Below are 144,179 nucleotides of genomic sequence, written 5' to 3' on the forward strand. Positions count from 1 at the left end.
CAAATATTGTGTTCAATTAAGTTTTTCTTTCATGAAGCTCAAAGGTTCCATTTTGTATTTGAACAAGAACAAATGCGATGTTTGCATGTACAGAATTCAACAGTTCAAAAGTAGCTAGGAGTTACTAACAGGTGATCCCAGAGTTTGTTGAATATATTTCTGACTTTTTTCTGCACTGTTCTCTTTCCTTTGAGTACCTTGGTAATTATCTGTTCTATATGTATTACTACTTTTCACCTAATCAGTCACTAGAAAATTGAATATGTACAATAGGAGACAAAGAAGAACCTACAAATAAAATTCCTTTAAGTTTAAGATCCATAGAAATAGCAATAATGAACGTCGTCTATCAATATCTGATATGGCCGCCTGTCAGCCTTTTTTTTTTGTCGGATGGATATCTAGTCTAAAGGGAAGTAATTAAACATGTCTTGCCAACAGTGAACAAACTATATTATATTTCATTTATCAAATATCCCAAAAACCTGGTATTTCTTAATTCTATTATTCTGATTGCAATTTGATTATGTTCTTTAAAAAGAAAAGAATATTCTGATTGCAGTACAATAAGTAAAAGTCTGACATGTGTGAAAGATCTCTAGTATAGTAATATAAAGGAGTTATCTCCCATGCATCAGTCGATTGTATAACATCCCACTCCAGTCTATGTCCATATTACAAGAACTTCATTATTGACAAATATCTTTGACCTAAACAGACCTTTAGCAGTTTTAAAGTAACAAATTTTAATAATTACAATATAGTGTACAGGTGGGTAGCAAGACCTAAATAGAAGTTGAAGCCCGGACAGACTGAAGGAAGGACGTATGCTTTCCGACCTAACCAGGGGGAGAACATGAGAGAGGGGCAGAATCCCCCCTGGGATTTCTGAGGGATATAATTGAAAAATTCAATAACATATTCACAAAACATACTGTGAAAATATACACAAAACATACTGTGAAAATATATTTCGACAAACATGGTAACCACTGTGTCTAAATCTAACAATGCCAGAGAGGACATTCATTCTCCGTCCATGGTTGATCTCCGATATGTCAACGTTCCGCAGTCCCAGATGTAATAGGCACACATAGAAGAATCTCTAGACACCTGGAGACATTCAGATACATTTAAGGTTCCTTGATTGCAATACTTATTCGGATGCTGGCCAGGTAGTTATATAATCTAGACGGATAAATAGGCCTACCTTGCAAGTTCACGTAGAGTTTAGCAGGAAACTCATCGACATGAATATCAATATTTTATTGTGATATTATTAGAATAATAAATTCTTTAAATAATCTAATGAAAAAAAAAGTATAAATAAATGTTATCTTGACAAAATTATTTGGAAGCCTGGGCATGCTGGCGTACGCCTGGTGTATATATTATTAGGTTTGCATGTATTAAACACATTCTAAAACTCTCGAGATGAGTTAAACTGTTATTGAAATCGACAAAATGTTTTTTGATCATTCACTCTTTTGTAAACTTTTTTTACAGGCAGCTTTTAGTACATATGGTTCATCTTGAGATACATTGATGCCATAAAAAGAAAAAGATTTTTTTTTCTTGCTATCTCTACCAAAAGTCTAACATAGGCGACTTATCACCAAAACCTGGTTCAAGGAGAGACTCAACATAACTTGCATCGTTGGAATTCTTTTTAGTCAAAATTAATTTAAGGATTGGTTGGAGAAACAAAAGTCACAGCAGAATGTTATCAACCTCCATAGATAACCTCCGGAAAAAAGATAAAGCAGGACAACATGTCCATATAATAAAACACAAATCTCAACTTACCGATACATTTATTTATATAAAACACTGTCAGAGTATCTTATCACACTAGTATTCACACATTCTATTTTCTCTAGCCTTTCATGCATCAACTACATATGTACTAATACCAATATAATAATTTACATATAATTGCACCCCTGTTTTTTAAGTAATAGTTACTCCTTACACCTGACATTTCCTGCAATGTATACACATCTTTTTCAACATCATACAACACATTTGTTCCTAGCTACATTCAACACATGTCCACACCCACACCACCAAGACTGTCAAAAAGGCTGAAAGTTCTGTAAGCTAAATTTTCTGTTGAGATCTGAGAGTATAATGTTGAACTGGAGGGCTTTCTCTGGTTGCAGCTTCACACACATGTCATCTTCTATTGGTAGTACTACAAAAAAAAAAAGAAAATTCAATGTAAACATTTGATCTTGTCAACAAATGAAATGTCAATAATTGTAGATTACATATAAACAAATACAGTGAAAATATGGTCAAAAAGTGAGAGTGATAAAATCATCCTTGAAAAACTTCGATTGACTTAGATAGAAAAATGACCGAGTTAAAATGTGTCTGCCATGGCCACTAATTACCAAGAACACTGCATCAAATTACGTTGTCTTAGGTTATCATTGTCTTTTATGTACCTTTTATATCAAAAATATATATAAACTGATGATGGTGGACTTGGTCAGTAAAAATGTAATTGTAACTTAAGAAGCTTGGTAAAACTCGGTCCTGACTTTTTAGCCCACCACCATCAGATGGTGGGGTTGTTCAAATGTCCCTTGTCAAAGTTATTGCTATTTCTTGAGAATTACCAGACAAATCTCTCTGAAATTTTATATGGAGTTACCTTGGTTCCAAGTTGTGCATGTTTAATTCTGGAACCGATAAAAAAAACAGATGGCCTACAAGTGGCCATTTTGAATTTTGACAGTTAAAGTCTATTTCTCAGAAAGCTTTTCACGGATTTTACTCAAATTCAATATGTAGGCTCTGCTTTGCAAGTAGTTTTATGCATTGTCAATTTGAGACTGATCAGAAAAAATTTTCAATAGGCCGCCATTTTGAATTTTGATAGTTAAATTTTGTTAAAGTCTATTTCTCAGAAAGTTCTACATGGTTCTCCTCAAATTTAATTTATTGATTTCTCTAGGTCCCTAATTTAATATGTTTTATTTTAAGACTGAAAGATTAAGATTGGAAAACAAGATGGCTGACAGGGTGGTATTTCTAATTTTTACAGCTAAACATTGTTTTTAGAAAGTTCTTTATTTTGTTTTTTCTAAGAGAGTTCTTGATGGCTTTGCTCATATTCCATAAGGAGGCTTCCCTTAATCTTAATTAAGAAGAAAAAGGGAAGACGGGGTTAAAGATCAGTCTTTGGTACATGCAATACAGATCATCAAACGGTGGTGTAAAGATCTGGGATTTGGATATTAATTATTACCTCAATGATAATTAGTGAAGATGAGGTTGACTGAACAAGCTCAAAATGAAGGGAGTAACAAAACAAACACTCTTTTCACAAAAACACTTTGATTTGATTCCCTGACCTTAAGTGATTTTATATGGGATGACCTTGTCAAAGAACAGAATAATTTGTAACTACATGATGTCTACCCTTTTCCAAGTCTTAACCTCATTGATGGAAGACTAAAATACTGAAGTTACAGTTTGACATAAAAATTTGTAGATAAATGGGGCACATAAAAAAAGATGACTATATATTATGTTAATTTGCCTCTTTTTTTATGCAATTGTTAAGAGCATTAATTGTTGCACTTTAACTCTAATGACGCAAGAAAAATCTTACAAGCTTCCATTTAATATGAGATATTTCTGCTTTACTTGTTGCAATAAAATTTGTACTTTGTAAAAATTAATAATTCTTGTAAAACATCAACTCTCATATGAAATTGAAATTCATGTAGGTTTCTTGAAATATAGTCAGATGAGTTTTGCACAAAAAAAAAAAAATGCAAATTCCAAGACTGACACAATATCTAAGCCAGGAACATTAAACAAGCCAACCAAAGCTCTGTAATATGCTATTCAAAGAGTGTTCAAGGCATTGTTTTTAAGACTCTTACAATATTGGTTCTTACATTTTTCTTCTACTTCAGGCACAGATTTTGTTGGGGTTTGTTTTGGCCGGCCTCTCCTTTTACGACTGGGTGTCTCTTTCTCTACTTGTACAGGAGGAGGGGTTTCAACCACCTGCACTTGTGGGGAGTTCTGCGACTGAAATCATAATAGGGATTTATTTTATAGTTTTTTGGTCTGAAGGACTTGTGAGCTAATTTCATGATGCAGTGTCCATTGTGTCTGTCCGTTTGTCAACTTTTTCTATAAATCACTTTAGGCTGATCATATTTCAATATGCAGCATCCTTTGGTGAAGGAGAACTAATTTTGTATAAATGGTGGATCTGGCCCCTCGGGGACCTGATAGGGGATCCGGAATGAAAGCAAAGTCTTCGAAATCCTTCTTTTTCTCTAGGAATGCAAGGATTTGGTTTAAAACATCCATAGATGAAGAAGCAATTTTGTTTAAATGGTGTCTTGCTCCCAATACAAGGGGCCTGAGGGGTGGGGCCCAATTGGGGATAAACAGTAAATTCTTTAAAATTCTTCTCCATCGGTAGGAATGAAAGGATTTGGTCCATATTTGGTCTGAAACATTGATGGGTGAAAGGAAGAGGCTCGATGGGTGGGGCCCCGAATAGGCAATATTGAAGATCCTTTCAATTCTTCTGCATCAATGTAGAGTATTTCCCCATATCCATTGCAATATCCAAGTAAGTGATACAGGTCCTCTGAGCCTCTTGTTATTGACAAGTCAATATTTTGAAATCCAATAAGAACTAGCTTTCAATAAGCCTGATATATAGGGGATCATATATAGAATATGACAAAAACTATTAAAGAAGAAAGATTTTAAATTTTTTTTTGCTATCCGGCCATTGGGAAGCTTGAGCCACACATTCCATTTATACATCACTTGGTCTTCTTTCCACTCAGTATTCATGACTAATAGCAATTTAAAGGATTTACCTCTGTTTCCCATATTAGGCCTGCCCCTCCATCCCTAGGGAAGCTGCAACCTCCACTAATGTTAACATTGGATTACCTTTGGCCAATAATACTCAAGACCTTCCATCAAAATCCATTCAAATGTTAAGGAATAGTATCGATATAAAAGATTTGTCTCTATTTCCTTTATGGGCCCCACCCTTCTAGCCCCGGACATGAGGGGAGCCACATCCTCTCTTTATTTTAACCAATGTTTGATCTCCTTTGCCCAATTATACTCCAGACCAAATTTCATCAAAATCCATTCATTCAGGACTAGTAGTGATTTAAAGGATTTATCTCAATCTCTGTTATTGGGCCCTCATTTATCTGGCCCTAGGTGAGCCACTCCCTCCATTCATAAAAACAGTGGATCTGCTTTGCCTAATAATGCTCCAGCCTAAATTTCATCAAAATCCTTTCAGGCGTTTAGGACTTGTAGCGATTTAAATGAGATGTTGAACGAAAACAGATGCTGCATCATAGCATAAGCTCTTCTGTTGTTTGAGCCATGTGAGCTAAAAATGGATCTTGATGAAATTATAGACATGTATGTCACTGTAATATGAAATACACAATTTATTATTATAAATGCTTTTTATTTTACAACACTTTATGTAAAAGTGAAACATTCAATTTGGCAAACTTATTGAGTCTGGATAAGGTATAAACATATAAGTTCTTATAGCTGACGAGCAAAATGTGAAAGTCATGAATCAAATACAAAACTTGCACAGCAGTTGAGGTCTCAGGTTAATGGATGCCCTGCTTTAATTAAGTTATGTTTTTTTACAATATCAATATGAAAATGAATAATTATCATTTGATATTTTTCTACAGATAAATATTGAATATATTTTACCTTTTTTCTGGCGCGCTTTGCCTGAACATCAAGTACCATGGGATTGAAGAAATCTGGCCTCTCTCTTCTTGTCCTTTCTGTACGTCGTATCTTAAAGCTTGCCTGTTCTTCCTCTGCTATTGACAAGAAGATATATATGGTTGAGTACTTAGTCCAAATCCACCCATAACCAAAGGGCTGGCAAGTCGTTGTAATTGGAAGACCTTTTTAAGCACAACCTTGGAAGGTATTTGGTGGTTTTGTCATTGATAATGATTAACATACATAATATGTATAATTATAGCTAGCTATATATAGCTAATCTACCAAGTTACTGCATGTTGACAGTGCGGGTGTGTTCAAAAGCAGTGTTACAAAAATAGCTAATTAATTCCTAAAGTGGTATACTGTATATAACTTATTTTTCACAAATCATATTACATATTATAGATTTTATTCAATAAAATCTATATGTGAGATATTATGTGTATGTAAAATCTAGATCTAGCTGTGATAACAAGCTCTGGACAATGGAAGGATGATTTCTGACAGATGGTCGATATATACCCCAGTATATATGCATATATGGTTACCTTTATATAGCTACAATGTATAAGGCTAGTGGGAATTTCCCTTTAGCCTATAGCTAGTGGTAGGATGTTTGCCTTGAGTACGAGATCGAGGTCATTTTTAGTTTGAAGCTGTACGGTCAATTGTACTGGCAATGTATTTTTCATTATATATATATACCTTCCTATAACATATAGCTATATATTCATTCTAACATCTTACTTTAAAACCACTATATATATATCTGCTTACTGGGAGTTGATGGTTTCTTTGAGAACTGGTGCCCACATGGACAATGTTTGCAAGCCACTGGAATCTGGAACAATGAATCAAAATGATATTCAACACTTTAATATGTTGAATTTTTAGTTTAATTTATACAAGTAGAATAAAGCCGAAATAATATATCTTGATATACGTATATCAGTTGTCTTGACCATATATCTTAGAACACCCACAGGGATTCATTACAACTAACAAAACATATGATATATTTGACCCACCTCATAGATGTATATATTTTAGGTAGACCCTATATATTATTAATCATTTGTCTGATTTTAACAGATGAATCCCTGTGGTGCATCGCGCGATATCATCTGTGATCTATATGAGATGTATATATCTTACGGTATAAGTATGAGTAAACCAATACCCGTATACAGATATAATAATCAAACGTGTTTTACAATCGGTATCAAATAAATGGTACAGATCTACTGCACTGAACAGCTGAAGTGAAGGCGAACGTAACATTGTAGTAGAATCTAGATAGAGTAGGCATTGTCTGTTGAAATATCATATAGCTATGTCATATATAATGTTAAAGAAGAAGAAGGAAATCGCAAAAGATGAAGGAAATGATAAAATACCTGCTGATCGCATTTGGGACATTTCTTTACGACAGTTCTGTCGAAACTTTTCTTTCTAACGATTCTTGGCATGCTGCAATGTTTACATCCAAACAAAACCGGAAATGTATTAATATTGTAGCTAGCGCGCCACCTACATGAACATTTGCAACAAAGAAGAGGTTCGACGCTCAGCACCCACTGAATTTATATTACTGTATCTACTTTTTTATTTCATTTTAATTTTTTATTATTTTTAAATTGAAAAATATATTAAAAATAAATTCCATATAAATTTCTTGAACATTTCTTTTATTTCAAATTTTGTTTCGATACTAATGTCAATTTTTAAATGGTAGAAGACAGGTGAATTACATGTTAAAGTCTTAATTTCAAATTGAAGATTATTTCATTTAATTGAATATAAGAGAACAAAAAATAGTGTAAGTCCATAGATACGTGACGATGCGCCATTGGTAAACCTCGTAATGATCAAATTTGCCCTTTGTTCAAATGATGTTGCTGACGAGTATCATTATTTATTTGTTAGTATTTATGAATAAGTATGCGAAAATTAGAAATATATACATTCCAGACTATTATTGCACATACCTTAATCAGACAAAAAAGAAAGGTTCAGTTTCTCTATACAATGTTTGTGTGCTTTCAAATGTCAGTATGATTGTTGAATGACTTGAACAAAATCTAAAGTGTGTATATGATTTTTTGTGTTCCGCCATTTGTAAAATTTGCTTTTTGTATGTGACCTCTTGAAAACACACATACTATGCATGTCAGAGTGAATAATAAAAATCTTAAATCTGTTAAATATAGCCAGATAAGATCATGTATTTTTGAAATTAAACATATTGTATTGTCATGAAAGTGACAAGGGGACTAGATAAGCACAATTCTTTATTTATTTATTTTTTTATTTGTTTGTTTTTGGGTTTTTTTTTGTTTTCTTTTTCTTTTTATCTCAATACATACATAACCTAAATTCTGAGTTGCTGATCCACAGACGTCGGCATGTCCTCGTTGTTGGTTGAACTGGTATGTGGTTTATGACGTCGATGTCAGACCTCTGTTCAGGCAACGCGAGAGGGCCGATGGTCGGGACCACCGTTACCTAAATCCTCCCCTGGCAAGTCTTGCCCTGTCCATCCTGTAAGTCCAAAGGACCGGGCAGCTCCTCGGGACGGACAAGGGTGCAGCGAATCGGTCCTTGTCGGTCTTTTTTTCCTTCCAATATGCTGGCCAGTGTATGATACCCTTCCCTTTACAAATATCACACAGATGTATATAGTTTTTGGTATATATTCTGTCAAATGAGCGATGGATAAATATCATCAATTGAAGAAAAAAAATCTATTATTGTTACATTTCTTAAACTGGTTCAACGTCAAATTTATTCTAATGACGTAATGCTTTACAATTTTTGAGATAGCATTATGTGGATACCTTTCTGTTATTATCAGCCCGTGATATCAATAACGTAATCGTGTAAAATTGTGGATTAATCTGTATGGCGAAGATGTGTGTGGCAGAGAAAAAACAAATCTACGGATTTTGATTCAGCATGACAGGTTCTCAACAATTCTCATGCTCGGAAACTTAAGTAACTTCTCCGTCCTTCTGGAAGTGATTCACCGACTCGCATGTAAAGAAGTATTAAGTGAAATATCGCCATAAGGACTGTAGGTTATCCCGTCGGAAGTTAATAAATTATGTCCATGTAACTTGACATTATGTCAACATTCAACGTTAAGGGTCGAAAAGCAGATGTGAATTTCGTTGTTATAGAGCAGGGCTTCGGAATGATCTCCTGTTGCGATAGGGAAACAACATACGTTGTACTATGTGCACATAAATTAAAAGGCTATTTATATATGTCCAAATTTTACGGAAATGCATTTTTCTATTGTGTTGGCTGGTTTGTTTTTGTTCAAAGAGTTTTGTCGTTAGTGAACACTCCTTTATGTAGGCGTTTAGGGATTTATGACAGTAATCCTATCACGTCTCCTTCGTTCGATTGAATGATATGTTATAAATAGGATTGAACTTTTTAAAATCTCCAATACAGGTGTAAAGTGGAATCAAGGTCCACGTGGAATCGACCCAAATAACGATTAATACAGGAGTCTTATTTTAGATAAGTTTTTCGTAAAAGTTACGATAACTGCAGGATTAGGAACAGTATCCGGTACACATGTCAATGTTACTACTCTATACACACATGTAAATGTTACTATTCTATACACACGTGAATGTTACTACTCTATACATGTCAATGTTACTACTCTATACACACGTCAATGTTACTACTCTATACACACCTCAATGTTACTACTCTATACACACATGTCAATGTTACAACTATACACACGTCAATGTTACTACTCTATACACACGTCAATGTTACTACTCTATACACACGTCAATGTTACTACTCTATACACATGTCAATGTTACTACTCTATACACACGTCAATGTTACTACTCTATATACACACGTCAATGTTACTACTCTATACACACGTCAATGTTACTACTCTATACACACGTCAATGTTACTACTCTATACACACGTCAATGTTACTACTCTATACACACGTCAATGTTACTACTCTATACACACGTCAATGTTACAACTATACACACGTCAATATTACAACTATACACACGTCAATGTTACTACTCTATACACACGTCAATGTTACCACTATATACACGTCAATGTTACTACTCTATACACACGTCAATGTTACTACTCTATACACACCTCAATGTTACTACTCTATACACACATGTCAATGTTACAACTATACACACGTCAATGTTACTACTCTATACACACGTCAATGTTACTACTCTATACACACGTCAATGTTACTACTCTATACACATGTCAATGTTACTACTCTATACACACGTCAATGTTACTACTCTATATACACACGTCAATGTTACTACTCTATACACACGTCAATGTTACTACTCTATACACACGTCAATGTTACTACTCTATACACACGTCAATGTTACTACTCTATACACACGTCAATGTTACTACTCTATACACACGTCAATGTTACAACTATACACACGTCAATATTACTACTCTATACACATGTCAATGTTACAACTATACACACGTCAATGTTACTACTCTATACACACGTCAATGTTACCACTATATACACGTCAATGTTACTACTCTATACACACGTCAATGTTACTACTCTATACACACATGTCAATGTTACTACTCTATACACACGTCAATGTTACTACTCTATAGACACATGTCAATGTTACTACTCTATACACACGTCAATGTTACTACTCTATACACACGTCAATGTTACTACTCTATACACACGTCAATGTTACTACTCTATACACACGTCAATGTTACTACTCTATACACACGTCAATGTTACTACTCTATACACACGTCAATGTTACTACTCTATACACACATGTCAATGTTACTACTCTATATACACGTCAATGTTACTACTCTATACACACATGTCAATGTTACTACTCTATACACACGTCAATGTTACTACTATACACACGTCAATGTCACTACTCTATACATACACGTGTCAATGTTACTACTCTATACACACGTCAATGTTACTACTATACACACGTCAATGTTACTACTCTATACATACACGTGTCAATGTTACTACTCTATACACACGTCAATGTTACTACTATATACACACGTTAATGTTACTACTCTATACACACACGTGTCAATGTTACTACTCTATACACACGTCAATGTTACTACTCTATACACACGTCAATGTTACTACTCTATACACACGTCAATGTTACTACTCTATACACACGTCAATGTTACTACTCTATACACATGTCAATGTTACTACTATACACACGTCAATGTTACTACTCTATACACACGTCAATGTTACAACTATACACACATGTCAATGTTACTACTCTATACACACGTCAATGTTACTACTCTATACACACGTCAATGTTACTACTCTATACACATGTCAATGTTACTACTATACACACGTCAATGTTACTACTATACACACATGTCAATGTTACTACTCTATACACACGTCAATGTTACTACTATACACACATGTCAATGTTACTACTCTATACACACGTCAATGTTACTACTCTATACACACGTCAATGTTACTACTCTATACACACGTCAATGTTACTACTCTATACACACGTCAATGTTACTACTCTATACACACGTCAATGTTACTACTCTATACACACGCCAATGTTACTACTCTATACACACGTCAATGTTACTACTCTATACACACGTCAATGTTACTACTATACACACGTCAATGTTACTACTCTATACACACGTCAATGTTACTACTCTATACACACACGTCAATGTTACTACTCTATACACACGTCAATGTTACTACTCTATACACATGTCAATGTTACTACTCTATACACACGTCAATGTTACTACTCTATACACACGTCAATGTTACTACTCTATACACACGTCAATGTTACTACTCTATACACACGTCAATGTTACTACTCTATACACACGTCAATGTTACTACTCTATACACACGTCAATGTTACTACTATATACACACGTCAATGTTACTACTCTATACACACGTCAATGTTACTACTCTATACACACACGTCAATGTTACTACTCTATACACATGTCAATGTTACTACTATACACACACGTCAATGTTACTACTCTATACACACACGTCAATGTTACTACTCTATACACACGTCAATGTTACTACTATACACACGTCAATGTTACTTCTCTATACACACGTCAATGTTACTACTCTATACACGTCAATGTTACTACTCTATACACACGTCAATGTTACTACTCTATACACACATGTCAATGTTACTACTCTACACACACGTCAATGTTACTACTCTACACACACGTCAATGTTACTACTCTATACACACGTCAATGTTACTACTCTATACACACGTCAATGTTACTACTCTATACATGTCAATGTTACTACTCTTTACACATGTCAATGTTACTACTCTATACATACATGTCAATGTTACTACTCTATACACACACGTCAATGTTACTACTATACACACGTCAATGTTACTACTCTATACACACGTCAATGGTACTACTCTATACACACGTCAATGTTACTACTCTACACACACGTCAATGTTACTACTCTATACACACGTCAATGTTACTACTCTATACACACGTCAATGTTATTACTCTATACACACGTCAATGTTACTACTCTATACACACGTCAATGTTACTACTCTATACATGTCAATGTTACTACTCTATACACACGTCAATGTTACTACTCTATACATGTCAATGTTACTACTCTATACACACGTCAATGTTACTACTCTATACATGTCAATGTTACTACTCTATACACACGTCAATGTTACTACTATACACACGTCAATGTTACTACTCTATACATGTCAATGTTACTACTCTATACACACGTCAATGTTACTACTATACACACGTCAATGTTACTACTCTATACACACGTCATTGTTACTACTCTATACATGTCAATGTTACTACTCTATACACACATGTCAATGTTACTACTATAGACACGTCAATGTTACTACTCTATACACACGCGTCAATGTTACTACTCTATACACACGTCAATGTTACTACTCTATACACACGTCAATGTTACTACTCTATACACACGTCAATGTTACTACTCTATACACACGTCAATGTTACTACTCTATACACACGTCAATGTTACTACTCTATACACACGCCAATGTTACTACTCTATACACACGTCAATGTTACTACTCTATACACACGTCAATGTTACTACTATACACACGTCAATGTTACTACTCTATACACACGTCAATGTTACTACTCTATACACACACGTCAATGTTACTACTCTATACACACGTCAATGTTACTACTCTATACACATGTCAATGTTACTACTCTATACACACGTCAATGTTACTACTCTATACACACGTCAATGTTACTACTCTATACACACGTCAATGTTACTACTCTATACACACGTCAATGTTACTACTCTATACACACGTCAATGTTACTACTCTATACACACGTCAATGTTACTACTATATACACACGTCAATGTTACTACTCTATACACACGTCAATGTTACTACTCTATACACACACGTCAATGTTACTACTCTATACACATGTCAATGTTACTACTATACACACACGTCAATGTTACTACTCTATACACACACGTCAATGTTACTACTCTATACACACGTCAATGTTACTACTCTATACACACACGTCAATGTTACTACTCTATACACACGTCAATGTTACTACTCTATACACACACGTCAATGTTACTACTCTATACACACGTCAATGTTACTACTCTATACACATGTCAATGTTACTACTCTATACACACGTCAATGTTACTACTCTATACACACGTCAATGTTACTACTCTATACACACGTCAATGTTACTACTCTATACACACGTCAATGTTACTACTCTATACACACGTCAATGTTACTACTCTATACACACGTCAATGTTACTACTATATACACACGTCAATGTTACTACTCTATACACACGTCAATGTTACTACTCTATACACACACGTCAATGTTACTACTCTATACACATGTCAATGTTACTACTATACACACACGTCAATGTTACTACTCTATACACACACGTCAATGTTACTACTCTATACACACGTCAATGTTACTACTCTATACACACACGTCAATGTTACTACTCTATACACACACGTCAATGTTACTACTCTATACACACACGTCAATGTTACTACTCTATATACACGTGTCAATGTTACTACTCTATACACACGTCAATGTTAACACTGTACTATTCAGGCGTCAGTTTGGCTACCCCGTAAACCCCTGATACCCTACGATGTACAAACGTCAATATTTCACGGGAGAAGTTTTATTCAAGCATATTTTGCCATGTGCCCGCTCGTTGCTGAAGGTGGAGGTTGTTTATGTTCTTATTATGTGTCAGTACATTCTGAATGTCAAAACACGCCTCACACAACACACGCATAAAATATTCATTTTACAACAATTTTGTCAATATTTAATAGTTCTGTTCTTAGTCCAGAGGATATCGTGCTCTTAATATGTGTGCTAACCTGTGTTCCTTGCATGGCCGAATAGACATAGTATACAGATACTTCAATATATATCGAGGAGCCGAGTCGGCCATCTTAAAACTTCATGAAAGAGCACACTTTCCATAGCTGCGATAATGTAGCTCTGGACGACGGACGGACAATTTCTGACAGATGGTTGCCGGAGAGCAGTGTAGGCAGGGTATGAACTTTCCAGTGCACGACCACGATACGTGACGTAGGTATCCTGATCGTTATACATTTTGCATGTAGTTCGGTACATTTGTAATTACAAAGTAGTTTTAAGTCAATGTAACAACAAACAACACATACTTGAATGCTAGTATACCCTAATACTAGAAGGTGCCCGGGTTTTAATAATAGATAAAAACAATAATGCTAGTATACCCTAATACTAGAAGGTGCCCGGGTTCTAATAATATATAAAAACAATAATGCTAGTATACCCTAATACTAGTAGGTGCCGGGCTCTAATAATATATAAAACAATAATGCTAGTATTCCCTAAGACTAGTAGGTGCCGGGCTCTAATAATAGATAAAACCAATAATGCTAGTATATCCTAATACTAGTAGGTGCCCGGGCTCTAATAATAGATAAAAACAATAATGATAGTATTCCCCAATACTAGTAGGTGCCCTGGTTCTAATAATAGATAAAACAATAATGATAGTATTCCCTAATACTAGTAGGTGTCCGGGTCTAAATATTAATATAACCCGGGTATCTCTGATAATAGGTACTTAATGTGCACTTTTTTTTTGGTTTAAGTGGGTAAAATTTAAGAATAGGATTTATGCATGAGTGCTCGATCGTTGACCAGATTCGTTTATGTGTTGACCTAATGATAAGTACATATGTCCCATTAGAAAAGTACGGGGGCTGATTGAGGACATCCAAATATTGAATTTATCTCGTGATAACTACTTAGTATCTCGTTCTGAACAACGAGTTAGCTTTCTCGTTATAACGACTTAGTATCTAAGTCGTTATGACGAGATACTAAGTCGTTATAACGAGATAAATTCAATATTTGGATGTCCTCAATCAGCCACCGTAGGAAAATATAAACATTTAAAGAAATATTTGAGGGCAATTATATCAAGTTCGAATAAATTGCTAGAAGGACGTGTTTTCATTGTCAACTTACAAATGACTTGGTATTTTTTTCATGCACGTGTTATTTTTTCTTCGCATTCTTGCATGGGTGATTTAATCACTTAAATAAACTATTAAACAAACTCAATGCAACAGGATCTATGACCCGTTTACAGAACAGCCTATCTATAGCTTTACGATATAATGTCAGGGAGTTGACTGTGGTAGGTGTTGACAAGAAGGCGACAAGTTCAATAAGTGGTACGAGGTGATGTTAGTATACGTTCGACACCGTGTTAGACATTTGTTAGTACGAAACCGCAGTTGCCATAGTTATGAATTGGTTTCAAGCACCGTGAATGGTCATTTAAACTCAATCTGTGCTTCATGTTTTGCTATAGAACCTGTGTTGTATTCATGAATGTTCAGATGAGAGTCATCGATGTATAATTATTAAAAGGCACAGACCACTCGAGGATAGAACAGCGCGGCTTTGTGTGGAATATTAACCCATTGACTAGGTTTGAAATCCCTTGTTAATCTCGTGAACTATAATCTAGTTCCTACTGAACTATAATGTTACGCGCCGGACTTAGTCAACAAAGTGTCTTTACTTAACTTCTCGTCTTGTGACTTTGTGTAAAGAAATTGTAAATATTGTTGATTCAAAAGGCCGGAACTCGGAATACTTATCTCGCATATTTCTACATCCGACTGGAAGTGTAACGTAAGAGAACGGATTAACGAGTTGTGCGACACGTTAAATTCCGTCCTGGTTTCAGTCTTGACATCCTGAAAGTGCATGTTTGTAACTGAAGGTCATACACGTATTGAGTGAAATCACGTAACGAGATCGGTGGTGTCAGCCGATGTCTTAGCACCGAGGTGATGCACCCTGAGATCATCATTCAATAGAGTGGATTTAATACTTGAATCATGAGGTTAAGCATCTATCAAATGCTGGCGCGGCCAGCGACACTGATTTGTAGGCTTAGAAGCATGGGGAATACCAAAAGCCTTTCGCCACATGGCACCAGGGCGCCCATTTTGTGCCAAGCACGCCATCCATGTGCCATCACGTCCGCACCGTATAGCTCCTACAATATCTCAGTGAAAACTGGGGATAGGAAAAAAGCGGGAACAGATGCAAATATTAGGATAGTCCTTCATGGAGCAGACGGCCAAACGACTTCTCCAGCCAAATTGGATAATTTTTTTCGGGACGATTTTGAGCGCGGACGAACGGACAATTTCATAGTGAAGGACGATGTGGACATCAGGAATATTTCTAAGATCGAATTGTGGAGGGATAAGTCTGGGGTGTCTTCGAATTGGTACGTGGACACCATCGAAGTCTGGAATGAAGCCTTTCCAGGAGAAACTTTTATATTTCCAATCTATAGGTGGGTCAAAGGTAACTATCGTTACAACATCATTCACCTGGACACGTTCCTCCCTCAAGATGACCCAAACTCTGATCAACGACACATGGAAATCGCCGATAAACACAGCACGTACGAGGTGACTCAGAAGGTCAAGGGCGCTTCAGCGCAGGTAGGTCTATATATATCATAACTCGTCAGGGAATAGTCAATATACACTGTTCAAATACATGAATTGGTAAAATTTATGATGAATCTACAAATATGTCACGTCAAAGGTCACATTAAGGTCATACATGCTGCTTATATGACTTATTATACAAAATGTCAAGGTCACCCAAACGTCAAAGACACCAGGAAGACAAACCGACGTGTGTTATACAAAATCTAAGGCACCCGAAATTCATACCTACCTGTATAGCTAATAAATATGATGTATGTAGTCCATTATATGAAATGCCATATTAGGGATATGGACTGCCTAGATGGCGCATTGTACGCAATGTCAAGGCCACAAAGAGGAAAATAGATACATAAAAGTACTATGCAAAAATGTGAAGTGTATTTGATTCTATCATATCTGAGAGTAGAGAAGAAGATTTGTGAAATTTCAGTCAATTTGGCCCTTTTTAGCCCCGCCCATCAGCCCCTGGGGGTCAGTCAGGGCCAACATGTGCATGGCATCAAACTGTCATCCCATGCTGACAATGTTTACAAAATTAGAATGAATTCCAATAGAAATAAAATAAATTAAAGTCAAAAAAGTGATATCCCTATATAAACTATAGTAAAGTTTAGCCCCTCCCCAGGGGCAAACGTGAAACCCCTGGGTCATGAAATTTACAATTTTGGTAAAACACCTTAAGACCCTTCCATCTATAAAGAGTGTTTGATTCCAGCATATCTGAGAGTAGAGAAGAAGATTTTTGAAGTTTTAGTCAATTTGGCCCTTTTTAGCCCCGCCCATCAGCCCCTGGAGGTCAGTCAGGGCCAACATGTGCATGCCATCAAACTGTCATCCCATGCTGACAATGTTTACAAAATTAGAATGAATTCCAATAGAAATAAAATCAATTAAAGTCAAAAATGTGATTTCCCTATATAAACTATAGTAAAATTTAGCCCCTCCCCAGGGACAAACGTGAAACCCCTGGGTCATGAAATATACAATTTTGGTAAAGCACCTTAAGACCCTTCCATCTATGAAGAATGTTTGATTGCAGCATATCTGAGAGTAGAGAAGAAGATTTTTGAAGTTTTAGTCAATTTGACCCTTTTTGGCCCCGCCCCTCAGGCCCCTGGGGGATGGGGACCATATAATTTACAATTTTGGTTGACCTTTAGCCATAGAAGCTTCCTGCCAAATTTCATAGAATTTGGTTGGTGGGTTTTGGAGAAGAAGTTGAAAATGTAAATTGTTTACGGACGCACGACAGACGACGGACGACGCACGACGGACGACGCACGACGCACGACGGACGACGCACGACGCACGACGACGGACAAAAGGGGATTAGAATAGGTCACTTGAGACTTTGTCTCAGGTGACCTAAACAGCTCGTCCTAGTACCCGACAATAATTTTAATAACTTGTATGGTTGGCACCTATTTTAACCATTATTTGGTCAGAAATGTCTGTGCCCATTAGTGAATGACATACGTAGAGCGTTAACACAGATGCAGTTTCTCTGTAATGAAACTATATATACTGAATACGTCCTGTAAATACTATACATTGTATGGTAAGTATAAAGGATTCCTAATTATAGAAAGGTCCAGGAGTTTGATAGTTTTTTATACTCCGAACTAATATTTCTTTCAGTATTCATCAAAACATTTTTTCTAACAATTTTCCATCTTATTTCCATAACATTTACAGCATAATCTGTGTAACTATCCCTACCAACATGTATGTTTATAAAATGGAAACAGATAACTTTGATCTTAATTAAAATGAAGGATCTAGGGGTGTAGATAGCCAGTCCTGACGGAGAGTTCATCTACAACATTAATACTCCAGCTACTCACGGTATGAAAATGTACCGTGATAAACATCTTTCTGTGATAATCGTATAGCCTTTGTACACACGGCATATCTGTAATATTGGTACGATACTGGTGCCCTGTGCGGTATGATATTTCCAATGTAGTTCACAGTACCAACTCTAAAATAGACACTATATCCGGTCATAGAGCCAGAGCCGCAGTAAAACAGAGGAGGCTGAATATCACATGTAGCAACCGAAAAGGGGTTAAACATCTATAGATATAGCAACCGAAAAGGGGTTAACATCTATAGATATTACATGATTATATCTAGCAAAACTCGCAATTATGTACTTCAGTATACAAAGGATATTAACTACATGTATTAATTTATCAATACTTGTGACCTTATCGATTTGAAAATTGGCAAAAATATCGAGATTTTCTTTGTGAATAGTAATATCTGGAACGCGTTGGGGTCCGGCTTCCTGAATGTTTTCCCAGAAAAAAATGCGCTTATCTCAGGGGTTTGTCGCTTGTCGAACTGCCTGTTGGGTGTGTACGTACACGTGGTCGGACTGAACACATTGATATGTTTTACAAGGCACTTGTTAGTTGGTACGTGCATTATAGATACATGTACATGCATTATACAATCAAGTAATCAAATTTTACCATAAGTTTTAAAAATTCTCACCACATTTCCGTGTGTCATACTAAAACTACTCGTTTTCACAGATGAATGTTTCTGCAAAGTCGGATATATCAAGCCCCTGTGTTCAAGTAGGCCGGAAGTGATACGATATCTGTAGGATAATCTACCACAATGCTATCTCCGGAAGAAGGTACTCCTGTCGCTGACACCGTCATACTATCCTTAAACTGTGTGATAGTCCGAGATCCCGTCCTACTTCCTCGTATAATACATTATATGTCGCGGTTCTAAAGTGTATCCCTTAACTTCAGAGATCCAGGGCCGAATGCATGTTGAAAAATAGATATCCCCGTTAGTGTGCTTACATTTATATTTACTGACAAAAGTAATTCGAGACGATACTCATATGTACGTGTATTTTGGACAAACTACAGACCATAGATCGAAAGTTTCGTTTTAGAAGTGCTAGAGTTTGGTTTAATGATGTTTTTGCGTTGCGTTTGTACAGGGACTTGGCACAAATTTCCAACCCACAATCCATATATATATAGTAGAAATAATGAAATCAACACGGCATTTTCGCTAACGTTTTCAGGCCTTGCTGGCCATCTTCAGGCGATTTGTTAGCGAAAATGCCGTGTTGATTTCATTATTTCTACTATTTACACAATGCACAACGTCCTTTAAAGTTTTCATATATATAATTATGGCATCTATAATGTACGACCGTTGGTTGGGAATTCGTGTCAAGTCCCTATATTGATAATATATTCAATCTGTAACAGTGTTATGGCCATTCCAAAGTCTTTCGCGCTGTCTGTCAGTGGGACTTGTGACGTCACGGGTATTTATTGGTTATATAGCGACGATGCAGAGCAAATGGAAATATTTGTGACCACAGAAAGTTTATAACTTATTTTATGATTTTTTTCCTGATGTATGAAATGGATTAGAAATTGTGAGTCTATTTCAGATAAGCTCTACATGTACCATCGACACGTATTATACCAAATGTTTGGTAGAATTGATTACCCTTTCACAGAGAGAGACCTGCTTTAATTCTTGTGACTGTGAACTTACAATACTCATCCCACTATAATGAAGTGTTTTCCTCGTGTAAATTACTGTAATCAATCTCAATTACTCATTTACATTCATATATATTTAGATCAAATGAACATTTACTGATGACGGCATATTTCAGTCCAAGTGAGAGTTTACGTACATAAACACGTGTTCACGTGTGTCTAAAAATAAACTATGTAACGGATGACGGGGGTTTGATGGTGTTTACTCAAAGTAAATAGTTGTGATTAACAAGTCGTTACAGAAATCTACCCGGATAATGATAGGTAATAGATTGATATAAAGTATACAATATATAATACTTTAATGATACGTAATAGATTGATATAAAGTATACAATATATAATACTTTAATGATACGTAATAGATCGATATAAAGTATACAATAGATAATACTTTAATGATAGGTAATAGATTCATATAAAGTATACAATATATAATACTTTAATGATACGTAATAGATTCATATAAAGTATACAATATATAATACTTTAATGATACGTAATAGATTCATATAAAGTATACAATATATAATACTTTAATGATACGTAATAGATTGATATAAAGTATACAATATATAATACTTTAATGATAGGTAATAGATTGATATAAAGTATACAATATATAATACTTTAATGATAGGTAATAGATTCATATAAAGTATACAATATATAATACTTTAATGATAGGTAATAGATTCATATAAAGTATACAATATATAATACTTTAATGATAGGTAATAGATTGATATAAAGTATACAATATATAATACATGTACTTTAATGATAGGTAATAGATTGATATAAAGTATACAATATATAATACTTTAATGATACTAATGATTGATAGCTGAACTTAGACGTCATATTAACAGCCAGGGTCATTTAAGGACGTGCCAGGTTTGGAGGAAAGCCGGAGTACCCGGAGAAAAAACACCGACTCACAGTCAGTACCTGCCCCATGTAGGTTTCGAACTCGCAACCCAGAGGTGGAGGGCTACTGTAAAGTGTCGTGACACCTTAACCACTCGGCCACCGTGGCCCCTCTGAACTTAGACACTATACAATCAATCAATTAATTTGTTTATTAAGTGTCATATATCACAATTACATTGTACAAGTATATAGTTACAAAGTATAAAACAAAGTTTAATATCGGGGATCAGTCATTTTAACATACAAAGGTGCTTTTGGAAAAAAATTGTCAGAACACCTTGTTCACAAAAAAGCTCCTTTTAGGTGTGTTTAAAATGGGGTACTGTCATTGGTGTTGTATCGTACTGATTACAGCATAGGAATTGTTATTACGCCTACTGACCATATTGGACTTCAAATTATGAAAAAATGGAGTCCATTTAAGTTTTAGGGTTGAAAGGGTTAAGAAGATGGTGTCAATTGAATGATTTTGTAGCGTGTATGATGGAACAAGTAAGAGTTGGCGTCTGTCCTTCTGTTATGTTTACATAAAACATTAGGAAATAATTGAATATTGACACGAACCTTTCAATTCACAACACAGACGTTGTCTAACAAAGGAACGTATTACGCGGGCGAAAACAACTAAAACGTAATCCATGAACATAGCAAGCCATCAACATCTACCAAATAGACATTGTTCATCAGATGACCACTAGCATTGTATACCTCACAGACTCTTGGACCTCATATAGTTTAATAGTTTATTGGCCTTAGGCTAAGCAACATGAACACGAACAACACATTACAATGCAATATAAAATGACAGTGATTCCGGTATATTTGACAGTACCGACAATTTTATGAAAGATGAATAATGCGGAACTAGTGGATCTCGTTCAGTTGGCAAAAGGCCATTTAGAATTTGCTAAGCGTAAACATATAGCTAACATAACGATGACAACAACGCTGAATAAGGCGTTGTTATATATAAAAAAAAGACTTTGTAAACACCGTGAATACTGCTGACAACACCATACCACTGCGTACACACTATAGGAACTGTAGGCCTGTTCCACAGTCGGTCTTTCCCTTTTGACCATGTTGGTGCCGCAATGCGTACAAATTCCGGTGAAACATTGGACGCGATATAAGTTAACGCGATGTAAGGTTATGGAGAAGTAATTCTCATATCTATAGTCAGGCTCGAAAGTCCATCACCCCATATATAGCATTTACGACGTGAGCTCCTAGCCAAGTACCATCATGGCGGATACCGCAAGGGGACCATTCATTATTTATCATATTATCTCTGTCATTTAATGTTTCTGATTATGAACTGACGAATGATAAGTTAGATGAAGTGATTCAAAGATGGCGATGTAACTGGTGCCATAAACAGCGTGTAGGAATTATCAGAGCGATATAGCCATGGCCAACAGTTCTACCGTCTCGGATCTTCGTTTCGGATCGTTAAAGAAGGTTCGTCACCTACATCGCCTTCCTGAATAATATATAGGGTAACGGTGTGTCATATGTTAAGGGTTGATGGACTATGTTGGAAACAGACAATGTTTTTACATCCAACTCCTCATGTAAGGTGCGTTTGGAATTAATTCAAAACCACACATGCAGATTGGTGGACCGAGACAAGAAATGCTTTTACCGACTGCACACGAGTAAGAGGCGACTTACGTGGTAGTCCCCTGTGGAATTCTAGGGTTGAATTCATGCCGTCTGCTTGTGCCAAAATCTTATAAAATTTATAGCTACTGCTTTCGTCTTGCCGTTCATCTTTTGAAATTGGCTTTGAGGGCTGATTTGCCCTTTGTCACTATAATTTGACAGGTGGAAATGGCGAGAGTCGTGCTACCGTGTACAAGTTTGTTATCAGCGTAATGGCAATATAAAGTCTGTCATCTGCCCCCCCCCCCCCCCCCCAACTCCCTCCTTCGTCTCCAATTCGTGAATACCGCCCCACAGAGAACTCCAAGCAAACTTCAATTCAGTATCCAATTAGGTTTAAGTTTAACCTAAAAAAAAAAACTAAAAAAAAACGTGGACCCACGAATTAATTCCTTAATGATTTTGCTGGAGTCATTAGGGATGAACCAGTACAGTCCCCTGTGTCAGTCCCCTGTAGTTAGCCCCCTGTGTTAGTCCCCTGTGTTAGTACCCTGTGTTAGTCCCCTGTGTTAGTCCCCTGTGTCAGTTCCCTTTGTTAGTCCCCTGTGTTAGTCCCGTGTGTCAGTCCCCTTTGTTAGTCCCCTGTGTTAATCCTCTGTGTCAGTCCCCTGTGTTAGTCCTCTGTCAGTCCCCTGTGTTAGTCCTCTGTGTTAGTCCCCTGTGTTAGTCATCTGTGTCAGTCCCGTGTTAGTACCCTGTGTTAGTCCCCTGTGTCAGTCCCCTGTGTTAGTCCTCTGTATTAGTCCCCTGTGTCAGTCCCCTGTGTCAGTCCTCTGTGTTAGTCCCCTGTTTCATTCCCTGTGTTAGTCCCCTGTGTCAGTCCCCTGTGTTAGTCCCTGTGGTTAGTCCCCTGTGTTAGTCCCTGTGGTTAGTCCCCTGTGTTAGTCCCCTGTGTCAGTCCCCTTTGTTAGTCTCCTGTGTCAGTCCCATGTGTCAGTCCCTGTGTTAGTCCCCTGTGTTAGTCCCATATGTCAGTCCCTGTGTTAGTCCCCTGTGTCAGTCCCTGTGTTAGTCCCCTGTGTTAGTCCCATGTGTCAGTCCCTGTGTCAGTCCCTGTGTCATTCCCCTATGTTAGTCCTCTGTGTTAGTCCCCTGTGTCAGTCCCCTGTGTCAGTCCCTGTGGTTAGTCCCCTGTGTCAGTCCCCTGTGTCAGTCCCCTGTGTTAGTCCCCTGTGTCAGTCCCCTGTGTTAGTCCCCTGTGTCAGTCCCCTGTGTTAGTCCCCTGTGTCAATCCCCTGTGTTAGTCCCCTGTGTCAGTCCCTGTGGTTAGTCCCATGTGTCAGTCCCCTTTGTTAGTCCCCTGTGTCAGTCCCCTGTGTTAGTCCCCTGTGGTTAGTCCCCTGTGTTAGTCCCCTGTGTCAGTCCCATGTGTCAGTCCCTGTGTTAGTCCCCTGTTGTTAGTCCCCTGTGTTAGTCCCCTGTGTTAGTCCCCTGTGTTAGTCCCCTGTGTTAGTCCCCTGTGTTAGTCCCCTGTGTTAGTCCCCTGTGTCAGTCCCTGTGGTTAGTCCCCTGTGTTAGTCCCCTGTGTCAGTCCCCTGTGTCAGTCCCATGTGTCAGTCCCCTGTGCCAGTCCCATGTGTCAGTCCCCTGTGTTAGTCCCATGTGTTAGTCCTTTGTGTTAGTCCCCTGTGTTAGTCATCTGTGTTAGTCCCCGGTGTTAGTCATCTGTGTTAGTCCCCTGTGTTAGTCCCATGTGTTAGTCCTCTGTGTCGGTCCCCTGTGCTGGGCGAGTGTTTCTGGACACGTAAGTGATACAGGTCAGGCCCACTGGTCGCCCTACCTGTATAGATTTAGCTGTGGGATAGCTACACAAATATTTACACTCCAATGTCTTCCATTTACAACGTCTCCGAGCTCAGTAAAACTTTACGTTGTACATAAAACACACTTAATTGTCCTAATTTCCCCAGAGGGTCGAATTACTTTACTCACAATTCTGATGGTCATGGTTGGGAAAGTCACAGAAGCATGGTAAATCTCGCTATATCTAGAAGACAATGGTGAGGTTAACAGGATTTGGACTAATACTGTTAATATTGACAAGTGCCCCCTTCCCGACAAGTTATCACCGGTGTAGATTTCCTACCTGTCGGACCGGTATTTACTCCGGAGGTACTAAAGCTGCAAGGCCAACAAATAGCTGCAGGAGTTATGATTGATATCAACATTATAGGATAATTATTTATGCATGACTACGCTTGAACTCTCCCGGTGTATCCTAGTCCGTACATGCCCCGTCAGAAGGAAAGGCTCCACTACTACGGACAAGTGTGGAATATGTAACGTCACTGACTATATATAACGGACTTGATGACTTACACACATATAATACCGGAACGAAATAGATGAATGGAAAATGTGACTAGGCGCGAGGGACTTACTACAGTACGTACCGTAGTAGTGCAGTGTGTAGCGATATCGTAACGTACCAGCAGTACTGATGTTCGCGTGGTGTTCATTTATTTATGGTAAACTATAGTATATTTTCCAACTGGAGTTTTTAATGACAACTTGTAACATGGTGTAAGTATAAACTGAATTCGTGTAGCTGGTTTGAACCCAGGTTTAAAGTAAAGATAAGACGTTTGTTTCATACTACGGATTTAGACTGTATTTTCTGAAATCCGGATTATCGCAATCATGTCTAAGAACAAGAACAACAAGAACACGAGATATGAAGTGACAGTCAAGACCGGCGATCGTAAAAAGGCGGGAACGGACGCGGATATACGGATCATCTTGTATGATGACCTTGGTCAGCAGACTGCAGCAATAAAATTGGACAACCGTTTCCGTGACGACTTCGAGCGTGGTCAAACGGACGTATTCACTGTATCAGATCCACTGGATATCCGACACGTGTTTAAGATTGAGCTGTGGAGGGACAATAAGGGATTTTTCGCCGATTGGTTTGTGGACACGGTAGAGGTTCGAAACCTCAGTTACGAAGATGTCTTTACGTTTCCATTATATCGCTGGATTAAGGCACATTTCCACTATAACATTCTCCATCTGGATACATTCCGACCCCAGGACGACCCGAACGCCGACCAAAGACAGATGGAACTGGAAGAAAAAAGAAAAGTTTACACTCTGAAACAGAAGGTCCCTGGACTGGTATCACAGGTAGGCGTTGGTATGTCGTTATGATAATACAAAGATCGCAAGGTAAACATTGGTACCATATCTCTCTAGCCCTAAACGTATTAAATATGATCCAATCAATGACATAGTCAGACCTAACCCTTACTGGGACTACACCCAAACCAGTTTCCAGATCAGGTAGAGTCATGTTTCGTTACCCCACAAACACGACATATAGCCTCAGATGATCTTTGTCCCTTTAGCTATATATACTTACCTCCACAAGGTTTTTTGTTTTTCACTAGGTTACATACGTAGACATAAGTGTTTGCATGTCGTCGTAACAAGATAGGTGTATTCCTCAGACGACCTACACCTGTACACGTCTGGTGTCGTGTAAAATGTTTACCATTAAAACGCGTGCTGATTTTATATAAAAGTTATCAGTGTGGTCATATGAGGAAATGTTTGTGCAGTATGACCAATCCACTTGTCATATAACCCGTTTGATTTCCGTAGAAGCGAAGTGTCATCTTGTGTTTATAATGTCCGTTTTGATATTTCCAATATACACACATCTATATATATCACAGTTGAGTTATAAGTTGACTTCCTTACTCAAGGACTTGACACAATTTCAACCCATGTTTCGTATATAATGTATTATTGCATACATGTGGTGCGTGTGTGGTGTGTGTGTGTGGGTGGGGGGGGGGGGGGGGGGGGGGGGGGGGGGGGGGGGGGATAGTCAAGTCCCTGTGTTCCCACAAACAGCATAATTCATTTACTTAGCCATTCATCACGGATTCAAGGAAATTCTTTTCATTTATGGTTAAATGCGAAATAAGGTAATTTTGCTTTGAAATTCATTCAGCAGAGAAATATATTTGTTACGTAGTTCGTGTAGTTGTTTGCTGTGAGTGAATCATAAGCTTTACTCAATGTTTCTCGGGGTACTACAGGAACAAGTTATTGTTTGTTTAGGCCTTTTGGTCTACACTATATATATTGTAATGATCATAGAGATATTGTTCTAATGTTTTCCAATGTTCCTGTACTGTATGTACAGGATTATAAAGCGAGATCCACATCAGGCGGTAGGCTGAAGTAAGAATTGACCGTAACCGGAAGCACGTGCAAGCCCTCCAGCCACTAATTGCGACTTTTCTCAATTTAAACGACCGTGACGACTTCCCTGGTTGGATATATCGACCTGTTTAGAAGAATTAACCATATCTGGTATATATCATAATGTGAATGTATTTCGGTGAAATGTATGGTATGTAAATGATATTTACCCAGAAGCAGTGTAGATAATGAGTCGAAATATCCGGGTTCTCGCCCAATTCATGTTGTCCGCTAGGTGCGCTTTCTGACGTCATTTTTTCACGTGACGCTTATAAAACGTCACTGATCTTTAAAAATATACTTTGATGTATTATAGATGCGTTATTTCGTCAATGTGTGGGTGGTCGGTGGTGAGCTCGCCGTCAGGCACTCGGTAATAACCGAAGTTCGACTCCCTGATCTAGCGGGAAGGTTTCTCCTACAGTTCGTTCATCTCGCGCTTCTATCCGGGACAACACGATTTATAAGGTTAATTCATATTGTAACGTAATTGTTGTAAATTAAATAAAGGTTATTGTTTACTGTGGATATATGTTAAAACATCGTTGTGTCTGTTTCAGTGATAACTTCGATAACATATGTAACTTACTAGTAATAATTGTGTGGAATATTGGAGACACATAAACTCCACATTCACGTAACTGGGATTAATATAGATTTATAAACGCCTTTTTTCAGGAAGTTAAATCTACGACCCGACTCTCATAATCGGTAAATAGCTGGAGCAGTGAAAACACGATCATGAATCAGCCATTTTAATTAAACATAAACACACATGTACAATGTATTGTACGCTAAAGAATAGGCGAAGAAAAGGTAGACCGCTCGAGTTTAAAATGGCCAGTTCAACCACCACAAATTCTCTCGTGTCCGTTGTAGCGGTCTTACCCGGATGGAGATGTCTTTTTCATTTAATTGTACCTATGAATTACTGAATTTGTGCATATTTAGTTTCTCAAAAGCCATTTTATATAGTCAAGTTCATGCATGAAAAGTTTCAATAAAATGTTAACAGTTTACATGCTTAAGTGAATTCAGCACATTAGTAATGATATACAGCTGTATATATATCTGATTTCATGATCTGTAAATGGTCGGTATCATACAGAGTATATAGCCAAGTGTCTTAATGAATAGAAATTCGAATTTTCTTCAAAATACGTGCACGCCCACTAGAACCTATAAAAAGTGTGAACCGTGACCCAGGGAATTGATTTTGATGTGACGCCTCGCCTCTGTACGTGTGATGAATTGCTCGGCATTTTACCGAAACCTAAATCGCCCATAGCTACAGAAACATTTTGGTAAAATATCGAGAAATACCTTTAATAAGCCGCTTTGTGTGAACAACACAGGGTCCGTGACTTAAAGGCATATGGCACTGTACAGAATGGTACGGTATATTAGTATATTGGCTGTACACCATTAGCAGGGTGTAGGCCGTATCGAAAACTATAGGATATAGCACACGGACATATGAGAATTTTTTCCTTTTAAATGATATTTTAATCTATCCCACTAAACATCTAAAATGTGCTATACACACTAGGGAAGGTCCAAAATACTGAGACACTTAGACTGTGATTCTGTACACGTAGACCGTAACCAATTCTCTGGTCCCTGTGGGATGTCGGTGATGATTTATTTGTTTGATTGAGTGAATGCCTGTGTTTTGCATTTAATCTACAGTGTGTATACTTTATTTCATATTGCGAACCAAGCTTTATTTCCACATAAATGCTGCACCCCGGTATCAGTAGAAATACAGGTTTTTATTTATCACCAGCTTCTATCTCTTCTGATCATCGAGCCGACTTGATTCCAACTGAGAGGACTGGGAAGCAAGGACTGTTGAAAACAGTATTAAAATAATTTTGGTCGGGAGAAAACATTGGGCCTTACACACATTTGAACCCACAATGTATCTTTTCACAGGCGTCTACTTCAAGTTAGTATTATATATTTATTATACATATATATGGACTGACGACTACTGCCATTTCAAAATAAAAGGTAAAAAAAATCGCCCGCGTTTTACAAGAGATCGTACCTGAAAACCACGATTAAGATTTAAACATTTCATTCTGACAATTACAACTCAGATGTCGACACAAGGAATGGACATTCTAAGTTACCACTTCACGAACAAATATTTGAAGAAAATCATTTAAAGGAATATTGCATCAGGGGTGTAGTTATGGTGTTTTTCTAAGTCTACAAACTAGATAAAACAGGCGTTAAGTTATATCCCTTTAATACTGTATATCAAGGTTATGTTATAACCCTTTAATACTGTATATCAATGTTAAGAACCCTTTAATACTGTATATCAATGTTAAGTTATAAACCTTTAATACTGTATATCAATGTTAAGTTATAAACCTTTAATACTGTATATCAATGTTAAGTTATAAACCTTTAATACTGTATATCAATGTTAAGAACCCTTTAATACTGTATATCAATGTTAAGTTATAAACCTTTAATACTGTATATCAATGTTAAGAACCCTTTAATACTGTATATCAATGTTAAGTTATAAACCTTTAATACTGTATATCAATGTTAAGTTATAATCCTTTAATACTGTATATCAATGTTAAGTTATAACCCTTTAATACTGTATATCAATGTTAAGTTATAACCCTTTAATACTGTATATCAACGTTATGTTATAACCCTTTAATACTGTATATCAATGTTAAGAACCCTTTAATACTGTATATCAATGTTAAGTTATAACCCTTTAATACTGTATATCAATGTTAAGTTATAACCCTTTAATACTGTATATTAATCCTTTCACAATACAATTCTTCCTTAATTTATGTAACAATAATCATTGGGATGTCATTTTCACGGTGTAATTGTCCGTGACGGTAAATTACCATAATAATTCAATACATATTTATACACCTGCTTTACATTATCATACATGTATCTCAATCAAATTTTAACAACTTGTTATTAAACCGTCATCGCCATGCCAGAACTTGTATACTATAGATATGTGTGTACCTGGGGCTCATACATCTCTTAAGAATGCAGTGTTGTGTAACACTTAAGATAAGATCTTCCGACGTATTTTGATGTGTTCGTGATTATTTTATCTAAAATCTTCATCTACAAAATCGATTCAAATAAATTTACACTTGATTGAGCTTATTACTGATGACGATGTTTGATACCAGTATGACTATTGGGCGGTGGTTTGATACCAGTATGACTGTTGGGCGGTGGTTTGATACCAGTATGACTGTTGGGCGGTGGTTTGATACCAATATGACTATTGGGCGGTGGTTTGATACCAGTATGACTGTTGGGCGGTGGTTTGATACCAGTATGACTATTGGGCGGTGGTTTGATACCAGTATGACTATTGGGCGGTGGTTTGATACCAGTATGACTATTGGGCGGTCGTGTGATACCAGTATGACTGTTGGGCGGTGGTTTGGTACCAGTATGACTGTTTGGCGGTGGTTTGATACCAGTATGACTATTGGGCGGTGGTTTGATACCAGCATGACTATTGGGCGGTGGTTTGATACCAGTATGACTGTTGGGCGGTGGTTTGATACCAGTATGACTGTTGGGCGGTGGTTTGATACCAGTATGACTGTTGGGCGGTGGTTTGATACCAGTATGACTATTGGGCGGTGGTTTGGTACCAGTATGACTATTGGGCGGTGGTTTGATACCAGTATGACTGTTGGGCGGTCGTTTGATACCAGTATGACTATTGGGCGGTGGTTTGGTACCAGTATGACTGTTGGGCGGTGATTTGGTATACCAGTATGACTGTTGGGCGGTGGTTTGGTATACCAGTATGACTGTTGGGCGGTGGTTTGGTACCAGTATGACTGTTGGGCGGTCGTTTGATACCAGTATGACTGTTGGACGGTCGTTTTATGTTTTTAGACCCCGCCCTTTGTACATCTTCGTTTGTTTGTCATGGTTTTTGGATTAACATCCTCGAAACCTCGGGGACATGCGAATTTTTACATGTGGATGGAGTCTTTTACTTACACTACACTTGGCGATCGCTCTTAAACGTCTAAACACCTAGACTTGCATGTGTATATCTATTAACATTTCTAAGACATTTCAGATCTAACATTCCATAAAAAAAGGATGCTGGTACATCACAGACGGAAGGTCTACAGTACATCCCATGCTTACCGATATTGGTCCATAGCACAGGGACTTGGTGCAATATTCCCTACAGTGGTCTTCATTTGTATAATGTATAGGCTCTTGTATCGCTATATCTAAAATCAGTTTAACTATTTATAAGAAGAAGTCACGGTTTAATGAGTATGGAATCTACAGTTTAAGTCGCTTTACACAAACATATACATAGATACATATTCCTGAAGAGATCTTACCAATGAGTTACAAGCTATAAGCCTTTGTCCAAATGAATCATTTGGAGTTCACCAAACATACACTATGCGAATATGAACTCGTTTTCAATCTCACGCAATCCTAAAAAAAATTGAAAGAAAGAAATGTGTAGGCATCAGTTAACATATTGGTAAAGTTATAATCGCGAGAACAGAAAGTTGAATTTACACCGCACCATTATATTTGATATATATTTTTCTTATATCAAATTTGCCATGCGTGAGTGAGTACGAGTTCTTGGTAGATGGCTGAAATACCAGTTATTTGACAAAACCTTTGCAGAAGTTTAAAGTTCATAATTCCTGATTGAATTTCACAGTAATTCGCAACACTTAAATGCAAAATATGTTTGTACATGCATGCTATTTTTCATATGCATTGCTTTCTCATTGCAATTTACATTTGAATAAAATATTTGTTATCAAATAGTTCACCTGCTCCATGGTTCTAAATAACCACATCTTTAAACATTCCGTAGCACTTTACAGGACTTAGCCATAATTCTAATGTCTCCGACTCGCTCACGTTATCATTGAATTCGGTAAGAGCATGACGTATAATTGATGTATTATATATATAAGATGTCCATTGTATATGATAATCTACCAGTATATACATGTATTATGTGAAGATGTACTTTAAGAAAAAATATTTTCGTCGTGGTATGACGTGCTTGTGGGGGAAGATTTAAAACACCTTTTAATGTTTTTTCTTTATTCTAGTACTGTAGTTTACCCGTTCAATTACACCCGACCGATAACATCTACCTGTAAAATGACATTAAATTCCATCGAAATTTATATATACTGTATATCAGCGCACCTGTTAGATTAACCACGTGGTAATATCATACCCCGGCGTTATTGTTTATTAACGTGTCCAAAATCTTAGAGCATATAAAATATACACAATAAAGTTGTAAAGCGATATTCAGCCTGTTACGACTTATCTTAACACTGTACAATAAAAATGTAAGTAAAATGTAGTCTAAAATACTGAACACTATATGATACACTAACATCATTTAAAAAATGATCTTATTCTTATTCTACTCACCTCATATTTGGTTACGAAATGGATAAAAGTGACTCTTCTTTAGGACGTAGAAAATTGATAATGAAGAACTGAAATATTATATATTTTTTTACATTACTTGCCACAAGCGAGCTTCTCGATCAGTGCTTGTACTTGTTAAATTGTGTCAATTCAGACATTCGAAATTCTTGGCTCTGATTAGTTACTATAACATTCTGCTGACTCGTGTCTTGTCTGGGCGTGTAGAACTTGTAAACTGTCTCGATATTCATCCACCGGAATATAATTTCTTGGATGGATTAATAAGATTATAAAATACCAAAGGTGTGATCATATGATTTAATGAAAACAGTCTGTGTAATTACATATTGAATCAGTGTAATGGTGAGTTAAACACAGAGAAAGAGAAAGAGGAAATAGCCGGCGAGATGTTTGCCCACGGGGAATAACTCTTAGCAGCTTATAACTTGATTGAATAAAGTCACCCCTTTCTGATTGCTTTCTCATCCAAGGTTACGAAGCTTAGTTTTGTAGGGACCACTATGGTCGAGCAGACTATCCAATCTATCAGTGGAATGTGTCTGTATCGGGAGACACTTATCATTTGTTTTAGAATCGTGAGTACAACAGAGCGAAATAATTGTGTGGGGTCTGTAACATCTGTCAGTTTCAAACTGCTTCAGTGAACAACTGTCGTTTAAAATCGTTTAACACGGGTATTGATTTTCTATTGTGATAACTGTTATGTAGAGACTGACGAGTATACGGCAGTGTGGCTCTAATTGTCCCGAAATTGTCTTCGTTTTGCTGTCTACCAAAACGTGTTCTGCGAAATGTTTTTTTGTCTGTTGTTTTTAACTTTAAAGCTGTATGTCTTTTGTGAACATTTAGAATGGAATGATGTTTTCTTTTCGTTCATTGAGGTATAAATTGCTGCATAACACAAATAATGTTTTGAGGATGCCCGCCTGACTGACTGACTGAAGTGGCAATATAAATTGTGCATAATAGTGATATCGCCTATACTATCCCACATTAGGGATAACACCCATTCATTATATTGATATCACCTATACTATCCCACATTAGGGATAACACCCATTCATTATATTGATATCGCCTATACTATCCCACATTAGGGATAACACCCATTCATTATATTGATATCACCTATACTATCCCACATTAGGGATAACACCCATTCATTATAGTGATATCGCCTATACTATCCCACATTAGGGATAACACCCATTCATTATAGTGATATCACCCATTCATTATAGTGATATCGCCTATACTATCCCACATTAGGGATAACACCCATTCATTATATTGATATCACCCAAGACATCGCCTACATATATTGATATCACCCATTCATTATATTGATATCACCTATACTATCCCACATTAGGGATAACACCATTCATTATATTGATATCACCTATACTATCCCACATTAGGGATAACACCATTCATTATAGTGATATCGACCTGTACTATCCCACATTAGGGATAACACCCATCATTATATTGATATCGCCTATACTATCCCACATAGGGATAACACCTATTCATTATATTGATATCGCCTATACTATCCCACATTAGGGATAACACCCATTCATTATAGTGATATCACCTATACTATCCCTCATTAGGGATAACACCCATTCATTATAGTGATATCACCTATACAGTTGATCATTAGGGATAACACCCATTCATTATATTGATATCACCTATACTATCCCACATTAGGGATAACACCCATTCATTATATTGATATCACCTATACTATCCCACATTAGGGATAACACCTATTCATTATATTGATATCGCCTATACTATCCCTCATTAGGGATAACACCCATTCATTATAGTGATATCACCTATACAGTTGATCATTAGGGATAACACCCATTGGTTAATGTGAAATCCCCTATACCATATCGTGAGGGATGATACAAAGTGGTATGCGATACACATGTACAGGCCCCATGTCTGCTACAAATCCAGTAATTCTATACATGTATATGAAAGTCAGAATTATCCACAAATTCAGACAAGTTAGCTAGCCGAGTGTTTGACATGAAGTGAGGGTGGACGGAAAAATGGTTTATGAATCTAATTAAAAACTATTGAAAGAAATATAAAATATTTAGCCAATCAGATTAAAGTAGGCGTGTCCAGGTGTATAATAAAGCTATGATTGACATAATCCATCTGGGGATTCCCACGCCTGGCTAAGGTTCAACAATGCTGGAAAGTGAACATTGTTCCCAATGAAGTAGATTAACCATTATTTACTCATAGGCACTTGTAATTAAGATCCGAAGTTAAATCCAATATCTCGATATGTACTATACACTGAAAAGGTATTCTTCCGTTCAAGATTCTTGGAAAACCGTTCGAACACCCTTGTGAAAAGCAATCGGAACCCCTATTATTTTTCTACCAAATTAGTACGTTCGGAGACGCAGGCGAGGTGTTTTTATTGTGTAAATAAGGAGAACATTCGATATTTATTTTAACATTTTTAACATTCTCAGCTAACCTTTAGATAATGTCTCAAACATAAGCCCCTTGTGTTTTGCTGATTTTTTTTTATCTTTCTATATATTTCTGAAGCAGAGATCGTCTGATCTGTGAGACGGAAGTGCCTAAATTTGTTTTCAAACCAGTTTTTGCAGTGAGCTGTCTGATTCAAGCTCAATAATAACCAGCCTATCTTTGTTTAATATGGTTGATTTAGCTATGATAAATAGAGACTAGTAAAATAATTAGAATTATTACATTGGCTTGTGGAATATTCATTTGAAATGTTTTGTGATTATTCTCTTGTTATTTTCTTTGATAATTTGACGTGGCGTTAATTGAATGAATTTTAAGCATTTGTTAAAGTATGACAGTCTCGCATATTATAGTAGTTCTGTCGCGGCCTCTAGTTCAACCTGTAGTCCTAATTAAAGAATATCAATGTATTTTCCCACTGGAAAGGTACAGGCCCCTGTACAATAACGGTAGGAAAAGCACTGCTAAACTACGAGAACGCGTGCGTTTTTATTTCATCGGCACACTTATATTTTGCGAAGTGTATACTGCCATGTTCATTGTTACCCCTTCATTCATGGCGAGACAATGCTTGGCATGTCTTGTTTCTAACGTGTATGTGGTGACAGCTGTAGTTATATAACGGGACTCGAACTTTGAACTTTTGTAGATATGTCCCGTGACGGAGCATCTAGATTTATATAATACTATAGAAAACATTTGATAGATGCAGTCAGGGAACCCTCGGGGCCCCAGGGACCGCTCCACTAACCCATCTCCAGAACCCTGACGCTATACGACTGGGGATTTTGTATCAGCAACTATTTGCAATATGACCTTTGACCTTCTGTGGTAATATGTTTCATACGTTGCATGTTTTCTGACAGGTAACCTTACCATGCGTGAAGTATGACGTGTATACACTATCTGTATAGACAGACAGGTGCACGTGTACGTGCATAATTGCACTACTACTGTTAGATTGACTAGGGACGGTACCGGTATAGTGTTATCTCGCCATTCCATGTAGACAAAGTGATGTGTCTAAATAAATTAAGTTACGTACATGGAGCAATTGGTAAAATGATGCTATCATTCTCGGAAGGTTCATATTGGTCTATTCTCTGTTTCATTCGTTCTAGGAAGGCAAGAACGCACCTTTCTCTCTGAGAAAGAGTTTCTGATGGATTTAGGAGTTAACCAAAGTTAAAAGCTGTACGGTTCTCTATGGAAAGGCAAACGTGTTTCGTCCATTTTCTTGAGAAGGAGTTTTGTGTTCTGGAGGATCCGATTCTAGTAAAACAGTCATGATTTTCTCGGGAGATCCGGTACAATTACAAGTAAAAAAAGTTTCCCATTTTCTCTTCGAAGGAAAATACTATAGTAAGTGGAAATATGCTTCTTTCCCGTTGTCGTAGCATATTATGAAACCATACAACGTTAACTTTGATAATTGCGGAACTGCTGTATATTTGGGAAAGGAATAAAACCACAGACTAGATATAACTGCCTTCATCTTTGATAAGCAGATGTATTTACTATGAACTTATCATTAAATCGGTCTACAGGGAGAGGAACTCTGAAATCTCGTGTTCAATTATCACCCCACTGGCACGCGCATCATAATCAAGCTCATATTTTTACGCATCCTATTCCGGCAAACAGGTGCGGCCTACAACTAAGTGATTGAGACCGGTTCAGTTTCGGTTTGGTCAGCCACGCCAGATGAGAGTACGGAATATAACTACCTGGTCCAGATGCTACATATATTTTGTGACTGACTCTAGAGAGACAGATCGATATAGAGTTATATTTATCCAAATAGGAACACGTCAATCCACATGACTGCTGGCTGGGGAATCCCAATCAATTCTGATCTGTGATTACGTTACATGTAATTTTGCAACATATTTTGTCTAAATAAGACCACGTCATCATTTTCTGCACACTGAGGACTTCCAGCGAACATGAAAGCAGTATTGCTGTAATATTTTGTGCTGATTGATTGATTGATTGATGGATGGGGCTTAACGTCCTTGTTCCGGTTATAACCGAGCCTAGGACACTTATATTTTGTGCTGTGGGATGGTTTGTCATTTAGCAATAAAGCGCGACAGTCTGTGTATTTATTTCTCCTGAAGCCGTTGTCCGAACTCTCGTTTCGAAATTCTGCGGTTGGTTCGTGTCAAACGTCAGCTTACTTCCTCACAACTGTTGAGCATAGTTTTACGGGAGGGTCACTCTCTATTTCAGAACATACTGCTAACTGTTGGGAGATAAAGGTGTTGTGATATACATGTATATGCTTTACGAGATTGACGAGCTGTTGTATCACGTGTAGATCAGTTCCTTACCTTACACTCGTCTGCACTGTCTCGTCTACGTCACACGTCTGTACTGTCTCGTCTACGTCACTCGTCTGTACTGTCTCGTCTACGTCATTTTAGAACTTTAAACCATACAGATTCTGGGTCAGTATTTTCACGAGTAATACCTTAATTCCGGCATTCTTCGACAAAATGTCGGAGAAATCGGATTACAAGGTGTACGTGCAGACGGGAGATAAAAAATTTGCGGGAACGGACGCGAACATTGCTGTTATTTTCCATAGCAACGATGGTCAAAGCACGGAAGAAATGTGGCTTGATAATATTTTCATTAACGACTTTGAGCGTGGACGTCGAGACGAGTTCCCAGTGACAGGTCGGAGACTTGCATCAATTGACGTTCTGGAACTTTGGAGGGATGAGAAAGGCATTCTGGATGATTGGTTTCTGGACGTCATCGAAGTTCGGTGCGAATCGTCGCAAGCTACATTTGTGTTTCCGTTTTTTCGATGGATAAAACCTCATTTCTGCTACAGGATTCGACACCTGGACACGGCTCTTCCCCAGGAGGACGATTATAAGGACCAGAGGATCAGGGAACTCGAGGACAAGCGTACTATATACGATTTGACAGTCAAGATTCCCGGATTGGTGGCACAGGTAATGTATCAGTAGTACCGAATATATGTGTAGTTTGTTTGGTCCGCTGATAAACTTCCCCTTTTTTTTTAAAAAACGAGCACATTTGTAACGGGTTTTATACGGGAAACACGTTAAATAAGCGTTAATTGAATGGTTTTCTCTCCTCCAAGTACCATACAAATTTATTGCTGTTTGTCGGTGCAAAGTGAACAGGCACAACCGGCCATAAACAAGCGGTAGCGTATCCGACATGCACAAAAAAGCGTGAGGAACGAAAGCACACACTTAATACATTGAATTAGGTTTAATAAGGAAGTTAACCTTAAATAACAAAAAGTCATCGCGTGAGACAAATGGAATAAGATGCACGAGAACAGCCAGATTTCGCGTGAGAGAATTTCTATCAATCGCGTGAGAGCAAAATGATGTTTCTAATCAGACAGCATTACTCTGATATAGGTCATATTGGGGCATGAAGGATAGTTTATTTTCTGCTTCATGCAGATACAAACTCGATTTATAACTTAAGCATTACAATGACGGCCATCTCGGTGTTAATTCTATCTGGCGGGACCGAAAAATCAGCTACTTCCCGGGTCTTAAAGTTCCCGTGTTGTCGTCACGTACATTTTAACATCTGTTAAACAGTGATTGAATTCTTAGGGCACGCGTGTCTCATCACAATAAGGAAGGAAACGGTCCTGTACCATCGGGGTCCGGGAGTTCAATTTCCGGAAATGATATGTAGACAACGGGGGACAATAGAGCTTCACCATATAAGCGTACCGGTATATCATTGTAAAGGAGTGGTCACGGAGTGGACCTATCGGAAAGTGTCTGTTGATATTTTGGCGCCAGGTGATAGTCTAGGATTCTAAATATGGCAACTGCTGCCAAATACAAAGTGATAGTAAAAACCGGTGACCGCAGACGAGCAGGCACGGACTCTAACGTCAACGTGATCTTCCACTGTGATGACGGACGTCGGACAAAGAAACATTGGTTATGGCACGTGTTTAAGGATGACTTCGAGCGCGGACACACGGACAAATTCTCCCTGCAAGACGAACCGTTGTCTAGTTTGGACACTCTGGAATTGTGGAGGGACGATTGTGGTCTGAGTAGTTGGTGGTATGTGGACACTGTGGAAGTATCGAGTGACGTCACACACTCTAACTTTGTATTTCCACTATTTCGGTGGATCCGACCCAACTATCATTACAAAGTCCGCCATCTCGACACGTCATTGCCCCAGAACGACCCTCATCGGACCCAACGGGATATAGAGCTAGAGGAGAAACGACTTATATACCAGTTAAACGTCAAAGTTCTACTTGATTTAGCTGCGGTAATTATACCTACATGAGTACATTTTATAACCACATGCAGACGTCTGAATGTGATTAGTATTTATTGTAAATATAGTAGCCCCCCCCCCCCTTTCCCCTACTATTGCAACAAGATTTAACACTTGAAAAGTCGGAAGTAGTGGGTGAGCTTCATTTCATTTGAATTTCAGGTAATTCCGACTAAAATATAAAATGCGCACATACTTAAGTAACGGACCTAATTAGTTTAGAACCCTTAAATATAAACATAATATGTTATCCTTTTGTCGTTTAACAATGATTTATAAGATGATAAAATGGACCAAAAGTGGAAGCGGAAGTAGGTTATGTATCTTAGAGCGGTTTATAACGGACCGTCTGATTGGTCGATAGATATCATTATCGCCTACATGACTCTGTCTGTTGCTAGGTATACGGTATAGGAACCGTCACCTAGTTCAAGTAAATTTAATTACCTTCCAATCAGCATGATCATCAACTGAGTCGTAAAGACAACGAGGCACACAAAATACCTGTATCTCCCTGGGTTGTCTACGAAGTATCGAGACCACGCGGGTTTCGAGTAGTTTGGACTGTTGTTCTCGAAGTGTTTGGACCATGTGTCTTGAAGAATTTTGACCTTGGTTCCCGAGGTGTTCGTCAAAAAGTTCCCGGAATGTTTGTTCAATGGTTCGACGAGTGTTTGGAACACGGTTCTCATGGAGGTTGGTCATGGGTCTTCAGCAGTTTGAACCATTCCTGTTCTCTAGGAATTTTGACCATGGTTATCTGTCTCGTGATGTTTGGGACCGTTGTTTACGGACTTCTTTTTCCATGGTTATCGGTCGTGATGTTTGGGACCGTGGTTTAGGGACTTTTGTCCATAGTTGTCGGTCTTGTGATGTTTGGGACCGTGGTTTAGGGACTTTTGTCCATAGTTGTCGGTCTTGTGATGTTTGGGACCATGGTTTACGGACTTTTGTACCATGTTACTACGGACCTTTTTGTCCATGGTTACCGGTCTCGTGCTATTTGGGACCATTGTTTCTGTACTTTTTTGTCCATAGTTAGCTGTCTCGTGATGATTGGGAACGTTGTTTCTATGCTGCTTTGACTGTTGCTTTCGAAGCTGAAAAACATGTGAAGTAAAATAATGTCTACATGTTGTAACTCAAAAGATTGCAATATCCGATCAACAGGTGTCTTTCGGTTAAATCAAAATACATCTGCGTAAGGATACATTTCCGGTGACGGCGACAGGAAATGGAATGTTACCTTAGTAACATTCCATTTTGGAATGTTACCTTAGTAACATTCCATTTCCTGTCGACACTATACTAAGCTTTTACATTTTTTATACCAATACCTCTCCATATTATTGTAACTATTGAAATTCAAACTTCATTTGCCAGTTTCAATCTGAAAAAAGACAGAAGATTGAAATCGAGGCCATACGCTGACCCGTGAAGTTGAAGCCATACGCTGACCCGTGAAGTTGAGGTCATACGCTGACCCGTGAAGTTGAGGCCATACGCTGACCCGTGAAGTTGAGGTCATACGCTGACCCGTGAAGTTGAGGTCATACGCTGACCCGTGAAGTTGAGGCCATACGCTAACCCGTGAAGTTCGTTGATCTGGGGAATGTTGAATGTGAAATTGTATATAACAGTGGGTTTATTGGTGCTCTCCTCCACGTTGGTTAATGAAACACTGAAATGTAAACTGGTGCTACAATTGAACCCTGACTGAATACTTACAAACATACGCGAAAGTTCATCCCGATAGACCGGATGTTTCGCGAATTTACTTCGGCCAATTGATCTTATGGTTGGATGTTTTTCAGTAAAAGTATAGATTTCAGCGGGGAGTGTATTGAGCACATTTTAAGTCATTTATCCGGGATTTGTAAGCCGTTTTTTTCTTTACGAGTAGCAATTTCTTAATATCTAAAAAAAAAAAGGCGTAACAAATGTGGTATTTCCTGAAATAGGAACCGGACGTGCTAGTAGTCAAACAAGATTTTGGTAGAAGATTTAAATGTCAGTTTTTAGGACTATGATTAAGAGACCGGATGAGAAAATTTGTATAGAACGAATTGATATTGTTTACATAACACGATTTAACTCACGTTTTTCTCATCCGTTCACCTTTCGACCTGGAACATATATAACCATTGTCACGATGACATTACGAGTCAGGAACAAATATTCCAGAATTATAACTGTTAAATTGTTGTTTAGTACCTGTTCTGTTCTGTTTACATAGAACAGGCTAGATTACCAGACAATAGCCGTATGAGACTCTACTGTGGAAATTCTCAATTTATGAAACAATTACATTTGCTTATTCTAGCGTTTCGAATCATTCAAACTATTTCTTGCATTGTAACAACAAACGACATTACTGCAGATTGAAAATCCGAAGTAGGAAATTGAGATAAAGGTTCAGGATATGAAGCAGAGACGTCGTATCCAATGCAATCCGTGATAATTGAATATGTCTGTCCCGGGGGAGGGGAGATGACGATATTGAGTTCATATTTAATCCGAGTCAGGATGGGGTCGAAGGATATATACGCGCTCACATTGTGCTTGCTAACTGAGCCTTGCCCTACGTCGTGAGATGGTCTTATGCCGACTTTGTGCGGGTGTATTAAGTATATTTTTATACATCAGATTTAAAAATAGCCAAGGGTACAAGCCTGTAAGCTATATTGAATGATTTCGGAAGGTTTCGGGTAAACCGGATTTCTCGCATATTTCATGTTGGACGTTTACCTGGGTACCAGTATTAAATTATCGGAAGACACGTGGAGTTAGAAAAACATGTACATATGCGGTATGCCCCAGTTGACGATATGTGTACTGTCGTCTGTAGTTTATGAGCCGTTGGATAAGATATCTTCTATGTGTTAAATAGCCGTGTGTACAAACACAGGTGTATGTAGTATTGTACAGGTGTGTCGTTTGATTGTGTGACATTTGGCAGACCAGCCATGGGAAACTGTTTCGGGACGGAAGAGGTAACGGATTTTTACGTATATGTCCGAACAGGAGACCGGAAGGGAGCGGGTACGGACGCCAACGTAACATTAGTTCTGTATGACCAAAATGGCGGGAAATCCGAAGAGTACCCACTTGATAACTGGTTCAGGAATGACTTCGAAAGTGGAAGTACAGACACGTTTTCTGTCAAAAACCTTAAACATTTTGATTCTGTGTCCAAGGTGGAGTTTTGGAGGGATAGTAGTGGACTGGGGGATGCCTGGTACGTTGATAGAATTATGGTTGAGAGTAAATCGACGAAACGGATGTTCGTTTTCCCAGTGTATCGTTGGATAAAGCCCGGGTACCACTATGTCATCCGTCATCTAGATACTTCATTACCGCAATTTGATGACAACAATGACCAGAGGACAATGGAACTCGCAGACAAACAGGAGCTATATGCAATCGGAGTCAAGTCTCAGGGCATGCCCGCTCAGGTAGTCGTGGTTCAAGGTCCAGTTTTACGTTTACATGAATGCTATTCGTCCCGGTTTGATATCCTCTTAGTGGTTAATTACAACATATTTTTCCCTGTTATTTTCTGTTTTCCATATATTTGACAGTGACTTTAAAAAGCGTTCGAAAACGACATCATGCTCAACTTCAAAGTTGTCATTTCACACCTATAATACATGGTACGTAACAATGCACAGCATGAAATCGAAAGTAAACTACCAAACTTGCAATTACTTAATACAGCTGTATATGTTTACGTAAGTTTTAGGGACTTAAAAGTACTGCTATGAATATTTCTACTACTTTATTTAATCTGCTATCAGCTACCGTTTATTTTCAATTAATCCGGCTTGGTCATTTAGTACATACAGCACATAAAAATATAAGCGTCTGTAATATGATAGCCGGAAATTTGACTTACCTGTAAATAGAAATTGAATCGATACACAGATCATAATGATGACTACGCCTACCACCTAACGCATTCCTAAATATGTTGTGACGTCATGGTGTAGACTTTAAGAGACTCCCCCTCCCCCCTCCCCCCTCTCATCACACTTTATGCATTGATGTTAAACCTTCATTGTATGATTGATGTTTTAGTTTATTAATTAGTATTGTCGTACCTGTCATCCGTCTGTCACAAGAAGTTTTGCAGATTTTGTCATTAATCATTTGATACTTATAGGATGCTGATTATTTAATATTGCTATAAGCGTTTAACATTGCCCATTAGGATATGTTGTTGTTCCACTATATACATATCCTATTGAGGGTATTCTGCCTTCTCATTGTCTATTAGTCACAGTTTTATGTATGAATAGTTAGTTATACATCTGTTGTAAAATGTTGGGACATCTTTTATGTTCATTTTCCTGTATAAACATCACTGTTTGCTAAAGGACATGCAACAGACAGCGTGATTGATTACACTCAGCTGGGGAAACTGATGAAACCTTATTAGTGTATTTACTATATGTTCTATAGTACCTCTGTGTATAGGTATGGTTTGTGCAGGAATCACAGGGGCATGACACAAAATGACCTACCCTACAGTCCTTACGCATAACATTCCTAACACGTCCCTGTGGTGGGGATTGCTCATGTTTGTTTTAGCAGATAAAAATCTGACTTAATTGTCATCAGTATGAATTACTGTTAATAATACATGTGTTTATCATAGAAAATACCATAAATTAGATCATTTAAAAATATCAGTTTTTGATAAGAATTTGACTGGATTATTACCATCCTATAGAAAATATAGTCACATTTGTACATCAGACAGAAGATGTTATGTTGAAAGCTATCAGAGGATGTTATATATAATGTTCGCAATAACAAAATGGTGATTACCAGTGATTCAGTAATTTAGACATGATTGACAATGTAAACAAATTTATTGAATTATAAGTCGTCATGTCTATGAGTTGATTCACTGTGGTTACCCGACAACCAAACCATGGGACATTGGGAGGGAGAGATGGGTTGGCCTGTGATTGGGAGGGAGAGATGGGTTGGCCTGTGATTGGGAGGGAGAGATGGGTTGGCCTGTGATTGGGAGGGAGAGGTGGGTTGGCCTGTGATTGGGAGGGAGAGATGGGTTGGCCTGTGATTGGGAGGGAGAGGTGGGTTGGCCTGTGATTTGGAGGGAGAGGTGGGTTGGCCTGTGATTGGAGGGAGAGGTGGGTTGGCCTGTGATTGGAGGGAGAGATGGGTTGGCCTGTGATTGGGAGGGAGAGATGGGTTGGCCTGTGACTGGGAGGGAGAGGTGGGTTGGCCTGTGATTGGGAGGGAGAGGTGGGTTGGCCTGTGATATGACATCAACTGATCACATTAATATGTGGAGAGACCTCAGAACCAACAAACCTTACCAAAGTTTTATCAGTCTATTACACTGTGACGTTTGTTGATCAGGATTTCTCAATTTGGATATTACAAAATGTATTTGATATCATGAGTTTCTCCAAATTATATAAAAAAAGTTTACAAGAGATCAATGTTCTCACTACTTTCTCTTTCTTCTAAAGTATATAGTTAACATATTCTAGGCTACCTGGATATTCCTTTTGCCTCTAAATCTGCATTATAATAAATTCTGAAATGAAAGACCTTGATAAAAAAAATTCTTATAGGAATCATTTTCACCTGCAGCCATTAACTTTTAAGAGATAACCTTTTCGCAACCCCCCCCCCCCCCCCAAAAAAAAAACAAACAAAAAAACAAAAAAAAAACAGCTTCCCCACCCCCCACCCCCCAAAAAAACCAACAAAAAAACAAAAAAAACCAGCTTCCCGAAGTAACTTTTTTCTGATTTAGCTATGTGTGTAAAATATACTTGATATTTTTGAGAGTATTTTGTGTATTTGGTTTATTCTGAAATCAACTCCATCAATGACCCACAGTAGATATTCTAATCTCTACCCCAATAACAAACACGGGGTCATTATACCTCTATATATTCAGTTTCGTGTACTATTTGTCCTACCAAACACAACAACCATTTCGAAAGTACATAATATTTACATGGTAGACTGCAAAATGAAAGTAAATGAATCCTGTTCAACATTTCATTGAATTAGTTATACAAGTTTGACTGTCTGCTGGAGGTTCTCTGGTATCAGACGTCTGGACTTGATATGTACACTGTAAAAAGCTTATGTTGCTTTGCTTTCTCTGGTCAAAATTACCATATGTATTCTGTTGGCCTCGGATGATTGAAAAGTAACCATTTTTTATGTTTCAGGTTAAACAAATTCCAGATGATGAACAGTTTTCCTTTGATTACAAAGTAAGTATCTGTGTGATGTTTAACTGTATACCAGACAATTACAATGTTACTGCTTAACTCCCTTCCCTGTAGGTTTCCTGTGATAAAGATCTCAGATCTCAGGAGTTACTGTAGGTAGAGTTTCCCGTGACAAAGATCTTAGATCTCAGGAGCTACTGTAGGTAGAGTTTCCTGTGACAAAGATCTCAGATCTAAGGAGTTACTGTAGGTAGAGTTTCCTGTGACAAAGATCTCAGATCTCAGGAACTACTGAAGGTAGAGTTTCCTGTGACAAAGATCTCAGATCTAAGGAGTTACTGTAGGTAGAGTTTCCTGTGACAAAGATCTCAGATCTCAGGAGTTACTGTAGGTAGTAATCATGTGACAAAGATATCAGATCTCAGGAACTACTGAAGGTAGAGTTTCCTGTGACAAAGATCTCAGGAGTTACTGTAGGTAGAGTTTCCTGTGACAAAGATCTCAGATCTCAGGAGCTACTGTAGGTAGTAATCATGTGACAAAGATCTCAGATCTCAGGAGCTACTGTAGGTAGAGTTTCCTGTGACAAAGATCTCAGATCTCAGGAACTACTGAAGGTAGAGTTTCCTGTTACAAAGATCTCAGGAGTTACTGTAGGTAGAGTTTCCTGTGACAAAGATCTCAGATCTCAGGAGCTACTGTAGGTAGAGTTTCCTGTGACAAAGATCTCAGATCTCAGGAACTACTGAAGGTAGAGTTTCCTGTTACAAAGATCTCAGGAGTTACTGTAGGTAGAGTTTCCTGTGACAAAGATCTCAGATCTCAGGAGTTACTGTAGGTAGAGTTTCCTGTGACAAACCTCTTAGATCTGCCATCTTATCACAGAACTTTCTGTCAGGAGCGACAGATAGATTTCTGTGATTCCTCCACTGTAATTTTAAGTGATTGAATTCATAGATACCTGGTTATTTCACATATTTGTGGACAATAACAAGAGGAGAGGAGTTGGTACCAAACATAAACCACAGCTTGAGGGGAATACATTGATCAGGCCAAGGAAAAAAAATGTTGTGTTTCCCCTTTCGTCTCTCAAAAAATTAGGGTAGGTAGGTAGGGATTTTTTTTTTTTTTATCTTTTTTTTTTAAATAAATAATCAAATGTTCATATTTGAATATTTATATATGCTGTATATATCATTTCAATATCATTATATTTCAGTGTTTGATCATTCTTCTACCTAACTTCATTTTGAAATGCAATGTATTGGGAGATGAAAATGATATTAAAAGTATATCAAACTTTATTTGCAGTGTTTGTTATCTCTTTTCAGATAATCTCAAATAGGAGCATCATATTAATAGTCAGAACAGTAAAACCATGTCATTATAAACGAAGTTTATTGAGAGTTTCCACTCTTCGATTTTTTTCCGTATGGACGATAACATGGAGGCTGTTCATGTTCGAGACATTCTAGACACACGGGCAGAACAGTTTTATATTGTTTCTTTAATTCCTGATCAACCTCCCTCCCCAATATAACACAATCACCTTTTACAATTTTTTCGTGATATCTATAAAATATATCTCCACATAGCGTTGTATGCGGCAGTGATGTCATAATTCGCTTTTCGTCCATGTGTTTACATTTTTTTATCGTCAGTGCCAAAACAGACGACGGCGTGCAAAAAGCCGCCATGTTTTTTGAACATCGAGGTCATCAATACGCTTTAAAACCAGTGCCCGTCATATACAAGCGTTTATAAGACTTGGGTGTGTATAATAATAAAACGGAAAACGGGCTAAATTTACGAAAATTTCCGGATTTTCAGTATTTCAAACAAAAAAAAATTAGGGTCGGTGGCCTAAAATTAGGGTCGGTCGGGAAAGGGGAAACACAACATTTTTTTTTCTAGGCCTCATTAGGGTTATAATATGCTTTAGATGTTTTCTTTTATAAAAACCTAACATATTTGTAAAATTAATATTGTGCATGTTCTGAATTCAAAGGATTGACATTCTTAATGTTCCAAAATAAGAGAGTTTATAAAAGATCTAGTTATGCATTTGGTGGAATTTATGACTACATGTAATATAGCATTTGAAGTTGTTATTAGGTTATTGTGGTTGATGATGGAATTTTATGGGTTGTAATTATAGATCTATAAATTTTTTCCATCTGAGTGCTTTTAACATTAAGTTTAGAGTAAGTATAACCTTAATACACAGTTTACAGAATGTTAAAATGCACATTCTTCATCACTCTCATAAAACCTGTACATGCATGAAATAAGAGGTTGAGGCATGGATTGATGGCTAGGTTTGGTACAGCTGAGCAGACAGGTGTAATATATGTGTTATCAGTCTGTGATCTCTGGCAGTGCTACATCTGTAAAATCATCTTATATAACTACAGTGTCTCTAGAATACCTCACACTATGTATGTGTCATGTATATCAATACCACTCCCAATTACCAACCAGCCACCCTCTTCCCCTTCAAGGATGCTCGTAATACTCCCAATTCCCCCTCCCCGAGGCATGGAAGTGGGATCATAAGGAGCACACTACATTATGGCTTAATTTTGTATGTATTTTGCCAGGATTAAAACTGTGATTTTTATATGTGAAAGATATATGTACTCAGACAAGGCATTAAATGACTACACAGAAACCTATGTGGTATATTATAGTCATATAAAACTTCCGTCTGAGGGAGGGTGAACTCCTGTTTATTTGTATCCAGCTGCTGGGTTTAACTAGGGGTTAATTGATTCACGTTACACGCTTAGTTTTAAAATAATTTTAGAACTTTTTTTTTGCGATATTTGTTTGAGCTCATAGACTTGCTCAAGCCCCTCATCAGAGTGTTGAGGTTGGAGGTTCTTAGTCCAATCCAATTAGGCCCAATCATATATTTTTACATCTTCTATAATACTTGTACATTGTATAAGGTAATTATCATCAATTAATTGTAATTAATGGTTAAGTGCACATCAGAGCAGATTTTCATGATTACTTACCCCAGGTACATGCCACATAGATATTAAGTGAAACATATATTCTTGTGAAAATGATAATCATGCAGTATCAAAGAAATTAAAATGCCAGTTTATTTCAATTAAGCTTATTGAAACAATCATGCTACTAAATAATTATAAACTCATATAAATTACCAACCTGGGACCTTATATGTAGCTGTAGTTAATCTGTTACATGTGCAGTTAATCCCCTGTTACATCTGTAGTTAATCTCCTGTTACATTTGTAGTTAATCCCCTGTTACATCTATAGTTAATCAGTTACATCTGTAGTTAATCTGTTACATCTGTAGTTAATCCCCTGTTATATCTGTAGTTAATCTGTTACATCTGTAGTTAATCTCCTGTTACACCTGTAGTTAATCTGTTACATCTGTAGTTAATCCCCTGTTATATCTGTAGTTAATCTGTTACATCTGTAGTTAATCTTCTGTTACATCTGTAGTTAATCTTCTGTTACATCTGTAGTTAATCTTCTGTTACATCTGTAGTTAATCTGTTACATCTGTAGTTAATACCCTGTTATATCTGTAGTTAATCTGTTACATCTGTAGTTAATCCCCTGTTACATCTGTAGTTAATCTCCTGTTACATATGAAGTTAATCTGTTACATCTGTAGTTAATCCCCTGTTGTATCTGTAGTTAATCCCCTGTTACATCTGTAGTTAATCCCCTGTTACATCTGTAGTTAGTCCCCTGTTATATCTGTACATAATGTCCTGTAGTTAATCTCCTGTTACATCTGTAGTTAATATCCTGTTACATCTGTAGTTAATCTCCTGTTACATCTGTAGTTAATCTCCTGTTACATCTGTAGTTAATCTCCTGTTACATCTGTAGTTAATCCCCTGTTACCATCTGTAGTTAATCTCCTGTTACATCTGTACATAATCTCCTGTAGTTAATATCCTGTTACATCTTTACATAATCTCCTGTTACATCTGTACATAATCTCCTGTTACATCTGTAGTTAATCTCCTGTTACATCTGTAGTTAATCTCCTACTGCATTTCCTGTAGTTAATCTTTTCTTAAAATTATACCTTTTCTTATCCTAAGTGATTATCTCCCTTTAACTCAAATAATTTGTTCTGTTATCAGTAATAATCACTGGAATGATTCCACTGAAACTTTGTATATGATCAGTACACATAAAGTAATCTAAACTACTCCTAGCTTCATTTAATTTCATCATTTGTATGATTTTTTTTCTTTCTCTTTATAGTGGAACATTGCAACGAGGAAGATCAAAATGATTGCTCAGAGCAAGATCATCAGTTTAGTGAGTGGCACCTGGGAAAGTCTGTCTCACCTGAAAAATGTGTACACATCAGAGATCCTTAAGGAGCCAGCGGTAAGTGATTTACATAAACTCAGAAGGAGTTAATATATCATCCTTACCTCAGGTAAAACTACCTGTAATCAAATACAACTTGACCTTATAAATGATTAACTCTGTGGATTGTTTTAAAAATATTCTGGGAAAGGATTTTTCATGATGAATTATTAATAAATAGTCAGTTTAAATTTCTTTAAAATAATATATCATATATACCTGGTATTCAAATCAATATATTTACATTCTGTGTTGCATTTTCCTATATGTCGTTAGTAAACCAAATTGTATTCATGAGACTGTATACTACAATTTACAGTGATTCGGTCAGTGGAGGAATACAGCTCCAGGTGTTGTAGGTTTAACAATGTCCGCCAGTTACTTTCGGCCTAGAGAGCTTTCGAATGCTAGCATTTATTAACAGAAGCCACAACAAAACATAAAGCAATGTCACAAGTTATGAGAGTATAATTTTATAATACTAAAAATGTAGTCAACACGAAATTACTATAAGCGCCATTCTTGATCTATACGAAATTATCAAATTGTCAATGTCGTCACACTCACAGGGGCACGTTTCCAAATTTTCAGAAATGAAAGACACGACAACATTAAAAGTCAAGTATTTATAAAAAAAAAATCTTGTAAAAAAAATCGAGAGTATCAACATAGTTTCCGGTTGTGTATGTATATGCCTGCTGGATTTTAGTTTTGTGATTATTCACTGATAACAAAGGCCTACCTTACAAATCGAGCCCCTGTGAAGTTGAAATCGTCTGCTAAGTTAGCGACACTGATGTGACCGGTTAGACTGGAATCTGTTTCGAACGAAATATCCTTGGAATCGTTTTCACCTACTATCAAGACAACTTTCATTCAGAATTAAGAGCTGTTATTCTTCTGAAAATAACGTAAATCCAGTCAATACCAGAAACATAAGTGTTTCCGAGGAATCGAGTCTGTCCTGTGCAATGCCCGTTCAACGCCGCATCACTTCTAAATGTTAATCGTACATCATTGCGCATAAAAACGGTTTCAATTTTAAACAATCAGAAATTATGTAATTATGAACAATTTGACGATACCTACACACGTATATGAAATATAAAATAAAGCCAAATTTGTGCAAAAACCACTTTATGTGTTTGCTATTAATAACGTCATGAGGGACTATATCATTTCTTCTGGAAATTTCGCTGTTCCGGTATTTGAACTTGAAGACGTCAGTGATAGGGTAAGCGGCAAATTTAAACGCGTCATAACCTACAGTAAATAAAAAATCTTTATGAATGTAAATATAAGCATTGAACTGTTACCAAATGGTAGTATACAGTCGATATGAATACAATTTGGATGACAGATAAATATTTCATGTCGCCCTAATGGGCGACATTCTATTTATCTGTCACCCAAATTGTATTCATATCGACTGTATACTACCATTTGGTAACAGTTCAATGCTTAAATACCTTTCAAGAATAAAATGCTATACACTATGTAGCCATTAGCTTCGAAGGATATCTGAAGTGGAAGGCTTTCAGCATCAAAAAATGAATTACCTTGACCAAATTAATTTCAGTGTCACTGGGGGATGGGGTTTAAATGTTTAAATCAGGGCAAAGGTCAAGGTATATGACCTTGACCGAAAATTAAAGCTTGTTAGGGAGCTCTAGAATTACTGTATTCATTTGTATATAAACTTGTCATGCATATCAGTTATGATGAGAATGTAAGTCACCGTGTATACATCAGATAAGTAAGTTTGATGGTTTTGTGGTGCCATGTTAAATTCTTTGCCTCGATGCGTAAGTATCATTATGCAACCAGAATTTTTTTTTTCTTAAAACGTATCTCCTGATGGCTGTTAGTGAATCAGGTAAAAATTTCAAATTTGTGTGCTTTAAGGTCTGATTATCAAAGCTAATCATTTATGTGGTTGAAAAGATAGACAGTAAGATATTAATGTGTATCCAAAATGCCACCATCAGATTTACTGTTTGTTAAGAAGCCTGCCAGCTAGATAGGGCCCATACTCTGTACAGTACACAATACACCTCTGGTTATACAACATGCATCTTTGTGTAAATATTATACAACCATATAAACGCCAACTAGTTTTACATTGCATCTTTGTGTAAATATTATACAACCATATAAACGCCAACTAGTTTTACATTGCATCTTTGTGTAAATATTATAGTGCCAACTTTTTAAGCTGATAACTTTCAAGCCTCAGACTGAGAAATTAAATGACTTGAGATTCTAGAGCCTTTTTGACAAACTACATATATATATATCTGTCCTTTATATCTTACTGGATTTTTAAAATTCCAAACAGGGAGGTCTTATTGTTTGTTTGTTAGGTTTTTAAAGTTGATATTAAAAAAATTACTTGTGACATTGAAACAAAATGTACCCAGATCTTTATTGCAGGATTACAAATGTTTTAAAACGTGTGTAAGTTACCCAATATAATATACATGTAGTATCAAGAAGTGCTATACATTGTATGTTTGACATGTCTTACCTCAATATACAGAGACATGGGATTTCCTGTTGACTGTAAACTTGTGTATTAAAGCTATACATAGCTATTGTTCACTAGCCTGGATCATATCATAGAAATAAATAATCATTTATAGGACTAAAAAAAACACATGCCAGATAAAATCAGGGTATTTGTTTATGAGACCTTACATGTATATGAACATAATTATATCCTTCAGTTATTTTTATGGTTTATAATCATTATGGCCTGTAGTATTTCTCTGTGATGATATTTACACACACACAGCCTTTAACGTTTCTCAGACTGTATTTTAAATTATGATCGTGGAGATGTAAATTTTTATAAAACACACATAATAAACAATGACAAGTATGGAATTCTGACTATATCCGTCCATTTATTATGTTTTCACATAAATATTCCTGGGTGGGGGGAGGGGGGGGGGGGGGGGGGGGCATGTAGTGTTACCCATGTCTGTCCTGTCCCGTCCCATATCATCCTGCTGCATCACGTTGCATCGTATCCCATCCCAATGCAATGTAAGTAGCTAATCTCAGGAACTGCTGGTGCAATCCTCACTGAACTGTGAACAGGGAGTCAAGTGGCAGCAGGGGCCATTTATGTCTTGCAGACATTTGCTTGTAAGAATAAATTTTTTTATTGCATCAAAATGTTTGAATGCTAAAAAAATAATTATTTTTGGACAGAAAACTTTAGGTTATAGATTCGGGAACGTTATTATTTCAGTTTGTGACAATGATTCTAAATATCGACTACAAACTGTTGGGTTAATTGTTTGTGGCTTTTATACTACTCAACCCAGGCTCTCCATACTTGACACAAATATACATATTGATGAGCCGGAGTGTCACATACCAAAATCATGCCCCTTACCCCTGTATTTGCGGAGTTATTCCCCTTTGATGATTTTACTTCTCCGGACCATAACTCCAGTATTACTCGACCCAGGCTCTCCATACCTGACACAAATATACATATTGATGAGCCGGAGTGTGGCATACCAAAATCATGCCCCTTACCCCCGTATTTGTGGAGTTATTCCTCTTTGATGATTTTACTTCGGGCACATATGGTGTTGAGCTCTCCATACTTAACACAAATATACATCTAGATGAGCTGGAGTGTCACATACCAAAATTATGCCCCTTACCCCCTTATTAGCGAAGTTATTGCCCTTTGATGATTTTACTTATCCGGACCATAACTTCAATACTACCTGACCCACGCTCTGTATATTCTGTATATAAACATGTGAACTAATTTTTGTGTTGTTATGTCTAAACCAAGGTTTCCCATATTTGCAACATATATACATCTCATCATTTAAAGTTGCCCTTCGGTTTCGACTACACACCATTATGTGTATCAATATCTCCTTCCAACTTTCCAACAATGATACTTCATTTTAAAGCATTACAACCTGTGAAACTACCCCCTTCCAAGTGTCAAATATTGCGGCGGGCGTATGTTGTGGCCCTCCAACGGGCCCTTGTTGGCCAATATTCCTAGGTTTAGAGATTTTTTTTTTGCTGAAAGTGCTTTAGTTTGTATAGATACTAACAAGGACATACACTGTAATAGGGGCATAAAAAAGATCCAGGAGGGTCTGTTATATTAGGTTTAGTTGAATATTTGATTGGTTAAAGATATGAAAGAAGGGAAAATTCTATTTTTATGCTGCAATTAGAATACTGAAAAAATATTGTTCTATGTACATTGTGATGATGGAGGCATTGGGATTTTGAAGTTCCCAAAGGAGACTGTTAAAAGCCATAGTAAAGTCATTTTGTTTTGAGTGCTCTTCAAACAAAAAATCTTTACAGGGATTCAATATCAAATCATGCAAACTTTTGTCATCGGCTTATCAAAGAGCTTTTCTAAAATTTGAATTTGATAATTTTAATGCATTAATTCTTATATCTTAACATGAAAGAATATAAGACATGAAAGAAAATGTCTGCAGTTCTTTGAAAAGCACTGCCATATATGTGTGTAAATGGACAAACTATGAATAAACATTCATTTTAAATGTTTTCATTAAGAGTCATTTTTTCTTTGCAGAGTGCCACTAGATGGAGCAATGACATATTTTTCGGACTCCAGAGAAGTGCTAACATGAACCATTCCGTAATCAATCTGTGCACCAACATTCCAGAAAAGTAAGTGTCTAATATGACTGATTTAATTTCCAGGCATTCAGCAATGTAGCGCAAATATTACAGTTGTTCTCACTTGAGTCAACTCTTGTTTTTTATGATGGACATGAATTGAAAGAATTGCACCGGTGTGGCTATTGTCATCTTAATTGCTGTTCGTTTCACCATTATGATGAAATGAACCCCCCTATTGTAAAGTGATGAAGCCACCTTATAATTTGTTTTCAATTGACTTATCTTAAATTAATTTTTTAATCATTTTAAGCTTAATCATTTCACAAAACATGATAAAACAAAAACAAAGAGTAGTACAGGGCACTTCACTTAACAATGGCCATTATTAAGTGAAGCAGTTCCGTTATTTCTTACTAATTAACTTTTTCCACCAAATATTTTTTTAGATTACCTTGCTTCATTCCTCTAAACACAATAACACCAGACGTCTGCTTCTGGTTAGTATTGATAGAAAAAAAAAATTAGGCCCAAACCCTATACTGTATCAACAAGGTGTAACACTTGAAGACCTACGAATAAAAATCAAGTGCATTTGGTGTTTTATATTTACATCATAATTTGCTACCTTAAACTTTTACTTCTCAGTTCACATTAGTTGGAGGTCATCGTTGCATTAAAAACGATTAAGGTGTTAGAGCTAGGTAATCAAAATTGAAACGTCAGGCAGGGTATAATATTGGATATCTGCAAGTGAGGTTCATCTTACTCTGACTTTATTTCCTGTAATAGATTTTCTTGGCTAATTGTTTTTTATAATAATTAATTTCCATTATATCTTAAATGTGATAGCCATATCCTGACTCAGTGATAAAATGTGAAGCCTCCAGAGTCTATATGTGTTTCTACTAGTAATTAAATTACAGAATTGACATGCCTCAGGTGTGGGTGTTAACCAGAAACCAGACAGGCCTGATAAACGTCATACATATATACCGTATTTACCATTAAAAACCCTGGATCCTTAATAATATTGCTACATACTCCTATCAAAATACTTATCCATTATATGTATGTGGGAGGTAGATTATGTATACCGGTAGTTATATAGAAATTTATGTGTTTTTAAAATTTGACTGATCATTCTAAATGTGCATGTCTATTGAGGATCTATAAGCATACATGTAGTACGTTGTGGATAGAGAATTTAATATCATTTAAGTAACAAAAAGAGAAACATGAGTACATATAAATCTCATTTATGCTCTTATATATTATTTAAGCATTGATGTCATTTTTTTTAGTTTCATCGGGGTATGAAACAAATTTTGTTTGCAAACTGTATGAATCCGCGTAGCAGATTCTTACAGAAGTTTGCAAACAAAATTTGTTTCATACCCCTGATGAAACTATAAAATAATTGACATCAACACTTATAATTAATTTTTGAAAATGATTTTCTAATCTAAAACATGTTTTATGTACAATTTTACTGGTTTTAAATGGGATTTTTTTCTCAAATCAATACGCAACGTCAATTGTCGTATTGTGACGTCACATTTTTCGCGCAATTCTCGGAATTTCTTTCATAGAAGAATGAAAAGAATTTTTCGACCAATCACATTTGAGTATTTACCATGAAAACAAAGAAAAATTAATTATTATATTATGAAACGAGTCACCTGTGGATCAAGGTAATCATGAATGATATATTTAAGTAACGAATAAATGGAGGATTCATCATTTTGTAACAGAACTGCCTGATCTCACTGATTTGAAAATAACTTGAGTGTGTATAATTCACTTAACGTTCCCATCCTGTAGGGAGAATGCTACCATTGGAGGTTTGTAAGTTTCTGTGTAGTCTGAGGTATTGATCCCATTGATAACCCTGGAATTGACATTTATTAAATGTTGACACAAGCCTTGGATAACAAAAAATCTCATATCAGACATGAAAATGATTTTAATGGTGAAGATCAAGCTTATCAGCGGTAAAAGTACACGAATGTCATCTCATGTTGTAAGTTATTATAACGGTCTTTGAGTGACATCACATGATCAGGCACTGAGTCTGATTTAAATACATGTAGTCTCAAGTCTGTTGTTTACACTATCTCCTGTCCAACTGCTGTAAGTCTGCTGTTTACACTATCTCCTGTCCAACCGCTGGACAGATCTAAAGTTGTGTTGGAGATCTCCTGTCCAATCGCTGGACAGACCTAAAGTTGTGTTGGAGATCTCCTGTCCAATCGCTGGGCAGATCTAAAGTTGTGTTGGAGATCTCCTGTCCAATCGCTGGACAGATCTAAAGTTGTGTTGGAGATCTCCTGTCTTATCGCTGGGCAGATCTAAAGTTGTGTTGGAGATCTCCTGTCCAATCGCTGGACAGATCTAAAGTTGTGTTGGAGATCTCCTGTCCAATCGCTGGACAGATCTAAAGTTGTGTTGGAGATCTCCTGTCCAACCACTGGACAGATCTAAAGTTGTGTTGGAGATCTCCTGTCCAATCGCTGGACAGATCTAAAGTTGTGTTGAAGATCTCCTGTCCAATCGCTGGACAGATCTAAAGTTGTGTTGGAGATCTCCTGTCCAATCGCTGGACAGATCTAAAGTTGTGTTGGAGATCTCCTGTCCAACCACTGGACAGATCTAAAGTGGTGTTGGAGATCTCCTGTCTAACCACTGGACAGACTTTAAAATGTGTTGGAGATCTCCTGTCAAATTGCTGTCCCAACTAATAGGAAGTTAAATGTCCTTATAGCGAGCTTGCTGATTTTCACAATGCTTCCCTGAGTACATTGTATCCTGTTTTATATGAGTTAATGGTTTTAACCTTAATTAATGTCCTCTGGCACACTAGAACTACCTTTAGGATGATGTCCTCTGGTACCCTAGAACTACCTTTAGGATGATGTCCTCTGGCACACTAGAACTACCATTTGGATAATGTCCCCTGTCACCCTAGAACTACCTTTAGGATGATGTCCTCTGGCACACTAGAACTACCATTTGGATAATGTCCCCTGTCACCCTAGAACTACCATTAGGATAATGTCCCCTGGTACCCTAGAACTACCATTAGGATGATGTCCCCTGGCACCCTAGAACTACCATTAGGAGGATGTCCCCTGTCACCCTAGAACTACCATTAGGATAATGTCCCCTGGTACACTAGAACTACCATTAGGATGATGTCCCCTGGCACCCTAGAACTACATTAGGATGATGTCCCCTGGCACCCTAGAACTACCATTTGGATAATGTCCCCTGTCACCCTAGAACTACCTTTAGGATGATGTCCTCTGGCACACTAGAACTACCATTTGGATAATGTCCCCTGTCACCCTAGAACTACCATTAGGATAATGTCCCCTGGTACCCTAGAACTACCATTAGGATGATGTCCCCTGGTACCCTAGAACTATCATTAGGATGATGTCCCCTGTCACCCTAGAACTACCATTAGGATAATGTCCCCTGTCACCCCAGAACTACCATTAGGATAATATCCCCTGGTACCCCAGAACTACCATTAGGATAATGTTCCCTGTCACCCTAGAACTACCATTAGGATAATGTCCCCTGTCACCCTAGAACTACCATTAGGATAATGTCCCCTGGTACCCTAGAACTACCATTAGGATAATGCCCCCTGTCACCCTAGAACTACCATTAGGATAATGTCCCTGGCACACTAGAACTACCATTAGGATAATGTCCCCTGGTACCCCAGAACTACCATTAGGATAATGTTCCCTGGTACTCCAGAACTACCATTAGGATAATGTCCCCTGGTACCCCAGAACTACCATTAGGATGATGTCCCCTGGCACCCTAGAACTACCATTAGGATAATGTTCCCTGTCACCCTAGAACTACCATTAGGATGATGTCCCCTGGTACCCCAGAACTACCATTAGGATAATGTCCCCTGTCACCCTAGAACTACCATTACTAAAATTAGGATGATGTCCCCTGGCACCCTAGAATTACCATTAGGATAATGTCCCCTGGTACCCCAGAACTACCATTAGGATAATGTCCCCTGGTACTCCAGAACTACCATTAGGATAATGTTCCCTGGTACTCCAGAACTACCATTAGGATAATGTCCCCTGGTACCCCAGAACTACCATTAGGATGATATCCCCTGGCACCCTAGAACTACCATTACTAAAATTAGGATGATGTCCCCTGGCACCCTAGAACTACCATAAGGATAATGTTCCCTGTCACCCTAGAACTACCATTAGGATAATGTCCCCTGTCACCCTAAAACTTCCATTAGGATAATGTCCCCTGGTACCCTAGAACTACCATTAGGATAATGTCCCCTGGTACCCTAGAACTACCATTAGGATAATGTCCCCTGGTACCCTAGAACTACCATTAGGATAATGTCCCCTGGTACCCAGAACTACCATTAGGATGATGTCCCCTGTCACCCTAGAACTACCATTAGGATAATGTCCCCTATCACCCTAGAACTACCATTAGGATAATGTCCCCTGTCACCCTAGAACTACCATTAGGATAATGTCCCCTGGTACCCTAGAACTACCATTAGGATAATGTCCCCTGTCACCCTAGAACTACCATTAGGATAATGTCCCCTGGTACCCCTAGAACTACCATTAGGATAATGTCCCCTGTCACCCTAGAACTACCATTAGGATAATGTCCCCTATCACCCTAGAACTACCATTAGGATAATGTCCCCTGGTACCCTAGAACTACCATTAGGAAATGTCCATGGTACCCTGAACTACATTAGAAATCCCTGGTACCCCAGAACTACCATTAGGATGATGTCCCCTGTCACCCTAGAACTACCATTAGGATTATGTCCCCTATCACCCTAGAACTACCATTAGGATAATGTCCTCTGGTACCCCTAGAACTACCATTAGGATAATGTCCCCTGGTACCCTAGAACTACCATTAGGATAATGTCCCCTGGTACCCCAGAACTACCATTAGGATAATGTCCCCTGGTACCCTAGAACTACCATTAGGATAATGTCCCCTGGTACCCTAGAACTACCATTAGGATAATGTCCCCTGGTACCCTAGAACTACCATTAGGATAATGTCCCCTGGTACCCTAGAACTACCATTAGGATAATGTCCCCTGGTACCCTAGAACTACCATTAGGATAATGTCCCCTGGTACCCTAGAACTACCATTAGGATAATGTCCCCTGGTACCCTAGAACTACCATTAGGATAATGTCCCCTGGTACCCTAGAACTACCATTAGGATAATGTCCCCTGGTACCCTAGAACTACCATTAGGATAATGTCCCCTGGTACCCTAGAACTACCATTAGGATGATATCCCCTGGCACCCTAGAACTACCATTAGGATAATGTCCCCTGGTACCCTAGAACTACCATTAGGATAATGTCCCCTGGTACCCTAGAACTACCATTAGGATAATGTCCCCTGGTACCCTAGAACTACCATTAGGATAATGTCCCCTGGTACCCTAGAACTACCATTAGGATAATGTCCCCTGGTACCCTAGAACTACCATTAGGATAATGTCCTCTGGTACCCTAGAACTACCATTAGGATAATGTCCCCTGGTACCCTAGAACTACCATTAGGATAATGTCCCCTGGTACCCTAGAACTACCATTAGGATAATGTCCCCTGGTACCCTAGAACTACCATTAGGATAATGTCCCCTGGTACCCTAGAACTACCATTAGGATAATGTCCCCTGGTATACCAGACTTGCCCCTTTTAAGGCCACCTTTATCTTCCTGTACTGTATGTCCATAAGATTGACAAACCACTTGAATTATCTCCTTGTTGTAGACTGTCTGTGTAATTTCAAAAGAACTTGATCATATGACTTGTTTTTATCAGTGATAAATTCTTTTTGTCGGTGATAACTTGTTTTTGTAAGTGATTACTTCTTTTTGTTGTTGAAATATTAATGGCTTGTAGGTTAGATATGGTACCTGAGACACAATGTTTTGAAGTCCTGTTATTTGTTGTTCAGGTCCTTAGTACTGATGTTTTAGAGGAGAAAATGATGGCAAATGATGGTATGTTTAACAGGTAAAAAATTGAAAAAATACCTTGTTTTGTTTTACAGTTAACAAAACCCCCCAAAAACCTTGATATGTTTTACAGTTCAAAAAAGAAAAAAAAAACTTGGTATGTTTTACAGTAAATGAAAAAATAAAAAAATCTTTCTTGGTACAGTATGTATTAAGTGTCTGAGTGTGAAAATGGTTCCTTATAAAAGTCAGACTCAGTATCCTCGGTTTCGTTGATACTGTCAGGTCAAAGATTACCAGACTAGCTGGACGTGAAACAGTTGTCATGTTAATTATGTCTATAATTACTTTCTTAAGTGATATATTCATTTCCTATTTACCAAAACAGACAAGACAAAAAATGATATATTATTGACAAGTAAAAGCTGACGCGACACAGAATGTGGCTCCATGCTGATTGTTAATCACTGTCATATATCTTTATACAAGTAGACAACAATTTTGAGAACGAACATGGTTGTTTTTGTGAGGAAGCTCTCAGCACTCGTTCCCCTATGTATTATACAATGTAGGCATGTTAAGATGAAGATAAGGTGCATGGTTTTGGTGTTTAACTTCAGGATGAAGAGCCAGGTTGAACGTAATGTTTTTAACGTTAGCAATAACATGTGGTCTTGTGATTTTAATGGAAGTGCGTCCCAGTTTTAGGTATAGAACATCTAGAACTGTATACAGTATGTAACACCTGACCACCGTTCACTTTTATGTTTACATTACATTACATGTAGGATCTGATACAGGTGCTTTGTTCATTAAGTTAAACTGTTGAGATTCCGAGGCACATCAAATGTACAGTCCAGGTCATTAAGGACAATCATCCCAGATACACACACATCCCATAAAACCACAAGAAATAATTGGGTTTGTTAAATGGGTTAGGATTGTGATGAGCTATATATAGAAAAACTGTGTTGCGGTTTTGATGTGTTTTTGATCTGCAGGCCAATATAAAAATATACTGGAGTGAGAATTAGGCCACAGTCCAGACAAAAGAGTGATTGAGGTACAATAAGTAGAGCTATATTGTTCTGGTTGAGAGCCGGACATATTCCCTCATCCTATTGTTCTGGTTGAGAGCTGGACATATTCCCTCATCCTATTGTTCTGGTTGAGAGCCGGACATATCCCCTCATCCAGCTATACCACTAATTCAGCTTAATTAACATCTATAAACACTTGGTCAAAAATCTGATAAATATTATATTTGAGGGTAAACTCAACCAATGGTTTACATAAATACTGTTTAAAAACAAGGAATTACTGAAACAGTATTATATAGCATGGTGTCTAGGTATAACTAAATAATATAGAGCTGGGGTAGAGCTATATATGGAACAAACATTATTGTGTTATAGGTACAAACATTATTGAATTATAGGTACAGTCTAAACTCACCATGAACAATCAGTGGGAACTTGCTATAAAAATATCTTGCCCTCTATTGCTAAAGTGGAAACAGAATCTAGTTAAGTATAAGTGTACGTTGTGCCATTTATAATCTAACCAAAGAGAAATAGGGTAATGTGTTCACAATTTACTAGAGCAGTACATCATCACTAAAGGCTGAAAGTTTGATTACCAGGCATTGAAAACACTCAGGAGTTGGCACTGTGTGTGCTTCATGATGCGAATTAATCAACAGCGACTTGATTCTAATATTTTTCCTTATAAATCTATTTGTCATTAATTATATATAATGTTCAACAAAACATTACACCTTTTCCACCTGCAATCCTAAAATCTCATGTAGATTAAACTATAGCGAACATTACAAACCAAACCTTAGATCACTGTGACCTAATTATTTTGACCTCTAAATCAAGGAAAACTTGCAGTTAACCAGCAGAGGTAATGTTTCTGCTGTAGAATATTTCATTCTGTAATGAAGGGCCCATCAAGGTTACTTGAGGTAGGTTTGGTATAGAACTACAAGGAGTCACATATTGTGACCTTTGTACTGTTTTTATATAGGCCTTTGCTTCCTGACTCTTGACTATCAATTGACTTGATAAAAAGGATTGCATATTAATTAAAAGGTTAAGTGTCAGTTAATGTGGAAGCTGGTGGAATTTCCCCTTTGGTTAATGGCAGGATTGTTAGCTTTAGAAGCATTTAGTGATCATTGGTTTGAGCCAACGGTGGGGTAGGGTTAATTTTTATTACTCCTTCCAATTTCAGATTTGTTACTTTGGCCACTCGACATGTAATTCTATACGAGATTGCACCAGTATAGCTTCCTTGAAGTATTTAAACAAAAGATAGTTGTGGTTGTCTTGGGGCGTGAGAGCCAGGGGACTTGCTTATGAGGTCATAATGAAGTTTAACATTGCAATTTACACCTCAGTTTATTTTTGTAGAATTTCCAATATTGTTTTGTGTTCCACCCTACAATAAAGTTATCACAGGTGGTAACACATCTCTCAAGTTTTAACTCGACTATATGCCTCCAACTTCTTCTGAAAAGTAAATGATCATATTGTAATACAGATCAAGTTTCTCCACCCACATGCCACACTCTTCAATATATATATATATAAGTGGGTGAAAGCTCAATAAATATCTTCATTTCCAAACTATACACTTTCGTTAATAATCAATGTCAAAAACAAGGCCATTAGTATCTGTGTATAAGTTTCAATTTTCTCTGAATATTTTTTACAAGAATTTCTGCCTATTGATACTCTGGGTATAGTCGTTTTAACAAGTTAGACAAATAGAGGAGAAGATTTGATTTTTCTAATGACTTAGTTCAGTACTAGACAACGAAGACTCGGCCAAGAGCTGACCGAGCTGTAATAGTTGGGATATAATGCAGAGAGCCCACAGGAATCAGAAATGATTGCTCTCCCCTCCATTATGATACCAGTGGCTGTTGTGCTGTATCATCATGAATGCTTGACTTATAATACAACTCTCTTTGAAGTATGAAAATCATATCAATTATACATGACACTAAATGGAGTTTATTCGGTATGGTAATTTGAAGTCAATGTCCTGTGCATAGCTCCTAATGCAAAAATGACATTTTGTAACATTGGGGAAATCATATATGATGAAAATTCAAATGTTTCTCATATATTTATAATCAGACATTTCTGAGGTCACGTACAAGAGGAATGGTAATATGATGAAGTGTTAGGATCCCTGGAGTTTTCCTTATGGTGATTGTTAAATCCAGCTTCCCGGGTGAGCAGTGTGTTAAGCTGTATCAGGAGAGGTACATTAAATGTCTGACTAGGTCAGCTGGCTAATTTCCCATCATTCAGAGAATTTTAATTCTTGTAAATTTTATATAAACCTACACTTCAGTGACACCTTAAGGCCTGGTGAGCATTTTTATGAAAAGTTATATCAGACTACACAAGGGAATTTTTCTGAGGGTATTTGTTTTTTTGTTTTTTTTTGTTGTTGGGGGGGGGGGGGGGGGATGTAGTTTTGATGGTGGGCCTCAGTCTCATTCCATATTAAAGCCAATTTCCAAAAAAAGAAGTAGTTTGCTTCATTGCTTCCCAATGAACTAATCATTTTCTTTCTGAAATGAGACGAAAATACCCCATGTGCTGGAGGAAAAACCCAAGTGTAGGAACATGGACCTCACTGTATAATATCAAATCAAATGAAAACTCATTTTAGAAATTCTACCCTTTTTAGGTCACCTGAGACAAAGTCTCAAGTGACCTATTCTAATCCCCTTTTGTCCGTCGCCGTGCGTTGTCCGTCGTGCGTCGTGTGTCGTGCGTCCGTAAACAATTTACATTTTCGACTTCTTCTCCAAAACACCTAAACCAAATTCAATGAAATTTAGCAGGAAGCTTCTATGGCTAAAGGTCAATAAAGGTGAATAATATGGTTCCCACCCCCAAGGGGCCTGAGGGGCGGGGCTAAAAAGGTTCAAATTGACTAAAACTTCAAAAATCTTCTTCTCTACTCTCAGATATAGTGGAATCAAACACTCTTCATAGATGGAAAGGTCTTAAGGTGCTTTACCAAAATTGTGAATTTCTTGACCCAGGGGTCTCAGGTTTTCCCCTGGGGAGGGGGTAAACTTTACTATAGTTTATATAGGGAAATCATATGTTTGACTATAATTTGTTGGAGTTCTATTGGAATTCATTCTTACTTGGTTGACATTATCAGTATGGGATAACAGATTGATGGTATGCACATTTTGGCCTTGACTGACCCCCAGGGGCTAATGGGCGGGGCTAAAAAGGGACAAATTAACAAAAACTTCAAAAATAATCTTCTCTACTCTCAGATATGATGGAATCAAACACTTTTCATAGATGGAAGGGTCTTAAGGTGCTTTTCCAAAATTGTGAATTTCCTAACCCTGGGGTCTCAGGTTTGCCCCTGGGGAGGGGGTAAAATTTACTATAGTTTATATAGGGAAATCATATTTTTTACTATTATTTGTTGGATTTCTATTGGAATTCATTCTATTTTGGTTAACATTATCAGCTTGTGATGACAGTTTGATGGTATACACATGTTGGCGCTGACTGACCCCAGGGGCTGATGGGCGGGGCTAAAAAGGGTCAAATTGACAAAAACTTCAAAAATCTACTTCTCTACTCTCAGACATAGGGGAATCAAACACTCTTCATAGATAGAAGGGTCTTAATGTGCTTTACCAAAATTGTGAATTTCCTGACCCTGGGGTCTCGGGTTTGCCCCTGGGGAGGGGGTAAACTTTACTATAGTTTATATAGTGAAATCACATTTTTGACTATAATTTGTTGGATTTCTATTGGAACTCATTCTAACTTGGTTGACAGTGTCAGTATGGGATAGCATATTGATGGTATACACATATTGGCACTGACTGACCCCAAGGGGCAGATGGGTGGAGCTAAAAAGGGTCAAATTGACTGATTTCAAAGATCTTCTTCTCAAGACCTAATTAAGACAGAATCAAATACTCTTCATAGGTGGAAGGGTCTTATAGTGATTTACTAGTGTAATGAACTTCATGACCCAGGAGTCACAAGTTTGCCCCTGGGGAGGGTGTTGATTTTACTATAGTTTATATAGGGAAATCACATTTTTGACTATTATTTGTTTGGTTTCTATCGGAATTCATTCTAACTTTGTTAACATTATCAGCATTGGATGACAGCTTAATGGTATACACCTGTTGGCCCTGACTGACCCCTAGGGGCTGATGGGTGGGTTCAAAAAGGGTCAATTAAATTAACTGAAATATTTCAAATCTCAGGTGACCGTTAAGGCCCATGGGCCTCTTGTTTCCACACTTGTTATTGTCATCATTTGAACAGCAGTGAAAGGTGAAGGTTGCAGTTGACAGTTCAAGGTCATAGAGTTATCGACTTTGTTAATGTCTCCAGGTCACTGACCTGATCTTTTAACTACAGTACATACAAAGTACAAACATAAAGTTACTTCACTTATCCAGATGAAATATAATTCCATTATTACTGATGTCCTGTCTTATTTTTCCAGTCTTGCGGTCACAGAAGACATGCTTCGGCCATTCTTGGAGGGTTGGACCCTAAAACAAGTGTTTGACTCTAACCGACTGTTCATTGTGGACTACAAGATCCTGGAAGACCTACCCTGTAAAAATGATAACTTCATGGTAAGGATACAATGTCTTTGTATAACTGGGTGATTATGCTTTCAACACATGATGACATATCTAAATTTGTGAATGAACTTGAGACACCCAGTATAATATTGACTTCATTAAACAAAACCACTTTGTTCTTTTACTGTTTGACAGGTGTGTGCCCCTATGGCACTCTTCTTTTTAAATGGTGAGCAGCATCTGGTCCCCATAGCAATACAGCTGAAACAGAAACCTGCCGAGGACAACCCTGTAAGTTTATGATGAATTAATAATTACACTGCTCCTAAATATTATCATATGAATTGAGAGATAAATTTATAGATGCAAGATAACTTCTGTTTTAGAAACACAACCAAACAGAACTAGAACACTCAATGGGTCGGTAATAAATCTAGTTCTGATGGATTATTTACAGTCCAACCTCCTGTAATAACCATCTCTACCTGTGTATATAAAGCCACCTGATTTGGTTCTAAATGTCAGACAATCCATTATACACGGACCTCTGTATAAAGCTCACTTGCCTATAAGAGTCACTTTCTCTGCTCCCTTTAATGGCTTTCACATTGACATGTTTGACTGTATGATCCTAGGTCTCTGTGACTTTGAATGTATATATAATGTCATTCATTCCTAAGCAAGCTACAGTCTCAATATCAGGTCTCTGAGTCTCTTGGTTATTGGGAAGATGTTGTTTAAGCATTTTAGCATAATTGGCCCCTGTGACCCTGAATGTAGGTTAAGATAGTATTCATTTTAAAAAAACATGTTGGCCCTTCATGCTAGCATGATACAGGCCCAATATCAGGTCTTTGAGCCTTTTGGTTATTGCAAGAAGTTTAAAAAGAAAAGTTGATGCCGGCCAAACAACAGCCGGATGCTGCACCATGGCATATGCTCTCTGGCCCTTCGGCAAGTGAGATACAATGTAATGAGTCTGTAATGGTACATTATGTAATTTGACATGATTTGCATTTTTTCGTTTAACAGTTTTACATGCTTGTTGTTGATCATAATTAATGCCTTCGATAAATACATCAATAAAGATCAAGTGACCAGTACTCACTAGAAATTAGAATTTTTGATAAAATATTACAAGAGATTCAATCGGTTTTCTTTGTAATTATAGGCGAAGGATCTGATTGTAATGTGTGTATTTTTAGGTTTTCCTGCCCACAGATCCACTGTGGACGTGGATGATGGCCAAGATGTGGTTTAACAATGCAGATGCTTCTTACCACCAATCACTCACACATCTAGGTATGGAAGAGGGGGCTGTTACTGGGAGACATGTTTGGTGGGGTTTTACATGGGGTGTGGGGTGCAGGGAGGTTAAAAGTTAATCACAAGGATTCTGTAAAGTGAAATGTGATTCCAACCTTGACCCTCCAGCTTCCTAAGCCTGCCACTCTACCAATTGATTTCCATTCTTTGATTGAAGTTTGAACAACAATGATAGACACTTGGGTACAGTTAAAAACTACCACTGTAACAAATACACAAAAACTACCGCTGTAATGAATACACAAAAACTACCACTGTAACAAATACACAAAAACTACCGCTGTAATGAATACACAAAAACTACCACTGTAACTAATACACAAAAACTACCGCTGTAATGAATACACCAAAACTACCAACTGTAACGAATACACAAAAACTACCACTGTAACGAATACACAAAAACTACCACTGTAACGAATACACAAAAACTACCGCTGTAATGAATACACAAAAACTACCAATTGTAATGAATACACAAAAACTACCAACTGTAATGAAAACACAAAAACTACCAATTGTAATGAATACACAAAAACTACCACTGTAACGAATACACAAAAACTACCACTGTAATGAATACACAAAAACTACCAATTGTAATGAATACACAAAAACTACCGCTGTAATGAATACACCAAAACTACCAACTGTAACGAATACACAAAAACTACCAATTGTAATGAATACACAAAAACTACCGCTGTAATGAATACACAAAAACTACCAATTGTAATGAATACACAAAAACTACCACTGTAATGAATACACAAAAACTACCAACTGTAACAAATACACAAAAACTACCAACTGTAACAAATACACAAAAACTACCGCTAATGAATACACAAAAACTACCGCTGTAACGAATACACAAAAACTACCACTGTAACGAATACACAAAAACTACCACTGTAATGAATACACAAAAACTACCACTGTAATGAATACACAAAAACTACCGCTGTAACAAATACACAAAAACTACCGCTGTAACAAATACACAAAAACTACCACTGTAATGAATACACAAAAACTACCACTGTAACGAATACACAAAAACTACCGCTGTAACAAATACACAAAAACTACCAATTGTAATGAATACACAAAAACTATCACTGTAACAAATACACAAAAACTACCACTGTAACAAATACACAAAAACTACCACTGTAATGAATATACACAAAAACTGGTGGAAAATTGATTTCCTATGATGGCAACTCTCTATAAATTTGACTCTCTAGTGATTAATGGCAGATGTTTTTGTTGTTTTACAATAATAAGTATAGTTTGAATTTCAACTAATCAATAATTCTTGCTTTTGTCCATTTCATGGGGTGATAAATTGAGATTGTCTTGAGACTTATTCAATGAACTTTGAAACAAAGAACTTACTGCTTATTTTCATTCCAATATATTTGCTTCCATGTTGTAGGGTTTACCCATCTGTTGATGGAGGGAGTGGTAGTTGTGACACACAGAAACATCTCTCAGTCACATCCTGTCTTCAAACTTCTGGCTCCTCATTACCTCTACCTAATAGCCATCAACACGTAAGTATATCACCTAGCTGTAACACAACTCACACCCCCAGCTGGTCACATGATTACATGTCACTGGTCACCTGACCATCCTTTCCCTAGATACTTGTTCGTATACATGACTACCGTATCCCCCAATTGGTCACATATGACAACCATATCCATGAATTGGTCACATGACCACCATATCCCCAAATTAGTCACATAACCAAAATTTCATCTAATTGGTCAATATGACCACTATATCACCAAATTAATCACATGACTACCATATCCCCTAATTGGTCACATGACCACCATCTCCCGGAATTGGTCACATGACCATCATATCCCGGAATTGGTCACATGCATGACCACCATATCCCTGAATTAATCACTTGACCACCATATCCCCAAATTGATCACATGATGACCATATCCCTTAATTGGTCACATGACCACCATATCCCCTTATTGGTTACATGACCTATATTTCCTAGCGGTTTACAATGTACTTAATTTTCTGCTACATCTTATTCATCTTCGCTAGCCAAGGCTTCTGATTACGTTACACTCCACGAACCCTTGGCGGATATAGTCGTGTTCAAACCGTCGCGCCCTGGAATCCCAGGGCACCCAATCAAATCGCGTTTTACATTCTGGCTTGGTTTCGCAGTAAACAAAAAATGCGGCACCCAGTACAGAGCTACATTGCCGACTAAATCATGGCATTTTACCTAAATACAAAAATCACAATCTTTGGGGAACATTCGCAGTGTTTGATCAATTCATATAAGTCATTGATCACATATCTCATCGAAATGACACCAAACCTCGATGTGTGTTTGTAAACATCACCGATGAAGTAAATCGGTAACGATTGTTTTGATTGGTCGAAAATTTCATGCGTGAAGGGTGGTAATTTCGAATCACCGCTAGAGGGCCAGAACTGACGCCTATATCTGCCAAGGGTTCGTGGAGTGTAACGTAATCAGAAGCCTTGGCTAGCGAAGATGCATCTTATTATGTTTTTATCGTTCACATTGCTTGTCATCTCTTTGTTATATGTAGACGAGGCCTGGAGTTACTGGTGTCAGAAGGAGGCTGGGTGGATAAGACCATGAACATTGGTACCAAGGGCATGTTTGAGCTCATCAGGCGTGGGTAGGTTATGCTGAATTCATAATACACGTCTAGCTTTTCACAATAATAAACAGAAACCATATTACAGTGTGTACTTCGGTTTGGGAAGTTTTACAGCTGAACTCCTTTATTTAGAGAAAGGCTATAAGTTGATTCATTCTCTGGAGGGACACTTTCAAAGGGGAAAATAAACAACTATTTCTACCAATATTGCACACAGCTATAGGATGGAGATGTTTTTTGAAGATAATTTGTTTTTATTATTATTGTTAAAGAACAAAAAATAAACCTGAATTAAACAAATATGGATTTAACTTATAAGAGATACATGTACATATTACTCAGAGACTATTTATTTTTGTATATTTTGTATAGAATAAACGTTTGGAGAATGGACCAGCACGGTACTTTACCAGAGGATCTGAGGGCGCGAGGGGTAAGACTTTTATAATATCAGGATCTAGCCAGTCTGTCTGGACCTTAAACTTGATGTAACAATGGTGTTAGTCACATCCCAGACATTTTGATTTTTAAACCCTGTCTTGAAGCCGCTGAGCCATATTAGTCTCACATGGGGAAGAACGTGGAAGGCAAATCTATGATTTTGAATCCCTGCATGTCGTCTGTCCTTCCGCACTTTATCTGGTCCGGGCTCTATCCTGCACTACTAGTCACTAGATCTTAATCTTGTACTTAATTTACCTAGGTAAGGCTGTATGTCCTGTTTCAAAGTTGGTCACTCTGACCTCTTTTTTGACCTAAAATTCAAGAAAAAGTTTGTCGAAGCTTAATTATGAATATAATTTCCACTGAAACTTAATACTTAAGACAGGGGTCAACAATATAGGTCTAGCTGTCAAAAATTCAGTGTCTAGAATTAATTACTACATGAATTAAACAATGTTACGGCATTCATTGCAATTTCATAATCGTATGGGGACTGTAATTTACAATATTAATTGTCTTATTTAAAACAATACCAGATGAAACAGTTTAATAGTCTACATCTATTTGTCAACTAAAGGTATGTTTCTATTGGCAACCATTTTTATTAAAAAAAACAAAAAAAAAAACGTTGCATATTATATAAAAACAGTGTATTACATAAAACGTATACAGTGATGAAAACATAGTAACGGATGGAATTTTTTGTGTGATTGGATTGTTTTCTGTTTATTCATTGACTTTTCCATTGTTTATATGTTCTGTTCAGATCCCAGCGTGATAAGAAATAAAACATTGTCAAATCTTACCCTCTATTGTAGATGCTGAGCCCCAAAGTGTTGCCAGGCTATCATTTCCGTAGCGATGCCCTTCCTTTGTACTGGGCTATCAACACATATGTCAAAAAATATGTCAAACTTTACTATGGTGAGTCATATATTAATACAATTCTAAATTTCCTAAATTTTTTACATATTAAGTATATGATGATGTTTCCTTGGTAGTTAAAACAAATTCTTTTATTTATAACTTCCTAAAAGTTTACCTTAACAAAACATAGAAGCTTGTGAAATGAAAGCATTTGATCAACATCTGTGTATCCAATTCAAATATCCAAAGAAAATCACAATTTTTGTCAACAGTAATTCAATTAATGTTGTTTAGTTATTTTACCTATCAGCTGACTTATAAATTCCAAAAAAAAATATTTCATATTTATAAAAAAGATCATAGAAATATAAGAAATATGAAATAGAAACTGATAAAAGGGATTGATTTAGATTGAGATATATAGATTTAAATGAAAGAAAGTTTTTAACTCTGAAGGAAACTGTTCCCAATCAAGTTCATATAAGTGCATATTTTGCTGCTCAACATCTTAATAAGATCAAAATGTTAGTTTCAGTCATTTGATTTATTGTTGTTTTTTTAGCAAAATTAGCAATATGGCTTAATTGATGTATTATAGTAGGCAAACAGAAATTTGGTGTTATATCTTATTAAGAGTTTGGTAATTCAATGTTATTTCTGCTACACAAAAAGACACCCCAGAGAAGATCACAGGGGACTGGGAAATACAGAACTGGGCTAGTGAGCTGGTCAAACCTCGTGAGGAGGGTGGCTGTGGAATACTGGTGAGTCTAATTCATATTACTGGTGAAACCTCGTGAGGAGGGCGACTGTAGAATACTGGTGAGTCTAGATCATTACTGGTCAAACCTCGTGAGGAGGAGGGCTGTGGAATACTAGTGAGTCTAATTCATATTACTGGTCAAATCTCGTGAGGAGGGCGGCTGTGGAATTCTGGTGAGTCTAGTTCATTACTGGTCAAACCTCGTGAGGAGGGGGGCTGTGGAATACTAGTGAGTCTAATTCATATTACTGGTCAAACCTCGTGAGGAGGGCGGTTGTGGGATACTGGTGAGTCTAGTTCATTACTGGTCAAATCTTGTGAGGAGGGCGGCTGTGAAATACTGGTGAGTCTAGTTCATATTACTGGTCAAACCTCGTGAGGAGGGCAGCTGCAGAATACTGGTGAGTCTAATTCATATTACTGGTCAAACCTCGTGAGGAGGGCGGCTGTGAAATACTGGTGAGTCTAGATCATTACTGGTCAAACCTCGTGAGGAGGGCGGCTGTGAAATACTGGTGAGTCTAGATCATTACCGGTCAAACCTCGTGAGGAGGGCGACTGTAGGATACTGGTGAGTCTAGTTCATTACTGGTCAAACCTCCTGAGGAGGGCGACTGTGAAATACTGGTGAGTGTAGTTCATTACCGGTCAAACCTCCTGAGGAGGGCGACTGTAGGATACTGGTGAGTCTAGTTCATTACCGGTCAAACCTCCTGAGGAGGGCGGCTGTGAAATACTGGTGAGTCTAGTTCATTACCGGTCAAACCTCGTGAGGAGGGCGACTGTAGGATACTGGTGAGTCTAGTTCATTACCGGTCAAACCTCGTGAGGAGGGCGACTGTAGAATACTGGTGAGTCTAGTTCATTACTGGTCAAACCTCGTGAGGAGGGCGACTGTAGAATACTGGTGAGTCTAGTTCATTACTGGTCAAACCTCCTGAGGAGGGCGACTGTAGAATACTGGTGAGTCTAGATCATTACTGGTCAAACCTCATGAGGAGGGCGGCTGTGAAATACTGGTGAGTCTAGTTCATTACCGGTCAAACCTCGTGAGGAGGGCGACTGTAGAATACTGGTGAGTCTAGTTCATTACCGGTCAAACCTCATGAGGAGGGCGGCTGTGAAATACTGGTGAGTCTAGTTCATTACCGGTCAAACCTCGTGAGGAGGGCGACTGTAGGATACTGGTGAGTCTAGTTCATTACCGGTCAAACCTCGTGAGGAGGGCGACTGTAGAATACTGGTGAGTCTAGTTCATATTACTGGTCAAACCTCGTGAGGAGGGCAGCTGCAGAATACTGGTGAGTCTAATTCATATTACTGGTCAAACCTCGTGAGGAGGGCGGCTGTGAAATACTGGTGAGTCTAGATCATTACTGGTCAAACCTCGTGAGGAGGGCGGCTGTGAAATACTGGTGAGTCTAGATCATTACCGGTCAAACCTCGTGAGGAGGGCGACTGTAGGATACTGGTGAGTCTAGTTCATTACTGGTCAAACCTCCTGAGGAGGGCGACTGTGAAATACTGGTGAGTGTAGTTCATTACCGGTCAAACCTCCTGAGGAGGGCGACTGTAGGATACTGGTGAGTCTAGTTCATTACCGGTCAAACCCCGTGAGGAGGGCGACTGTAGAATACTGGTGAGTCTAGTTCATTACTGGTCAAACCTCGTGAGGAGGGCGACTGTAGAATACTGGTGAGTCTAGTTCATTACTGGTCAAACCTCCTGAGGAGGGCGACTGTAGAATACTGGTGAGTCTAGATCATTACTGGTCAAACCTCATGAGGAGGGCGGCTGTGAAATACTGGTGAGTCTAGTTCATTACCGGTCAAACCTCGTGAGGAGGGCGACTGTAGAATACTGGTGAGTCTAGTTCATTACCGGTCAAACCTCATGAGGAGGGCGGCTGTGAAATACTGGTGAGTCTAGTTCATTACCGGTCAAACCTCGTGAGGAGGGCGACTGTAGGATACTGGTGAGTCTAGTTCATTACCGGTCAAACCTCGTGAGGAGGGCGACTGTAGAATACTGGTGAGTCTAGATCATTACCGGTCAAACCTCGTGAGGAGGGCGACTGTAGGATACTGGTGAGTCTAGTTCATTACCGGTCAAACCTCGTGAGGAGGGAGACTGTAGAATACTGGTGAGTCTAGATCATTACCGGTCAAACCTCATGAGGAGGGCGACTGTAGGATACTGGTGAGTCTAGTTTAATACTGGTCAATATAGAATGATCCATCACGATACTGAGGTAGTGCATAGAATTGTCTATATTTTACAGAAATGATTGAAAATGGTGTACACTGTGGCATGCCACCTGTATATTTATACCCCCAGGACGAAGTTAGGGGGTTATACTGGAATCAGCATAAAATGGAAAACCTGCTCATACCGGCAATAAACCGCGCGTCCGTTTTGCCGGCATGAGGTTATCTGTCCGGCCTGCCGTCTGTCCGTCTGTCTGCAGACACATTTTGTCTGGACAACTCCTCCTTAACCGATGGGCTGATTCCAATGAAACTTCACACAAATATTAATGATCATGTGTAGATGTGCATGCCACTTTCTTTTTCTCAAAATTATGGTTGCTATGGCAACTGCATGGTCACTATAAACAGGTTTTCCGATAAGAACCATTACTTTATGTTTGTCCGGACAACTCCTCCTTAACCGGAGGGCCGATTTCAATGAAACTTCACACAAATATAGAGGACTATGTGTAGATGTGCATGCCACTTTCTTTTTCTCAAAATTATGGTTGCTATGGCAACTGGTCACTATATTACTGGGTTATCTCAGTTAGCCTTTTATTAACAGTTCCAATTCACCATTGACTCATATTAGTCCTTCCGTCTGTCTGGACGCATTTTGTCCGGACAACTCCTCCTAAACCGATAGGCCGATTCCAATGAAACTTCCCACAAATATCAATGATCATGTGTAGATATGCAAGGCATTTTCTTTTCTCAAAATTATGGTTGCCATGGCAACTGGTCACTATAAACAGGTTTTCCGATAAGAACCATAACTTTAAGTTTGTCTGGACAACTCCTCCTAAACTGAGGGGCCGATTTCAATGAAACTTCACACAAATATAGAGGACCATGTGTAGATGTGCATGCCACTTTCTTTTTTCTCAGAATTATGGTTACTATGACAACTGGTCACTATAAACAGGTTTTCCAATTTTTCCGATAAGAACCATAACTTTTAAGTTTGTCCGGACAACTCCTCCTAAACCAAGGGGCCGATTTCAATGAAACATCACACAAATATAGAGGACCATGTGTATAGATGTGCATGCCACTTTCTTTTTCTCAAAATTATGGTTGCTATGGCAACTGGTCACTATATTACTGGGTTATCTTAGTTAGCCTCTAATTAACAGTTCCAATTCACCATTGACTCATACAGATTGCGGGGGTATTAGTCAGCCATCCTGGTGACAGTTCTAGTTTCCCTTTGTGATTTACACCTTCAATATTCATACCCTGTATGTTTTGTTTGTATGATTTAACACCTGTATATTTTACCCTGTGTGATTTACAGTTGAATGTTTTAACAATTCAGGGTGTACCTGGAAATGGTAAGATTGAGAACCAGGGCCAGCTGATAATCATTCTGACCAGCATCATCTACACATGTAGTGTCGCCCATGCGGCGACCAATTTCCCTCAGTATGACGAGTATGCCTTTCCTCCTAACTACCCCGCCTCACTGTCTGGAAAACCACCCACAGACAAGGTAAAGTACCCATTACACTCTCCTCCAATGTAACAGGTTTCATTTTAAAACTTAGAAAACAAAAATAGGCATTTTATCACAATATGGCAACTATAGATTAAAGTATTAAAGTTAATCTTAGGGTCAACATTTAAAATCAGGACGAGGAGTTTGTTCTGGATGTATGTATTGTATACCTATACATGTGATAGGTTGTATAAAACCTCACAAAGCCAAATCTGATGTCATTATTGTGATGAAGAAACAAACTGATCATTACAATGTATGTCAGATTAGATTACTGAAACTGACAGATTGGATATATTTATATTTTGTTTGATAGGGCAATGGGAATGTTCAGCTATATGTATAGTTTTATTGGAGAAGGTTTATATTAGGCTTACCTGATGCTTAATTATCTTCTTCTTTTTTTTTTTTAACTTTTTGCAATTATTATTCATGAAATTAAATGACCAATATTTTGATGAGCTCATTTATTTTTAGACTCCACTGGAAGAAAAGGACATTTTGAAAGCTCTCCCAGACAAACCAACAACACTAGATGTGATGGTGGTCACCAAGATCCTCAGTGACAAGGGAACAAAGAGTTTGGGTGACTTTGAAGTCCAATATATATTTGATCCACCTGCAAGGAAAATTGTCCAAGAGTATGTATATATGATTATCAAGATCTGGGGAAAATTTATATTGTAAAGGTATTCAAATGCTGTTCAGATCTATTTCAAAGTTTGGAATTGATGCTGAAAGGAGACATATGTATTATGATTGTCAGATAAAAATGTAGAACCTGGTTTAGTTTTTACTCAAAAATGAAAAAAATAGAAAGATGCTTTTAAGTACTACATTCTTTTCTGGAGTAAAGTCACCCATGTTTGCTGAACTAAACTGATATATTATATGCCCAGTATGTTGAATAAAGATTGCTTGAATGTTATATATTAACCTGAAATATTCCGGGTAAAAATACAATTTGTGTAACTTTAAGAAAATTAATGTTGAAATTGTACCATAGACCTTAATTTCTATACCTAAGGAATTTTGTGTACTACAGATTCCGTGAAGAATTGGCCCAGATCAGTAAACAGGTAAAAGAGAAGAACAAGACGAGGAATCCACCGTACGAGTGGCTCGACCCAGACGTTGTACCAAACTCCATCAGTATCTGATCCGTACCAAGGGGAGATAAGCAATCATTGGAAACAGAAAAAAGCAATACTCTAACTGCTGGTAATTTGATTTGAACAGAAATAAAGTGTATACATCAGACACAAAAAAAGAGGAGATAGATCTCTGAAGAGGAGCAAATTTTTCCAGTTATTGATATTGCTAATGTTATTTAGATTAATGATGATCCAAAAATGTATGTAGCATGTAATTGTTGTGTGTACATATTTGACTGATTTTCAACATTCTTCCCGCAACAGTGGTATCGCATTAATGGCTATATATATGTGTGTATTAATGGTGATTTTAACTTCTATTACTGAACTTTTACAATTAAATGCACTTTATTTGTCAAGGACTTGAATAAGGTCATGATTTGAGCAGTTTAGGGGAATTGTCAATGATGGGTTAGTATGTTGCATTGCCATGTAACTAAGTGTCATGTAATTAGTCATATGGAGTGTCATATGACGAGCTGAATCTAATGTCATGTGATGAAAAATATGAAGTGTCAGGTAATGGACCAGAGAAAATAATGATCATGAGATGAGCTGGATGACATGTGACAAGCCAGATGAACTGTCATGTGACAAGCCAGCTGAACTGTCATGTGACAAGCCAGATGAACTGTCATGTGACAAGCTAGATGAACTGTCATGTGACAAGCCAGATGAACTGTCATGTGATGGACCAGATGAACTGTCATGTGACAAGCTAAATGAAGTGTCATATAACAAGCTAGATGAACTGTCATAAGATAAACTAGATGAGCAGTCATGTGAAGGACGAGATGAATGGTCATGTGATGTCAAGAGCCAGATAAATGGTCGTGATGGCTGGTTTGTTAAATTTCTTATAACATGTACTCATGTCAATTAACCAATGTATTATATGTTCCAGGGGATAAGATTGATGAATTGGCCTAATGTTTGGAGGTGAATATTTATGGGATGCTAAATCAAATTTTATGAGACAAATAGAAATACAGATATATATGTATAAAATATTAGCTTGCCAATTAAATGTTGTTTTAACCAAGAATAGCTTGAACCTGAGCCTGTAAATTTATATGTAACCATTCATTTGAATCATGCTAATTATACATACATTGTAGTTTCCTTGTTTAATCATCAACATTACACATATCAGTCTGCTCTGTGTCCATGTATGATTTGATGTTTAATATGCAATGACCTGGGCAATTTGTCTTTTGTTACATATTCCGTTTTTTACCTTTTTTTTGGCCAAAGTCTTCTTATTTCCCGCCACCCCCCATTCTGATGAATGTGTATTGATCTGAGAAATGAACACTTTGTAAAATTTTGGCATATATTCTTCCTTTATGTAGGAATTAAGTTGGATGATCCTGTATTTTAGTTTTAAAATGGGTTTTGTTCACCATTTCATCCATTTGTAATATGTTTAGAGGAATTTAAAATGGAATTTAAAATGAAACGGGTATACATGTCCAGGGCACACCTAAGAGTTCATACTATATAACTGTCGATCTATCTCTTATTTAAATTTTTTTTATTGTTAATACTATTGTCAAATACAATTGTACAGATGCTCCAAACCACAGTAATCAAAAACTTCTTCCTCGATAGTGTTCTTGCCAATTGTCAATAATGAAGGCGTTTTGTTTTCACGTTTTAATTTAATGTACATGGAATTCCACCATAAAACATTACAAATATAAAAGACCTCAAAAATATATCTGAAACAATTCTTATGTGCTCTAGATGTGAAATGTACCTAAAGAAAAGTTTACATAAGTCGTCCCACTTAGGCCTATGTGATTGATTGATTGATTGGGCTTAGCATCCTTGTTCGTGTTATAATCGAGCCAAGGACAGTCTACTTTTTTATTTACAGGGTGTCACCATTTTGTCCCTTCAAATATACATATTAGAAACTGTTTGAAATATATTTACGTCTTATCAATTTTGTCTGAAATATTTCTTTTCTGAATTTGTAGTATACATGTAGAAAATAATCCAGTATGTTCAAAACATAAGGGAGATAACTTGTGTTGAAACAACTGTACATTTAAGTAACAAAACATCTAAAGCTATGGTTAAACAAAATCTGAGTTAAATATTCTTAGTTTAGGAAACAACATATTTTGAATGTGAGATTGAGCCTTAAGTAATGTGTTCAAACTATATTAAACTTGTATTTTTCATGTAAAACATGTAATATGTTTTAGATATGGTTAAAATCTTGTAATTCTTGTTCTTCTCAGTTTTTCTTTCTGGATTTTACAAAAAAGTTTGTAGATAAATGTTTATATAAATATATGTTGGATCAAGGCAATATGAAATGTTTAAGATAAATTATATATGAATATAATCAAATAAATTCAATAAGATATTATAAGACGTTTTCTATTTTTTCTACAATATATATATCTATTTGTTTTGTTAGTGTTTAGAAAATTTGTTTGTAAAATATGGCTATTTCTTTGTTAGATGATGATACAACTCTTTGGTGGACATTTTCTGATGCATTTTCTTTGATAAATTTATTTGCATAATAAACGCTGAAGTGATGTGCTGTTTATAAAATGTGTTCGATTTTTCTGATATGTCCAAGATTCTATTCAAAATACTATTCGATTGTGCATGTAAATTTCATTTTTTGCAATCTCGATTTCAAATTAAAAATCATAGCCAAATATCTTAAGTGTTGTCTTTGTGTGTTTATACATAATGTAGAGCAAGTTTGCATTTGCAGAAAATACACTCCTTACCCCATGTTTATTTTGTAGAGCGAGATTATCATGAAGGAGCATATTTGTCGGAGTTTTACATAATTATATAACAGGAATGGCAACGAGTTTCATCTTGAAAGAGAAATGTATGATTTGTTAGCTCACCTGGTCCGAAGGACCAAGGTGAGCTTATGCCATACCGTTGCGTCCGTCGTCCGTCCGTCCGTCGTCTGTTGTCCGTCGTCCGTCCGTCCGTTAACAATTGACTTCTTCTTCATAACCACTGATCAGAATTTGACCAAATTTTGTCAGAAGCATCCCTATGGGGTGTGGACTCAAAATTGTACAAATGGTGGGGCTGACCCCCAGGGGGTCTGAGGGGCGGGGCCAAAAGGGGTCAATTTGGCTCTATTAATATAAACGACTTCTTCTCTGAAACCAAGCAAAGGATATCGCTCCTATTTGCCTGGTAGCATCACTATTGGGTGAGGATTCAAAATTGTACAAATGGTCGGGGCTGACCCCCTGGGGGCCTCAGGGGCGGGGCCAAAATGGGTCAATATACCTATATTGATATTAACGACTTCTTCTCTAAAACCAAGCAATGGATATCGCTCATATTTGCCTGGTAGCATCACTATGGGGTGGGGATTCAAAATTGTACAAATGATGGGGCTGACCCCCTGGGGGCCTGAGGGGCGGGGCCAAATGTGGTCAATTGGGCTATATTGATATAAACGACTTCTTCTCTGAAACTGAGCAATGGATATTGCTCATATTTGCCTGGTACCATCACTATTGGATGGGGATTGAAAATTGTACAAAGGGTGAGGCTGACCCCAAGGGGGGCCTGAGGGGTCAATTTGGCTAAATTGATATGAACAACTTCTCTTCTGAAACTAAGCAATTGATATTGCTCATATTTGACTGTGAGCATCACTATGGGGTGGGGATTAAAAATTGTACAAATGGTGAGGCTGACCCCAAGGGGGCCTGAGGGGATGGGGCCAAGAGGGGTCAATTTGGCTAAATCGATATGAACAACTTCTTTTCTGAAACCAAGCAATTGATATTGCTCATATTTGACTGTGACCATCACTTTGGGGTTGGGATTCAAAATTGTACAAATAGTGGGGCCGTTCTCCTTTGGGGCTGAGAGGCGGGGCCAAAAGGGGTCATTTTGGCAGATTTGACATAAACAACTTCTCTGAAACTAAGCAATGGATATCTCTAATATTTAACTGGTAGCATTCCCTTGGGTTAAGGATTCAAAATTGAACAAATGATGGGGCCCACCCCCTTGGGGCTGAGGGACGGGCCAAAAGGGATCAATTTGGTTAAATTGATATATGTAAACAACTTCTCTAAAACTAATCAATGGATATCACTCACATTTGTATGGTAGCATGGTCATGGGGTGGGGATTCAAAATTGTACAAATGGTGAGGCTGACCCCAAGGGGGCTGAGGGGTGGGGCCAAAAGGGTTCAATTTGGCTAAATTGATATGAACAACTTCTTCTCTGAAACAGCTCATATTTGACTGGTAGCATTCTTTTGGGTAAGGATTCAAAATGTTTTAAAGGAAGGAACTTACCTCCCGGGTGCAGAGGGCGGGGTCAAAAGGGGTTAATTGGTTTAAACAACTTCTTTTCTGAAACTAAGCAATGGATATCACTCACATTTGTGTGGTATCATCCCTAAGGGGTTGCGCCAAAAGTCAATTTCATTTCATGAATTAATGCATTTTTTGGCATGCCTCACGTACCCATATAAAATGCCTATGATATATTGACATAGCAATACCAGTGACAAATATACTTAATCATCATTCTTGTTTCATATATCATGAAATCCAGATGAGATGAGCGATACAGGCCCTCTGGGCCTCTTGTTTATAAAAACGAAACCACGATGTTACTTTCATTATTTTGTGAAATGCCTCATAACTTCCGTCGAGTGTTCTGAAGTGACATTTTCGAGTTCCCTATAATAACATCAGTCCTAAAATATGAACAAAACTCACTCGTAATAAAAATCGATAAAAATAGGGGATAAAATGAACAAGTGAGCTTTAACAAAAGTACAAATATATGATAAGATGCCCCAGAAATATGAGCGTTTTATTGTTGTCTGGTTATACAATACCGTATATGTAGATAAATAAAATGCCTTACCTTATTCGTCTTCCGACAACACCCGACTAGGTAAAATAGATAATTTTAAGCTTTATTTTTATTATTGTAAATTGCAAAGGTACATACAGTAATTACACAAAACAAGAAAGGATTCAGAAACAAGTACTTAGTACCTATGTAAATCCGTCTCCTTCTGTTTACAGAATAGCTATTGACATACAGTGTACTTTATCAACAGTACTGACAATTGTATATGTATTATGTATACAACATGTGCAGGGAAAGAAAGAGAAAGGGTTTAGAAAGGGATGATGCTGGGGCATTTCTTCATTCCAGGAACAGGCGCTGATTACATGATAGCATACAATGTATGAGAATCGGGCCTGCATCTGTTGTGGAAAGTAGTACTTATACAAACAATACTGCTGATATAATTCTAAATTGATATCATAGATCATAGGTAAAGGATAATTAGCTGTTAAAAGCGCTTAGATTGACTGATAAAGTTTTGAACACAATATAACTAGTTCCATTGTACTTAACTAGCATGTGTAGACTACCGTATAGTAAGGTATAACATTATAACTAGGGTGAATGCTCCTCAAACATTGAATTCTTAGCTGCTTGTAGTGGGACAATAGAGGATGTTCGGTAGTTTCAGCAGACTGATTACAAGAACACATAGGACTATCAACTAATAAGTTACGCGAGTACAAGTGACTATTTAAGGAGCTGAAATTAATCCTTAGTCGTACATGATGGATCTGGCCGTGTCTAATTCTGCAGTGATAATAGTGTGAAGGAACAATATTAGCATCGAGGTGTTTGTAGTACATGACTTCTGTTAATGAAATGTTGTTAATAAATTTAGAGGGCTGGATCGGTTTATCAAGTTGCTTGTCATTGTTACAATTGTGTTAGGGTTAAAATTAACATTAACAAGCCATGCTTTTAGACCACTCGTGAATTTTCGTTAGATGATCATTCGAAAGGTTGGCAGTCAGAGTCTACTATCTTCGCTGATGATGCAAAATTGTATGTCAAAACACAACCCCAGAAGATAGAGCTAAAACACAACAAGCTACTCGTTAAAACAGGAAGGAAATGTACACATACCAGGGAAAGATACCAGTGAGAAAGATCTAGGTGTCCATATAGATGACGGATTAAATTTCTCAGTTCATATCCAGAAAGCAGCATACAAGGCCAATCAGATTGTTCAAATCATTTTTAGAAGCTATACATATATGAGTACGGACATCTTCACCAAGCTATATAAATCACTTGTGAAACCTCATTTGGAATATGCTTTTGTAATCTGGTCACCGTTGTACTTAAAGGATAAAAAAAACCTACAGAAAGCATACAACGCAGAGCTACTACAATTAACCGCTCTCAAGGAAAGAACAAATCCAGAAAGACTACGTATTCTCGGGCTACCAACTCTAGAATATCGACGTGAAAGGGCCGACATGTTACAGGTATATAAATCTTAAACAACATTGACAGTCTTGACAAAGATAAGCTGTTTACCCTATGCGAAAACAGAGCCACAAGAGTCCATTTGAAAAAAAATGTTCAAAAAACCTTGCAAGAAACAACTAATCTCCAGCTATTTCAGTAACAGGGTGATTCAACCGTGGAATGCTCTACCTGAACAAGTGATCTCTGAGGCAAGTGTTAATTGGTTTAAAGACAGATTAAACCTGTACTGGATAGACCATCCACGGAAATTCAAACCATCGTTTTTATGAACAGTTTGAACACCATCTAAGCATCTCTTTGAACATAATGTACATACAAACTTAACTGTGTTTTTAAAACTTTGGAGGTATGGACGAGACAAGCAAGTGAAATCCCCCTAAGCTCATGTCAACTGACTTATCAAATCCGTAAATAGTTGTCAAAACTATGTTAAGATTGAGTTTTTAGAACCTAAATTTGTAGTGCAAATAATATTCAGTACATTGCGCAACCGGAAGGAAGTCGTGTACCGCCACAAGATCATCGCAAACCCAAGATACATCGCAGAAGTCATTACGACTTAATTCGATGTCAACCAGTGATTACAGATATATAGAGTCAGCCAATAGTTTTATAGTGCAACTGATGTCTTGAACTGTGTCTTTTATGAATATGAATGGACCCAAGATTGATCCCCGGGGAACTCCTGGTATGATGTATGCTAAGTAGAATTGTTTACCATTTATATCGACACGTTGACAGCGATTATGTAAGTAGTATGTGAAGCCAGTAAAAAGATTTTCTGTGATACCGGACGATTTTATTCTGGAAAGAAAGCTTCGATGCCAAACTCGGTCAAACGCTTGCACCATTCTAACATCTTTGCCTTTATCAAGAGCAGAGAGAACGTCGTTGGAAATAAATATGAATTGATTTATAGTGGAATAGGAATCGGCCGATCTGAAGCCACACCGTTCTATCATTTCCCCAACAATTGATAGTAGATATAATTTTTGACAGGACGAGATGACGGAAATATATATACATGCAGCGAGAGAAAGATTGAATAAGATTTATAATGGATAACATAGGATTTGGCAGCTTCCTAAATCAAACGAGGACTTACAAAATGATAAGTCATTTATCGGTGTGATATCGAGAACAAAATCTTCTAAATCTAGAGATTTGTGTCGATTCCGAAATATAGAATGAAGGAGAAGTCAGGACGCTGCTATTGAAATTCACAACAGGTAAATTATAATAATAATGCTTATCGTATAAGTTTAATGTCATGGCAAGTGTCCAAATTAGAAGAGGTAAAAATGATTTGATTGCAAGTTCAAGGAATTGTATAAGACTGACATCGTCCATACGTTTCTTGGTATAAAAGCCATTTCTAACTGAAATTGAAAGCCTCGCAAACGAGACATTTTCTTACATTTTGTACCTGTTTCATTTTGTAGATGTTCTGTGGAGCCCTTCGATGATTTCAGTCGCAAGTAAAAATCATAAGTTCGCTATAACAAGATGGTGTTCAGTTCCTTCTTGCCATCTTAGATATATTTCAAAATAGAATTATGTTTTAGTTGTTCATGCTTGTCCATATTTATTTGCTTCGCCTTTCGCTTATTTTGGAACAAAAGTTCTTAAAAACAGAACGAAATTGTTTCTTCAGTTTGGAAAAAAAGAATGTAATTACACAAAATATTCTATGTTAAGGCGTCACAGTTAGACTGTAACCATGATTTTGTTGTCTGTGAACATGCATTAAAAGCTGACTAACAATTGATTGAATAGTATGAAGGGAAAGCTAAATCTTAAAGTTTTAACAGCGGGCTGAAGTTAGCAGCGGATTCGTTATGCGTTATTGGGGATTCGAATAACGAAGCATATAGAAATATAGTCCCTCATAGCTTAAAATATAAAAATAAAAAGACTCTCATAGCTTAAAATAAGTAACTTTTAATATAGATTCTCATAGCTTAAAAAAACTTTTTAATGTACACCATCATAGGTAAAAATAGAAATATAGACTCTCATAGTTTGGAATACATAACTCTGAAATTACCACGTGGTGAGTCTATGCTCCTGTTTTTGTTTTATTTAAACTGTTAAAACTTTATAAGTCAGCAGTCGATATGTATCACAGAAATACTTATACATGAAGAATACTGAAATATGTTAAATAGAAAAGTCAAAAACTGATAAATTCACCTTGAGGACATATCATTTACTTACATTGTAGGATGTTCGAAAAGGATTTGATTTGTCTTGGTTCAATGATTTATCATTTCATTTCTACATAACATTCATCTAATATTAATGTTTTTAAACAGTTATCTGTTAGTTTGATTTTAGTTTCGTTATTTTTGTTAAGATGTTTGTTATTGTTTGTGTACATCATCAAGATTTCTAGGTAGGTACATGTATCGGTTTACCATCAAATGTATGTTCACCCTGCAGATGGAGTAACTGAACTATGGCTTTAACCACAATAAGTGGGTGTTATTCAACTCCCAAGGCATGAAATAATCATTAAAACTGTTGAATAACATTCAGTTTTATACCACACGTGGAATTAACTGTGAATGCGTTTTGATTGGTTTACATTGTGATCTTTGATCGGGACTATTTTTTAATCATGCGCTTCAATGCTTTTGATTGGCTATCTCTTGAAGACCGCTTCACGAGGTCCAAGAAATGCTAACGCACAAGAAGTAATTTGCAGTTGTTTTTTGTGAAAATTTATTTTTGGAAACATCAATTTTTATCAATTTATTGCTTGTAAATAATTAATTTAAACTTGCTTATCATTTGTTATGATTTACAGTAAATTGTAATATTTCCACACATTGACGAAATTGTCAGTTTTGCATATTAATTAGCGGCATTTTACTTTAGCTCATATCCTTACACCCTAACTGATATTGTGAAAAGAAAACACGTGGACACAAAACAGGCCAATTTCTCCTAAAAATAGCTTTTCTATTGTGGTAGAAACAGGTCACACAACGTCGTGGTTGGTGTATGTGATATTTCTTTCATTCTCGTTAGTTATTTTCCCAAAGATACTAAAAACACTTGCTAAAGCTTATTTTTTTTAATTTTTGAAAAATAACTAACTAGGGTGAAAGAAATACCATATACAACGACCACTTTATAACCATCCATGCAATTTAATATCAAATGAGTATATCTATGTATATCAGCAGTGCTATTTTTTGTAGGAGAGTTACATATACTTTATGGGTTTTTGTATACTTATGTGGTACACACAGAAGTTGGATCAGTCAAACATTGTGTAGGATGTTATGTGTATAGTATGATTGATCCTTGCGGTTTAGCTTTTGTAATTTCAATGACATACCAGTCACACGTTATGCAGGTAAGATGTCTCTATTTTCCTACCCTATTCGAGGATAAATGGAGCATGACGAACATTTCTGTATCCTGGGACGGATACATCATAACTGATGTTAAGATAATACACGTCACTATAGGCACATCGGCGGAGTTTTCCTCGTCATACCTTAGGAGACGGCCCTCCTTTGATCTCGCAAGCATAAATATCAAAGACATAATTTGACACAGTGACAGCAGGGATTGAACAGGTGAGTGAATATATAATTTTGATATGTTAGGAAAAGGCAGAGTAATCTCCCTTGTATATTGTAATTTTGATCTTGATCGAGTCAATTGTGATTAAACGGAGGCTTCTAGACGAACAAGGAACGTATTTTTTAATGAATTATCCAAACTATGAGCTAGATGAACTACTGAGCAGTCTCTGGAAAAAGTTACAAGTGAAGAGGTAAAACTACGCCAATCAATTACATCTGTTAATATTAACACTGTAGATAGGAGATTGATCTGCTTGCTATCCAGACAAACTATCATTATTCATTTTATGCGAAAACCTACATTTCTAGCCTATTAAAATGTCAACAATAACCATATTTGATGTATTGTGCTCTAACTGATTATGTGACTAAAAGTTCCTATGTCGGACAGTAAGCTGCTATGATTGAGTTAGCTTTGCAAAAAATAACACATCATCGCAAGTATTCTGCTGTGTTATGAGCATACCTATTTAAAACAATTTCTATACAAATACTGATTTACCGCTCCGGTACGCTGATGATGGCAGAAACTGCTCACTGGGACTAAATCGGAGAAGTTATGTCTTATTAATGATCAACTAAGTAAAATCTTCACCGTAAGAATTTTGAAAAAAACCGTTATGGTAATCAATAATGTCACATTTAAAGTTTGATCTTCAATTGATGTTATTTTTTGACGAACTGCAATATTTGTGTAAAAAGTAAGATGATTTACATTGACACTGCGTTAAGTACCTAAAATATCTCCACTTTAAATCATGTTAGCATTCTGAAATGAACCATGAGGTTATTGTAATCGTGAAGTTAAAATCTCCCGCAATTCACAGATTTGTCTCTCGTTTTACTTGTTCAAAATTTCTGTCGCCCCCTCAGGTGTGATTTTTTTTCGGACATTTTCTATGGTGATGTTAACAATACATTGACGACACGACAGAAATACAATAACACCACGACAATACATTGACGACACGACAGAAATACAATAACACCACGACAACAATACATTGACGACACGACAGAAATACAATAACACCACGACAACAATACATTGACGACACGACAGAAATACAATAACACCATGACACCAATACATTGACGACACGACAAAAATACAATAACACCATGACAACCATACATTGACGACACGACAGAAATACAATAACACCACGACAACAATACATTGACGACACGACAGAAATACAATAACACCACGACAACAATACATTGACGACACGACAGAAATACAATAACACCATGACAACAATACATTGACGACACGACAGAAATACAATAACACCACGACAACAATACATTGACGACACGACAGAAATACAATAACACCATGACACCAATACATTGACGACACGACAGAAATACAATAACACCATGACAACCATACATTGACGACACGACAGAAATACAATAACACCACGACAACAATACATTGACGACACGTCAGAAATACAATTACACCACGACAACCATACATTGACGACACGACAGAACTACAATAACACCACGACAACCATACATTGACGACACGGCAGAAATACACTAACACCACGACAACCATACATTGACGACACGACAGAAATACAATAACACCATGACACCAATACATTGACGACACGACAGAAATACACTAACACCACGACAACCATACATTGACGACACGACAGAAATACAATAACACGACAACAATACATTGACGACACGATAGAAATACAATAACAACACGACAACAATACATTGACGACACGACAGAAATACAATAACACCACGACAACAATACATTGACGACACGACAACAATACATTGACGACACGGCAGAAATACAATAACACCACGACAACAATACATTGACGACACGGCAGAAATACACGTCAACATTATGTTGGATTACAACATTACTTTTTTTAAACATGCTACAACGCCAACAAACATTAATTTTGATACAATACCCAAAGTTAAATACTTCATGCTTTTACCACCCTCCAAAAGTTGGAACTTCTAGTTGTGTCTTTTAATTTTAAAGAGCAAAAATTATTACTGGTACTCGGAATACATTTTATCATTCTCCGCCCCCATTAACCTGTCGCTTTTACTGTTTAGTCTATTTTAACTGGCTTCCAGATTCTGAGTTATGTAGCCTACAAAATAAGTGAAGACCGATATGAATTATTTACGAAATAAATCAGCCATTTGCGTGTGTAATACATAGAATAATTTTAATAAAAAGGGAAATACACCTTTACTTGGACTATACTAAAGATTTAATGTATGGGAGTATACGTGTGTGGGTGGGTATTACATCGTAGGTGGGGAACTCCCTCACCCTTGTGTGATCCAGACCCACAAATGCACCTTCCTCATATAAATACCATACAAGCCTTCCAATTAGTAAATGATTCAGTAAATATCAAACTCCCTAATACATTCACCCAATCTCCCCAAATCAAATTTACCTGATCAAGTTTTAGTCCTTTTTAGACAATTTGAATTCATAGACATTTTTCTATGTCCCATAGAAAATCGATAAAGATGGATATGTACCACTCATTTTTGACCTTCAGAATGTTTCAATCTAAAAATTCGATTTAGTAATATAATGTCCCATAAAAGATTATAAAACTGAACATCTAATATAATAGAAACCGCACGAGAATGATCTAAAAATGCTTTAAAATGCTTTATAAAGATGGCCAGACAGTGGTATTAAAATCAGCGCTGTTACACGAATCCCACGAAGAGGCCGTGCTCTGGCTTTAAATTTCGACATTTTCAAATGTTCAGTATAGTTAATCAGTTAAATGACATACTCTAAAATGCAAGCGATATCCATGACTCATAAGATATTTTACTGAAACTAATGCGCATATTGACATTAAATTTATTCAGGTTTAGTTTTTTTCTGGTGCAAGTTCATATGAGTGTTATGCATGTATTTCGAGTTCTTCTATAACGCGACATTTTCCGGCTGCGTACAATAAATATGTCAGTGTAGACATTGACACATTAAATATTTCGTCCTATACATTCCTTATGTAGACATCCACACCTTGAATATTTCCCCCTGTACATTCCTTATGTAGACATCCACACATTAAATATTTCCTACTGTACATTCCTTATGTAGACATCCACACATTCAATATTTCGTCCTTTACGTTCCTTTTGTAGACATCAACACATTAAATATTTCCTCCCGTGCATTCCGTATGTAGACACTATTGCATTAAAAGTGCAACAAGTAACTACACATGGAGTTAATTTATTCATAAAAAATAACATTTATACTGCAGCATGACTTGGACATATTTGTTTGATGTAAGAGACAACAGAGCCCCATATCTCACATTGTTAGCATACTTGTTGCTGGTGCCCCCGGTGTATAACAAAAACCTGTCTATATATGTTTCGTGTTTCAGATTCCAATGTCACAGTAAAGGTTATTTGCATGTTCCGATTTAGATATCAAAATTGGGACCTGATTTGTGATTGTGATTTGAGATGAATTCATTTAACGAAGGGAAGAACTATTCTTATACAAACTAGGTGATACTCGTTATTTGGAAGATATGAAACACCGCTATCTAAAATGAAGCTACATGCAAACACGGATTTTATTGAAACGTCATGAAAAAAAATATCTTAACGCGAAAACACTCTTGAAATATATTTTAAAAGAAAATGCTAGATCAGACCTCCTAATCATATATGAGAGTAGAATATCATGATACTGGCTTGATCATTGGTGATTTCTGTAACATGTTCAGCGATATCCTAAATGAGTGATACTCAGGCCTTTTGTGTATTTATAAAAATAAGTTGATGACAATGATTTTCAAGTAAAGCTGTGTACAGTTGCAAACTACTGACGATATTTTGTCCCACTAATTTATACCTTTAGCTTACATGTTCTCCTCAGTAGGATGAATACTATTTTGTTTTGTGAACAAATTGACATTAATGCCAAGAATCACCAGGTTGATGTAAATCTTATTTACAGTTGGTTGGTTTACAGGGCAATAAAACATGTATTCTGTTATACCACACACATAGTTCTTAGGGCGGATTTTATCCCTGGATGACTTTTTCATGCATGTTATTACTGGCTTATTGATAAAATATTCTTTAGTGAATTCCTATCCTACCATGGAACCAAATGTTATTGTAACTGTGCATTAATTTATTTGTAAGAGAGGTTTTAACGTACATACATATGGAACCAGTGTTTTATATATATATTTGGAATAACAGGTATTACAAATGCTACATCAACATCTCTTATCACACATGCCAATCTGGTACAAGTCTGTTAAACTGTAGCGATCTATTCCCCTATTATGAACCTTCTGTTACTTGATGGTATCATTTGCTTCTCATAACTACGATAAATATTGTCTTGTTTTTAATGTTATTTGATTTTTGGTAATTCATTTTACGTGTAGTAGTTGGTAAATACTGACTAATAGTTACATACCCACGCTAACTAATTGTCAGTATAGTGTGTATGGCTGGCACCTAAACAATAAATCGATACTGTTGTTCAGTTGACAAGGAACTGTTCCTACATACTGAAATTCAATTAGCTTCACTCAAGTAAAACATGTTTACCTTCTGTTTCATTTGCCTGCCTAATGCATTATTGATAAACACACAGAGGCAACGGACATGGATCGTGTTATAGCACGTAGCTAATTAAAGAGGTGTCATCCTGTTTCTCCCAAAACTGAAAAACATATATCCTGGTTGTCCCCAAAACTTACGTAAACAATATACATTTAATGTAGGTGGAGTGTTGTTTTAGCAGTTAGATTACCTGTACCTGCACAGGTAAATTAAGGCGTCTATTACTGAATATATCAGTTGACAGAAAAAAATATAAATAAGAAATAAATAAAAAAAATGATGTCTATGATATAATTAATGATAAATTTATAGAAGTGATTATAATTGACTGCTTTTATATTGATCCATATATTCAATTTGAAAAGAAAATATGCGAATTAATAAGATGACAAATTGATTAAAGTTATTAAATAATTTAACATTCTTAATATAAATGACTTATTTTTATATGTATCCTCCATATTACAAATGATCAAATCCAAGAGAGATGTCACCAATTAATCAGTAAGAATTATATTTTAATTTTTAATTGGAAGAAGTATTGGATATAATTAAAGGTATGTCAAGAAATTAGTCAACTGGTATGGATTCAATTGAATTTAAGACTTTTTGTACCAGTTTTATTGAAGTTTTTTTTAAATATCATTATGGAAGTTGGATGTTTCCCTCAAGTTAAGATACAGGATGTAAATATTTCCCTGCATAGAAAGTTCACTGTTCCGAGAAGCGAAAGAATTTGCACAGTGTGTAACAAAAATGATGTAGAAGATGAGATGCATTTTATAATACTATGACCAGCTTATATTACGAGTTAAGCTTATAAAACAATATTATTATAGACATCCGAGTGTTTATAAGATAATTTAACTATCTTCATGCAAAAACTGTAGATTGTTTGAAATATTTCGTATGCATATTTATGAAATCTAATGTTATTTCACATCTCAAAGTATAACTTTAAAGTGAACTTTTTGTAGTGCGACACAGTTTACTTAATAATTAGACCCCTGTGTAAACAAATCCTGTTTGTCCCAAAAATGTTTTACCTGTGGTTTTCAGTTTTGGGAGAAACAGGATTAAACCATTAAAGAAGAGGCATACAAGTTTTTATCTTTCAGCCGCACGTTAAAATTGTGTTTATGTGACAAAACGATTATAATGCACAAACAAGTTATATAAAGAAAAGATATTTATAACGTAACATGAGACACAGGCACGGCGTAAATCTTCAAAAATATCCCGATAGCATCACCGGATAGTCTCATTAACTCTATACAGGTTGACTATCTCAAAACGTATCTTAAAATTCCATATAATAAGTAATATTAACGTCAAATTTAACATTGCACCGTAACATACCCATCGCATTATTATCATTTTTTTAGTTTTCGAAGTAACAATTAGTTGCTGTCGTACACTATACAACCGTTATTTGTGTCGTGTATTCAACATTTTAAATATTATCAACACAGAAAAGGTAAAGGGAATTGATCTTCAATCCTAGGCTCACGATGGACAACACAAGCTTCAGAGGGAATGGAAGGGGATGGGGTTAATGATGAAGTGTCAACGCGTGGTTCACGAGGACAGCTTACCGTTTACCTTGTTACAGGTGGTCAGTTCCCTACTTCCTATACCGGGGTTAACCGTGGGTAGGGGGGTTCTAGCGACGTATGCACCGTTTTACCGGGATGTCTTGCTAGATAAGCTTTTCTGTTTACGAATTTACCTCGTGGTGTAGATTGCGTTGTCTAATTTCTAGTCTCTTCTTTTTCAGTGCGCACGTGAGCCGCTCGCGCACGCTGACCCGTGTCACCGGCGCGCTTGAGTCCGTTTTCACTACATTCCCCCCCGTTTTCTTTTTGGGAAAGTCCATAGCCATCTCCGAACGGGCACTAACCCTCACACCGGCATGGCCTAATCAAGATGGGGGCCCTGCTACCGGTCCACACTCAAGCTTAACAGAAGAAGGTCCGGGCGTTCTCCTCTGTGGCTCCAAGGACCTCTCTGACGGTAATGCCTCCCCGTATCTCTGCCACTTTCCTGGCTGTGATATCAATTAAGTGGGGGGCACTGCACGAACTTTCCGCACTTACCGGAAAGTAAGGGGCATCTGTCTCTAAAAGGAGCCGATCTAGGGGAATTGACTTGATAGCCTTTCTCTGGGCATCATTGAAGTGAAACACCAGGCCCGACACACTAAAGTAGGTGTTTGGATAGACTTCCAACCAACTTTCCACTACTCTCGCTGTACCGGAGAAACAGTGGAGTTGAATCTTCTGGCGTGATGATACTCCCTGCAATTGCAGGATATCCAGGCAGCGCATGAAGGCCTCCACTCCTGCAGCATCCCTCTTCATTCCCCTGATGTGCAGCACCAGTACCATGCCTGGACACAGATAGGACAGGAGATCCTTGAGTAGCTGCTCCTGAGGATACCAAGTATCAGGCCGACAGGTGTGATCGAGACCGACCTCACCGAGTCCAGCCACTCCAGGTACCACCAGCAAGTCCACCAGGCGTTGTTTGTCAACCTTGGAAATGCAGTGCTTAGGATGGACTCCAATCACCGCCTTAAAGCCTTCCTCCACTAATCGAGATATTTCGTCGACTGATGGGTAGGTTTCGGGGTCGCAGTATACCGCGACACCTCCCGAGACTTCTAGCTGGTACTCCCCTGGTGTTGTTGGCACCGCTGCTAGTACATCATGCACTGACGCATCATGGTGAAGATTCAGGTACCTTCGTATCCTATCCAGATGGAAATGGCTATCGAAAGCGCTCATCACCGGTTTGGACTCCTCCATTCGCTTGGACTCTGGTACTGATATGTCCTCCAACGAATCCCCAGCAGGATTCTGATGCTCTAACCCCGGGTCCTCTGCCGATCTACCGGTGGATACCCGAAGTCCTGATGACGTCTCCATGGCCTCTATCGGATCCTTCACGTCGACACCAGCCGTATCCTGGACCTCAGCTTCCGGCTCCACAAGAACCTGTTCAGAGGTAAAGGTGAACCTTTCCCTCAGCTCGTTCATCGTCCCCCTAGCTATCTGATTGGCAATAGCTTTCAGGCACCTCCAATGCAGGAGTGCAGCGGGAGAGTTTATTGGGGACAAGCTGAAATCCTGTGGAACTTCCCAGCCTTGCTCCTCACACAGTCCTACCATCAACTCCCTCTGTCTATCGGTGATCTTCCAACCTGGCTCAATGAACCTGTATCGGTTGATCCAATCACAGAGGTCTTGCAGCCCTGCTGTTGGCCCCACAGTGCATACAGCAAACATGGCCAGACACGAATACCGGGTCCGGTGTAGGTCCACTGTCAACGGATGACGCTCTTCTAAGACATTGGGGAGGTGAGCCTCGACTAGATGACGCTTGGGATACCAAGTTTCCTTGCCACAACCGCCTATCTTGCAAATCTCCCCCTTCCGATGACCTCTGTGAGACTTCTTCTCAGGTGGCTGACCCTCCTGACCTTGCAACTTAGCTTTCCGTTTCCGGTGCCTTGTTGGAGTGGGCTGTTCTTCCGGCTTGGAAGACTCCTTCTTACGGGAATAAGACGAATTCCATATTTCCCTAGTTCGTACTGGTACTTGTCCAACCCCCGAACTTTGCTGATGATCTGTCCGTACCCGGACTGAATGAACCTTTGGTCCGGCTCCCCTCGTACTCTGTATACGTGGGGTCGGAGACCTTGCCTCTCTTGTAGAATAGGTTCCTTTGTTCCGTTGATAACTCCTCGGGGAGGGTCTCCGTTTTTGTGAGAAACGTGCCATACTCCTCCCCCTGCTCGAATCCGAGCCCCTCAGCCGTGAGCTAGACTGTCGCTGATAACGGGGGCTACCCCTCTGCGACTTGCCCTGATCCGGCATGTCCCTCTCTGCAGGCATTAATACAACGACACGTTGCGTGTCTGTGTTTCCCGAGAACCGGGAATCCTTGCCTTCCGAGCTTCCTCCCCGTAACTGGGAATCCTGACCCTCACCGGTTGACTGATTGTCAACATAAAGGTCCTCCCTTGAAGATTCGCCGGCCAACTCCTCCTGGTATTCCCCTCCCGAATGATTGGACACGTCCGACGAATACTTTTCCGGAGACGATCTCTTCTCTTCTCTAGGGCAGTCCATTAAGGCATCTCTGTAGGAGCGCTGATCCAACCTAGTCGGGCCATCTTGAGCGCTAACCTCTTCAACATATTTTGGGAGTGTCGGGTCCTGTTGAAGCCGATAGTCCCTCACAGGCTCGAACACCGCCTGCTCCGCGATGGATTCTCGGCGATTGTCACGACGATGATGGCGACCCTGTAATTTGAAGATGTTACCTTCAATCCATTCGTCTGTAAACAATCCAGCGCTGCGAGCCTCCTCTGCCATGCGCCTTAGCCAACCCCGCCTGCCTTTCTTGATGGCGATCTTGACCTGCCCCATTACCGCTTCCTTCATCCTACGATCGGAGATGTTGGTCCTATACAGGTGGCTCATGACATCTCGAGGGTCCAGGGTGTCACCTTTTCGGGTGGCATCCTCTACTGTCTTGAGGTGTTTAGACATCACCTCAGTCCATCTGCCTCCGTACGCCATGCCTTCACCTGTGAAGAACAGAAAGAGAGAAACTATGCTTGAGTGACCACATTGTTCTTACAAGAAGAACACTTGAACCGGTCAATATCCAGGGCATCGGAAGGGGCTATATTGATGCATGACCCATGGTACCATTCCCCGCAGTAGTCGCACTGTATCATAAATTGACCATTCCATGGCTTTCTACAAATACAATAAGCCTCATCATCTGCCTCCGTATCAACTTCACCCTCTGCCTCGTTACCCACCAGAAGATTGGATGTGAAATTGTTTATCCATGCAGGCATTTGGCGGTCCCTGCAAGGCTTGAGCTTATCGTGGTTTAAGACCAAGACCTTGTTGTTAAGCTGAACCCGAAACAAGTATGGTGTGATCTTTTCCACAATTATACCGGGCCCTTTCCAGGGAGGGCACAACTTCTTGCATCTGCCTTTAGTTGCCCCACTATCCAGGATGTAGACAATATCTCCTTTCTGATAAGACCGCTTCAATACCCTGAGGTCATAGTTCCTCTTCATCCGGCGCTGTGTCTCCTTCAATTTCTGTCTAGCTATATGATGAGCTTCCTGCAAAGCGCCTACTAATCGATGAATATAGGGTGCAACCCCCTGTTGAAGGGGAGTATTACAGGACTCGAACATAAGATCTGCTGGGAGATTAACCTCCCTGCCCAACATCATCATATTTGGTGTCTGCCCCGTGCTCCGGTTTACTGTCGATCTCATTGCTCCCGCAAGCTGAGGAAGTAAGACGTCCCAGTCTTTTTGTCGGTTACCAACGAAACACCTGACTGCGTCCATCAGAGTCCGATTGTAACGTTCGACTTGTCCGTTGGAGGATGGTCGATATGGAGTGGTTCGGGCCTTATGGATGCGCAGAATATCGCATATGGCAGTAAAAAGATCACTTTCGAAATTTCGTCCTTGGTCAGAAAACAACTGGAATGGCATCCCAAACCTTGAGAAGAAAGAGTTTACCGCCGCTTTGGCTGTGACTTCAGCTGTCTGAGAGGACGTAGGAATAATTTCCACCCATTTCGTAAACTGGTCCACCATCATCAAAATGTTCTCGTTCCCATTTTCTGTTCTTGGTAACGGCCCCAGGAAGTCGATATGAACCCTTTCCATCGGAGCTCCCGCATGGTGTCTCACTAGAGGATATCGGCCATGTCGATTTGGCTTCTTACTCCTATTACAGACCTCACAGGTAGTAACAAACCTCTCAACATCCTGACTAAGACCATACCAGGCGAACTTCTCCTTCACTCTTTCTCGTGTCCGTGTGATACCTTGGTGCCCGGCAGATGGCAGATCATGGTGAAGATGCAGCACAGTACCCCGCAGACCTTTTGGCACTACAAGCTTCTGGATCCCGCAATCCTTTTCTTTCAAAAATAAGATGTCTTCCCTCACTCTCAATCGTTCCTTGTTTATCCAATAAAACTTGGACGCAGGGCTCGAAAGAAATAGCTCTTCGTTAGCCGGTGTCGCCTGTTTTAGGATCCAATTCAGCACCAGCGTCAAATCAGGATCCGTGCTTTGTTCCCGTCTGATTTCCTCTCGGGAAAAACCCCAGCACATCTCTCTATCCTCCGCGGATTGCACAAAGGACACCACCTCCCCCTCTTCGGTCAGTGTGTGCACCTGACACAACCGTGAGCACACCTCAATGTATATGGGAGTTTTATCTTCTGTTCCACCAGGGTCCCAGGTCTTTGACGGGGAAATCTTTTCCTGGCCTTGATTTACCGGACCCTTTGCTGCAATGGGGACCACATCATCCACATTTTCTATAAATTCGCCCCATCGATCATGAGCTCGTTGGCAATAAAGGCAACCACCACAAGGCAGATCCTCAAGCCGGGACCCATGGATGTAATGGCTGACCTCTGCAGACATCCTGGACAATGCATCTGCATTTGTGTGCAAACTACCTTTTCTGTGTTCCAGAACCATGTTGTACTGGCTCAACTCCTCTATCCATCGTGCCAACTGACCCTGAGGCTGCTTAAACCGTAACAGCCAAGTAAGACTATTATGATCGGTTCTTACCTTAAAAGGTCTGCCTAAGAGGTAATGTCGAAATTGCCGTGTTAACCGGACAATGGCCAGCAGCTCTTTCCGTGTAGTACAGTACCGCTTCTGTTCCGGGGTTAAAGCAAAGCTGGCATATGCTATCACTCTTTCCTCCCCATCTACTATTTGCAGAAGTTCCCCTCCTATAGCCTCGTCCGATGCATCGGTATCCAATACGAAATCATCATTCTGGTTGGGCAAGGCTAGTACTGGTGGTTGCATTAGCTTAGCCTTTAGCGTCTCGAATGCCTGCTGTTGTTCCCTCTCCCATCTGAAAGGCTTCTTTCCCGTTATGTTATACAAGGGAATAGCAACCGCTGCGAAACTCTGTATAAACAACCGGTGGTAATTCGCCAAACCCAGAAATCTCTCTACTTCTTTGGTAGTAGAGGGTACTGGCCAGTTCTTAATGGCCTCTATGTCGCTCTCAGACATGGCTAAGGTGTCCTCCCCAACAATCCGGCCAAGAAATTCCACCTTTCTCTGACAGAAGACACACTTCTTGGGTTTGAGTTTTATTCCGTAATACCGGAACCTGCTCAAAGCCTCTACCAAATTCTTAAGATGATCTCCGAAATCTTTGCCTAGAATCACTATGTCATCTAGAAAGGCCAGGGCAGCCTTCCAATTAAGGCCACACAGCACTAAGTTGATGACTCTAGAGAAAGTTGCTGGTGAGTTACATAGACCGAATGGCATCTTCACAAATTCAAACAGTCCATATTTGGTAATAAAGGCAGTTTTCTTTCGGTCTTCCTCTGCAATTTTCACTTGCCAATAGCCCCATACTGCATCGAGCTTGGAGAACCACCGATTTCCGGATAGTGTATCCACACAGTCTTCAACTAGAGGCAAAGGGTATACATCTTTCAACGTCAAATTATTTAGAGCTCTGTAGTCGATGCAATACCGAACCGACCCATCACGTTTCCGGACTAAGACTGGAGCTGACGCCCATTCAGAGACAGATGGTTGGATAACCCCTGCCTGCAGCATCTTGTTTAACTCCTCCTCCTCCTCTTTCACAAAGTGGATAGGGGTCCTCCTCATCCGCTGTTTCACCGACGGTGCTCCCTGGGTATCGATTCGATGTTCAATTTCCTTAAAGGTCCCTATGTCGAACATGTGGGAAGCGAACACATCCTGGAACTCGCAGATTACCGATGTCAATTTCTGACATTGCTCCTCAGATAAGTTTTCCCGCGACCGGGTCAACATATCCTTCACATGCTCCGGAATTGCTTTGTCATCATGGCCTTTAGGGTCCTCCACCTCACTAATGTCCAGAGTGGGTTTCTCCGCGTCATATTCCGGGAGAATATCTACTCCTGTAGCCATTCCGACTACTTTACCCTTCTTGAGCACAGTAAATTTATCCGAGAAGTTAACCACACAGATTGTTGGGCTATCCGAGCTCCGGTGCACTGACCTGGGAATAACCCATCGGGGATTTTCCTCTGCCTCCACAACATAATCTGGGAGGACCTTATCCAGCTGGCATTTTATCCGTGCCACTGAACGTGGGGGTATCATACGTCTCTTTGCTACAGAGACCCTACTCACTCTGGGTAAACCCTCGCTGTTACCAACCCTGAGAGAGGTAGTGGTGGAACCAACCTTTAACAAATGATTCTCCATGTCAATATGAGCTCCTTGACGAATTAGAAAGTCAAACCCTAGGAGCATATCATCCTCAATAGGAGCAACGTGAATGACCTCATTATACACAGAAGCCCCAATCTGGAGTTTTACCGGTCCTATCTTAAGTCCTGTCATAGACATATCCCGCGCTGCCGTGAGGAATTTCATTTTGCACAGTGTTGGAGGCTTGGGGTCCATCATTTGATAAATCCTGTCTGAAAGGATGGTTGACTCTGCTGCTGTATCCACAATAGCATCCACCGTCACATTTCCTACCCGCACTGTGGTATGGTACAGGGAATTGGACTTAACCTTGTTTATTCTCATGACATCCAAATCTTCATCTCTGCCGTTGTCCTCTTTATCCGATGAGACAGCTGACTCCATGGACTGCACCCCTTGTATGGGTAGATTCTCCTGAGCCCAAGAGACTGTTGTATCTGGCTGTTGAGTTGGGACAGTGCTGGAAGGACTTTGGTGCTTTATTGGGTTGAGGAATCGTCCTTCTTCTTCAACCCCACAATGTTTAAAGATCCCTCCTCTTTAAAGGTAACCTCCTTCTTAGCCTCTGGACAGTCTCGCATATAATGCCCAGGTTGATTGCACTTGAAGCAATTGCTATGCTTAGGTGATGGGCTACGACTCCGTCCCCGGGATTTGAATTCCGTGAGAAGCATGTCAAACTTGCTTCCAATGTCCTTGTTTTGTGCATCCATCCTGAGGGTGAGCTGGGATAGTTGAGACTGCAAGGATGAAACACCTCCCTCCAAAGAAGCTACCCTCTGCTCCAGCGTAGGAGAATTGCTTGATTTCTTCAAGATGGAAGAGATCGGAGGCGTTTTTGTCTGTGAGGGAGTCCTCTTTTCCTTACGTGGTGCACCCGCAAACCGGCGCACCTCCCGTACCTCTATTTCCTCATCCGATGACGCTGACGAGTCTTCATAATGCTGCGTCCTATATATTGGTAGTGTTTCCGAGCGGGACTTCTTTTTAGAATCTTGTGGATGATGGATACACCTATACCACTCGATCTCTTCAATAGCATCTTCAAGGGTTTTGTGTTTTTGCATGCAGGCATGCTTTCCGGCTTCCCTCTCCTTACAGCCCAGACAAAACCGCATTATGGCATGCTTCCTAATCCAGGATTCTGGTAAGTCCTTGTAAGCCTTGACAGCTAGACCGAGTACCCGGTCTGCCCAATCGTGCAGTGTCTCATCCAGGTCCTGGTTAGCCATTTGAAACTTGGCTTGCAAAGTTTCCTGAAGCTCTGAGGCCTGGAAGCGCTTGTCGAACTCAGCAATCAGTTTGCGATAGGACATTGAGGAATTCATCTCCGTCAACAGGTGGTAGAAATCACCAGCCTTCCCTGTCAACCCCCAGCATAAGGCATCTCTCCGTTCCTCAATCGTCCAGCCCGCCGCATCAGCATACCGTGTAAATTTTTGCTTAAAAAGGGACCAGTTTGACCGACCATCAAACTCCAGATGTTTGGGCAGGATGGGTGGTCTCCCCTTGCTGCTTCGTAATGGGGCAGTAAATGACAAATCGTCGTCACTTTCCTCATCGCGAAAGTATTTACGGTGTTTACTTGGGGGTCGGGATTGCCTGCCACGCCTTCGCCGGGTGTGGGCATAGTCCTCATCTGAATCCTCACTAAGGCGACCTCGGGACCGTGTACCGTACCTATGTTTGGGCTCAGTTTTCCTCATTGACCGGCGTGGAGTAACACATTCCTCCTCTGACTCCCTGTAATCCGGTTGAGCACTAGCTCCCTGCGCTCGGAATGACTCAGGTAAGAGGGCACCTTGTCGTTCCTCTATCAGCCGAAGCACTTCCTTAATAGCTTCCTGAGTACATGCCGCTTGGTCTGCAGGCTGCTGCTCAACAGTCTTGCACGGATCCCTCCCTACATTACTTGATGGTTGACCTGAATCCTGGTCATTGGACAAATGTGGATTGGGGGCCAAATCAATCGCTTCCATTAACCTGTCCGTGAGACGGATTCTAGGTATATCCCCAATATTATGGCTGGTAATATTACCGTATGTATACCGGTAGTCCATGATATTGGCAGCTACTTTCTTTCCAACATCCGGCAATGAAAGTAATTCACGTTCCTTACACCAATTGATCTTAAGAGCCATATTTGCTGTACCAGGGCAAATAAGGTTAGGTACTGAAGGAAACGTAAATGCAGCTGGGAATCTTAATATTATTGGAGATGCAGACGTGAGGCAAGTAGAAATGAATTAAATCCCCAAATAATTATAACAGCATCAACATAACACATATCCAAGAACCTGGACATGTAATTGGGTCAACATTAAATATCTCCGAAAACCGGAAAACAATATTAAATCTTGGTAAGATATTATCTTGGTACATAAATTGTAAACCGAGACCGGTCAACAATGTAACACACAGTTGACACCTGTGTATTAAAATAATGTATCAAAATTCTAGCCAGCAACCGGCTACAAAATTAATAAATGAACACACAAACAATGTAACACACAGTGTCTTCCGATGAGAGCTGCTCACAAAATCAGGTTGATATATTAAACCAACAAATCAAACCTAAGTATCAATTTAGAAACACGTGGGGATGTTTGTTTACATATCTGCCGAAAAACCGGAAGACAATGCTGCAGGGGATATGACGTCACATACGTGGCGCACGCAGCTACCCCTAAAAAAAAAAAAAAAAATATCGACAAAGTTCGCTGAAGAAACAAACAAAAAATAGTGATAGGGTTATAAAAACTATCCCCAAAGTTCTTAAAAGATATACAAATCCAATACTAAAATCACAACAATTAAACTTAGCGTATGACAGGGTTTCTAATCCTGCACGCCTGCTGACAGAACTTCCGAGATGGAGAGTGGCCCCGTCAGTCGAGTTTTACCTCGTCGCCATTGAAGTGTCAACGCGTGGTTCACGAGGACAGCTTACCGTTTACCTTGTTACAGGTGGTCAGTTCCCTACTTCCTATACCGGGGTTAACCGTGGGTAGGGGGGTTCTAGCGACGTATGCACCGTTTTACCGGGATGTCTTGCTAGATAAGCTTTTCTGTTTACGAATTTACCTCGTGGTGTAGATTGCGTTGTCTAATTTCTAGTCTCTTCTTTTTCAGTGCGCACGTGAGCCGCTCGCGCACGCTGACCCGTGTCACCGGCGCGCTTGAGTCCGTTTTCACTACAATGACATGGTTTTTTTGCGGCACTGGGGTTTAGAATGGGTCGCATTATTGATTGTACCTCTATAACATTGCATACATATGTCTCTGATTTGTTTTTAAATAATGAATTTCTAAACTAAAAACGACTCACAGAGGATTCTGCAAAGAGGTACGAATCAAAGTAACCAGAGAAAAATGTGAGCATACCGACGTTAAACGATACCGTAATTACACCAACTTATATCTATGAGGTTTGTTGGGCCAGGTGGAAGTGCGCGAGGGATCTTACTGGGGGAGGAACCAGGAGTACCTGGAGGAAAATACACGTGGTCGGGCAGGTAACCCGATACCCTGTTCACGTCTAGGTCAAAGGCAAGTGTGCAACCACTATGCCACCCAATTACCCATATGTATATGTATGTTGATCAGTAAAGTATTTACCAGCTACTAGATAGAAACGCCGACTAAAAACTGACTCAGGCTATGGGTGACAAAAATTGGTATTATTTTTAGCATTAGGTTTTTGCTTAGAAGGTATTAACCTAAAAATTGTACCAATCTTAAATAAAAGGAAGTAAATATCTTGCGTTGTAAACTTCCATTGTATATGCATACAGTTTGGAGTAATAAAATACAGGAATAAGAAGACTATGTTAGATGCAAAACAATATATAATATGACCATCGTATAGTCGTTAAAACATAATTCTTCCTCTCGAGGTTCCTTCATCTTCGCTAGCCAAGGCTTCTGATTACGAGAAGCCTTGGCTATAGAAGATGAAGTTCTATTTGATTTGTAAATGTCCCATATGATAATCACCACCGCTTTGCAGAATTCTGACCATAACTCAGAAAAGGTAGAAAAACAGCAAATAGAGAGGTAATGAAAAAAATAGTGAGTAAATTAACGTGGAGATGAATAACATCTTATACAACATGAATCTTGATAAAGGATGCTGGAAAGTGAGCCGGGAAAAACTCCTGCATATAATCTATTGTGATTTTTTTGCATAGACCTTGAACGAGAACTTGATACTCTTTGTGTGCTTTAAACAAAAAAAACAAAAAACAAAAAACATGTCAAATACTATGGGCATACCGCTGTTTGTTCAGTAAACATTCATAAGAACTGAGGAACACAGGCCTGCATCAAGTTTGATCTAGAATTTCCTTTTATTGTTATTTCCATTTTGTTCATGTTTAGCCACCAAATTACATTTGTAATTACAAAAAAATGAATTGTTTTACCTTCCGCCTCTGTATCGACAGAACACAAGCAGACAAGAAAGCTGTGTCTTGATGTTGCTGATCTCCGTGCAGACGTCTGGAGTTTCCCGCTAAATGCAGTTAAATCTGTATGTATACATTAAAAATACCGATATACAACTATATCGCTCCTTTACACAGTGTTAATACCCCACATCATTAATATAGCAACAGTAAAACTTGGCTTAAAAGGTTTCAGTACTGTTTACCTGACAAACTAATGTTGAATTTATATACGTTAGTTTATGCACAGGCCTTTAGTAAATCTTACTCATATATCGTATCATACTTAGATAAAAAGCAAATACAGTAAAGAAGATTTCTAAAAGTGTTAAACAATACAGGACTAGCTTATTTGTTTTAAACACAAACATATTATTTCTATTTTTCTCACGCTTATATCATCTTAATGACTCTGTATGTAATGGGAAGCATACAACCTATTTATGTGTAAGCAGGCAATTCTATATGTAATGGGAAGCATACGACCTATTTATGTGTAAGGAGGCAATTGTTAAAAGTCTCAAACTATATCCTTTTCATGACGTCCGAAACTGCAGATATGCTTGTGAATCTATTATGTGACTTTGTCACAACACTACGAATATAACCGTAACCTTGCCTGTCGGAGTATACTCAGTAGATCCGGCCCCTATCCTGTGATCTTGTTGCGCGAACTTTTAGACGGGGGTAACTTGGTGCATGGATACATATTCTTTATATTTTAGCAAAGAATGCATCCTCTCATCTGAATTTGGGTATAATTAACCTCGCTTTCTTCAATTATGATACACGGTCCCGTGATGATATAGCCAAGTATCTAACCTGTGTGTATTCTTTGAACTTGAATTTGACGGACAAGAACGTGTTACTGTGAGAGTGGTAAGAACGCATTTTATTTGACTTTTATCGACCTTTTTATCCTCTAGTTCATTTGAAGTATAAAAAACATGACTAAAAGTTATCTTGATGAATTTATAAGTGGTTCAATTTAATTTAAATGTAAACTGTTGATTACACCAGATTGGTATTCTAGTATTGATAAACTTCCCTAAGGCTGGTAAAGTAGACTAAAATAGTACTTTGAGTATGCTCGCTATACAATTTGACACTGAGCAAACAACGCTAACCATGCATGGAATCGCTCGGGGTAAAATCTTTAAAAATAGAACCAATAAGGTTTGGTCATGCCCGTTAGGTCCTGATCACACGAAGTTATTTAGATACAGGACATATTACTATAATACAGCTGCCAGGGCAGGACTTCTTCAGGTAACATTACAGAGGCTATATTACACTTACGTATTTTATTAATTGTGAGAATAGTTTTGTATTAGTTTGAATGTATTGTTTAAAGGGAGGTGATCTTATTGTATTTGATATTCAGTGATACCTATTTATATCAATATAAATATCGTGTTCATTTGTTCGCGATAATTACCTTATTTATTTTTTGTCGCGCACATTTCATATACTACTCATAATCAGCCTGATGTTATGAATGATGAATATTTAGAGAGGTAAATATTTAAACCAGGCATCATGTCAAAACTATTTATATGAATGCGGTATTCGGGAAAATCATTTATGATTGTTAGAATGTTAAAACAAGAAGATTGATATGAATGATTGATATGTGATGTAGAGAGAAACATTTTAACTCATTTACGTAAATAGATCTACCATTAATTATCATCTTATGACTATTTGATATTTAAACTCAGGCACTGATTGTAAAACACTGCATTGAAATCAGGAGTTGTTAGATCTAAGTAATATCATAGATCCAAGTATCTTTTTAAACTTCTGTACATGTGTGTATCCTGTGTCACCTTGATGCAGTCAACGCTCATCAGGAATGGTTGTCAATGGTCAACACATTTAAACGAGTTATTTCCCTTCGTTTGTGTATTCTGTGTTACTCGCGCCATGAATGGTTTATATAAAGTCTTATTGAATGATATTGGACATCATTATATTTTATAGCTATATGCTTATATATGTTGTTCTTATCATAAATGTCATTACTTAGCTTACAGTCTAACGATACACCAACTATATTGAACTGTACTACAAGAGACATGTCCATACACTATAAACATAAAAACAACATTGACATGGTACATGAGGACAGCTCAATACTGAAATAAGAATGCCATAAATCAAGGGATTGTACCAAAGATCCCCATTCAAAACAAATTGAGGGTTAGATATAGTAGATCCAAAATATAATTAAACTCAAACATACAACTGTTTCACCACTTGTCCCATTATGTGTTTTACTATTATTTTCATTTTTGCTATTGTCGTGATTCTCAACTTGTTTTGTTTACTGTCAAAAGTGAAATAATGAAGCTAGATTATGATGGCCACGACCAACCACCACATCGTCAGGTAGTCGCGTCGTCGTCATGTCGATAATGTCGTTAATTCCAGTCCTAATGTGTTTACTCGGAGGAAGCTGTCGATACGCACCATTAACCTTATCGCTATGGTTGACTTCTCGAGGTATCCAGATCAATCATACTGTGTATGACTTACACCTGGTTTTATGTCCCTCCATATTAATTTATAATTTTCAATTTCAATATCGTGTATACTGTCATATGAATAAAACAAATCCATCGTTGTCTTCTTCATGAATAATATACACACTGCTTTTATCCAGAAAATATAGGTATTGAACTTACATATATTTTCATATGTCTTTTTTTCAACTAAATATGGTGTAATTTTTCATATGGGAAATCTATGTTTTGTCTTCTTCATTTACGTACATGGAAATTAAGAACAGAACACCGGTCGTAAAATGTTAAATGTTTATAAAGCCTCTCCTTTATTTTAGTTAGTTTCCCAGACATTTTAACATGCATGTTTACTTAAATTACAAAACCCGATTGCAACGTTTGGTGTTATGTATACAGTATACCATTAGTGTTAGTCAGACACTCTGTCTACTGACCCTATCTGCTATTACGGATGAGTATAAATGTCAGGCTATTTACATGGTATTTGTGATTGCAACAATATAACACATTATGTACACATCTATTTCATGAATTATTCACTAATAATCTACACAAAAATGAATGTGATTATCAAACATTTCGCATGAAAATCGTCCCACATAATTCAGGGCTTGAGCAGCTTGTTTTACATTCTCATTTTTAATCTTACAAATTGTTTGTAAATTATTTATGTTTAATATGTTTACACTCATATATCATGCAATGTCTTTCTAGTATGTGGTTATATAATTAATTATTTGTACATGCCTTTTCATGTTCAAACCCATTTGTTTTGAAAGAACGCAATGCAAAATAACGAACACATTAAGGATTATTTAAGGTTTTTGTAGTTATAATGTTTTACTGATGAACTTAAAAGTTCACTGGTCTTAAGATGGAATACTTTACACCGCTGTCCGTCTGGTCTCGTGATGGACATACGTTACACCACTGTCCGTCTGGTCTCGTGATGGACATACGTTACACCACTGTCCGTCTGGTCTCGTGATGGACATACGTTACACCACTGTCCGTCTGGTCTCGTGATGGACATACGTTACACCACTGTCCGTCTGGTCTCGTGATGGACATACCTTACACCACTGTCCGTCTGGTCTCGTGATGGACATACCTTACACCACTGTCCGTCTGGTCTCGAGAGATGGACGTACTTTACACCGCTGTCCGTCTGGTCTCGTGATGGGCATGCTTCACATCAATGTCCTTCTGGTTTCGAGATGGACATACCTTACACCACTGTCCGTCTGGTCTCGTGATGGACAAACTTTACACCACACTCCGTCTGGTCACGTGATTGACATACTTTACACTACTGTCCGTCTGGTCTCGTGATGGACATACTTTACACCACTGTCCGTCTGGTCACGTGATGGACATACTTTACACCACTGTCTGTCTGGTCACGTGATGGACATACTTTACACCACTGTCCGTCTGGTCACGTGATGGGCATGTTTTCACCACTGTCCGTCTGTTCACGTGATGGACATTTACACCACTGTCCGTCTGGTCACGAGATGGACATACTTTACACCACACTCCGTCTGGTCACGTGATGGACATACTTTACACCACACTCCGTCTGGTCACGTGATGGACATACTTTACACCACACTCCATCTGGTCACGTGATGGACATACTTTACACCACCAGTTAGAAGTTTTAAAGTATGATCCATTAAACTCTAGAAAACATGCTTTATATTTTAATGGATACACTTATGATCTGGAAACGTGTACCATGGAGAAAACGCTTCTAGATCTTTATCTTAAAAGCTGAATGTTAGGCTATTCCAGTTTACGTAAGTTTGTGTTGTCTTGTTGGCAATTCGTTAACAATTAGACCCTTAAGTCTGAAGTTCATTTAAAAGTCTTCACCTGTTGTTTTCGTTGTCAGTGTTCCTTTTATTCTGTTTTTCCATTTTTCCTTACTGCCAGATTTATAGGATTATCGCTCGTTTATACGTTCCTCCTCTCTGTAAGTAAATGTAGGCTTGTTTTTCGCATTGTCTGTCAACTATTGTCTCTTTGCTTTGGAACATTGTTTGATATGTAATATAATTTTTTTGTTAATGGTTCTTGTTCTACTGAAATATATCTAAATGTCAATATGTGTATCCGTTCTTTCTGTTAGGAAATATCTGTCATTCCCTTCATTTAGAATTTTCACATACTATTTTTGAGTAGAGATAAATCATATTTGTGTATGATATACTGTATAGGGTATCGGTTCATGATTGAATTATTTACCTTTCAGACTTTTCGGAGAGGCAGTAAGAACCTATTAAAAATGCCCCCCACTGCTGTCTACGACATCTCCGTGAAAACAGGCGACAAGAAGAAGTCGGGGACAGACGCAAATGTAAAGATTTGTCTTTATTGTGACGATGGAAACAAAACAGACAATTACAATCTGGACAAATTTTTCAAAAACGACTTCGAGAGAGGACAGAAGGATTCTTTCTCTGTAAAAGGCATGAGTCTGACCAGAGTGGATTACATAGAGCTCTGGCGTGATACAGCTGGCATCATGGACGACTGGTTTGTGGATATAGTTGAGGTCGTTTGTTCAAAACAAGTCTTCGTTTTCCCCTTCTTTAGATGGATTAAACCAAACTACCGCTATAAGATCCGCCATCTAGATACGTCACTTCCGGATAATGATCCGTTCAAGGAACAGAGAAGGATGGAGATAAACAACGCACGAGAGCAGTACGAACTGGAGGTTAAGGTCCCGGGTTTTCCTGCACAGGTATAATACCGGGGCATGGATGGTTCCCCTGGTATATTGTGTTAAAGGTGTCCTCTTCAGGCATTGCAATACTGATATTTGCTGAAGAAGATAATTCAACCCTTTCACATGTTATTGCGGATAAACGAAAACATTGCAGATGGCTTATGGTTCTCAAGACTATTTTAAAATCATCTATTCCTGGCAATTTGACGTTCGAGCTGTTTGATTACCTTTTTCTTTGTAACTTTGGTTACCACTTTGAGAACGTTGCTTTTCTAGAAGTTTCATACATATGACAGGTACCTTCACTATAGCAGAATACACGATTTTAACGGACGTAGATTTGATATGAACTCAATCAAATGCTTACGGCAACCACTACCGATTCGTTATATCTAGTAGCAATAACAATGAGAGTTAATCTTTCAACTTTTTTTGAGTTGCGTGGAATCAAATATTTATATTGTTAAATTTGAACTATTTTTGCATTTAACAACCTATTAATTTTTTTCACAGGTGAAGTCATTGCCAGAAGATGAAAACTTTTCATTCGACTACGTGGTAAGATCATATCGCCTGTCATCATTTAATACTAAATAAGGATTAATTTGGTAGACCTGTTGATAATGAATATAATTTATCATAAGTTTTGATACTAAAATCCTAAGTGAACTACTTCAGATTTTTTATCGAATGACATCACAAAAAATGTCGTTTAATAAAACTTACTATCATACGATATCATGTGATCGTTTTCGATACTAGTGGGATATAACGAAGAGGAAAGCACATGCTATCCTGATGAGCAAGATCGTCAAGCTTACCAGTGGTAGCTGGAAGAATCTGGATGATCTGAAGAACATGTACACAAAGGAAGTTCTTGTCCTTCCCGAGGTATGTAAGCATATCTTAGTTGTTTTGATGCACGTCCTCCTTTCAATACTTTGTTTAATTGTTATCGTTGAAATGAAATCCATAAGAACATAGCTTCAGTGCAAATGTTAAACTGAAGGGTTTAAACGGAATCGGTCCTATTCGACCTATTTTATCATTGCATTTTATCTTCTAAATAACGTATGTCGAATTGTATGTGGGCATAGCGATATTAGCTTTGTAACGCAGAATAGACAATCCTTTAATTGACATCCTTTTAGGATAATCATGTTACAGTAACTTAAACACCAGTAGTTTAAAGGGTCTAAATAATGTATTAGTCATAGTGATAATCACCTCACGCCAATAGTTACACACACTTTGCATAGAAAACCGTTAATAATGAAGTACTTTTTTTTTCTCAAAAACAAAATGTTTAGTGTGAAATACGGATAGGTATTGTGTCATCATGTCCAAATGAAAGAGACATTGGTTTGATTATACAAATTATATCTGGAAAATAGATACGTGCTATTTTGAATTGCTAGCGCATTGAAATCAGCTGATTTTTTTTCGATAATTCATACAGAAAAAAAAAGATAAATATTGCTTATATTCTTGATGTGGTGTGATTCATACAAACAGGATATTTATGTTAGTATGAAAACTTAAACATCGTATTCTGTTTGTAACTTACGGCCTACGACTTGAAATAATGGGCATTTATTACATTTCAAACTATTACACAGCGAACACAAATAACCTGTCTGTTTAGAAAACAGATGTTCGATATAACTACACGAGATACCAATTATATGTTAAGCTATACAATGGTCACATATTTACATGGCTACATATGCACTGCATTACGTTATTACGACTGCACAAGAGAATGTGAAATAGATTATTAACATACCGACAATGCTGATGAAATGTTCCACGTCGGCATCGATATGGCCCATACAACCCAGTCGAATTATCGTTAGACATGCTACAGTATTACTTGGACTATGCAATTTTGTTTACAGAATAGATTCATGGAAGCGTTAGTAGTCAAAGGCAAATGTTAACCGGATGGTAAAACAGAAGTTATGATTGAGGCCATGGGTACTTAGATTTTAACGGGTGTTATTGAAATTCCAAAACAGATCTTCGTAAAACTATAAAAGTTTTTACCTGTACGGTATGTCACCTTATGCACACAAAGTTGTCTGCTGAGTTAATCTAACACAACCTGCGCGAGACTTAATTTATAAACACTAATACATCTCCTTGGCTGGTGCAAGGCGTTTTAAGATAAAAGGCAGCTTGTCAACTTGATAGTTATAATAACCCGGGCAGGGTTTCATGTTTTGTAACCGCATTTTTCAGGAGTTATTTTTCACTAGAGGGCATTTTCAGGTTTCTTTCAGTCTAAATACATTTCGTTCAATGGATTGAAAAGGAGGGCAATGTCAGAGTAAATATCAGTTTATAAAACAAAGTTCATGACCAAAAGTCAAGATCATGGGTTACAAATTACGGTCTTACGCACTTAGTGTTTTCTTTCAAACAAACATTACTATTTGTGGCAAACTTAGTTCTGTGTAGAAATTGCATATGCACGGATACTGGGTTACAGAGTTCATATCTATGCTTGTTATAATTTACCATATATATCTTAATAGTATTGGTATGATATTTAAAATTTAGATTGGTCAGGATAGAAAGAAAATCGTTATCATTATTAAATATCGTTATTCTCCTAAAATAGATATAAAAAGTAATGTTTGTTTGCTTACATCATGATATGAACAAAAGAGGTGTTCTGACGGACCTTTGATTCAACCATTTAACCTTTCCTTTTCGTGATATAGACATGTCATTTCTCAACCATAGGAATTTGGTATGATGAAATTGACGACTGACGGAAATCTGTTTGATTTGATTATTATAAAAACCGGGCTGATCCCTGGGCCAAGCTATATCTCAGTTTTATATAATCTCAAGTTTTAAATAAATTGTCTGTTTTCCTAGCAGTGGTATTCCAAACAAGTCAGTTTGACTCCTTCTGATATTGTGCAGATAAACAGTCATTGATTTACACGAGCACTCTCGATGCAGTATTATGCTGTTAGGGAGATTTTATATGACCCTTTGACCTCTGGTTTTAGATGAAGTTACAACACCTAAAATCATTTGACTGTGGGTGATTGACCCTTAAATGATGTATTTAAAGTGCAATCTAACAAAAATGTTATGGCCCTATATGAAATTGAATATACTTCGTTCCACGTTTCAAGCGAGTAATGTGCTTTCCTGAGACAAATAAACATTAAACTAAATCATATCCCGATAAAGTGTTAAAGTAGAGAAAACCAACATTATAACGAAACCCTAGTTCTAACACTAAATCCAGAAAAAAGGGATATGAACATAGGATTTTAAGGAGATACAAGGTGTTTAGGAAGAGTATGTGTCTTTAACGTAGATTCCCACCATTCTCCGAAAAAATGAAAGTTAGGGCTGGTGAATCACTAGGGTAAAGAAACATTGGGCACATCTTACTTGATATCGCACAACGAAATAAAACAATTCAAAGTGAGATCATCTTGTTGCCCATAACACATTTGTATGATCTTCATTAACCTGTATATCTCGAAACCTTGTGTTCTTAATTCTTACCTTCAGTAGTCGACTTCTGTCACGGAAATCGCGCAAATGGGAACAAGAATGTCGAAGTATCATGCAAACACCGTAGGTAGAGGAAGCATGGATGTTTATCTTTAGAATCAGAAATTAGCATTGGGAAATTGAAATAATCACGCGTATCATACAGCTTAGTTATCACCTGATCCTAAACGTAAACGTAAAGAGTCTGGGTAAATTGAGTCTTTATCACCCTGATCTGGTGTTTTTCACATTATATATCGGATGATAGAATTGTTTAGATCAACATTTCTTTCATAGTATCACGCTGTTGTCAGCAGGTGAAATAATTGTCAGCAGGTTGTTAATTTATATGAATAAGAAAATCATCAAATTTTGGTTACATCTGTAAATATCAAAAAGAAGGTATTGATCGATTTGAACTACATACAAAGACAAAAAGTTAACGCTGGAGTGTGTTACTACACAGCAGTTAAATAATATTCGTGTTGACAAAAACATATATGGTGCTTCATTTGTATACATAATGTGTTTCGAATTGGCAAGTATGGACAATTGTGGTTAAAAATGTTTTTCCTCAAGTGATGATTGTCTGAAATATCTTTCTTAATAATTTTTTGGTGTAAGTATGCCAACAGTTACATCAATCAACTACAAAAGAAAAATTAGTGATATAAAATAAATTCTAAAACAAAATAAAGTTAAATGAATACAACGAGTTCTTCCTTTGGCAGAGTGTGGAACATTGGACGGATGATACGTATTTCGGATATCAAAGGATATCCAAGATGAACAACACCGTCATTGAGTTGTGTACCGCCGTTCCGAAAAAGTATGTAGTCAATATCTGTATTCAAAGCTTACTTCAATCTTTTTCCTGTATATAATGTATACAAAGCTGACTGCAAGCATTCTCCTGTATTTAATGTATTAACGTAATATAGAGTATCTACAATGTGCACGAGATATTTATCTAATGCATTACGTCATATTGATTACCCATTATCTCCAGTGTGCACGCGACTTCAATGTGTTTGGAAATTAACATTAGAAGCACTCACTGTTGCAACTAAACACAATTATTAGCTTAGTTTTCCTGTCAATCCTGATATCTTTTAACTACAAAAAAGTCCTCGTTTTCGCAGTTTGATATTTCATCTACAGAACTTCCTTTTTGTTGAGAACATATTGCCATATTTTGTTATACATTAATATTTCTTTATCAAAGTTATGTTAAGTTGTACTGAATCAATAACCTATGTGAAAGACAAGCTTAGAGATTCTACACAGAAAAGAAAAAGAAAAAGAAAAGCATGCTTAATTTCATAAATGTGTAGTCAAAGATGTACACGTAACATAACATATCTAGCGCAAACCAGATCTGGTTCCACTCTCATTTTAAAGGTTAACCTTTATATAACAGAATGGTGGTTACAGATGACATGGTCAAAGAAAGCTTGGAAGGGTTCACGTTGGATACCGCTATACAAGCAAAACGCTTGTTTGTCGTCGATTATGAAATCATGGATAGTCTCCCCTGCGGAAAAGATGACACAGTGGTAACAACGGACGTTTCTGTGAAATATTATTCTGCATATGCTGTTATTTGAATGCTCATAATATAATATTAAGATTTTTTTTTTTAATTTGAAAACCAGCTAGTTAGTTGGTAATATTCGATTTCACATCAGATACCATTACGACTGTCACTTGTGCATGAAAACTTTTCTCTGTCAGGAAACTTTGTTAAACTGCTAAACATTTGTCTTATTGGTCATAGCCAAAGGTTTTACTGCTTTGCGCTTCTGTTGTTTTTAATTAAAGCTTTTCTGTAGTCTTTTTTTTTTGTATTTTGCTTTCAGATATGTGCTCCAATAGCTCTTTTCTTTGTGAATGGAAAACAAAAGTTGATGCCGATTGCTATACAACTATTTCAGAATCCAGGGAAAGATAACCCAGTTAGTACACACTACTTATTACTTAAACACATAAAGTGCAATTACTTTATATTCATACACAACTAATGAAAACAGTCTGTTGTCTATGTATCTAGTTACAAAATCGGTTGTGCATTTAAACATTTGTGAAGATAAAGCTTTGCTGTCAGTTCTAATATAACGTACTGAAAGTTAGTCATTTGAGTCTTACGTTAACGTTATGGTGTAAACAATGTAGAGAAAAATGTAACCTGTAATTGATATACACGGTCGGCATTTAAATATCATTGTAGGTTTTCCTTCCAGCGGATCCTGAATACACTTGGATCACAGCCAAACTTTGGTTCAATCATGCCGACAGCACTTACCACCAGTCCTTCACCCATTTAGGTAATTATTTATGAATACTGACAAGATAAGTATACCTTCCAAAATAGACCCGTTCATATATACTATTTTTTTTTTATTTCTTTAATAAAACAGGGTATGATTTGACTTCAGCTTAGCTAAACAGCACGCGAGTTTATGTCATAACGTTGCACCTGCTGTCCTTTTGCGTCTTTCCCTTAAAGAAGTTTCTACTCTAGACAAACTTAGTAGATTTTATTTAATTTGGTAGACAGGTTTATGATAAAATTGGCAACAAAGGTAGATGTTGTTATCCCATACCTTTAGTTTCAGAAATAAAACTAAACTCAATTTCGTGTTTATTATTTGAATGAGATGACCCAAACGTTGTGTAACAGACGACTTAATCTGTAATTTCTTATTTTCTATGTATTGATAAATTGACTCTACTTAACATTGATCAACTGAGTCTTTGGGAAGATGATTGTATTGAATATATGTGGGCGATGAAATGGGAGCCCTCAGCTGTACTATTTATAACTATTAACGCAGCACTATTATACGAACCTAAAAGGTTCCACACACTAGATTTGACCTTGGGATTGTTTCAGTCTGAAGTCCCGGTTATACCACAGTAAAGCCTCCACCTACACTCACACCTTTATTGTTTTATTACACAGGAGCAGTCAAGTACATTGTTTACAGGATTTTCATTTCTGACCTTGACCCCGTGAGGCCTCGTTCGTATAATAGCAGCTGATTCGTTATCCAATATCTATACACGAAAACTGTTGTGATCTGTAGACAATGACCATGTATATATAACATCACGATGGTTGAAGATGGCCCGACAAATCACACATTTTATATGTGGGTTACGTGTACATGTACAAATCACCTGCATATTAGATGTTGTCAGGCCGTCTTCGGCCATCGTATAACATTGTTTTGTATGGAAAATAATGCTAAATGAGTCTGGACTTGTGAATGGCTAGGATTGCTACTTTTAAGTATATCAATGATTGCTGGGAATTACATACAGTTCGATTTCATACGACATTAATGCTTTGTCCGTTTACTTAACATTAGAATACCGTGATGTAACATTCAATGTATATATCGTTGTAGGTGGAACTCATCTAATGATGGAAGGTGTAGCTGTTATAACCCATAGGAATATGTCTCCATCACATCCAGTTTTCAAACTTCTCGCCCCTCACTTCCTGTACTTACTTGCTATAAATACGTAAGTATAAAATTATTAGGATGAGATTCAAATGTCAAAAAATCCATTTTTTGGGTGTGCGTCATTCATAACAACGGGTATTTTTGAAAAGAAGTGTATTAGTTGTAAATAACAAACCAGTATACACCGTGTTAGCGGTGTGATACGGATGTAAACCTATGTGATCTGTTCAAAACGATTTTTGTGTCGCCTTGAAAAGGTGACATATAGGTATTACTATGTCGGCGTCGGCGTCGTCGGTGTCGTCGGCGTCGTCGGCGGCGTCGTCGTCCGCACAATGGTTTCCGTGCCATAACTTGAGTTCCCTTTGGCTAATCAAACTAAAACTTCATACAGTGCTTCCTTACCAAATGTACTTAATTGGGATTGCTTTTCAGGTTAAAAGGTCAAAGGTCAAGGTCACTGTTTCTATTAATAGGAAATTGGTTTCCATGCAATAACTCGAGTTACCTTCGGCCAATCAAACTCAAACCTCACACAGTGCTTCCTTACCAAAAGTGATTGCTTAGGATTGCTTTTCAGGTTCAAAGGTCGAAGGTCTTTGCTACTATAAATAGAAAATAGGTTTGCTTGCGATAACTTGAGATCCCTTGGGCCAATCAAACTCAAACTTGATGCATTGCTTTCTTATAGGAAGTGCTTGCTTAGGATTGCTTTAAGTTTCGATGTTCAAAGGTCAATGGTCAAGGTCAATGTTGCTATTAATAGAAACTTGGTTTCCATTTGATAACTCGAGTTCCCTTGGACCAATTAAACTCAAACTTTGTATAGTACTTCCTTACCAAAAGTGCTTGCTTGGAATTGCTTTTCAGGTTCGAAAGTCACGGTCATTGTAAATAAATAGAAAATCTGTCCAGTTCCCTTTGGGTCAATCAACCTAAAAATTCATATAGTGCTTTCTGTTTCTGAAAAAAGGCGACATATAGGTAAGTCGTGAGTTCCTTCATTGTATGGGAATCCATCCGGCAAATCATACAAATTATACTTGGAATGATACAATGATTATCCATGCTGTTTTTTTTTAAAATTCAAATCCTAGCTTGTTGTGCAGGCGACACATCCACTCCCGTGGAGTTTTATGCTATCTAATTAATCATAAATGAAATCTGACAGTCTATAACGATGAAACAAACGCATATAATCTCAGTGTTGTTGTTAGTTTTTGATAATTATTTCATGCAAACTTTCACAATTGTTTCCGGTTGTAAGTGATAAACATGATAATTCGCTCTAACGTAGGGTTGATTTAAATATTCTCTAAACTTGTTCTTGACTGTAATAAATGGTACTCGACAAAGTTCAATACACAATAGTCAATAGAGCGGGCATGTGAAGTATTATGATTTTGTTTATTACAGACGTGCGCTAGGAAATTTGGTGGCGCCTGGGGGCTGGGCGGACAGGGCTTTGTCCGTCGGAATTAAAGGCATGTTCGACGTCATAAGGAGAAAGTAAATATATAGTTTTTTCACCAAAATATCAACTGAAGCACAATAGTTATGTAACTGTGCCTGTTTGATAATAAAACACTTAACCGTTAAGATTACGATAAAAATTATAAAAAAATATACTTTGTTAATCAAAAATACATTGGATAGCAACTGTATTGCACCATGCAAACTACACGATAAATCATGATTTCTAGAAAATAGAAAGGGGATGATTTACGTCTAATTTTCGTCATGCCACGGTAACCAATCTAATCGTAGGTGTCTGCAGTGGAGACTTGATATAGACGGTACTCTCCCAAAGGATCTGGAGCGAAGAGGGGTAAGTCTTAATTAAGTATTATGTCTGTTAGAATTAACGATGTACCTGTATTTCACCTATGCTGTTGGTTGAAACTACTCCTCTCAGAAGAGAAAAAATACTAAATATCCATCTCAATAATTCAGATATCAAAGATTTTATTATTATAAGAGGCATTTCACACAAGAGGGTACCTTAATGTTAAATAGAGCAAATGATTTGATCAATACATACTGCATATATATATATATATATCAGAAAGGGTGATATTGTTTGTTGCAGTTGCTAGGAGACAACGTGTTGCCAGGATACTACTTTCGGGATGACGCACTGCAAGTCTACAACGCAATATTCAACTTTGTCGTCAAATATTTAAAATTATATTATGGTAAAACCAAATATTATAAATAGTCAGGATACCTTTCTGATTAAATAAGCAGAAAACATCTATAAAATGAAATACAAAGGAGACAATTTATAAAACATGCATAAGTAAATAAGGCAATTGTTCTGTGTAACATTAAATAGCTATGAAATTTCTTCGTTTGGGAATGTTATATGAAATGGGCAAATACAAACAGTTTTCTTCTGTTGTAACAATTGGTTAGAATCAACGGCCAAGCTCCTCGGAGACACCGAACTTCAGGACTGGGCAGCAGAAATGGTGCTGTCGAAGGACAAAGGAGGCCTCGGACTTCTTGTAAGCTACAATACAACATCATTTATCTAAACAAAGTTATGTACACACTGCTATATTCCTACACATCATATGGTAGATGTTTAAAATGATACATTTACCAATCAATACACATTCAATAAGCGTGATATTCAGAATGTGTAATAATTATATGCTTTCGCTTGTGTATGATAAATATTCGAATTACTGAATATATAAAACACTAAGCAGGTTTCAAAGCGTTTTGTTTTTGTGCCGCCCATCTATAAAGGTAGGTTTTCTGTCGTTTTATATTGTCATATATTTTGAGAAGTTTACCGGATGATAAAGCGTCAAATGATTATTTGTTTGGAGTTACTAGTGTACTACGACATAAACAAACGCAGTATTGACCCGGTGACGTCGTGTTCGTTTTGCACTCACAGAACAACGGAATCTGGGAATAACAGACCATATTCACATCATTAAATGTCGACATGTGATACTTGTGTATTGTCATCCGTTCACAGTAACAATTTGTTTTCCACCGATTCTGAAATAACGCTTTCCGTACTTGTGTTGTGACTGGATATATTCCATTATACAATTACGATGTTAACATTTATTGTAGAGTAATTGATGCTGATGAATGCTTTATTCGCAGGGAGTCCCGGGCAGTGGAACGGTCACCACGATTGACCAACTAGCCACAATTATTACCAGTAACATATACATGTGCAGCGTGGCCCATGCTGCAGCCAATTTCCCTCAGTATGACCAGTATGCCTTTCCTCCAGCCTACCCTGCCTCCATGAGGGGCAAGCCACCAACAGATAAGGTCAGTACCTAGACAAAATATACACCTTTTCCTGTTAGATTTGTCAGAAATTAAACACATTCGATAGGTTATTAACCAAACTGTATATGTGCCGAATAACAATTTTCTCTCTGTCTTATCTTACATGAGAACAATGTGATGACATTCGATTGCTCGATTGACAAACAATTCCTTTTTATTTTCCAAATCTTTCAATTCCTTAATAAATGTCTTTAATTTCATTTGTATTTGAGGGCTATTTAATGAAAATATCAAGTTTCTATAATATACTTGCTTCCGTTCATTTCATAAAGATGGAATGCATTTGATGAATCAAGCTTTCGTACTCCAAGACACAAATAAACTTACGATATGACATAGACACATAATAGATAAGATGTATGACATAATTGTTTGTACATTGACCAACAGAAACCTTTATCAGAGATGTCTGTGCTGGCTGCTCTCCCTGACAAGGATACCACACTGGACATGATGGTGGTGACACACATTCTGAGCGAGAGAACTACTAACTGTCTGGGTAACTTTGAGGTCCAGTATGTGTACGACCCACCAGCATTAGCCGTTATTGACGAGTAAGTTATAATAATTTATCAAAAAGGCAATGATCGTGATAAAACTGGCATTATTGCGACTATATGAAACCTTATTCGACTAAAGTTATGTATCAACTGCTTACTATTTCAAACAAATCGTAGTTTTGAAATATAGAAATGCATTTTCAACTGTGAAAAAAACTGTGGTATATATTTATGTCGATTTGAAACAAAAAAATACTTTGAAGGGTTAAAAAACGAAATATATTTAATAAAAGATGCTTCGACAATGATAAATAACGTTTATTATGAAATTCAAATTTGTATTCTCAACATGCATGTATACTGAAAAAAACAACCTTTATGGAATGTGACAATGTACAACTGCAAAATATTCTATTTCCAGGTTTAAAAATGCGCTGAAAATGATATCTCAGCAAATCAAGGCAAAGAACAAGACACGGGACCCTCCATATCCTTGGTTAGATCCCGAGGAGATTCCGAATGCCATCAGTATTTGAGGCTCGTTTCGAAAGATTGAGACATACAATAATTTACAGTTGGAGTGTGCCATAATCTAACAAGCTTGTCAGGCTTGCCATTCAATTGCATTTTACTTTTGCCAGGATGTAGAGTTTGTTTTCATGTATGTACAGACTTATGGGTAACAGATTCTCACCATAACTTGATAGCATGCATGTATGTAATGCTATGCTTCTGCAATGTTATGAGTATTCAAAGGCAACGCCCATTGATGGCACGTGCAATAATTATGCTTATTTAAATTGTCATCAGTGTTAACAGAATTTGTTCCCGACCAACAGACCTGGATTTATTAAAATGCCATATAGTGCCATGTTCACCAGAATAGTGCTCAATGAAGAAATTCTTGCCAATATTTGTTGATTATTTATATAAACGCACGTAAAGAAACATATAAATATAATGCATGTTAATCTTGTTTTGTGTTCATTTGTCAATTGAATATTTCAAAATTATAATGAACTATGTGTTCTCTTGTCAAAATATATAGATATTTGATGAAGAGTGGTCATGTAGATACCGTTGGAAGATCTGAAATCAAGAATTCAAATTTCCAAATATATTTTTACAAAGATATATCAAGAAACACCAGAGCTTGTCAGGATTCCATATTGTAACGTAATACACGAAGATACAGGATTTGAAACTTTGTACTAACATCCTTTTCCTACAAAGTGATCCTCCGATGCGCTGGTATCAAGATTTTTTTTTAAATTTTAGAATTAAATAGTCGGAATATAAACTCAATGTTCCAACATATCTGCTAAGCTCATATGGTAAAGTCACCGCTGAGCAGGCTTAAGGTTCGGAGTTCGAAACACCAAGATTTTATATTTTGTTCCTCTTCTTAATTACTACGGTTTGATCATATTTGAAAGATATTTCTAACATTAAAAGTATATCTAATATAAAGTGTTTAGTATAAAGATAAAAATAGAGTAGAATAAACTACTTACTCGTATCCGTTCAATGTAATATACATAGTCTAAATAAACTGCAGCGTCGACAAGAAATGTACGTGGATAGGTATTGTAAAATTCCTATTTAATTTGTCCTTTTTTGGCGATCTATAGGATCTGTGGGAATCACAATAGGTCACGTGATATTTCATATGCATGTCAAACTCAGATTATCGCTGTGCGTGGCATAGATAATTTTATAACATCAATTCTATCTCTTATAATGTTTTGATGTAATTTAAATGCTCGAAAGAAATGTGGTTTAAAGTTAAAATGATATTGGTATAGAATATTGTCGGGAGAACGGTAGTATACTTCGGCAAACTTAAGGAATTTAAGGTGTTATAAGCATCTATTCTATTGTCGTCCCACAAAACTTTCATAAAATCCCTCTCAGCTCGGGCTTATTTGTCTACGTTTAGTCACACAATCAGCAAATTTATGAATTATAAATCTAATTAATTAATTTCAAAGCGTCACCAAGTTTTAACCAAATCCTGTTGTTAAGAGAGGGTGTCCGCGAGTATCATTTTTTGTCTTTGTTCTCCCACGTTTTACAAGTTTTATTTCTTTCGTTGTTTTTTTGTTTTTTTTCTCACTTTTGTGTTTGTAGAGCTGTTAGGAAATATAATGTAGAATAACTGCTAACACTGTAACTGATAACGAGGCTAGCAGGACATAAAGTGACCGACCAATCTATATACCAAATACTGTTATCTCTAGTCTACCCGTGAGTCAGCCTTTGTTACGATATCGATTTAGTATCCGTAACCCCACGTTTAAGTAACATTAACAGTTATGTAAGGAGTCCTGATTCCGTAAATGAGCTGCTCACATAGCAGAAACGTAACTTAACGAGACAATATTCAAATGTATACGATAAAAAGCAGATTGAACCTTTTTCATAACCAAGAATTCACATGTATTACAATGGTTTTTAGTGTTCAATGCATTAATATTTTGGAAAGTTGGTACTAGGCATTTAACAAAAACGAGTTCATTAACAGAATGTATAAGTTGAACCACTAAGATATTTATAGAACATTTAATACTTGTCAGTGTCCCCTATATAAACGACCATACCATTTACTACATACGTATATGTAGTTATGGAACCTCGGTTACAATTTAATGTTAAAGTCGTTTTGATAATGACATAAAATTGTGACACCATAAGTAGACGATTTTCTATTAAAGTAATGTTGTAAATTACCTCTCGTACAATGAGGTCACAAATACACAAAAAGGCATTCACCTCACGTGCTGACTGTATTGTCTTTAATACGTGTTTACCCTAGACATACAACTGTATAAAGGCGTGTTACTAGAATAAAATATGCATCTTAGCTATGCAAGTGTACAGGTATGTAGGCGTGTAGGTATGTAGGCGTGAAGGTATGTAGGCATCCAGATGTGTAGGCGTGCAGGTATGTAGGTGTGCAGGCATGTAGGCGTGCAGGTATGTAGGCGTGCAGGTATGTAGGCGTGCAGGTATGTAGGCGTGCGGGTATGTAGGTATGCAGGTATGTAGGCATGCAGGTATGTAGGCGTGCAGGTATGTAAGCGTGCAGGTATGTAGGCATCCAGATATGTAAGCGTGCAGGTATGTAGGCGTGCAGGTATGTAGGCGTGCAGGTATATAGGCGTGCAGGTATGTAGGTGTGCAGGTATGTAGGCGTGCAGGTATGTAGGCGTGCAGGTATGTAAGCGTGCAGGTATGTAGGCATCCAGATATGTAAGCGTGCAGGTATGTAGGCGTGCAGGTATGTAGGCATTCAGATATGTAAGCGTGCAAGTATGTAGGCATTCAGATATGTAAGCGTGCAAGTATGTAGGCATGTAGGTATGTAGACATACAACTGTATAAAGGCGTGTTACTAGAATAAAATATGCATCTTAGCTATGCAAGTGTACAGGTATGTAGGCGTGTAGGTATGTAAGCGTGCAGGTATTTAGGCATCCAGATATGTAGGCGTGCAGGTATGTAGGCGTGCGGGTATGTAGGTATGCAGGTATGTAGGCATGCAGGTATGTAGGCGTGCAGGTATGTAAGCGTGCATGTATGTAGGCATCCATAAATGTAAGCGTGCATGTATTTAGGCATGTATGTGTGCAGGTATGTAAGCTTGTAGGTATGTAGGTGTGTATGTATGTAGGCGTGTAGGCATGTAAGCGTACAACTATGTAGGCGTGCAGGTATGTAGGCGTGCAGGTATATAGGCGTGCAGGTATGTAGGCGTGCAGGTATGTAAGCGTGCACGTATGTAGACTTACAGGCTTGTTAGTGTTTACATATTAGTTATACAGTGTCCTAAATGAAAAAAACATATATGACACAAAAATGAAACCATGCGTAATCTAGTAACCATGCGTAATCTGGAAAGGGGTATGATAATATGAGTGTCAGGCTCTGGCACCAAGAGTGTTCGTTGATTGGACATTATAGGATGACCGATGAAGCTACAGGTAATTAACCTTCTATAACCCAACTCATACTTCACGAAGGTAGTCACATCCAAAATAGCCGCTGGGGTCCAGCAGGTGTACCTGTAATTCTGAAATGCTTTCGGTCGCAAAAGTGCCAACAAGGAAAGTATAAATATATATATCCATTATTTAATACCATGACTTTATTGAAGGCACATGTAACAGAGCGCATGATTTGTCAAATGAACAAGTGTCTGCTAGGGATAGAACCCGGGACCGACCTCCGGATTACCTGTCTTACGTTAACATGGTTAAACCAATCGAGATAAAATAAGAGGTATATTGGAGCTGGTATTTACCAGGGTTACACATATATCTAATGAAAAAATACCACTGGACATTAAAAAAAATCCACTGGAAATTAGAAAATACCACTGGCCATTAAAAAAATACCACTAAACATTAAAATATTGCCGCTGAATATTAATAAAATACCACCGGGTTTTAGAAAAGAGAAATGGTTGTATCTGATTCAATAACCAGCTGCGACATTTTCTCTTTACCTATTAAGCATTGATGAGTTTTATAAAAGAATGTAAGGATTTTAATATAAATTTACATTTAAAGATGTGATTATGTTTAGTACCAGCGGAGTATCCATAGATTCTGTCCTGTATGTTGTGAATCAAACATGTGGCGGGACAAAGATTGAGATCAGGATATATTTTCACGAAAAGATGAATATAAGATCAGATAAATCTCCTTGAAGTATATAGCTAGAAAACAGAGAGCCATGCATGCACTTACACATTGCAGCAATACATATATTTGGCGGTCCTTTCTAAATTCTTACAAATATTAACACTACTTGGCAATTTTATAATTGGAATAACTTAAAGTTAGGCTCTTCACTAAGGCTGTCTATAAAACAATACTGCTGTATTTTACTTATATTCGATTTTGTTTGGTTTGTTTTTGTTTACCGTCCTATTAACAGCCAGGGTCATTTAAGGACGTGTCAGGTTTTGGAGGCGGAGGAAAGCCGGAGTACCCGGAGAAAAACCACCGGCCTACAGTCAGTACCTGGCAACTGCCCCACGTAGGTTTCGAACTCGCAACCCAGAGGTGGAGGGCTAGTGATAAAGTGTCGGTACACCTCAACCACTCGGCAACCGCGGCCCCTACTTATACTTTTATTCGATCTAAACCTTAAGTTTTATTCACATTTACATAACCGTTTACCTAGGTATTACTTTTAAATGCGATTATGGCATTTCTCGAAAACTTATTTCTATTTTCTTCATATCTATGTCTTGCTCTTTGTAACCATATTGCCCATATAATTCCTTAACCAACTTTCATGTATCCCCCACCAAGTTTTAAATGGCTCATTCCCTGAACACCAACTCTGGTAAAGACAAAGGAAGGTGTGTATGTAGGAAGTTCTTGAAGTTAAGTTATAGTCTGTTTCCATACGGAATACTAATACAGGTAAAATATAGAGTTGGTGTTCGGGGAAGAACCCGTTTTAAATAGACATATTCACTATACATTGTATAGCTCAACTTTATCTATAGTCTAAATAATGTAGAGGGCATTTTGTAAGAATTGTAATGTTTGCGTGGAGCAATCATTGTCCGGAATAATAGGTATGATTATATCATGACTACACTACATACACTGTACACCCACACGAGGCGGACTTCTCCTGATTTGCATAAACATTGCAATAAGTAGAGTGTGAACTGAGCTAGCTATCGTTCAACGGACAAGTATTTTATACGTACATGCCGTATACAACGCGGCTGTTGTGTTACTGTCCTGGTGCGAATTTACGTTGTTTCCTCAGGAAAAAGGTAAGTGTGTTTAATGTACCTGTGACATAGCTCCGACCTCTCGATATGTATATGTAGCTGTTTATTGAGTATCACCCCATGTTCAACGGGTGCCGTGAAATGCTATAAATGACCTTTTTACAAACTTGTAAGCAGCTATAGGGCAGCCAAAGCATAAGAGACATCCATACAACTTTTATTGCCATCTATTTGTTTTGTACATGTAACATAACTGATCACTTAAATCAGTAGATGTCCTTTAAAGACAAACAACAACTTAAATATTCATCCATTCATTCGTTCGTTCGTTCATTCATTCATTCATTCATTCATTTTCGCTTGTTCTTTCGTTTCATTGTGAACTTGATAAATGCAGTTTCACCTGTCTATAAAGGCAACTGAAGGCTCCGAGATATTTATGGAGGTGGTTTGTTATATACAGGTGGCCTTTATGTCAGACTTAGTTGGTCTACAATATATATATATGTGTGTGTAGGTGTGTTAAATAAATACGAAGATTAGTTTATTAAAGTTCATTTATTACCTTTTGAGTAATGAGTTATCAGTAAGGTTTTAACCCAGTTTTATGCACATGTGAACGACGCTTGTGCTGAAGTAGCATTATTACAGATAACTTCACTGTATGTGACAGGATAGTTGGTACCGAAGAGGGCAGACTGCCAGGCTAGATCAGATCACTGTATTTTGTCCGTATTTGAAACATTTTCTGGTCTTGTACAGACCTGTTCGAGTTACCTACAGTCAAGCATAATACAAACAGTTTCGTAATGCATAGATATATGAATTTTGTCTTGAGATATTGATGAAAACAATGCCTGTAGTACCGGTATGTATATAAAATGATAGGAGAAAACGAAAATTAATTATTAAAATATAGACTAAACTTTACGATGCTAAAATAACAAGCCACGTGTTAATTAAACTGCATTAATTAAAGTCGATAAACATAGTACATTCATGTGGTATTTATCCTGTAAGAACTGAGAATACATTTGTACGACTATAGGTATTGATGCATAGCCAAGTGTACGGTGAATTGTATTGAAAAATACGGCGAATACAAAAATATATGCTGGGTATGATGTTATGTGGAACAAAAATCAGTGCAGGGGAATACGCTATCTTACAGTGCACACCATTTTTAAAAAGTTAGTTTTGCATTACGTAAACACGTTTTCTGTAACTAACTGAATACTACACTACCTATATATTGAAGAGAGATATCAGAAACATGCATACAATTCAAATCCCAGACAGCGTTGAACCGTTTTATCAATTGCTGGCTACAAGCATAGACATTTATGAAGCTAAAATCCACACGAGAATCGCAGATTTGTGGTAAAATGTGCGTAAACACGGATTAAAAGCCATCTGTATTTTGAATCTATGTTTTTGATAGTCTCTTCATTGGAAAGTTCTGGTAGGAATCATTTTGATACAAATAATGAGTTTCATCATACAATGTTAATCACGGACTAACTGCAGCGAAAAACAGCATGGTAAGAGCTGCTACTGCGTTCAGTTCCTTCTCAGTACAAGGTTGAATATTGTAATTCAGTTGGTATTTCCTATTCTTTCCTTTTTTCAGATTTCCCCTAAACAAACTCGTGTTTTTCCATCCTTCCAATCCTGAAGCTGTATTTATTGTGCTTACAATAACAATACTTTCCTTTCGTAAGGAATATCTGCTTAACAAGCGGTGGTCAGATATGACCTCCCCTTGGTACAACTACGCTGCCGCATTATCTATTGTTGCTCCTAGAACGCGATGGGTCTCGGTGGAACGTAAGAAGTCATCCTGTAAATCCTATAAATACTTGTTTCGACACCAAAAACTGTGTATTTCGCCTGGTTGGAATTTTTACTAACATTTTGGTGAAAAAATGTCCTTAACCTTCATTTGCCTCAAATGTTTCAGTCTATCACTGAGTATCTGTACAGATGTACTAGTTACAATGAGAAGGAAAGTCGTCTCCGGCTCATTACAGTTCCTTACATCGGAATGACCATACCAAATCATTTCGCTCTTTTAAATCACAGACATTTCCATTTTCTTGAGATAAGCTTGTCAACATGTCTTCGAAGGTAGATAGGTCATCAAAGCTCCATAGTCGAATTTCTTAACGTTGTTAAATCGTTTTGCTATCTACACATCGGTCGTATAACGTTAGATTAACTCTAGTATATCAGTATGTATTATTCTGAATGCCTGGACTCTTTTCCTCGACAAATTTCCTTTTGTCCGGAACGACGAGATTAACATAAAAATGTTTGGGAAAACAGAGGCCAGGCCCCGCCTCCTTTCGTACAATCCGGCATCATAATTTCGGACCGCCCGTAAACTTTCAAACGCGTCCATGACATAGTCTAAAACTGGGTTTTCACTAGAACTTAACTTCTTGTGGATAACTCATGGTTGATGTAGACATTTTTAGGAAAAATCGCCTCACGACGTCTGTAATAAAGCAAAAACGCTATGGTGTCTAACGGAAAAGTTCCTCCAGCCACCAGCCTATGAAACGAGTCAAGTACGTGGAGTATAAGTAGAACAATCTCACTACAGTCTCCATAAAACTCCTCGAGCTGTAAATGATATGAGTGATAAAGGTTACCTCCTCCGCATAATTACCTCACTTTAATGTTTTTATATAGACTGTATGGTACTTTATGTGACCGAGATTGGTGGAGATGTCTTTTGATATCTATACTCTGTTCTCTGTAAACGTCTTGAATTATGCCGAAATTACACATGTCTGTACGTGCTGTTATCGTCTTGTCTTGTAAATTCTATGCATTCAAAATTGTGTTTGTCAACAAAATGGTGGACGGTCTGTGTGAAAGATGAAATCTGATCCGGGCAATTACTGCATTTATACTTTACTATTTCCAAATGAGAAACAATTGTAATCGAACAAAGAAATCTTGGTTTAAAAATACACGATACATGGTATTCATAAATGACTATTCTCCGTACAGTGCATTTCTATTCCCCGTACAACTATGCAAAAAATGTTGATATTTATTAATCAAGGCTTATACAAGAGCATTGGGTTTTGTGCCATGAAAATAATACTTGTATCACCACAGTGTAACAGATAAACAAAGTGAAGATAAATGTCGTATATATCCAAAATTTGTATGTTGGAAATGGAAATTTTTTTCTGTCAGTAAATTGGAAATGTTCGTGCTATTTTATATTATATTTTATTATGACATAAAAAGGTTTAATGCTTGAATGTCGTGTAACTCAGCAAGTCTATGAAATAACAAAACACGTCTCAAAACAAAGAAAAAATATAGTTATCTGCATGTGGCTTTGCGTTCTGCCCGCTTCGGTTCCAAATTTATCCGATGTCAGTCCCATACGTTGGTTCTGTCCGCTTCGGTACCAACTATATCCGGTGTCACTCCCATTGCTTGGTTCTGTCCGCTTCGGTACGAACTATATCCGGTGTCACTCCCACTGCTTGGTTCTGCCCGCTTCGGTACCAACTATATCCGGTGTCACTCCCATTGCTTGGTTCTGTCCGTTTCGGTACCAACTATATCCGGTGTCACTCCCACTGCTTGGTTCTGCCCGCTTCGGTACCAACTATATCCGGTGTCACTCCCACTGCTTGGTTCTGTCCGCTTCGGTACCAACTTTATCCGGTGTCACTCCCATTTCTTGGTTTTGCCCGCTTCGGTACCAGCTATATCTGGTGTCACTCCCATACAGTGAAACTATGTACAACTTAAGCCAGACAGTATACACGTCTTCCCGTTACATGACACTACAGGTAATTGATTATGACTTTTGCTGACAAAAGAGGGTTAGATTGAAGAGGTAAACGCATTATCATACATAACACAATGTGAAAAAAATATGTTTCGGAAACCAAAAGGCGCTGTGTGCAGTGCATGGATACACGCTTTGAAGTGTGCAAACATACGCTCAGAACGTTTTAGAAATATACAATGGTAATGATACAATCTAATGACTAAATCCTCGCGATCGAGAACCCGTTTATGAAAAGAAAATGAAAGATTTACTACAGGCGAATAAAGAGAGCATTGTATCTAAAGTTTGTTTTGCATAACATTTGACGTAGATGTTTGTTTTACCTGCAATTTGGAAAAGGAGTTGCTGATTCATGAAATCACACCTGTTCATCAGGTCTGGCGGGTATGTGGGATTACAATATATAACTTTCATCGTGCCATTTCCGGAAGAAAAAGCCAAATTGTAAACCATCCTGAAAAGCCTCAAAATATACTATGGGGTGTCGATTTAAATGTGTGTCTCTAGTCAATGTTAAATTGCTACCAATAGGGAATTTACCACCTATAGCTGAAGTTCTTGTGGCGGGGGTCGACGTACTTTCGTGGAAGAAACTGAATTATTCTTTATATTTTTGATATACTCAGATAGGAAACAACCATTTTTTTGTAATACTCTTGTTTCAAATGTTTCTGAAGATTTCCAAACATGTTTATGAAATGCAGATTATTAACATACTGTACATACCGACCTCTGGTAGTTTGTGGAGGATTTATGGAATTCTTCCTTATACCCTATATATAATCGTATGGACGGCTGTGGTTGCTCTACATACGATATCTACGATGTTACCACAGCTTCTATCATAGAGATGCCATGCTCTGACATGTATGCATCTTTAAACATAAACATATAAATATATGCTGTTTTTACGATGGCAGCACAATGCTCATGAAACTTTCATTTACATATATACAGTTTTTGCGTTTAATGCGTTATAAATATATATGCAAATATGTCTGAAATTCGCTTGCTATGTGTTATAGGACCATATATGCCGAAAAGTACACTTCCATTTCTCTTTAATGTATGGTTATAATCTCTGATCTGAAGAAAAACAAGTCAAGCTGACCGCGAGGGTTATATGTGCAATGTAAAAAAAAAAAAAATGTGACCAACGAGTATTTGTTTTACTGTCTTAGAATTCACAAGATCCGTTATCGGAGAACCGCTCACTTAAGCGTTTTTTCTGTACACACTACGTCTTACCTATTAAATTAATGTTTTGTAATGGAGGTAACACAAGGTAATTATCCACTTTGTAGAGCGCTGATTTATTAAAAGCCACTTGTCAACACAACCCTCGCGTCTTTCACTGTCTGTAGGCTTCTGACGATCATTGGAGTTGGCGTCCTTTATATTGGGTAAACTATGATATTACGGTAAATCAAGGATGTTTAAATGCGAACGAAGGAGGAAATAAGATATCGACAAATTGTAAAATTTTGTTTCGGGTCTTGTGCCTCCAACAGGTTTGAAATGCAGTGCTAAATGGTTGAATCATTGTTGTCGTGAGTATCTGAAAGTACTTTTGAGATTTCGACTTTAGCAGAGCTAGTAAAACAAAGGCTTTCCGGATTTTCTCTGGCCTTTGTAGAATGTACAAAAGACAGTTAAGATATAGTTCAAATAAATAACAAAGATTGCACTGCACTTTAGTAATGATTTATGTAGAATGACAGGAAAATAAAAACATCACCACTTTAACCGTGGCTGTTCTCCTACAATCCTATTTCAAATCGGATATTGATAACTGCAATTATTTGTTTACCCAAGTCCGTGTTTGAAAATAATTACAAAGACTATCCTATACCATTGGGTATCTATATCTAAACCGATGAGGTCAAGGGAAAGTCCACTCCCCCCCCCCCCCCCCCCGATACTCACCTCCTTCGCGGCAATCCACCAGAAAAAGACACATACTATCTTGTTATTTAGAGTAAGTGCTAAATTTATTTGACAAGATTTAGATTAAACAAGATTAATCTCGCTAATTACAGACACTCTCTAATTTATTTTGCTTTTTTTTTATCTATAAGAATGATATATTGAATTAGGCACTTTCGTCTAGAAGGAACAGGAATTTGTTTTACATTATTTTACTAGAATAAAACGAACGTGTTATTTACGCTATCTCACGTAAACAGAATACTTCAGTAAACAAATGTTAAATTATATTTTTGAACGTAAACATTTTTGTTTACACTTTAGATGTCCTTCCCTTATCACTCTTAGCCATAAAGAACCCATTCCTTTTTCACACTTGAATGAACGCATATCACTTATTCATCATCACTGATACCAATACTATAATGTATTTATGAGGATGCGACGTGTCTAGAGTATTATCTGTATCTATATGATACACATGACTGATTCAGAGGAAAACATCAACACAGGACGGGTTTGTATTTCAGGTTATTATTTTTTTTACATATGTAATGAAAATGTACTAAGAATATGTATTTAAAACAGTACAATATTACCCGAGCAGAATCGTCTAGTTCTGATGAGCTGTGAACGTAACACATGATTCATAGAGAGAAAGATATGTTATTTACAATGAAATCGTTATTAGTAGTTTGAGCGAGATTCTTCATTATAAATACAGTTAATTTTTCATCATCTACTAGACGGAAGAGTTTCGTTTCACTTATCAATGATATCAAAGAAATCAATTGGACAGAAACATTGACTTCCAGGCTCCAGATATGCATGAATTACCACTAAGTACATCGTTTGAATTAATTACCATAGCAGAACCTCTGTTAACATATATTATATTGCTATAGAATAAATCAATTTCAATAACTAGTACTGTTTGATTAACACCAGTAGATCCTGTAAGTAAGGTTTATTTAAATCAGTAACATTTTCGTATTGTTATTTCACGTTTGTATTACATTAGTAAAATGTACTTTATTGAAGTACTTCATTAGCATAATTTACTTTATACTAGTACTACAATAGTGAAATTTACGTAATGCTAGTAGTAAATTAATTAAAATTTACCCTATACTGAAACTATATTAGTACAATTTACCTTACCCAAGTAGTATATTAGTAAAATTGACCTTATACTAGTATCACATTACTACATTTTACTTCATACTTGTATGACATTAGTAAAATGAAATACAAGATATAAGCACATTTCGAAGCAAAATTAAGATTAGACAAAGAAGAGCCAAAAATAAAATAAACTGCATCACGCGCATCATTGATGCTAAGGGCCTAAAATAGTCATAGCAAGCGAAAAAAAGGTGAAAAGAAAAGTCAAAATCTTGAGTTGGAGGAGCAGGTTATTAATATTGGATTTCAAAACGTTGTGTACGTGTGTATATTCTGCACCACCTGGCTTTTCAAATTAATTAGAGCGTGACAAACAGGTTATGATAAAGTCCGGAGACTAAAGTCTACCATCAAATTCTTCCCTCTATATATTATAAGGAATGTAAAACAGACACAAAAGACATCATCAAAACACTTTTGTCAAACAGAATAGATCCAAAGATGAATTAAACTGCGTCATGCAGCTTTCTCGTCTTTGTTACAGTGTATCATTACACAAGTAAATTTTACTTCATATTAGTTATACATTAATATCATTTACACTATCTTCATATGAGATACGAAACCGTTTTCAAAGTTTTTTATAAGCACCACGCCAGTAGTACCATTTTAAGGTGTGTTCAGACTAAACATCTTTAGTATTTAGAACTTAACCACGTTAGAAAATTTTCGAGTATGGATAAAGAAGTGTATCCGATATTCATTTTATGCAAACTACATTATTAGACTACTGATATATTTAGCGAATACAAACCAGATCACATTATACTTCTTTGATAAAGATGGCAAGATGCCAGGTTCCGTAGGAGTTTAGTTTGTTAAACTAATAGATATTATCAACAGATGCTTCTTATTCTGTAGCTTCATAACTGTGCTAAATGCAGAACGGAAAGGAACTGACCATCAATCTCAACCTTGAAATTGTAAAATGTGTCTGAATGACATTTTTTTTTTCTTCATCAAAACCTATCAAATCTTAGCCACAATAATGACCTACTTATATAGTATTGAAGGGAAAGCAAGATTACATTTATGGTTCTTAACATGTCTACGCTGTTGTTTTCCTTTTTCCCCCCTTTCATTTATTTTGGTAATGCATTTGTGGCATGTTTTCAAAGCCTGTATCAGAATGTTTTGAATATGTATGTGAGGATGGTTGTGTATGTGTGTGCATATGTGACATGTGTTAGGCAACGTGTTATTTTCTTTATGTCATTCATTCGAAGTCTGATATTGCTGGATTTCATAGCTAATGCATTGTAAAACTGCGTTAACCCATTTCTTTACATAAATACCATAAAACCACTGTTTGCTATTTCATAACAATAAACACTTCACCAATGTTATGGATATAGTGTGATTTACGACACTGAATCGAAAGAGCACCAGTTAGGGTCTTCTAAACAGCAGTAATACCAGGGATATTTTCAAAAAGCTTTTGAATCCCTACTACGGTGCAATTTGACAGAAGTAACTTGATCAATTTAAAGTAGGTACCATGGTTAACCATGGGCCTTGCTGTTGTCATAAAAGTTTAGCTGTGTGTTAATTCCAGCGAATAAATGCATGTTTCTTGAGGACAATTCAAGCTCATTTATATCACTTGTAATGCACAAAATAACCATGCCATATTGCTCAAAAGTGTTTATAGCACACAATATGAGCATTGGTTTGACCGGATTTAACTTTATATATGTATAAATGTATAACACTGATTGTATTTCGACCTTGAAATGCAAATGACGGTTGTAAATAATATCGCACAATTATGGTATACAAGGAGGCATTTCAAACATCAAAACTTCTTTTATTAGACACTATCACGAACACTGAACCTGACAAAAAGACAGGTTGTGGTAAAATGTGCATATTTGTGAAAGATGTCCAGAACTCCACAGTTAAACTATTTGTCTTGAAAGGATCCTTCTAGGTTCAGATGTTCTAATAGTATTATAGCGGAGCATTTGTATTGATGAAAATACCTCCCTTTATTTGATATTTACGTACAATGAATCACAGTCACCATTTGCATTTAAAGGTAAAAACAAAATTAGTCTTTGTACGTATATAAAGTCCAATCTGATCAAATAAGTGTTCCTATTGTGTGGTATACAATTTCTGAGCAAAAGAACATGATTCTTTTTTTTAGGTTTGATGATGTTTGCGACTGGTAATTATTTGCTGCTACATCTAACCACAAAGTAACTCTGAAGAAGAAGCTGTTAACGCCTACCACAAATTATTGATGACATTGACAATCTACATAGCCAGGAAAAAAACCCCACAAAATACATTTTATTATATAACATGACCAGGGTTGTGCAAATGTAGACATATATTTCTTTTTAAAAAGGCAACATCATTATCCTCTATACATCACCCTTAAGGAATATCGATGAAATTTGAACCTGGAATCAAAGCCTGGTACACTCTAACAGTTCATCCATCAATTCATAGTGACAATATACGATTCTTTTCTCTTTGTTATAAATACAAATACGTAAAATTTAGAATTACAATACATTTCAACAGAGAAAGCCAACAGAGCAGAAACATAGGATATGGACTATAAGTTAAATAATTCCTGAAGGAATTGACAAGAACATGACATCTGCCAACATCGGATATCCCTTCTATACTGTAAAAAACTTGCACGTGCTAAAGCTGTCACATTGATTGCACAATTTTTCATACAATATAAATGCCTGCGAAATAACTATAAATGTTAAAAGGTATTGATTATATCATTATGTAATGTCACAGGAAATTACCATCCTCTTACTACCATGTGAAGCTCACATGCACTATATATACTATACAAATGCTTTGTCCCCATCACACGGCCTAATTCTATCACCGGCACCACCACCCAGAATTGTAAGAGTCTTTTTGTGAGAAAACAATTTTACCTGAAATGCGTCAAGGGCTGATATTAGTTCTAATAGGGATATATATTTAGAATCAAAACCGACGTTTATAGACCACACATCAGTTCAGTTTTATTCAAACAAGTCAACCCTATCCATCCATCCATCCATATCATTACCATATTATCAGACGGGTTTTTATATACTAAACATACATGAAATAAATGTCAGGTTTCATAAAAAACTAAATGGGTGCTGTCCTAGAGCAGTAATACATTAAAAAATATATGGTGACAGCATAGCACACCTTAATGAGACTATGATAGTTAATATTAATGGTAGCTACTATTGGTGATAATTACTATTAGTAATAATTGCAATTATTTGCTATGTGTTTTGGTTGGTTAATTTTGACGCGAAGTACCTTATCCGGTTATTGCTGTAAGTGACCCTTATATGTCCAGACATAAAAATAACTGTCACAGTGGTGATGAGTGAGTTAATTGTATTACGAATAACTGTCACAGTGATGATAAATGATTTTCGGTATTACGAATAAATGTCACAGTGATGATAAGTGAGTTTCGGTATTACGAATAACTGTTACAGTGGTGATAAGTGAGTTTCAGTATTACGAATAACTGTCACAGTGATGATAAGTGAGTTTCAGTATTACGAATAACTGTCACAGTGGTGATATGGGAGATTCTTGTATTACAAATAACTGATAAATGAGTTTCGGTATTACGAATAACTGTCACAGTGATGATAAGTGAGTTTCTTCCATTACGAATAAGTGTCACAGTGATGATATGTGAGTTTCTTGTATTACGAATAACTGTCACAGTGACGATACGTTAGTTTCTTGTATTACGAATAGCTGTCAGAGTGGTGATAAGTGAGTTTCAGTATTACGAATAACAGTCACAATGACGATAAGTGAGTTTCTTGTATTACGTATAACTGTCACAGTGACGATAAGTGAGTTACTTGTATTACGAATAACTGTCACAGTGACGATAAGTGAATTACTTGTATTACGAATAGCTATCATAGTGACGATAAGTGAGTTACTTGTATTACGAATAACTGTCACAGTGATGATAAGTGAGTTTCTTTAATTACGAATAACTGTCACAGTGACGATAAGTGAGTTTTTTGTATTACGAATAACTGTCACAGTGATGATAAGTGAGATTCAGTATTAAGAATAACTGTCACAGTTATGATAAGTAAGTTTCAGTTTTACAAATAGCAGTAATTAGTTGGTTTCTTAGATTAATACATATTTGAAATTTCTTCTTTTATGACTCAGTATCCGTTTGTGTGAGACAAGGTAAGCACACTACAAACAGATGAATCATACAGGAGCTGTAACCTTTCACGGAACAAAATACTACTCTCAGGTATAGAATGACAATATTGATTGTCACCCATTCATGCATCGTAAAAATCCGTATGCATAGTGGCACCAGCTCACCTGCTATATTGCAGCATCCGTCCACACTGTCGGCGCTTTGACTGATTTTCCTTCTTGATTTCGTTATTTTGTGGTCTCACATATCACTGGAGAGTTCTGTAAGGACATAATATTGACAAAGTGAAGTAATATATTTATGATTTAGCCTCTACTGTATTACTTCTAGATGTGTACGGTGTGATAGATTGATAGACGGCTGAACATATATGACTAATAGGATTTCGTTTATTTCTTCCAGTATGGCGTCCACTACCCACACTGTGTGGGTTACTACGGGAGACAAGAAGAATGCCGGTACGGATGCCAATGTATCTGTACGTTTCCACAGCGGGGATGGAAGTAAGACTACTGATGTCATCAAGTTGGATAATTTCTTCAGGAACGACTTTGAAAGAGGACGAAAAGACACCTTCTCGGTGTCTTTGCCCGTTATTGGCAATATCGACAACATAGAGTTGTGGCGAGATTCTGCTGGTCTGGGTGACGAGTGGTTCCTAGATATAGTCGAGGTATTGTGTAGAACATCAGGCAATAAGTACGTCTTCCCTTTTTACCGTTGGATCAAAGCAGATTATCACTACCGCATACGCCATCTTGATACGTCACTTCCGTCTGAAACGGACCCCTTCAAAGATCAACGTAAGATGGAACTAGCAGAAATGAAAAAGATTTATGAAATCCATGCCCAGGCTCCAGGACTTCCTGGACAAGTATGTCCTAGTTATTTCCGTGTTTTTATATCAAGCATTGTCACTCTGTTTAAAAGTTTGATTCAATTTACATTTGAAATTAGACACCGTCTTTTACTGACACGTTGAACTATTAATGAAGCGTCTATCACAATTCTTAATCTGTTTTAAGTATCCGTAGACAAAGTGATATTTGAAATGAACTTATAATCCATTATTTCTACTTTTAAACTAGTCAAAATTATGTTTTATATGTGCGTTTATTTTAGTTTTCTTTTTTAGGTGAAAAATCTACCTTCTGACGAAAATTTTTCGGATGATTATAAAGTACGTCCTACTTATTCGCATATTGATTAAAATATATAATTTTATTAATTCTATTATTTAGATATTACTAGAATGTTTCAATTCATACATAGAGACTTTCCAATGGTAAATCAAGAAATAAATGATTGGATGTGTGTCTTCTTAGCGAGAGAATGTTGAAACTGACAAGAAGGAAAGTTTAAAACAATATAGTCATATACGTTTACATATACAAGTAAAATATCGTAAATGTTTGTATCCCCATTTCATAAGTACGTACATTATATATTGTATATTGTAGAGGACAACAAAAAAAAACCCAACAAAAAACAACAACAAATAGTATGATGTACTTAGTATTTCACCAGGAAAACAAAGGAATTGATGATCATGTAATACAATTGTGTAGGTTTGATAGTGTTGATTCTTAATTATGTGATGTTATTATTTGTATCCATTTATATAGCTCTCTGAACAGAATTGTCAGCAAAATATAACCCGGAATATGGTTCCATTATAAAACCTGTTAATGGAAGATTGTTTTCAAATGTAGTGGGATATACAGAGCAAGAAAATCAACCTGAAGCTTACTTCAAAAATACAGGAATACTTCACTGGTACATGGAATAACCTGGAGGATCTAAAAAATGTCTACACCAAGGAGAGTCTATTTCTACCAGACGTAAGTTATTTCTACGATTTTCTTTCCTAGCTAATACAGAATAAATATTTAGTGAATATATTAATATGAACAAATTATGCAGTTTAGTAATGCCTTTGTCCAAATAAATACATTGTAGTTCTGGAATCTATACATCTTTTTTTTTTATTATGTTGTGTTGTTTGAATTTATCAATCGTGTCCGTTTTAATTGTTTCATTGCATTACCAACCAATTTCTTTACGTATAAACATATGTCCCAGAGTGCTAACCACTGGCAGGATGATGAGTATTTTGGAAGCCAGAGATTGACAAAAGTGAACCACTCCGTCATACGCCTCTGTACGGCAATACCAGCCAAGTAAGAAGTTGCACAATATATATCAATAAAAGACCATTATTGTAACTTGTTGATAGAGTTTTACATGCTACCTCATACTTACCTTCTTCTTAAACATTTTTGTTATAAAGCAATTAGTGGATGGCAGTTATGATTTTTTCTTTCAAACTTAATTTAAAAGTATGCATTTGGAAACACTATGGATGTAAACTGACTGCTATCAACACCTGGTTTTGATGTTTTCCTCTGGATCAGTTTGGCAGTGACTGACGAAATGGTCAAGACCATCATAGAAGGCCTTTCTCTTCAACAAGCAATGGATGCCAAGCGTCTCTTCTACATTGATTACAAAATGCTTGAAGATATACCATGTTCAGGAGACAGAATGGTAAATAATACAGACTGCATTTCATCTAGCTAGTATCAATTATCATGACAGGTTAAACACTAGACAGCGGATATATCACACATACAATGTTGTATAGGGTTATTTATGTGGAAATTATTAATTGTGCATATAAATGTCATTAAATGTGGTTACATTGTATACTGATTCAAACATTATTTCTCTGGCTTGTCTCGTTATTGTTTGAAATATTGTAAGAATGTACTGATACATGGCTAATACAGGTACACTCTACAGTTTATTGTTACTTGATATCGTTAAATTACTCATTAATTTGCTACTTTTTCTGCAGATATGTGCTCCAATCGGTCTGTTTTTTGTCAATAAAGAGAAAAAATTGATGCCAGTTGCCATACAGCTGAAACAGAATCCTGGACAGGACAACCCGGTAAGTATAACACAAATTAAATAAAGTAAATAGTCTATATAGTACTAATTTAATTTTGTGTTGCCGCACCTGTGACAGATTTAAGTCAAATTACCAATAGGAAGGATGCAAGGAGACACATATAAATAAAACTATCGGGTATAAATAGTTTGTTCAACATAATTACTGTAAGCTCGAAATTCCATTTTTCAGTAATCATCCGTTATCACTAACCTCGATCTTAATTCGCAATATTTTTGTTGATATTTTGCCTTCGTTTTGTAAATTTTTAGTTCAAATTATAGTTTCGTTTTTACGTCATTATTCTTTGTTGTTTTGCTCACAGGTGTTTTTACCCACAGATCCAGAATACGTCTGGCTTACAGCTAAACTATGGTTTAACAATGCAGACTGTTCGTATCATCAAGCGTTCACTCATCTTGGTAAGTACAATTCTACTGGGTAACTGATTGATGCCAATGCATCAATGGTTTACCAAGCTTGGTAGATATACATCCCGTAACTGTTGGCGTTACCCATACCCTTTACCAACCAACATCTTGGTCGGTACTATGGTCGTTAGTACATATTATCTTGGAGTTTAAAAGAAGGTCAAAGTAAATGTAAGTACATACATTGAATGTAATATTCAGAGAATTGTTTGTAAACATATGGTATTTATACAGGTGCCACACACTTGATGATGGAAGGTACAGCGGTAGTGACCAATCGGAACCTGTCCAAGTCACATCCGGTCTTCAAGCTCCTCGCTCCACACTCTCTTTATTTGCTGGCTATTAATACGTAAGAAACAACAGGTTCAAACACACAATTATTTTGCATGTTTATAACAGTGAAGTACTGCAGACATTCGACCGTATTTCACTTTTTTCTTATCAAAATGTTGATCTTTTGATTTCCAGACGAGCACTTGGAAAGCTGGTTAGTCCTGGAGGTTGGGTGGACAAAGCTATGTCAATCGGTCGTCTAGGGATGTTTGAAATTGTCAGAAGAGAGTACGTACAAACAAAATATAATGATTATATGTATGTGTACAAATTACTCACGATCTTGAACTCTCGATTCTGTATATATTGCGTGTTTGCGTAGCGTTAATCTTTTGACTAGCTAGTTTCTGATTGGAGTATATATATAATATGTGTGATATTGATTATACCAATAAATTGTATTGCAGAACTAGTAAATGGAGAATGGATGTTGAAGGAACACTGCCGAAAGACCTTGAAAGCAGAGGTGTAAGTTATATATCACATAAGTTTTATATACTTTGGCAAACGAGTTTTCCCTCGCAGTGAATAATCACATATTTAATTAAAACATGTTGTGTTGCTAAAACTGTATATGCAAAGAAATGTGCATACCACTAGCATTGGATGTTGGCAGGTACTGGATGAAAATGTGTTACCCGGTTACTATTACCGTGAAGATGCCTTACCGCTGTACAGCATCATCAGGAAATATGTCGGCGACTACTTAGCACTGTATTATGGTAAGTCTAAAATTATCTCACTCTTTACTATAGAGATTCTACAAGCACGTCGCATTGCATCATATTAAGATTCTTAGCTTGTTGCGTAGTTGATGCATTATACATACCTATAGTAAAGAACTTTACAGATAACAGGTTGTTTGCACCACTTGTCGGGGATAAAATCTCTTGGTACGGCTTCAGTATATCATTTTCTCTTACAACAAGCGAGTACCGACATATCAACATAATTAAGATTTACACGTGACTAACAGAAGTACAATAAAACCAGTTCAGTAATGTCGAGGTCTCAAAATTAGGTAGGGATAATAACAACGATATCAACAGCCACAAAACGAGCTTCAAATACGCTGAAATTTATAGCATCGTAATAAAATGTTACCTTATGCGATAATCAACTTATATCCCTCGAAACACTATGTTCTAAGTCTAACGTCAGTAATCAACATGTATCCCAGTGAAATTGTTACGAACACGGAAAACATATCAAACGACAGCAAAATATGTACTCGTAGATACACAAAAGGGAAATTGAAATCATCAGTTTACAATGAAATTTAGAAGAGACCTGTCCCTATTTTAAGATGGAACTCATGGGATGTAGACGAGGGAAAAACCAGGAATATTAACATCAGTTCCAACGTTAAACTGTAATTCTTAATATTTACTCGTATTTTTATATAAAGAAGGAGCTTGTAAACAAATATTTATATATATATATACATTGTATGGTGTGGTTTATAGTTTGTAATGCTATAAAATGTCCTGCATAACATGAATTTCTCTTCACTAAGATGCATCAATCATTGTGAAAAATATTTATTTTTTGTTATTTAATGAATAGTTGGGCGCTTGTTGTAAGGTGCACGCATTTTGTTACACTAGACATTAAACGCTAAAAAGACCCGTAAATTCCAATAACTACAACCAGAAAACGGGAACCGTTGTCCTCTGTTCACTTACTTACTTACTCTTTACGTTAGTGACATGTCAAGCGTGAAATATAAGCAACAATATTCAGCTCATAAAATACACCCATGTCTCGCTTTACAAGATGTAGTCGGCGAACTTTGCTTTAAACTGTAAATTTATCTATCCTAAAAATATTTTTTTGCAAATGAAATGAAACGTTCATGAATGTTTACGTTTGCCTGCCGCTTGAGTAAATGTATCCTTATTTGTCGATATTTGAAAACGTCCTGTAAAGCCTGATATTCGGATCGAGCCACCGTCACTCTCATTGTTTTAAATATTTCTCGCAGTCTAAACTTATTAGGTAACGAACTAATTAACGTTTTTATATGACCACCCCCGTTATATCCAGCCTCCATATTACATATGACACTAGTTGTTTATCTTTGGGTTGTGTTAAGCCATACATAAAACGTCGGTTTGGCTAGCTTATGTACCACATAATATCCGCACCTTCACGTATCAGTGATTTCTTAGCCTACTGCTTCGTGATATATATACACACAAGTATCCAAAATACAAAAACACGAAATTTATTAAGTCATGCGGTCTTTACCCTTCTCCTATTTTAACAGATATAAAGATTTTCTTTACTTTCCCAGTTTGTTCACAAATCACGGACAAGTTCTAGGACGAAACAGCTATAAAATGATAATTTGTAGATACTATTCAGTCTGCGGTGTCTTCTGTACAATCCTATGTCACTATTTGACACTGTATGAATGATCTTAATTCATTACTGATTTCAATGTCTGCACAGCCGATTTCGTACATCGGATACGTCAGTGTGTTTTCCTGCTATTCTCGATAATCGAATAAGAACAATTTTCGTCAGGTTCCTATATAAAGCAGATCTACGTAATGCCAAGTTCCGAAAGGAAATGTTGATAAGTATTGTATTGATAAAACAGGGAATTGTCTTGGCGGAAGCGCCACATTTTGTAATCAAACATT

General features: G+C 37.4%; 4 protein-coding genes across 9 annotated transcripts in view; 3 read left to right on the forward strand and 1 right to left on the reverse strand.

The window, feature by feature from the left end:
• Positions 1-358: 358 nt before the first annotated feature.
• LOC117329373 (UPF0547 protein C16orf87 homolog) lies at positions 359-7,268 on the reverse strand. Of its 2 annotated transcripts, none has more exons than XM_033887298.1 (5): positions 7,164-7,268; positions 6,544-6,607; positions 5,743-5,858; positions 3,915-4,050; positions 359-2,194 (listed from the first exon to the last, which is right to left on the reverse strand). In XM_033887298.1, exons 1-5 carry the CDS (start codon positions 7,233-7,235, stop codon positions 2,076-2,078), a joined length of 507 nt encoding a protein of 168 aa, XP_033743189.1. In that variant the 5' UTR covers positions 7,236-7,268; the 3' UTR covers positions 359-2,075. The 2 variants fall into 2 exon arrangements, with proteins under 2 accessions (XP_033743189.1, XP_033743188.1); XM_033887297.1 differs by having other exon boundaries at positions 3,903-4,050; positions 7,164-7,267.
• An 8,826-nt stretch (positions 7,269-16,094) lies between these two features.
• On the forward strand, positions 16,095-80,226 carry LOC117329376 (allene oxide synthase-lipoxygenase protein-like). 5 transcript variants are annotated; one of them, XM_033887299.1, is made up of 15 exons: positions 16,095-17,023; positions 45,930-45,974; positions 50,195-50,323; positions 54,897-54,994; positions 66,482-66,617; positions 66,762-66,857; positions 67,772-67,868; positions 69,334-69,451; positions 70,490-70,582; positions 70,937-70,997; positions 71,827-71,932; positions 72,548-72,639; positions 76,209-76,382; positions 76,866-77,029; positions 77,434-80,226. In XM_033887299.1, the coding sequence occupies exons 1-15, from the start codon at positions 16,406-16,408 to the stop codon at positions 77,546-77,548; spliced, it is 2,142 nt and encodes a 713-aa protein (XP_033743190.1). In that variant the 5' UTR covers positions 16,095-16,405; the 3' UTR covers positions 77,549-80,226. The 5 variants fall into 5 exon arrangements, with proteins under 5 accessions (XP_033743190.1, XP_033743192.1, XP_033743195.1 ...); XM_033887301.1 differs by lacking the exon at positions 16,095-17,023 and adding an exon at positions 25,194-26,304; XM_033887304.1 differs by lacking the exon at positions 16,095-17,023 and adding an exon at positions 37,887-38,369.
• Positions 80,227-104,863: 24,637 nt separating this feature from the next.
• On the forward strand, positions 104,864-121,911 carry LOC117329377 (allene oxide synthase-lipoxygenase protein-like). The gene is made up of 16 exons (XM_033887305.1): positions 104,864-104,947; positions 109,644-110,138; positions 110,637-110,681; positions 110,886-111,014; positions 114,377-114,474; positions 115,066-115,201; positions 115,505-115,600; positions 115,873-115,969; positions 117,056-117,173; positions 118,532-118,624; positions 118,883-118,943; positions 119,205-119,310; positions 119,531-119,622; positions 120,242-120,415; positions 120,827-120,990; positions 121,358-121,911. The coding sequence occupies exons 2-16, from the start codon at positions 109,677-109,679 to the stop codon at positions 121,470-121,472; spliced, it is 1,986 nt and encodes a 661-aa protein (XP_033743196.1). The 5' UTR covers positions 104,864-104,947; positions 109,644-109,676; the 3' UTR covers positions 121,473-121,911.
• A 4,643-nt stretch (positions 121,912-126,554) lies between these two features.
• LOC117329378 (allene oxide synthase-lipoxygenase protein-like) overlaps positions 126,555-144,179 on the forward strand; it is a 23,220-nt gene continuing 5,595 nt past the window's right edge. The window contains exons 1-12 of the mRNA XM_033887306.1: positions 126,555-126,736; positions 138,214-138,685; positions 138,947-138,991; positions 139,524-139,652; positions 139,894-139,991; positions 140,226-140,358; positions 140,669-140,764; positions 141,090-141,186; positions 141,430-141,547; positions 141,667-141,759; positions 141,939-141,999; positions 142,148-142,253. Of these exons, the coding sequence (XP_033743197.1) occupies positions 138,215-138,685; positions 138,947-138,991; positions 139,524-139,652; positions 139,894-139,991; positions 140,226-140,358; positions 140,669-140,764; positions 141,090-141,186; positions 141,430-141,547; positions 141,667-141,759; positions 141,939-141,999; positions 142,148-142,253 (1,447 nt within the window). The 5' untranslated portion in view covers positions 126,555-126,736; position 138,214. The remainder of the gene's footprint in view (positions 126,737-138,213; positions 138,686-138,946; positions 138,992-139,523; positions 139,653-139,893; positions 139,992-140,225; positions 140,359-140,668; positions 140,765-141,089; positions 141,187-141,429; positions 141,548-141,666; positions 141,760-141,938; positions 142,000-142,147; positions 142,254-144,179) is intronic.

The sequence above is a fragment of the Pecten maximus genome, chromosome 6, assembly GCF_902652985.1.
Source record: "Pecten maximus chromosome 6, xPecMax1.1, whole genome shotgun sequence".
Lineage (NCBI taxonomy): Eukaryota > Metazoa > Mollusca > Bivalvia > Pectinida > Pectinidae > Pecten > Pecten maximus.

Coding starts and splice junctions, on each gene's coding strand:
- LOC117329373 (XM_033887297.1), bottom strand. CDS start 7,235: ATGCCAAGAATCGTTAGAAAGAAAAGTTTCGACAGAACTGTCGTAAAG. Junction 5,859..6,543: donor AAAGAAACCATCAACTCCCA/GTAAGCAGATAT, acceptor TCTTGTCAATAG/CAGAGGAAGAACAGGCAAGC. Junction 4,051..5,742: donor CAAAGCGCGCCAGAAAAAAG/GTAAAATATATT, acceptor TTATGATTTCAG/TCGCAGAACTCCCCACAAGT.
- LOC117329376 (XM_033887299.1), top strand. CDS start 16,406: ATGAGGTTAAGCATCTATCAAATGCTGGCGCGGCCAGCGACACTGATT. Junction 70,998..71,826: donor AGGATCTGAGGGCGCGAGGG/GTAAGACTTTTA, acceptor CCTCTATTGTAG/ATGCTGAGCCCCAAAGTGTT. Junction 72,640..76,208: donor AGGGTGGCTGTGGAATACTG/GTGAGTCTAATT, acceptor TTAACAATTCAG/GGTGTACCTGGAAATGGTAA.
- LOC117329377 (XM_033887305.1), top strand. CDS start 109,677: ATGCCCCCCACTGCTGTCTACGACATCTCCGTGAAAACAGGCGACAAG. Junction 118,625..118,882: donor TTCGACGTCATAAGGAGAAA/GTAAATATATAG, acceptor ATCTAATCGTAG/GTGTCTGCAGTGGAGACTTG. Junction 118,944..119,204: donor AGGATCTGGAGCGAAGAGGG/GTAAGTCTTAAT, acceptor TGTTTGTTGCAG/TTGCTAGGAGACAACGTGTT.